Source organism: Pinus tabuliformis, chromosome 8, assembly GCF_031772625.1.
Source record: "Pinus tabuliformis cultivar Carrire ecotype Pingquan chromosome 8, CPIR1, whole genome shotgun sequence".
In the NCBI taxonomy this organism is placed as follows: domain Eukaryota; kingdom Viridiplantae; phylum Streptophyta; class Pinopsida; order Pinales; family Pinaceae; genus Pinus; species Pinus tabuliformis.
This window is the reverse complement of record NC_142294.1, coordinates 810054893-810199071: the sequence shown is the minus strand read 5'-3', so window position 1 is coordinate 810199071 and position 144179 is coordinate 810054893. Positions and strand designations below refer to the sequence as shown.

At 38.9% G+C, this 144179-nt stretch overlaps 1 pseudogene; it reads right to left on the bottom strand.

Annotated features, from left to right (window-relative positions):
- Positions 1–58648: 58648 nt before the first annotated feature.
- LOC149238047 (auxin response factor 19 pseudogene) lies at positions 58649–123977 on the bottom strand (annotated as a pseudogene).
- Positions 123978–144179: the final 20202 nt, after the last annotated feature.

Here is a 144179-nt window from a genome sequence, read left to right as displayed (position 1 = left end):
TTGCACACTTTTCTGGTATTTTCTTTTTGTTGGGGTTCATTTTCTTTCATTTTTTGACCTCTTTTTTATTCTTTTCACCCTCTTATTATTTTTCTAGGGTATACCCTCTTTACATATTTTAAATTTTTTATTTTTCACAAATATGGAAAACATATGGAACAAGTAAAGGTATGCACATATTTCAGAACTAGGCGAAGTCAATCATGATATATGACACCTATTGGTATAGGGGCATAATAGTTGCTCCACTTGGGGATGAATTTTCCTGGTGGAAAGTCAAGAATAGTAGATCAGTAGCCTCTGAATGACTTTGACTGTGCTCTACAATATTCCTTTTGCCTGGTGATTTATGTATATGTATGACAGTAATACTTTTGAAGCTTAGGGCCTTCTCTTCGGGCTTCAACTCAAAAATCTTACTGTCCAATCAACACTATGACATTACAAAAGATATAATATGTACTTTGAAGAATATGGCAACATTAGTAACTAGTATCAAAGTAATGCTTCAACATCCGACCATTGACTGGTCCTTCTTCTACTTCTGTACCATCTAACGCTTTAAGAAAATATGCATTGTTTCCTTTGAAAGCATAGATGATGTATGGTCCTTTCCACAGGAAGTCAAACTTCCCATGTTTCCCCTTATCCTCTCTTCTTGAATCCCATCTTAACACTTTATCTCCAAGGTAGAAATCTTTTGCCTTGGTTCTTCTGTCAAATATCTTCTTAAGTTTCTCCTGCAACACTTGGGATCTTTGATACACCTCCTCCCTGGTTTGCTGAAATTTGATAGTCTGGTTTATCCTTCTTTGTATATCGTTAGGTTCCATTTGAGATTCTTGGAGTATTTTCATGACAGGAACTCCTAATGATGAAAGAAAATCAACCTCCATGCCATATACTAACTCATAGGGACTGGTTCCAAGGGATTCTTTGGTTGTAAGCCTATCTGCCCACAAAGCATTGATCAATTTTTTGTTCCAAGTTTTTTTATTTTCTTCCAATAGTTTTTTGATGATATTAATTAGACTCTTGTTGGAAGATTCTGCCAGTCCATTCCCTTGAGGGTAGTAGGTTGTGGAATGGCCTAGTGTAATGTGATACTTGTTACAGAAATTAATCATTTTCTTTGACTTGAAGGCTGCAGCATTATCAGTAATGATTTTAGTGGGACAACCAAACTTGGAGAAAATATTGGTCTCTAGGAAACCTATGATCACAGTGTCATTTGCTTGTCTGGAGGGAATGGCCTCTATCCATTTAGTAAAATAGTCAGTGGCTATGAGTATCCATTTGTGTTGGCTAGAAGAGGGTGGATGAATTTCTCCAATGAAGTCAAGACCCCATTGTTGAAAAGGTTTCTTGGTGGGAATGGGTTTTAAGGGTAAAGGTAACAATTTTCTTTTTCCTTCAAAGATTTGACATTTATGGCAAGAAGTTACAAATCTCTTCACATCTGCAAACAAGGTTGGCCAATAGAATCCAACCCTTAGGATCTTGTCTGAAGTTGTCTTCCAATAGGAATGTCCACCACAGTATCCTGCATGAAATTCTTGGAGAGCCTTGTCAGCTTCATCTTTTAATAAACAATTTAACAAAATTCCTTCATGATTTTTCCAAAAAAAAGTATTATCTAAGATGCAAAACTTTGAAGATTTCATTTTCAAAAACCTATTCTTGGTTCTGGATAACCCTGGAGGAACCTGCAGGTTTTGTAAAACATAAATTACATCAGCATACCAAGGTGAGTCTGAAAAGGCTTGGCTGATTTGTGGAGTCACCATCTCATGCTCGTTATCCAGTTCATTTATGTATAGGCCTTGACAATTAGTTTCTACCATGAGTTTATCCAATCCCCGACCTTTTATTAGCTTTGTAGGTTTTATCTATATATCATACTCTAAGATGGTAGTTATCCATTTTCCTCTTTTACCATCAACTCCATCATGACTTAGGATGTATTTGACTACTGCATTAGGAACATAAGCTATTACATGAGAGTATAATATGTAGGCTCTAAAATCTTTTATAGCTTTTACCAGTGCAAAAGCTTGTTTCTCCATTATTTTGTATTTTAATGATGCATCTTTGAGTGATTTACTAAAAAATGCTATAGGTTTTTCACATCCCTGATCATCCTTTTGTAATTAAAACTGCAGCTATGGTGTGTTCTAGTGCAAAAGAAAAAATGTTGAAGTCTCTACCAAATTGTGGACTTGTGAGGACTGTTGTTCTGTTTAAGGCCATTTTTATTTCTTCAAGTGATTGCTTGGCCTCTACTGTCCATTTGAACTTGAATCCTTTTTTAGCATGTTATTTAGTAATCTAATGAGTTCAACTAAGTTAGAAATAAATCATCTTAAAAAATTTATCTTCCCTAAGAAAGCCTGAAGTTCTTTAATACTTCTTGGATGAGGTATATGTAGAATAGCTTCGATCCTGGAAGGGTCAATTCGAATGCCATCTTTGGAAATAATGTGACATAAAAGTTTACCCTCCTCCAGAACGAACAAGGACTTATTTGGATTCAAAGAAATGCCATATTTTTTGCATTTTAAAAAGACTTTCCTGAGATGGTCCAAGTGTTGTTGATCTGATTTAGAAAAAACAATTAGATCATCTAGATATATAACGAGACAATCATGAATTTATTTGGCAAAGGTAATTTCCATTGCCCTCTAGAAGGTTTCTCCTACTTTTTTTAATCCAAATGGCATTTTGATGTATACGAAAGCACCTCATAGTGTTGTAAAAGCAGTTTTCTCTTAGTCATAAAGATGAATTAAGATTTGGTTATATCTTGAAAACCCATCTAAAAGTGAAATTCTAGAAGATCCCACTACCCTTTGCAAAATATGATCCATTTTGGGTAAAGGATAGTTATCTTTAAGAGAGACCTTATTTACATTTCTCAAATCAAAACATAACCTTATTTCCCGAGTTTTCTTCCTAGTAGGTACCAAGTTAGACACCCACTCTGAAAATCTAATAGGGGCAATAATCCCTGCTTCATACATGCATTTGATTTCTTTTTCAATTGATGGTAATAACACAGGGTTAATTATTCTGAGTTTCTGTTTAAAGGGCTTTTGATTTTCTTTCAGAGGTATAGTGTGTTGAATGATAGAGGTGTCATAGGACTTCAAATATTCATAACTCCAAGCAAAGACATCTTGGAATTCCCTCATAAGTTCAACATATTTTAGCTTTTGATCAGGAGGTAAAGATTTTGACAATTTTATCATTTTTGGATTGTGTTGTGTTCCTAAGTTGTACTCTTCTATATCTACTTTAAATGGCTCCATTTTAGGCTTCTTGGGAATGTCATTGGAATCAAACAAATCTTCTAGAGGAGTCAATCGTTTGGGTAAATGATTGTCCTTTAGGTTGATAACCTCTGTTTCTTCTTCAATTATTTCATCTAGGTCCATTTGTTTCAGGTCTTGAATTTATTTTTGTGTGAATTTTGTGGGATGAAGCATATTTATTGAATTTTCTTCTAAAATGTTAATTTCTACCTCATTTATTTGATTAGAACTAATAAATGTATCAACATCTATGTTACTATTAGAAAACTCTTCATCTAAAGTTAAAAAATTATTGATCTGCTAATCACTATCAAAAACCTACCAATTCTTCAGATTATCAGGGATGGCTAGTTTGTGCCTAATCTTAGCAATATATTGATGATTAAGTTGAAAAGGTAAATTGTAGATGCTGGCAAACATGGCCAGGCTATGGGCTTGCATGTTGTGTTTTCTATGGATAGTTGCAAGCTGGGTTTCCAAATTTTTTTTGAGAATTTCTATGATTGTTCCTCTATAATATCCTAGTCTAGGATCTCTAGTTGAGTAAGTTCCTTTAATCTGTTTGATTATTAATTCGAAATCTCCAATGATAGACACCCTAATTGCTTCTAATCTTTTGACAAGTTTAAGACCTAACAAGAGAGCCTCATATTCTGCCATATTATTGGTGCATCTAAAATTTAATCTGTAAGAATGGCCTTTAGCATGATCATTTTCTAAATTGTACATCCAAACTCCCACTTCTGCCCCTAATTTATTGACCAAGCCATCAAATTCTAAATGCCAAATAATTTCATGCTCATAATTAGTGTCTGGGGTAGTAGGAATTTTTTTAACTGTGGGATCTGGGTTTTCATTTTCATCCGACTTTTCTTTGTTATCTGATATTTTCTGAATATGAACACTTGATTTTTCTTTTTCAATTTCTTTTGGTTCTGCTGCTAAAACCTCTAAAGTATTAAAAGGATTGGTTTTTGCATTGTAAAGAATGAATGAATCCATATCAGAGTGTACTGAGTAGATGGGGAAATTTTGTGTTCTTTCCTGACTACTTAATACGTATTTCATCAATGTTTCGCTGTATAGTTTCTTTGGTTGTCCAAAAACTTATATAGTGGCATATGACATATCCAATTGAAAATATCCCTGAAACTTAGCACCCCAGGATCTGGACAATAACATTCCATATTTGGGTGGTATATCTGCTACCACTATTTCCATTAAAATTGTTTTTTTGCAGGGTATTGAAACAATGAAACACACAAGTATTTTATCAGTCCTAAACTTCTCACCTGACTAGAATCAAAAGAAAAAAATCTTTGTATGGTCTAGTGATGTCTAGGTCCAGCTTTTCCATTACAGACTTGGGCATGATATTATGAGATTCCCTAGAGTCAAACATGGCATTGTGAAGAATCTTATCATGTATGTTAGCTCACATAGAAGGGAGGAATTCCTCCTTCCAATGGTTTTCCATTCACTTCTAGGCCAAAGATTAATTTGGGCTGGCCATCAAAAAGATTAACTGAGTTTTCAGTTCCAGTAATTTTCAGTGATCTATTGATTTGAGATCAATAGGCATCATGTTTAGCCAATTCAGATAATGGGACATAAATTTTCAGCTTACCTACTTCTGTTTCCATATTAAAGGGTTTTTCTATTTGGGCCTTTGAATTTCGAACAATACTTTTCTCTCTATTTTTTGTGTTTTCTATGTTTTTCTCCTTTTCATGAGTAGAATCATGATTTGCTAACTCTTCTAGATCAACCTCTGGAGGTTCTTCCACAGTTCCCTTGGAAGGAAGGGAAGTGGAGGGTTGTTTATTGTTTGGTTGATTATCAGAGACATCTTCAATTATGGGGTTAGAAGGATTAGTGTTTGATCTAGAAAGAATATGTATAGGTGTGATTACTGTCTTACCTCTTTTGGGCTGATTTGGAACCATTTGCTTGTTCATTTCAGGGACATCAATTCTCCTACTTCTTAGATTGTATTGCTTGTGCACCTCAAAGATGGTTGTGTCATATCCTTCTCTAAAGTCAAACGATTCCCCTGATTGGGTTTGGAACTGTTTAAGTATGTGGGCCTCTTGATCATCTTGGTTAAGAAAAATTCTCCTTCATTATGAAGCCCCATCAAATTAATTTGAGTATCTTCTTTTGGGCCTTTAGAGTGGGAAGCTTCTGCATAGCTCTCCTCGAAAGGAGGTCTAATGTTTTGGTCAAGGCAATTCTTTTCGGTGTTCGGGTTTTGATTTTTCCTAAAATTAGGATTTCTCCCTGTATTGGTTTGCTGGCTATCCCAAGGATATTTCCTTTCAATTGTCTCCACTCTATCTCTTAGTCTATCCATTCCTTTAATTATGGCATCTAGCTTTTGTTCAAAGGGTGAGATTTCTTCCTTTAATGGTATCCTCCTATCACTCCTAACCTTGGCTCTTTTAGATAACAGGTTGGCTTCAACACTAACTGTTATGCTTTGCATATCTTCCAAAGTAGGAGGGTTTCATTCTCTCAGCTGGAAATCCATATCAGAATCAAATCCATCTGGGAATTTGATTAAGGCTAAACCAGGTGGGGGTCTAAGATCTGGTGGGATGGCATTGTACACATTGTTGAATCTAGTGCAATAGTCTTGCACAGTTTCTTATGGTCCTCTTCTTAGGTTTTCATATTCAGACAGAATCTGAAGGGGGTCTTTCCTTTTCTCCCACTTGTTTAGGAATTGCTGATAGAGAGTTCTTAGGCTATCTATACTATTTGTTGTTAAGGCTCTGAACTAGGTTCTAACTTCCCCAGATAAACTTTGAACGAATATTCTCATTTGCACATCAACAGTGTTTATTTCATAAATTTCAAAATAATTAGTCATCTTCTTGGTGTGTTGATGGGCTGCATAGGTTCCAGTACCATCAAAAGTAGTGATCTTACTTTGGTAGCCCTGGGGCATGGCACCTAAATTTGCTGGTAGTACTAGGGGGCATATCTGTTGGCCATTGCTATTGGTAATGGTGAAACAAAAGCTGGGGTTGGAATAATAGGGGATGTTTGAGTTGGGGATGAAGAGCTGGAGGTGATGGTCAGATGTGTAGTGCTTTGAGGTTAAGAGATATGAGGGAATTATAATGAGCTTGCAACAACGGAAGTGATTATAGAGGAATTAGGGGTTCCTTCAGTGGTAAGATCAGAATGTGGTGAGTTCTGCAAATATCTATCAATTGACAAATTGGCTGCTTGGAGTTCTAATTCTCGGATGAACTCTGGGTCTTGGACTAGGTCTGCTAATTCAGAATTAGATGAAGTCCTAAAAAAAGAGTTTCCAAAGTATTCATCAAAGGGTAGGTCTTCGAGATAAATCCACCTAACTGGACAAGATGAGGATCTGAATGTGGGTCAAGGACTAACAGAACTTTCTTATCTTTTAAGAATTCTGGGGATTAGATTGGGGTTCTCAAACACTTGTGGTGGATTGGGATCAGGATTAGCTCTAGTGTAACGAGTCCTTTCTGAAGCCAGATTTTTGGGTTTTGTTCTTGGTTTTCTTAATGAATATCAAAACAACTTCTATGATTTCTTTAAGATGCTTTTAGATTTAAGGTTTAAATTTTCTTAAAGATTTCTTTTGATTGAGGAATTATCTTCACCAGTATGGTTTCCACTATGTTATCACTTAGATTTTCCTTGAAGTTGTTAGAAGAAGGAAAGAGGTCTGAGGTAACCACAAACCAATCTTTTAAGTACAAAATCTAGCAAATTTTACTTAGAGAGGGCTCTCTCTTTATGATTTAGCTTTATTATGGGATATTAAGCTAGTTATGAAATCTTGGGGGGCTTTGATTTTGTTTGGTGGTGGAATTCAGGAGCAGATGGATAGAACAAGGTATTTCAGGCCATTGGGCTATGGAGTCAACTGAAGATGGCTTAACTAGATCAGGTTGATTTCACAAAGGAGGGTTTCACAGGGCAATCTAGCTAAACAAAAGACAAATGATAGCTTAAAAATGGTGAAATGGTCTTGAAAGGGAGGAAGGGAAATTAAGAATCATTCAAAAAAGTTCAAGATGAGGAAAAGTGGGTGCTCATTAACAAAAAGCAATTAAGAATTCTTTGTTAAATGGTCACAATGGTAAACTATGAAAGCAGGGAGCAACTAAGAATTCCCTACCTATAATAGCTTGGAAGAAAACATTAAGAAAGTAAACGATTTTAAAGACATAATGTAGTAAAGCTCTTTCTGAAATATAATTTTTCGTTTATCATTAAGATATGAAACACATATAATATTTAAATAAGAAAACTGTAAAAGCATAAGATATAGAATACTTATTTGTTTCTCGTTTGACACAGGTATCCTGTAAAATTCATTTTGTTTATTACTTTGTCCAGCTAGCCATACAATAGTTGTTCAACAGCACTTCTATTCCAAAATAAAGTGTCTACAGAAATTTCTAAGAATCCACACCCAGTACTTCAAATATGGAAGTACTTATACAAAATTTACATCAAAATATCTCCTAACTAAAAGAGATACATTCTAGGAAAACTAAATATTTTTTATATGAATGTAGAGACAAATGGTCTCGAAAGTAGAAACTGTATGTGAACTGCTTGTTCGTTGTCCCTATTTTTGTTGAAGGAGCTGGAGGTAGGTCCTCTGAGTATGCATCTTGTTGTCTTGGTCGTAATTCTGTGCTGGATGATTGATTTTAGCTTTTCACTGATACTCTTTTACCTGTGACAGATACTCTTTACCTGTTTTACCATCATTCATCCTTTTTTACCAAAATTGACTATGGTAAATACTTCAATTTACTTCACTTTTCACCATGGTAAATCATAAGGTGTCTGTCATGCTGGGCCATCAATCATCTCTCGGTATTCTTGTTCTTGTCACTTTTGTATAGATTTCATCTGCTTCTATGTATTTTACAAAATTGTTTGTACTGGAAACAAGTGCCGCACTTCATGCTCAATGTAAAAAAGGTCCTCCAGACTATCATAAAGAACTCTCCCTATGAGCAATTCCTTAGGTGTAGATGAACTGGCAGATGAATTGGCTTGACTGTTAGCTTGCTGATATAATTTGTTGACATAATCATCTTGAATCATTAGCTTGTCATTGATGACTAAAGGACTTGGATGTCCTTTACTTTGTAAGATGCCAAATTTCCCCATAAATTCATCTATGTCTTCTTGCATATTTTGACATTTGCATTCCAAGTCTTGCATTAGACTCCTTTTGGTGAATACTTTCTTTATCTCAAGGATGGTACCGGTCCTATTCTCAATGTTCAACTATTCCAACTGATGTTGGTTTCTACTATTTAGAAATTTTATTAATCTAATAGCTTCTTCAGGCTTCCTTCCTAATTCTTCCTTGGTTTTTTCAATTTCTTGAAGAGAAACTTTCACTAAGTCAATTTGTTAAAAAATGATTTGAATTGATGACCAAATACCATTGATTGCATTAATGATATTGGTCCATAAGATCTTTTTTATATCAGTCAAATGTTTTTCAAATGTAATATCCTTTTCCAGTGTTTTAATCTGTTGAGTCAAGACTTTGTTCTTTCTCATTTCTTCACCAAAATTGAATTTTGACACATCATACTTTTGCTCTAAAGTGATGAATTTCTCTTTTACCTTTTGTAGTTCAGAGACTTGAAGCTTCATTTCCTCCATGGACTTGATCAACTCTTCTGTGCTCTGATTTGAGGTTCCTACCTATGATGTACCTATACTTGTTACTTCTATAGTTTCAGCTATTGCCAAAGGGATATTTGGTGTTAGAGCAGTTGCCAATGTAGAAGGGACTGCTGTAGAAACCACTGGCACTACATTTTGAGGCTGAGAGGTTGAATCACTCTGCCTACTTTGTAGTGTTTTCTCTAATTCTTGCTCTGTCTCTTTTAGTTTCTCATTTACCTTAAGGACCAGGTCCATAACCTCTTCTTCGTTCTTCTTCTCAATCACTTCAGTAGTCTGTGGCTGAATGAGTGGTGGTAATTTCAACTTCTTTCTTAGTGCAGCTATATCTTCATTCTTTTTCTTTATTAGGCTCTCTGCAGCCTTGATATCCTTTGGGTTATGGCCAAACTCAATAATCAAATCCTCTAATGATTTGATTCTGTTGTCCTTCACCTATGAGGAGGCATTTTCTAGTTGAAATTGGGCAGTAGTGTTGTCTAGTGAATTTTGCAGCCTATGTGCCATCACTGCCTTGCTTGTCAGTGTGGAATAAACCATCTCCCCTATTTGCTTATGCAGTTCTATTTGATCTATGGGGTGGATATCTTTAGCTAAGACCTCAAAATAAATCTTGAGGTAGTCTACAAATGACTTGGGATGTTGTATTGTGGGCTTTAGAAAGCTCATCTGCATTTTTCCTTCTTTGATGTCATAAGATGACATCAATTTGGTTTGATTTGTAGGGGCCATCTTCAAGTATTGAGTATAAGATTGGGCCTTCAGCTGCTCATTCTTGGCCTTTATTTCCTTGTATTTTCCTTTTATTTATATGATCTTCTTATATGAATATTTGAAAGATGAAACTTCAACACTCTGTTGTCTCTCAAGCTCTTGTCTTTGTGAAGTGGAAGGTGTCCCACCTGTTTGGAATGTTTGTAGACTTTCTCCACCTTCTTTCCTCAAACTCCCTGTTGTTTCTTCAAATAATTCTTCCTCTGAATATGGATTTAGCCTGTGCCTCTCAGCACCAGGTTGGTCTGAAGGACCACTGGCAGGGGTAGGTACTTCCCTGCCTCTTTTCAAGTTATTTTCCTCATTCAGAGGAGTCTGCACAACTAGGGGATTTCCCATATTAACCTGAGATGGATGAGGCTGTGGTGGAGCTTTCTCTTCAGAGATTTCAGGTTACTCTAACATCTTTGGTTGTTCTAATGTTGGAGTACTTGATCCCTGGTCTTTTTCCTGTGGTGGTTCTGCTAGGGGTGCACTAGTTTCCTGTGTGTGCCTTTGAGAAGTCTCTGTTGTAGAGGCACTAGGCCCTGGTGTGGGCCTTTGAGTAGATTCAACTGTACCTGTTCACAGGAGTCTATGTCAAGTCTCTTTTCTAAGTCTTTCATCACATTTTCTACCTCAACTTGATCACTATCCATTTCAACTAGAGTTCCTTCCCTCCATTCATGCATATTTGCATACTGCTCTATTTCCGGGATTCTATGATGGATATATGGTGACAACTTGTGTTTCATTCTCCTATCACAAATGAATCCTTGTGGATCATATTTCCAAGAAAAGATTTTCTTTAGTCTCATTTTTTCTAGGATTTCTTCTGCTCTTTTCCATGCTTCCCTATTGTTGCAGACAAAAGGGCCTAAGTGATCTTTAATTCTCAATTGTGCTTTCTTTTTTGCCTTGGTAAAGTGAATTTTATCAGAGTTTAACATTTTCCTATAATATTCCAGGGCAAACAATCTAACTGGAACATATTTAGGCAATTTGAATAGAGGGAGTTCACAACTATAAATTCGGATTTCTGTGTGATTTTGGTATAAGTACCAGTCACCTATCTTGTACTGCTTAGACAGTTGAAGGATTCTTTTTATTTCATCACTTATCCTAGGAGGAGGACTTCGTGTCAGCATGGTGGTCATAGGGTGGACAAATTGGTCAATGAATTCATTATATGAATAGGGACAAGTATGTGAATAGTGGAAGATGGAAGTCCAAAAAATGACTGATCTGGGATTACCCTTTGTATCAAGTTTATTTACAGAGAATAGAAACTTTTCAGACTAATAGTAAAGGAAAAGGTGATATATGACTATAGAATACTTGAATACCTTTTCATTTTCTAGCCTCATGAATTGGTCATGGATTTTCTCAGCAATGAAAGTAGCATAGTTATATTTGTAAAAATGGACATTAAAACTAGAGGCAATTCATCCACATACTCACTAGTGTTGAAACCCATGACTGCAGCTATCATATTGACTATATTTTTGCCTATCTCTGTGAAGAAAGATGCCAGATAGGGAGGAGGATCTTTGGGTTGATGTTTTTTATCCATAAAATTCTGGCAAAGGTAACTGAGTTCAGATTGGGACATTTTAGAAGATTTCTCTAGTAATTCCCCAAAGGAAATGGGGTTGAGGTCTTGATCGAGATGGAACTGTAGCATTTCATTGATTGAAACTGCAGTAATTATGAAGAGATCAATTTGATTGGGGGACATTATTGCTCTGAGGGTGGGATTATAATTGGTGTGACATTGATGGATAATGTCAGGGAAAATGCATACATAGGGGAGCATGTACCTTGGGAGATTTGATTTCCAAAGTCCTATGGTATCAGTGCCATTCATGTAATTGTCCCAACATTGGCAAAACACTTTCAAGGAGCATTCTTCAATTACAAGGTCCTTTATTTGAAAATATTTATCTGCTAAGGGAAGATAATCCAAATCTCAGTGAGGGGTAGTGATAATTGTTATACTGAGGGCCACGGGGGTTTCCATTTGTGGTTCTTGTGGATTCAGATAGGAAAATGGGGTTTCAAGTAGAATTCGTGAAAAAAGAAGGTCTTGGGATTCTTCAATTCTAAATTCCACAATAGAATTGTAATGAATTTTTGGTTTTCAAAGTAATCACAGAGGAAATCAAGTATTTGTAGGGTTTCTGGAAGGAAACTGGTAAATACATGTTTTTCAGTGACAGGCAATGGAGTGTAGGTTCACTAGGTGCGAATGGTGGACTGGAGTGGCATCGAACTGCAAGCTTCAAGGTGGGTGATGGTTGGTGTATGAGCTGGTCGACTTCAACGTTTAGGTTGCATGCATGCTTTTTTAGAATAAGGATGAAAACTATTTTAAATTTATTTTTATGCAAAGTCAAAGCTTTTGGTGGGTTCATGATATGGATAGGTGGTGTCAGCAGGGAGGCGACCTGATGTTTTTTCTTTACCATGAGGCGATAAGTGGGTTTCATCGCACCGCTAGTGGAGGGTAAGTGGTATTTGGGCGAGCCCACTCGATTCCATACGATGCTCGACACGTAGCATATCTACTATTCATGAAACTGCTCACCATCATGCGCTAAAAGTTGATCGCAGAGGTCCATGCGATATGCACGATGACTGTCAGATCTGCGGGATTTGATCAAACGATCATCGGGAAGTTGAGGTGACTAGAAGATACAGAGGGTGGGCCCGATATAAATTAAAGATATTAATCATATCGGGGGTGATTCAATTGGTTGTCAAGTTATTAATTAGTCCAGATGACATAATTAATCCTCATTAAATGGTGGCGAGGTTGGGTTCTTTTTTTTTTGACAGGTGAATCGGCAACTGGGGTAGCCTTGCAACTTACATAACACGGGGTTAATTATGGCCACTACAACTATAACCCGTGGGAGACTGCACTCGCCCCTCTCCACAGCTCTGGGTTAGTCCAGGGGATTTGAGCTCGTGACCTTCAGCAAGGAGCCCACCTTTCTAACAAACTTCATCGCAATGTGATTACCAACTCGCCTACCCCGTTGGGGCTAGCGGGGTTGGGTTCTTAATTAACTACGATTAGCTAATTAATCTCGTTTATTGTTTAATTTACAGTTATATTTAACCATCATAGTGGGATATTTAAAAATTTTGGGTTTTTATATAATATAATAATACGGGTGTGGGTAATGTTGTTTTATAGGGGAATTATATAATAAACATTAGTTGTTAATATGACTTTATGGAATATGAAATGCGAGCTAAGTTTAAAACATTTTCATTATACACATTTAAAACCTAGGCTAAGTGAATATGAAGGGTTTATATGGAGAGTGTTTTATTTTCCCCAAGTAAAATAGGATTTTACTTAGGAAAAGTTTTATTAGGGAAATGAATAACTTATGAAGCGGGGTGAATATTGATGAAGGGGCTTAAGTACCTAGGCATTATAAATTATTGGGCCAAGGGTCGGGTCCCTCCAAAAGTCAAAGAAATGCTCTGAGCCCCTCTAACTTTGGTAATTACCTTTAGTACTTAGGGAATTAGTGAATATTTTTAGGGGAATGAGTAGGGAAGTTAATTATTTTGACTTTGAATGTTGAAGTGCCTTTCCATGTGATACATGCCTTTGCTTAGTGATGAAAGTAAAATATTTAAGCATTTAAACTTATCATTCACCACACATTTATTTTGTAACCATCATCTACTTACCCTACCTACTTTACCCTAGAATTTTCACTTCTTTATTAGGGTGCACTTAGACTGGAAAACCCTTATCAAACTTTCTTTTCTTTTACATAGTGATACCTATCTAAATCTACACTTATTACATCCAAGGGCTCAGATTAAACTATTGAGCTCCTTTTATTCACTCTACATATCTACTTATCTACCAAGATTGAACTGTTTGGTCAGATCTTTATTCTCTATTTCTACAACATGAAACTGAAAATATGAACTAGTCAAGCTTAAACTATTTGACTATTCATGAATTGTGGCATAGATGACAAGCTGCACACAATTTTTATTATACAAAAGTAAAAAGGTAGTGGCATTTAGACTTACGTACTTTCTTGGTCTTTTCTTTTTGTTGGGGTTCATTTTCTTTCATTTTTTGACCTCTTTTTTATTTCTTTCACCCTCTTATTCTTTTTCTACGGTATACCCTCTTTACATTTTTTAAATTTTTTATTTTTCACAAATATGAAAAACATTTGCAACAAGTAAAGGTATGAACATATTTCAGAACTAGGCCAAGTCAATCATGATATATGACACCTATTGTTATAGGGGCATAACAGCGCCAATGTGCACGCAGGTGCCTTTATCTCATCATATTTATGTTGGGATTCTCTGATTTCTTTACTTTAACAATGCAAGTTTGGGTCCTCTTGCAAAGTACACCATAACTCCATGGCATTGTTAAAAAGGAAGTCGCAGCCTTTGACTGCATTCTCCAGAGTAGTCATGTGCTCCTTTATAGTTGCACCACACTCCTCCCTAACCTCTACCAAAGTAGTCGATTGTAGCTTCAATTGTAATTATGATATCTTCATCTGGAATTAAATGTGACTCTGCCTATCTCATCTTTTGATTCTTGGACCACAGTAGCCAATTTCCTAATCTTCACTGTAGCTGCAGCATCTTCTGGAATATGTAACTATGAGATGGAATAAGACGCCTATGTAATTGCTGCTTCCAAGCTCTGGCTCCGTGCTTCTAGCTCTTCCTTTTCCTTCAAGGCCTAAGCCATCTTAGCGAATATTTGCTCATTTTTTACCTTAACCTCGTTAATTAATGCAAGTGCACATTTTTCTCTGATTCAAAACTCGTCCGAGACCCCTTGATGAAGAACATGGAGGGTATAAAATGGCAGCGTGGCTATGTTTACCCTTATGTCTTTGATTGTACCCAGTAGAGCACGATATTTCTTTGTTTCCACGCAGTCTAATCCTTTTGTTAAAAGGATGACTCTGAGGTCCAGAGTCCTTTTCGTCTCCAATACAATATCGCTCCCTTATTCCAAGATCTCTTGCACCCCGCTCGCTTGAATCCTGCATGTTTGGATCTGCAGCTTGTGTTGATATGTCTGGATAGTCCCTAGCATCTACATATATTGTTGCTCAAACTTTTGCCATAGCTCTGTTGTGGTGTCTCTAACTTTATCCCCAATTTCATTGAGGTACCCTTTTGTGAGGGCTATTGGGTCAATGTGCACTTGCTTATCTAATTTGTGCTTCTTCCTTGGCCCGACACTTGTCTCCTTACTCCGCTTCTTCAATGTGAAGGGAGTACTCTGCTCCTCCCCTCCGTGTTCACCCTGCTCAGACAGTTCCTATTCCTCAATATGTTGGGAAGTCAATGCTTCAACTTTCACTTTTTCAGTATGCTCTGTATCAGCATGCTCTTTCTCAGTGCACTCTCTTTCACCAGATGCCCTAGAAACAACTTCTTTCATTATTTGTTCATCGAATGCCCGTGCTGCTTCTTGTGTTTCTTCTTTTTGTTTCTGCACAGCTGTCATCCGTGTAGAAGATATTTCTCCACCCTGACTTGTACTTGTTCCAATATCCATGGATTATCACCACTTTTCTAGCCAACTCCCCACAATTTCCTGCACGTCTGTCTACAAGACTAGGTATAACAACTTGTGCTAGATATGCTTAGGGTCTCACCTCACCCAGATCGTTACATAATGGAGATCGGCCTTAAAATCTAGAAAGGCCTGCAGTTTCTTAAACAAGGTTGGAGACAACCTTATTTGTTGACTTATCATTGTGCGTGGGTCCATCTCAACCAGTAGCCAAAAACCCTTTGACTCCATTATTCACTCTAGATCCTTCTTCAACCACAGTGAAGCAAACTTCACTGCCTCTGGTAATTCTTCTTCCTGCAGAGGAAACTAACTCTTCTCTGGTAGTCTCCATGCTACTAATATAATTATCAATAGGAGTTAGTCATAGTGAAATTCCTTTCTCTCCTCCTGTGCTTCGTAGCAAGTCGCTAGGAATTCTTTACACAAGTACTTTGGCCAATTGTACTGCACCCCCTTCGTGTATTGTACAACCAACGAAACGACTAGCGTCAGAACTTCTTCTGAGTGAAATTTCCTCATTATCTTTCTGGCTAGAATTTAGGTAGAAAACTCCACTACCTGGTCTTGAATTGAGTGGAGAGAATATCCGCGCGACTTTTTGATAGGCCAAAACTTCATCTTCATTTTATCCACCAGCTCCTTTTCTCTTCTTTTTCCTCCAAATTTCTTAGCAGGCTCCGCCCCTTTATAGGGTAGCTTCATAATTCTATGAATGATCATATCAGTTATAGGGATGGGTTCATCCAGCCATAAGCATCCATCATGCACCAGCGCAAGTATTTGGCACACAAAAACACTGTTTATGATCGACCAATGGAATTGTGGCATGCAAAGCATATGTATTAATCTGGCCTTCTCAATGCCTTTAACCCATTTCATGGGTCCCAACCTTGTTAGCCCAATTTCTTCATAATAAATTTTCATCATGTACTTATTGGTAGCTATGTGATGGAATTTCTTGTGGTCGGCAAGAACCCAATCCTCCATCTTCAATACCGGGATGCGTGCCTTCAAAAATGACCTCCTCTAGTCATAACGGGGTAGAGATCATGAATTTGTATGCATTTTGGTCCTTAGGTACCTTGGCCTTCCATTTCCATGGAGGTATATATGTCGGGACCTATGTGATAGGCTCTCCCTTCTTAGCATTTAACTCCTCAACTCCATCATGGATTTCCTCAACCTCCAAGTCCACTGGTTTCTCTAGCTGCTTTGCCTTGTCCTTGTTTTCTTTCTGTCGAATCTATGGGGTCTTCCTTAGTGAGTGCCTGACCTGTACAAGTTTCTTCTGCTTCTCCTTAGTATCTAATTACTTTGTCCCAAGCAACCTTAACACCATAGGTACTGAGGGCATAGCTTCCATGGACATGACTTAAGGGCCTTCCGCTTAAGAAACAACAACTTTAGAATTGACTGGCGCGAACATTTTTTCAAGGATGATCTTCTGGTTCCACTCAAGTAAGGTTACAAATATCAAACTTGAAGCTAAATCCTCCCAAAACTGTCGACTCATATAGCGAGAACAAGAAGGTTCATACACAATCATTAGAATGTAAAGTGTTCTTCGGCATACCAACATGCCCGATTTATAGGTGATTTTGAATTCAAATCCGACCATTCCCTCCATTTTCTGATCATAAATGCATCTTTGGTGGTAGATCTCCAAATATTTTCACCATAAATGTTGCCTACCCACTCCTCCTAATGGGATTTTTTCCATCCAATCATGAATAATGACTCCAACAACTATTTTTGGAACTGATTGTGTGGTACCTCCCCCTATGGTGCAACTCATCCATTGCATATTCACCTGTTACACCTCTTGCCTCCATCGTATATCCACCTTACTATATTTTTCTCCTTTCCGGGAAGCAAATTTTATAGTCTCGTGCTCTCTTGCAATTGCCTGGAGCACTAAGACTGTTCTGCAACCATATAGTCATTATGCAGGGCCAAGATCCCTTGTATACAACTTCAGCTTACTTTCATTCACTTTCGTGGGGAATGGATCCTCATCCAGCTTCGCGAGATAAATTGCACCACCATCTATGATAACCTTAACAACATATAGCCCTAACCAGTGCATTTGAAATTTCCTTGTAAACTTTGTGAACTTGTTGTCATATAGTAGCACTAAATCATGTATCTTGAAAGTGCATAGCTTGATATGCCTATCATGCCATGCTTTTTCTCGTTCCTTTTATAATTTCTGGTGAAAGCTGAAGAGAAAGTGGTCCTATTCCAACTCCATTAGCTATGTGAGCCATTCCTCCAAGGTCTAGTGATTTTCAATGTCTATCAAAGTTGCAATATGTAGACTTGGCACAATATATTCTATATCAATCATGCTTCAATCCCATAGACCAACCTAGATGGCGTTTGGCTTATCAACTTCTTGCAAGTCGTCCTATATGCCCATAGAGCTACGGGTACATGCACATCCCCGTCATTTCTCTATGTGCTACATACTTTTGTCAATGTGTTCTCCAAGATTTTATTAAATGCTTCCACTGTTCCATTCACTTGTAGGTGATAGGGTGTGCTCTTTTGGTGGTATACCTGGAATTCTTCAAGCATTGCACTAATCATTTCATTCAAGAAATGTCAATCCCTATCACTCATCAACACCTTAGGTCATCCAAACTGTGTTAAGACATATTCAAACAAAAACTTCATAGTGGTGGAAACTATACAATCCTTCACTGGCTATGCTTCTGCCCATATCGTTAAATACTTTGTTGCAGTAATAATATACCATGTGCCTGTCTTCTTCCATAGTGGTTGTATTGGGCCTATAAAATCAAGAGCCCACTTATCAAATACCTACAATGGAACTTGGGGATTTAAAGGTAATTCATCTCTTCGAAAAGGCTTTACCGTCCTTTGGAAAGAATCGTACGCCTTACAGTCTACCTTCGAATCCTTATGTAATGTCATACACCATAACCCGACTTGTAAAATATTCTGCACAGTCGCTTTTCCTGCGCAATGTCCTCCTGTTGCTCCTCCATGTGCTTCAGCAAGGATACTAGCGCATTCAAACTCTAGAACATACCTTCGCATCATTTCATATGTTCCCATCTTATACAAGTGACCTGAAATCACTGGAAAATCAGTAGAGTGGACTACTAATTCCTTCTTCTTCTGGGTAGAATATCCTTTTGGCACTATACCCATGGTTAAATATTGAATGATATCAACAAAATGGTCATTCGTGATGCACACTGCAAAGAGCTATGCATCTGGTAGTCCTTCCTCCAAACTATTTGGTTCTTCACCCATTTCAATCCTTAACAGGTGGTCTAGTCCTACATTAAGACTTCTAGGCTTCATAATCACTTCAAAGTCATATTCTTCAAACAAAAATAACCATCGGCAAATCCCCACCCCCAACATAGGGTTATTGACTAGGTACGTCAATGTGGTGTGATCTGTATACATTTTAAAATTTCCACCCAACATATAATTCTAAAACTTTTGCAGCGTGTAGACCATTTCCAGCTCTTTGTGCTCTATAGTGGAATAATTCTTTTCATCCTTTCATAACTTTCTACTCGTGAAGGCTATTAGATGATCAAATTCTCCTTCTCCTACCTGTGTCAATATTGCACCGAGAATAATACAAGAAGCATCTACATCCACATGGAATTATTTCTTCCAGTCTGGAAACACCAAAATGGGTGCAGTCACCATATTTTCCTTTAGCACATCCAGACTACACTGGCATTCTTCATCCCAAAAAAACATCGCATATTTCTTCAATAATTTTTCTATCGGTGTGGTTAACTAAGCATATGTCTTGATAAACTTTCTATAATACCGAGTGTGCCCCAAGGTTGCGTGTATCTGCTTTACATTCCTGGGAGCTTCCAAATACACAATCACAACAATCTTCACAAGGTCTACCATCAATCCTTGCTTACATACTACATGGCTGAGAAAAATTCCAAAGGGAACGTAGAATATGCACTGCTTCACACCCCCAAACATAGTCCAATCATCAAAATAAACCTCCAAAAATTTATGAATAAACTCCTTAAACACCGCGATTGCTACTCGGGAGAATATTGCAAGCACATTCTTTAATATTAATGGCATTATTGTATATTGAAACAAACCACACTCCCTCATGAAGGTTGTCTTGCTTCAATCTTTCGATGCCGTATTTATTTGATGGTATCCTAAGAACCCATCAGTAAATGAATAAGCCTCCTATCTACCAAAATTCTCTAATACTTCATCTATAAATGGTGTTGGAAACAGATCCTGCACACACGCATTATTCATATTTCTTAGATCTAGACGTATCTTGATTTCACCTTTATGTTTCTTCTCTTGGACAACCATTGGGCTTACCCAATCAGATTCTTCTATTGGTTCAATAATACAGGCCTCTAGCATCTTATCAAGCTCCTGGCGCACCTTTTCTTTATACTTTGGATTTAGCCAATAAGTTATATGCTTAACAGGCTTCACATCTAGTTTCAACGTAATCTTCATAACACCCAAATCTCCTACGATCCCCTTCAAATCCACAAACTTTTTTGGAAATAGGTCTTGGTATTCATGCATCGGTTCAGCCACCTTATTGGCTGTATCTTCGTCCCAATAGTCTCCTATCTTCGTGAACTTAGGCTCTACTTCAGATCCAATATTTACTTTTCTAGTTTTCAACAACGCCGATATATCTGGGTTTTCTGCTTTCGGTTCTTCCACTACACGTTGTCCTTTAGTCTCTGGATTGTTAATATTATGTAGGTCTTCTTCTTCCTCTTCAACAGTCAAATTATATCATTCCAACGCATGGCGCAACTGTGTACTACAATCCAGCTAAACCCATTTGACCAGTTCTTTATGCGTTCTAATATAGTTTCTTTTATCTCCTTGAGAGCCTCATCAATGCATTCAAACCCATCCTCAAAACTAAAATTCAATAAGAAACTCTCTCTTAAGATATCCCTTTCAGTTATTCCATGGTGAAGCTCCATTTCAAAATACTAGTTCATTGAGATTGTATCTAAGGTATGATAAAAATGTGCACCCATTATGGTTGTGGTTCCATTCCCCAAGCCTTAGTCCATCATGCCAAATGATTGCGTGGATCATCCTTCCTACTATACTTTTCTGTCATTTGGGTATTAGCATACCCAAACCTTAATTTTGTCATTTTTCTATAGCCCTTCCATCCAGCAAAGATCTCCTTGTGCGTACCCCACCAACAGGCAGGCATAATGCCCAGTGCCAACTCTAGGGCTTGGAAGTGATTTTCATCCAGTAATTCCTTTTCAAATTCTTCTAAAAGTAGATCCACATCAGTCAAACCATCATAATGTGGAAGCTTCCTGACCTCAGTTGAGACACACCGCAGTGATTTGGTCATCATATTGCAACCCAACATAGATACTTCATACAACTGATTCTGCCAGTGTTCAAGCTCTTCGTCTAAGTTTGAGGTGCAGGAACTATCCCTATCCCACAAAATTCATCCATCGACCGTAGGATTGATCCAATCTTCATTTCACATTGTGATATTGTATATCTAATCCAGATCATCGTCATCTTCCACAAAGTCATGAACAGGTTCAGTATAATACACTCCCTCAACAAGGTCTAGTGGCACTACAACCCTGAGCACCTTCCTTTTAAATGTAATTTTATGCTTCTTCAAGTTGATTACTACGTCCATATCAAAAGCCCAGTCAATCCCCGATAATGCAGGGTACGCGTTACTATCATCCACTATTTCAATGACCTCAAAGTCAACCAACACACTTGTACCCTCAATGTCTACCGTTACACCATATAAGTGTCCCATTGGAATAATCTTCTGTTGATTTTCCATGCACAATTGAATATGAGACCACTAGAGCGTAGGTCTCCCCATCCTTTCCCGCATCTGGTTGGGTAGTACATTCACATCAAAACCCAAATCCAGGATGACTTGGTCCATTTCATATTCACCTATCTATGCAGTCAACCTCATCGCACACCCCGTTCGCTTCTTATGCTTACCAATTTTTCTCACAGTGCACTGCTCAGTAGGGGTCTTTTCTTTATTTGCACACATGTCGATTAATTCTTACAACCCTTCTACTTCTTTCTTATCATGCACAACTTCATACAGTTCTCTAGAAAAGTATCTAATATCGAAGGATCTACTTCTTGTGCCGTAATAGTTTCCAGTGTTTTCTCCTACATTCCTGAGGTGGATGCCTCAGGGAAGTTCTTCTTTTCTTCCATGAAGTTCTCTTTAGATCGATTAAGATCAAAGTCTAGTTATTTATTAGCATCCTTGGACACCCACCCATCAGTCTCAAGCTGCTTGCCCTTATCTATACCAGTAGCAACCCCACTTCTTGTTACTATAATGATGCTATGATCTTCTTTGTGGGGCTCTGATCTCATCATTTGGATGCTTTTCATAGGTTGTTGGGGCTGCATATTTGTTTCTTGCATTTTTGATATAAGGATTAAGCATTCCTCTATCACATGGTTGAACTACTTGCAATACTAACATGACAGATGTGTGGGGTTTGGGAAATCTTGCCCGAAGTGTCTTGCTTCACTACTGTTATAGGAAATTATCTTCCCCCATCCTCTGCCAGTTCCACTGCCTCTTCCTCATCCTCGGCCTTCGAATGATTCTCGCACTGCTCCTGCACCCTGATCCTAAGGTCGGTTTTTTCTTGCATTTGGTAGGTATGGGTTCTATCCATCATTAGATCATAACTCCTACAATGGTGTTTTTCATGGCCTACAAATTTACAGAAATTGCAAAACAACAGTTGGGGGGTCTATACAAACTCTGTAGCAAATGGAAATTATCACTGACATGTTGTCCAATAACCTGACAGATAGCACACCATGGCACAACTTGCATGCTCGGCCCAATGATATTCTCTAGTTTTAGGGGAACTGGCCCTCCCCCAATAATATAGTTCTGATAAATTGGGAAATGGTCCTTATCGTGCACATGGCCCTTGCATTTCAAGCACCAGACTTCAGCGCACACCTCCAGCCGGGCTTTCTTTCCTTTCTTTAGGCTCTATAACTCCAAGTGTAGGCTTTCTAGCTATGATTGAATCTGTTGCACTCCAAGGTTTGTATCATGTATGGGTGAGGCTTCTAGCCTCATTGCGATTTCTAAGGCTTATGCTTGCATTGATATATTTTGTTGTGACAACTGTAATCTTAAGTGTGGTAAGAGTAACATGATATACTTGTCTCGATGCTGGGAATCTGTTATCACCATATTGGCCTCCTTGATCAGGCATTTCAAACTTTGATCAAAATCTGAGGGTGACTCAACTATATTTTGTCGAATTTCTTTAAACTCAGCCACCGAATATGCCTATGACTTAGGCTTCCTAAACTCCTTGTTCCAAGCTTTCTAGGTTTCTGCCAATGTCGCAGTGGGGTTGTCAATGCAGTACTTGGTGTACCATGTCAATGCTCGATCTTGTAAGGCTGTGACCAGCTATGCCTTATTGATGTTATCATCCATATTCTACTTTTCCATTCATACAGATCCTACAACAAACCATAATTGTTCAAGGTCTTTGCTCCCTATCCCTTTAAAAACTGACATCTTCATCGTGTTCGCCATGTTGAATGGTGGAAGTGGAGGTGGAGGTCGAGGTGAAGGTGTTGGCATATGAGGTGGAGGTGGAGGTGGAGGCAGAGTGGATGGATGAGGTATCCTTGGGATACCTTGCTTAATCAATTTTATTGTACATCATGGTGTATTCAGCATCGTCCCTTCATCTTCACTCGATGGGGATTCGATCATCAAACTATACTTAGAGTTCATTCCTTTGTTTATTGTGAAGAATTTACCACTTCACATAGTTCCAAACATCAAGGTAATTGCATAACCCTCTTTTCACATAACAAAATTTTAATCCACGTTTTCAATGATTTAAGATACTTACCTTAGGCTCCCTTGAAGAGCCTACATTCTTCCACGCTATAGACGATAGTTCGATCACTACGCACTCAATCGTAAAACTTCCAAGTGTGCGATCAATCCAATAATCCACAACCCACACAATGTTTCTTTTTGATGCTTTCAGATGTCACACTAGTACCAAAGTCCATACTATAGGGTTGTTAAGCCTCCACGTCCCTTGACTATTGACCAATCTAGACAACCACTCATGTAGTTTGTTAGGGAAGAAACAAAAGATTGCTTTGGTCTCGTCTATGTACAAATATCACTGCAACCACTTCTCCTTGGACAATTTAGGGCTTATGTTCTCTTGAGCCAAAAACACGTGCACTTTTCGGTCAATCCACTTCTCGGTCTCTTTCTTTGTAGGAAACCATTTATCACACATCTCTTAGATAAATCCTGGTCCTGGAAACAAAACCATTTGTTGGCTTAAGGGGGCTTGACCCAAGTTCAGAGTTATTCATGCCAACCAACAAAACCCTAATTGTTGGCCCTTTCAGAAACAAATTGCATAGTGTAGGCTACAGTCTTAATCGAAGCAGTATTGGGGGATGCTAGAACCAGGTTTCTGCATCCAAAGATCATGTGATGTGTATTCTGAAGCCCTTGTAGCTCAGATCTTCTGTCACACAGACCTATATCCTCCTAAGTTCTGCTACTAGAACTCTATTCAGCTAACCTCCAAGTCTTCACGAAGGGATGCGATCATGCTTATTAGACCCAAAAGAAGTGGACCCACAACTTCTACTTAGCCAATAACAACCCTAGATCTACCTTTGCCTAGATCTATCTGATTCGAATAGTTAGTAACAGATCTACTTCAATACCTTCATGAAAATATTTAATCATAATTTTCATGCATGAATACTAAAGATTTAATAGATTCGCGCGAGAATACACTTTATTTCGTAGAAAACATATCGTTAAGCGATGATGCATAAACTTAAATAGAAATAAGAGCAAGGCACAAATGCAATAGATTTGGTTCAGAACAGTATTTATTAGATTCAACATTCAATTTACAGACTCTTCCACCCTACACACCTAGCTGCAAGGGCCCCCGCACTCAACTGTAGACTTGCTAAGGTCTTTGTGCACTCAGCTGTAGGATCCTTCCCCTTTTTCCTAAGTACAAGAAACAAAGCTTTCCTACCTTAGCACTTTGCCCTTACACATTCTCTTCACAAAAATTTATTCTAATATACTCGCTATGACTCAAATATGTATAGCCCTTGTACTACAATACCATGGCCCATGGCCCATGGTTGAGTCTCAAAACCATCCTATCACTTACCCATACAAGGGGCTAAATCCCCTTTGACTCTTACTTAGCTGCATGCTCCACTTACACATTTCTCGGAGACTACATTCTTTACAAAATTCTATTTAAACATTGATTAAACTAACCCAAAACTGACCCTAGGGACTCTATCCCAACAATATTGAACCCAAAATTACATCCTTACCAGTTGGCGAGTGTGACACAGTCGAAACTAAAGCCCTTGAAACATTAGAACTTGAGGTTATTTATCTTGAATTTCTAGATTTAGATACTTTACAACCTATGGTTATACCACCTGAGGAACCATAGATAATTGAACCAGCTACCTCAAGGACTTCTTCTTATTTTCCTTTGCCTTTGTCTCAACCACAACCTATAAATTTTGGCCCTGATAAAGGACAACTTCCACTTGATCTTTTGAGTATTGAGGAAATTAATGAAGAGTATCAACCTTCACTTCTCCTATCCATTTATGAGGGAATTATCTTTATCATTCTTGTCATTTTCTTACCCCTCATACTCAAGTACAAGCTCCTTCACTTAGGACTACTCATTTCAATTAACCTTTGAACCCCCATTGGAAAACTCCTTTGAGAAGTTTAACCATGACTAAGTCAATGATAGTCTCTCAACACATGTTTTCTATCATGAGTGAGTCAACCAAAGTTGTAGAAACTTCTATGTTTGTAACTTCACTAGAAACCCATTTGTATGGTGGTCCATCAATACCACTTGGCTACTAGTCATTGTCTGGAATATTTTTTGTGTCGGCTAGTCCATGGACTTATAATTTATCAAATTCATCTGGAATAATATCTAGTACCTATTTAACAATAACGTCATAACTTATTCCACCTATTGCACCCCAACCTTCTTTGGAGAAGCAATATGGTCCATTTATTAGTGGAATGGGGCATCTACAATAGCCTACTTCATTCTATACTAGGTACCCTCCTCCTAGGGGGAAGTTTCCTCCATATAATCCTCAACCCCCAACAAGGGCATAACCTATTACTGGAATGTTCCAATCTGGCAATAAAATGTTACAAGTTGGTGCTCCATCCTATTCAATTCATCTTCCTACAATTCCTTCATTTCCAGGAATGAGTACTAATCCTTGGCATCTTGAGTTTCCCATTCAACCTGGTTTGGCTTTAAATAAAATATCGACTTCTCAATCTATCTCAGCTACACCCCAGGTTCCTAGTGTCCAACTTTTTCAATCCATACCTCAACCTAAACAAGTTCAATCCCAAGTAAGTCAACCTATCTAGGCTATATCTCAAATACAAACTACTCCAACAGTATCTGGGATTTCTCAAATCCCATCTACCCAACCTCTTCAGGTTGCATTACAAAATCCACCTCTTAGTTAGTCTGTACCTTAGATGCAAGTAAACCAACCTATGCATGGCATAAATTAGGTACCAACCAGTCAACCCAATACCAAAAATCCCTTTTCAACGAAAATAGATCCAAACTCAGTTATTCCAACCTCATCAAGGTATTAATGGAACTAGACAACATAGTTACACTTATCTTGGTTATTATAATCCTCCTTATCCTAGAATGAAAATATTAGTTGCTCAACCCATTCCATCATACCCAAGATATACTCCACCATAGGTTATCCTTTATCCACAAGTTCAACCTCCATATGTGAAATTTAATAGGCAGTTACCATTTGTTGAAACTCTTGAGTTACTAGATTTATCCAAGCTAATGAATGATCCCATTTTTTATTCTCCTTGGTGACTGGCCATTCCTACCAAACTATTGAGTGAGATTTTGAAATTTAACGGAAATCTTGGAGAAGAATGGTCCACTCACATTATGACCTATCATTTATTGTGTTCATCCAACTCCTTGAATGATGATTCCATTTTCTTACAACTTTTCTAGAGAAATCTTACTAGTATAGCAACTATGTGGTATGTTGAATTACCACGAGCTTAATTTAAAAACTTTAATTCCTTGGAAACTATGTTTCTGACCCATTACCAATTACCCATCCATTACGAAAATGGAAATGAATTTTTGACCTCTTGGAAACAATCTAACTCCACCCATATATCTCATCATATTCATGAGTGGAGGTGCCTATGTCCATTGGTCAAAACTTACATTCTCGATTAGTTATTGGCATAATAGTTTATCAAATCCTTGTTACCATCTAAAACTGAAGAAGTTGCCAAAGGTTGAGTTGTTACCGAGGAGTAAGTCGTTTCTCGTGGTCAATATCTAGATTTGATGTATACTCAATCTGGCATGCTCTATGACAAGATACCCAATGCTCTATGACCCTAGCAAACTATTCCACCTACTCTCCCCTCAAAGGAGTCACATGTTGATGATGGTGTGGTTGGTTCTATTGGCTAACAATTCATGAGAAAATATTCCAATTAGTCTAATTTGAAATCTACTTTTATTGTGACTAATCAAAACCATGTTAATCATTATCCTATGAGTAATTCCAAGATAAATGTTGTTCAATCCAATAAGGGAAAATCTTAGCAACCTGGAAGTAAGAAAAATGATAAAGGGAAGAATAAGCAAGATAACCCTCCATAGGAAAAGAAGAAGGATCTGTCTCCTAACAAGAAGCGAAAGCCTCGTTATGCATGTATTATCTGTAATGACAAACATTTCACTAAATAATTTCCACATCATTCAAAGATCAATATATTTTTGAAATTTGCACCCACTATTCTTATCATTTTGATAGACCCTTTCCCAAACTAGGAGACAAATACAATTGCTCAAAACCCATCCTCCTCTTCCCAGGTAATTGATCCAGGTGGATATTGGTGGCCACCTGCCAAGTCCAGTTGGACCCCCACCATTGTTTCTTTCAGCTTTTCAATTTCCTTAATTGTAGCCCAGTTTACTATTGATACAGATTTAAACAGGAACGTAAAAAATTACAAATATAACCATAGACACAGAGATGTAGCAGAAATAATACTTCATTTCATTAATGTAAAATACTGAAATATGCTTACAAATAGAATTGGAAATAAACTGCTAGGGAGATTGTAGCTTATCTCTGAGAAGAGATGTGGTGGCTACATGCCTTTGAACTATGTTACAATGAGGCTCGAAGGCCTATTTATTGTTGAGAAACAATGGAAAACCTTTAACACCCCAAAACCTAACCCTAGAAGATGAAACGCCAAACTGTGGGCCCCCTTTGGGTAAATTGGTACACCAACTTCTCGGGGTCATAACTTTGGCTTACGATCTTCATTTGACATGCACAGTATCTTGTTATAAAGATCTATTCGAAAGCTACAACTTTGGGAAGAGAAACAATGGTCCATGGACCCATGTTGCTCCTAGTTTCCCAAAAAACATTGTTTAGGGCCTCAAAATGACTACGGAAATTTAAGACCTGAAAAATTGCTAAAAATAGTAAACTGGGCTACAATTAAGGAAATTGAAAACCTGAAAGAAAAAATGGTGGGGATCAAAGTGGACTTTGCAGGTGGCCACCAATATCCACCTGGATCACTAAATATTCCAATAAGATCGACATGTGAGGTTGTTGAAATCATATGATGGAATTCATTGTCCCTGTATTTAGTTCTGCTGGTATATAAATTCTCCATGCTCTAAAGTATGTCAGATCCTTGACCTTCCTTCTCTAGGGATTAATGTAAGACCTTAAGAAAGTATATTCATAGCATGATGGCCACTCTCTATTCTAATGGATGGAAGATAAAGAAAAATCCATAAGGAAACTCATCAAGATCCATTCCTCCAGCTTCAGAATGACAAGCCAATTGATCTTACAAGAGGAGACTCAGTGCTTGGTATACATAGATATGTTAGAAATAGTAAAATTACAAAAAAATCAAACTGCTTAGCTACAAAAATATCTGCTATGATATTTCTATGAAAAAATATAGCGCCTTATTGCAAAGTGTTTCACAAGGGGCTAACAAAATGTAACATGGGAATACTACCACTATCACGTAAGTAATCACTTCCTCCTTTTAGTGAAATATAAATCCAACAAGGGAGGCTTCCCTAGGAGCCTCATGGAATCCTTAGACAAGACAAAATCAAGTCTAGGGCCTTCTATACTAAGAACTTATTACTGCCACTTAAACATAACATTCAAGGTAAGGAATCAAATGGTTTGTGAGGGGAATTTGCAAATTTTAGCATATGAACCTTCTAAGACAATTTTGGATGTTTATGAAATTAGCATAAGTCAAAAAGTAAACCACAAACACTACAAATGAATAAAAATCTATGGTTGTTGCAAAACTTGCAATTAAGATAGTATATTTCAAAACACAAGTTATTACAACAACAAATAAATCGACCCTTGAACTTGAATGCCAATGAAAACTAGGGCTCAAAAGAAAAATTAGAGTAGATTTTAATTAGCAAACAAATTTTGAAAGTAAAAGGGCATATAAAAGTGCCAAAATGCAAAATTTCCAACCCTACAAAGGTTGTAAAAGAAATCACCAATACAAGATATAATGAACGGGTACATTTTTAACCATACAAATGCTCATAAACCCTAGACATCTAGCTATTCATGAGTGAAAATAAAATTTTAGTTGTTATAAACCCTAATTTAATCCTAAAATGGAAAATAAAGAGTAAAACTTTAAATTTTATGAAAATTTTGGATTTTATGATTGAATATTTGGAGAAAGACTAGTAGCTACTTATTTTCAGGGCATATGGGGTTAACAAAAAGCTCCTTTGGGAGAGTAAGATGATCTAGAAAGATATCTACAGTTGTTCACCACTAACCCCAGAATATGTACCTAGTAACTTACAAAATCCGGGAAATTTAATGTAAAGTTTATCCACTAGAAAGCTTCCTAGGGTTTTAAAGAAGGGATTTGCTCAAAAGAAACCAAGTGAATGCACCCTTTGGACTAGAAAAATACAATTAATAAAGAGTAAAATTTTGAATTTTATGATTGACTAATAGGAGAAATATTCTTACATACTTGTTTACAGAGTATAAGGTTTACCGAAGGACTCCCATAGGATAGTAAGATGATCTACAAAGATATCTAGGGTTGTCCACTTTCGACATTCATCACATAGAGCCCATCCCACTTTTGGTTTTTCACATTGCCCCTCTATATTCTCATCACAATTACTAACTCCACTCATAATCATTTTTTCTCCTTCCTAATTGACACCACTTGAAAATGTCCTCTTGAAATACGTCATTGTTGCAACATACCACTCTTTGTCTCTCAAAAGTTTTTTTTTTCTAAAAAAATATTCTCTATGATGTCCTGACTAAAATTCAAAAGTTTATGTTTTAGCTCATAATTCATTTGCACACTTGAGGAGTTGTGCACCATCTACATAGGTGAGGCAACATCAATATAATAATTAGATTGACCTTTTATTCCATCCAAGTCCCCTATGTCTTGTTTTTGTTTTCCTGATGTGCTAAAAGAGTTAGTATCATTATTACTTTACCAACTACATAAACCTTCACCTAGTTTATTATTATTCTTTAAAGAATTCTCCAAACATTTTTGCACACACTCACTTTTAACATATGATAATTTTTTATCACCAATATTGTTATTTTCTCAAACAATTTTCCTCTTCCTCTCACATATACTGCTCAGTGCTCATCAATTTAGTTTATTGGTTTCCTCCACTAATATTTTTGACATTTTTCCTTGCTTGGTTTTTACCATATAGAAACATACTTTCCAATCCCTCTGTTTCAAATGATACATGTTGAATGATATTCTCTTCAACAAATATTGTGAAATATTCCAAACTGGAAAACTACTTGTTTGTCTCCAAATTTCAGAGTTTTCATTTGAGTATTTTAGTAATAAATTCCTTTAATCATTTGGTTTACACTTCACTGTAGGTTCCCTATATGGTTTTAGTCATATAAACAATGTTGAATACATTACATGTACCAACCAACTTCCAAGAAATAAAAAAATATGCATTCATTGTATGAAATCAGAAATTCATAAATATGTTGATATATGATAAAGCAACCCATAGAATATTTTTTCTCATTGAAATATGAGCATACAAGGAAGGAATAAGTAGCATGGAACTTAACATTATAAGCCAATCATTAAAAGAGGAACATTTAGTAGTTATAACTCATCTGAAATGATCACTCCAGGGATTGTTTTAGATGAATGCTACCCAAAAGTGGAATCCCAGGTCCACATGAGATGGAAACCTTGCTTGGCACTTATTTCTTCAAATATGGACCGAGAAAATAAGTAGGTCCTTAAAAGATCTATCCCAAGTAACCGAATGACCCATAATCACTTCAACTTGACTCTAAGAACTCATGGGAAAGATCATAAACTAAATACAAACCCCCCCCGAGAATAATATTCGACCTACAGTAGCTCATACACTTCAACCTCTGAGTGAGATGCAGCCCAGGTTGGACAGAGAACTGGACCCACAGTGAGACTAGCTTGGGACACTTGCTGGGTGATTGAACTATCTGTTGGATGAAGGGAATGGACTGCTGGTTCCTTTAGGAAGCCACCACGAAGGGAATAGCCCCTACAAATTCCATAGTCGACCTCCAATAACAATGCAACCTCTATTTTGTTCTTAGAACACAATTGTATCACTTCTTCCTTCAAGTTAGAATTTCCAGAACAATAAGGAATTCGATCTATGGTAAAGGAACTCATTCCTTTTTATATATTGCTAAGAAATTTCTGACCACTATCATCTTCATCTAAAAGCCTTCATTGGCTTTATAAAGTTGATTTCCTTCATTGCATATAGGTACTTTTCTCCATTTTCTTCCATTTATTTTTCTTCATTTTTTTCATAGCAATTTCATCTTGAAGAATATTTGTACCTCTTATGGTAACTTTTGCAACATCTAGGGCATCTGTAAACTCTAATTTCCCTTTTAATTTTCCTTTTCTCTTTGCTTTATTTTTCCCTAATTCTTTTTTTCCAAATATTCCTGTAGGATCGACATGTGATGTTGCTAAAATCATATCATGCAATTCATTGTCCCTACATTCAGTTATGCTGGTATCTAAAGTCTCCATGCTCATCCCATATTTTGAAAATTGATCCAAATGCATCTCGCATGTCCTTTTTTCTCAATGGATATCTCATTTTGGGTTTCTAGCAACCCCATTTCCAGATTAATGTCACACTTATCAATCTTTGGCACATCAATACACTTGTTCTTTCTTCTTTTTTAAGTCGCTTTGTCCTGTGTCAATTGAATTTCCATGCATGTCCTGCATGGTGATTTAAACCTAATATTTGTGACTGAAATCATTCTCATTTCATGAACCCTATAATAAAAAGTATTTTTATCATAAAATACATTAGGATATGCCTCTATTTTAATTTCTTTATTGATATGTCATTTACTTTCATCTAGGCACATTGTCGAAACACTTGAATGTCGATCAGCTACATTTTCCTCTCCTCACTTTCCAAGTGATTTTTGAACATCAAGGGACAAGTAACATGTTGATTGATCAACATGGGACTGATCTCTCTGGATTTCCAAACACTCATGCTCCTCTTCAATGTTCTTTTGATTTGTGGTTCCTCCTCCAGAACCAACATCTCTGTTGAGGAACTATTGCTCCCCTCCTTGAAAATTTAAACTATAATATTCAAATTCACTGGATGCTAAAATATACTCTAGTTCATGTGAAACATCTTTATTATGCTTGGTATTCATTTTTTTTGCAAAATTTCTATAGCTACTAGCCATAGGAAATTTTACCTGCTCTAGTTGCCCAGTGTCAGAAAGCTTCCCAGATTGCAGCCTTCTTAAACTAGTCTCTCTTTTTATCCCTCCCTGACTCTGGAGTACCTCAGTTTCAATGTTTGTTCAGTCTAATTCAATATGTAAAGAAGATGGCTAAGATTTCAGAGTCTTTCCTTTCTTCTCTGAGCCTTGAATTTTTCAAGATCACCTCATATGGTGGACCTCACAGTCTTACATATTGTACTGCACTTTCCAGTCATCTTATTTGCAAAAAATGAATTTCTCTTATTAAATAATAAATCTTGAACTATCGGTTTCTTATATATCTTTCCATGACCTGTTCTTCTAGTGCTTCAACCACTAATTTCCCCATAAATGTTTTTATTTGACAAAATGTGAATAAATGCACAATCTGTGTTAGTAGCTTCTGAAGATGATTGATATTTTAGACTACCCTCATTATTTCCAGTTGCTTGTAATTCTGTAGAAAGCACTAGCCCACTGGAATATGTTGGTTCTTCAATGACACTAGCTTCTAAACATTTTCGTGAAGCATGCCCTTCAGAGTTATTTGTATTCAGTGGATCAACTCCACCAACACTTGAAGGTACAAATTCTTCTAAATTCGGAGAACCACACATTTTTTTGAGCTATTGGGCATTTTCCGGATGAATGATTTACAAATAATTGGTTTAGCACATGTTTTTAATGGGGTTTGTGCCAAAATTTCATCCTCCTTATTCATCTATGTTTCCCCTTTTGTTTGAAAATAATAATATACTTTTCCAGATATATCAAAACAAAGTTGTCTCTGGTTTTTCAACCACCACTTGTAAATCCTTGCTAGTTCCTTTAAGAACAGGCAAGGTGCTTCCTGCATAGAATGCATCTCTTTTTCTAGCAATCTCATTTGAGAAGTCCTTTTTAATTTCAAAATATTCAACACTCCCCACATTACTTATTACTTTATTTGAGCTCATTTCCAAAGATATGTCATGGCAGAGTTCTTCTTTTGATTTTTCAACCAACTCTAAGTCCCTGTTAGTCTCTGAGAGAGCAAGCCAAACTTCATGTGCATTGCATAGTTAATTTTCTCTAACCATCACAACTTTACTCTGATTTTTAATTTCATACCTTTCTATAGATATTGCATCAAATCCCTTATCCTCTCTTGCATTCTTCTTGAACCTCATAATCCTCACCACATGTTGCATCGCATACCTGTTCCTCTCTAGCATTCCTATTCGAGTTTTCCTACGCAATTACATCCTCTCTTGCCTCAGATTACGGGAACAAAGAGACTGAGTTCTACTCAGACCCATCCATATTAGGCAAAAATTTGACAACCTGCCCAAGATCGACACCAATGCTAGGTCGGGCATCAAAATGGGAACTGATTCTAAAAGGATCTATGTAGCACTCGAACATGTCGGAAGCTTTCTTGGTGTATATTAATATTGAGTACTCATCATCTAAATAAAAATCATAAGGAATCACAGTCTTTGATTGCACCCTCAATTTTCTAGAATCAACTTCACGATCACATTCACCTCCATGGTTCACTTGTTGAATTCCTAAAACAACCTCCAATTGATGGCGATTAAAACTCCTTAACAACAAAATTTCAGAGTCTGAAAAAAGTGGTCTCAACCACTTCAGAAACCCTGGATTTCCAATTTCCTCCATCTTCCCCCTTTTGTCACCTCACAAAGCAAGTGCGCTTATGAGGTTGGTCTATACCCATACTTCACATCCAAATAATTCTCTACCATTTTTACTTTATAAAAGAAATGATGACAAAACCTAGAAATGGGTGCAACAACTTCAGTTACAGGGAAGATCATGACACTTGAGCTCCGACATAGAAACCCTTAACCATATCGTTCAATTTTAGTGGGAGAAAACAATTGACTGAGAAATGGTTTGATTTTTCACAGTACCTGAACAAGACCTACCTGTGAACAAAGTGTGTCCAAGCATTGATCCACCATTTCTCCACCTGCATCACCTCGCTCACATGGCCTGGGTTTAAATGGGATGCATTCCTCTTTAAAATTTTCAAATTAGACCTGAATTTCATCAATTATACTTCATCGTTTGCCTTACGAAAACCCACTTCTGCTTACTAACAATCTATCATATTTTTAGTAGAGTTAGCACACTTTTTTCATTGACTCAGTTTCACATTTTAACAACGTGGCTAGTAAATATGAAAATATTTTATCATTTAAAAATTATTTTAAAGTAATATTTTAAAATGTTAAATTAGTAGAATATATATATATATATATATATATATATATATATATATATATATATATATATATATATATATATATATATATATCTAGATATATGTATATGTACATTAAAAAGAATAAATTCATAAAGTTGAAGAGTTTGGATCTCAAACATGTTATAATAGTTAATATTGGGAATATTTTTTTCTATACTAGCCTAGATTTATTTTAATTCACTATCTATCAAGTACTAAGAAGGATCAAATTTCTTGAGGTACAAATTTCCTTTAGAGTGAAAAGAGATTTCATCCCTTTAGAAACTTGGTAAATCCAAATTTAATATGGATCTAGGCTATATATATATATATATATTTCAAAACGTGGAGCCCAATGATAAATTGACTATTTTACCTCATGTTTTTGTATGTTCGGAAACAATGGGGCTACATCGTGGTCATGGCCAAGAATAACACTTGAATAGGGAAGGAAATTGAAAAAGTGACGTGACTTCTAGGACTGCCTTAATAACAAACCCAATCATCGTCTATCCAACACCTGTGGACTATTTTACCTCAATATTTTTTTTTTTTTTTTATGTATTTTGACGAAGTTAAAATGTTTACATAAAAATAAAAATAACTTAACAGGACATTACAACATCTCTCCATATTGGGTTGGAGACTCCCTCTCGGGGCCACAATTAAAAATTATTTGGTAATGTATAAAGTTTCTAGTAACTTGTTAATAGAAACAAAATTTTCATTCAGACGCTAAATTAATTATTAAATTTTGTTGTTAATAAGTCTTTCTTATCCTCTCATCCTTTGTTCGCATGTTCAACTTTGGGAGCACAAGGGAACCTCCATGTGGCCAACCCACATTTCTCATAAAGGTTTGTTATGCTTTTGGGCAATGATAATATTCTACTTATTTAAGTAATCAAACATTTTTTTTTTGTTTTTTTTTGTAACTAGGTGGAGCCTAGGCCAAGGTCAACCTACTTATTGGTTGGAAGAAGGTTGATCCACCCATAATGGGATGCTTATCACTAGGATTGTGTGAGACTTTGGTCAAGCAAAGATGCCCCATGGGGAGTTTAATCCCCCCAAAGTGGCGTCTATTTCTAAGCCCCTCCCCATGAGGTTTGAACCTATGACCTAGCAGGGACTAAACCACACACAAACCAACTGGTCTACACCTCATATGTTGTACTTGTTAGTTGGTCATATTTTTATTCTTGGACTATAGTAGTCATTTGCGCTAATCATTTTTAATTTTTTCACTTATTATATAGTCATATATTTTAGTAATGGACTAAATTAGTCATTTAAGTTAGTTTCTTTTAGCTGGGTCAGTTATTTTCTAGTCGTACACTATATCCCTAGACTAAATTAGTCATTTAAGCTAGTCATTTTTAGCTAGGTCACTTAAAATTACTCAAATTTAGTCGTAATTCACTTGAAATAATTGTGGTGACTAACATTTTTAGTCACGTAGTCACTAATCTCTCATTTTGTACTAGTGGTATTTCACTTGGGATACCTAACCATAAGCGGAAAAATACTCTCTATAGAGAGGACATTGATAATTGAACTCAACAAGAGACTACAAACTTCAAAATATAATTGGAGTTTTCTCTTGAGATAAACTACCTAGAAATACTAGTAACATAAGATATACAAAACATAGACAAGAGATGGTTGCACCAAGGGTTCTGAATCCAGCACTGTTTCAAGATAAATTCTCTCCATGGGGGAATACCAAGGAAATGTTACATCCTATAGAATTTGCATTCAATGGCTCTCAGATAATAGTGAAGACACTCTAATGAGTGAAGGACATCCTTCCTATGATCATATTGGTCCACTAGCATGCGACCCAATAAGAATTTCATCTTCCAATCAAGTTTGATCATTTGTACGTTAAAACGAACCTTGGGGTGGCCTGTGTCAAGGATACAATCATCCCATTCTACTACTACCTTAGTGTATAAGAGGGGATATATGTGTGGATGCTTCTCCCTTCGCTCGAGTGATTTCTTCCAGAATAGTGCTTGGTTTAGTTCTTGGTATTGCCCAGTGAAGTTTTCCAAATGATGGTGCATGCGAGTATAACCTCTTTGGGCTTTCTCGAGTGATTTCTTCTAGAATAGTGCTTGGTTTAGTTCTTGGTATTTCCCAGTGAAGTTTTCCAAATGATGGTGCATGCGAGTATAACCGCTGTGGATTTGAGTTTGGGGATAGTTTTTTAACAATATGAAATCAATATTGAAGACAACAATTAAGATCTAATTAACAAGAAGTCTTCCACACCACATATACCTCAGATTGATGCCATGTCCTATACAAGGGAAGACTTAGTATAAATTCTAGCTAGGTTTGCACATTATAGGGTAGTTCAATGATCACATAAGGCCACTTCCTCTAGACTATAATATTCCACCATAAACTAATCTTACCATGAATTCCCCAAGAAAAAATAAATTTGCACTGCTAGACTAGTGGACCAAAAATGTAAACATCAAGGAGATAACAACGGATTGTAGATGCAATTGAAAAAACAAACTCTAGGAATTGTATTTCTGTGATCAAAACCATAATAGATTGTGAGAGTCCTAAATTTCCCCACGTCCCATGCCCATGTAATTCCCAGTACAACATCCCTTCCTCTACCACTAAAATTACATAGAAAATTGCTTCCTGTTATCGGGAAATCTAGTGTCCACTCGGAGCTGCTAGTCCCACTAAGACTGGTAGCTATCTTAGAAACAAACAAACAAAAACTACTTTCACTTTCCTTTATGAGAAATAGATAAGAGAGGAACAAAGGACACCAACCTCAGCCTTGCGCTTGATTCCTTGCTTGGTTCCTCTCCCTTCTGACAGATCCTTGCCACTTTTCCTTCGTCTACCTAGCTTCAAAGAGCACCTGTGGGATCAAAGAAGCACAATACTATCGAAGAATAGAGATCTACAATCATAAACAATATAGGACCAGATATATATTGACCACACAAATGCATATATCATCAAACATACAAGAATGTGGAGGAAAACTTGAATAGCTTTATTAATATCAAGAATAGCAAAGAGGATTACAACCAATTTTTCTGACCCAGCGTCATCCTCTCAGCATGAAAGCCCTTCTTCACCTCATGAAAAGCTTAGATCACCCAAAATTATGATATTCCACCAAGGAACCAACAACACTTCCTTACAAAATACAAGATTCCGGCCTCTAGATCTCTGCGATGAGGGATCCATATATAGATGATTGCAGGGGGGTGATTCAGCTCCTGGGATTTTGATTAGTGTCCTCTCTCTGATAGTTCTTGATTCCACTTGGAGATTTATGATCTCTTACTCATCCCTAGGCGAATTCAGAGAGGCAAGTGTCACAGGAGAAGTTTATGGAAGATTCCATGACGATCCACCTTGCAAACTGTCTCTGTTGTTTTTCTACTCTCGCCCATTGCACCCTACAGAAGGGCTTTTCAGTATGCATCGCATCCTTTACACTGGGCAGGTGAGATGCATCGCACCCTCTGCACTGGGCAGTCGGTATGGTCCAGCTTTGACCAGTTCTGAGCAGTTTTCTGTGGAGAACTTCTGGGAGATGATGTAATCAACTGACCTTGTTCCTTTAGGGTGTGAAGCAACACTTTTAGGGATGTAGGAGCCCTTGGTTTATGGACATGTATTATTGGGGTTGCAGTGCCCAAAAATGTCTATAACAGTTTCCCCCTAAAGCATGAGGTCGTTAATCTTTTGATGTCGGGTGAAATGCTTTATCATGAGGATCGAAAGTTTTTTCGAGCTGGAAGGTGACCTGTAATAAGATACAATACAATACATTATGTTCATAATGTTTTTCATGATCTAGCTGAGGTGGGAATTCCCATGCTCAGCGTTATAAATTCATTTTCTTGTACATAAGATAGATAACCGTCTATGTGGCAGACTGATGATTCTGATAGAGCCATCATCCTTTGATTCAGAAGATCATCTGTGCAGCAATGATGTACATTCGATGTCTTTATTTTCCTGAATATATCGCAGCCCGGATGGATGAAACTAGATCCGGAGTCTTCAAACTCCTCCAATCTTCTATCGGAGTACAAGTCGATCCATGTGAAAGATGTTTTGGAGTCAAACATGGAAAGACATCACCTGATTACCAGCCAATGATGTAAGATGTTAACAAGTGCGAGAGGAATCACCGATAATGATGATGACCCTCAAGGTACTACAGTACAATTCACGTGGTGTGAAAAGGGACTTGGCATCGAACACCACACAAAATCTTTCAGTCTGAGGCCATTGATGTAAACTTGTCGCCGGAAGTGAGAAACTTGCCATTGAGGTATGCAAGCTTCAAAGTACTGAAAGGGTTGTTCCAAAGTCGACTTCTTGGATAATGAGCTGATATCGACAAGAAGTGACCCATCATAGTAGGGCCTTAAGGAATCCCACATCTACAACACGGAACGAAGTAAATTATTTTGGAGGTGAAAACAATCTGATGATATAGGGTTCAGGGTGGCGGTCATGAAAGAATGGAGCGTGAATGTATTGCAGTGGATGAGACACAGGTGAATTCTCTGAGCGACTTCTCTTGAACATACCGGCGACACTGACATGGATTGGTAGCGTTAACCCCAAATATGGATGGTGCGATGGACCAATGGTGATATGACTAGTGAATGGAATAACCCAACCCGACTTGGACGTGGAGTGAAAGTGTCATGTTCAAGAGCGACTTGCTACCAATAATGTTTCTTCAAGTTTTCTTCCCAATTTTTCCCCAGTCATTGCTGACCAGTACCTCTTTATTTTTATCAAGCTTGAGGAGGATAACATATGCTTGTTCTATAATTTTCCCTTCGGGCAAACCCGTCGCTATGTTTTAATGAGCCTAGCAATAGTGAAACTCGTTCTTGTCTGTATGGACAAGTTTGTCGCTATTTGGTTTTAACGAGTTTAACGACAAAGATAACTCGGTCCTTTTCAATTTTAGAGAGCCTGAAACGGATGTAAAGGAAACTCCAATAATCCTTTTTCGTCATATAATCCCTTAAGTTTGAAAAAGTATAAAATAATACAAAAGGGATGAATTTTTGGTAATTTTAATGAGCCAAACAAAACAAGCGCTTGATCTTTTTGTGTAATAATCCCTCAGGTCCAAAAAGATTAAAATCTAGAGGAGGGATAGCACTTCCAGTAGCTTTAACGAGCTGGAGAGGCCAATTGCTCGGCAATATTTTCATATTTTACGAGTCAGATGAAAAGAGCTTAAAGGAGACTCATATTTTGAAGAACGAGTGATCATTTTAGGCAGCAGCTGATTCCAGGTAAGATTTGGAATTTTCTAATCACCACAGTGTCACAAGGATGGCTAACAGGATCACTCTTCGCAACTGTTCCTCAAAAGGGGTAAACAATCAGATGGAGGTGAATGATTAGCTAAAACAGAGTGGAGGTGATGATGAGAACACGACCAGGGCTCAAAGCTGATGATAATGCATTCACAATGGCTATTTACCAGAAATTGGTTCATTTTTTAATGAGCTTAAACTCTAGGGTAAACATTTACTCATTGCTTAGGTTTAATTTTTAACGAGCTTGAACTCCACATAAAATCTACTCGTGCCAGTCGTATAATAACGATGTATCATCGATAGGTTCAATTTTTAGGGAGCTTGAACCATTCGAAACTTTGCTTCGGATCCTTTCATTATTTAAGCTAGGAATGACCAATCCTACGAGTTTAAAGGGTTGAGAAACTACAAACTAAGAAAATAAATGGTCGCTCTGTACTTTCAGGTAAAAAGGTTTGCATGCCCCCAGGCATAGCAAAGTAGAGTTTCCAGGTTACCATATGAAAGCTCTCGCATATGCAAGATTGCTCCATCCACGTTGCAGACAAAACACTTCCTTGGCGATGTCTACCGAACTAGACAAAGGTGAGTGGCGCGGTCACCTCCACTCACATAACTTTGACGAGGGAATCTTATTCCAGTCTAATCCCATTTTCCTAAACAGACGAGTGTGTCAGACTAGTCATATATCCCCCGCGGAAGCCTACCCTATACCCAAGGTTTTCTTGCCGAAACAGACCAGGGTGCATGCCCCCTGGGTTTTAGTCATGTCCTCCCGAATCATTCGCGCTCTTCAGGTGGACGGACTGGAGATTGATGAGACATTCCTTGCGTGAAAAGACCATTTAGGTATGGAATTTGACTATTAGCTATGTGTGAGTCGGGGAACAAAAGCTGGTCTACGAGCTAGACCATTCAGCCTTCATGCAGAAAACACATTACTCTAAAGAGTGAGGAGATAATGGCTCCCATGCTAGAAATATAGTCGTGCCCAAGGAGTAGATTATAATCTAGAGGTCCTTGGACTACCATTACGTTCGTATAAATGGTTTTCCTTCTCAATTTTATGGGCACATTGGGAAGGATCCCTAACGGGCGACTGGTTCCTTTGTCGAAGCCTATCAGATTTATCATCTCAAGAAGAAGCGATGGCGAACCAAGCGCTTACCAAGCAGCTGAGGAAAGGATACTCACAGAAGCCCCTTCATCTATGATGGTACCTAACATGATCATTTTGTAAGCTTGTACACTGATTCAGAATGGTACGTTAGCCGGTAAACGGGGTCTGCCTAGTAGATTCCAATCGAAGGAAACCACTAGGTTGCTTAGAGGTGGGACCAAATAGACGGCCAGATATGACTCTGATGAACTTCCTTCCTACGGTAAAGGAATGGGTAGATTGCCCCCATGTTCATCGGAGTCTGTGTTTATGAAAATAATTTGGATGGTGTCGTTCTCATTCTCTTTGGTGATTGTATCATCTGAAGATGGACCTTCCGAAGACAAGACCGGATCGACTACTGCCTCAACCTTTTGACTTTCATCTAGTATGGATTCAGTGGGTTTATCTTCAATAACAAATGCTTCGACCGACCACAATGGCATGTTGGTCGGATTTTCAACAAGTGATGGACTCGGCAAGAGTTTCTTATATCCAAGAGGAAGCCATAGCGGTGAAGCAGGACGGTCATCCAAGACTCTTTTAGCTTCGTCTAGGAAGGGACAATGGTGGACAACGTGATCACCTTCACACAGTTTACAAGGAAATTTACATTTCCTTTTCTGTCCAAATGCTTCGCTTTCACTAGTTGATGGTGTAATTTCAACATGATCTTCAGAGGTTGATGACACCAGATTGTGCAAACGAGGAGACCAGTCCCTTAAGATCTGAGGGATGTAAGGACAATCTAGATGATAGTGGTCTCCTTTGCAAATGACACATGGAGATTTAGGCTTGGACGGTGCAGTGTGTGGATTTTCACTAGATGATGCCCGGTTACCCCCTTTCGCCTTTGGCTCCTTCTTCTTCTTCTCTTTCTTCTCCTTCCCCTTCTTCTCCTTCTTAGTTACTTGAATTTTGGTTTTACCAGCTTTATCAAGCGAAGAGGAAGGAGGAGAGGGAGAATTGGACGAAGTAGAAGGTTGGGAGGTAACTTTAGTATCATCCAGTTGCTGACTTGATTGTTCAGGAATCACAGTGTTCTGAATGACGGAGGTCGAGAAGAGCCATATTGGCAAACCAATCGTCAATCTTGGAAGTGACAATGTGGCCATATGAGGTGCACCAACATCTCCCCAAGAGGAGAAAGGACTAGGATTTCCTCCAAGGGGAAATCCTTGGTTGGTGGACTCCATTTTTCTCAACCTAAGACCAACGCGGGAATGGTGATATTATTCTGATTAAAATAAATTTTAGACGCTTTGACACAACTTGTTTTTTCAATTTTTAAGAGTCAAGAAAAAATAAAAGATGACTCTAGTCACCTTTGATTTTTAATGAGCCTGAAGTGACAAGTGCTCAGATGGACCTTTTCCTTTAAGGAGTCTGAAAAGGAACGAAAGAGACTACTCTGGAGATCTAGACAGAGGGATTACCAAACCAATCGCAAAACTACAAAATACTTTTTATCGTATGGCAGTCAATATTCCTGAATGCTGTGTTCAGTGCATTGCGATCGATAGGGCGGCAAACACGGCTTCCTATGGATAAAGGATATAGCCTATTGTGGTCTCCCAATATATAATCGACAGTACGTGGGAGCACAAGTCCGTACTGGCACTTGTCGTCTCAAAGAGGAGGAATCACCCAACCAACAATGAAAGCGACAATTACCAGGCTTTACGACGCCAGAATACGTCTCTAGCCTAGACTTCTAGATGTTGTGCGTTAGGTTCCAAAGTGTTTCTATGTTCATTGAATTTATTTTACAGTTGATCTTTTTTAAGAAATTTTCCTTTCAGGTTCACCGCGTGATGTAGATATACAATTCCTAAAATACAATCTAATACGATAAACAATCGTTTAATCTTCTTTTTGTAATGAAAATCCTAGCTACTAAAGAAAGAGAGATGATATTCTTTCAACATAGAGCAGAGAGCACACACTAGATGCACTGTCCTAAATCAAACCAACAAGCAGTCTAAATGAAAATGCACATGCATGTATTTGTTTTCAACTTTCTTAATGTGTGAATGACAAGAAGAATGCTAAGTACATATCTGAATTATCTTTTCAAAGTGACAATACTAACAAATTTATCTTCAAAAACCAAAGGAAGATAATGACGACACTTTACTATTTTGAATTGAAAACTGCTTTCTACACTTGAAAAACTACTACTTCAAATAAAATACAAGAGTAACTGTATAATCAACCATCAAGAACAATAGAATTATTTTCTTTGACTGAAAACGACACTTGCGACACTTCCAAATCAAAAGACGGCAGTTTGATTATGCTACTTTTTGTAAAATAGAACTATAAATGGCGCACAATACATAAAAATATTCACAATTATTCGTAATATGGAGGCGGAATCATGCAAAGGAAGGGAGTTTCTATAGTGGTATACTGATCACAGACACAAAACTCCTGAATAGCGCTGAAGAGAGTGAACACAGAAACCAAAATCTGAGAGCAGAAGAGGTCTTATCTGATCAGCGCACCTGCAACACAGGGAAAGTGCGATGCAGTGCTCCTACTGCACACGAGAGGTGCTATGCATCCAGATTCCCAAGAGGAGAAAGTACGATGGTCCAGGGATGAGACTTCAACTTGGTTCTTGGTCACAGTTTGCATCTTAGTTCAGGGATTTAGTCCGAGCTAATGATAGTCAGTAAATAGAAATCACAGGGGCTGATCTAATGAGGTTACTAGAGCCACCGCTAGGGCAATTATAATGTTTGCAAATTGATTGTTTAGTTTATAAACAAAACCCAGAGATAGACTGAAGCAGCATTGATCTACTTTGCACTTGCATAGAAAATGTAGTTCGAAGGCTAGCTGGCTTAACTTCAGGTTCCGTCTGTAATTTTATAAAACAAAAAAATATGGACAGGCAAACAATTTATTCGCTCCCAAGTGGAGTCGCCATTTTGTTATCGGGAAATCTAATGTCCACTTAGAGTTGCTAGTCCCAATAAGACTGGTAGCTATCTTAGAAACAAACTAACTAAAACTACTTTCACTTTCCTTTATGAGTAGATAAGAGAGGAACAAAGGACACCAACCTCAGTCTTGTGCTTGATTCCTTGCTTGGTTCATCTCCCTTCTGGTAGATCCTTGCCGCTTTTCCTTCGTCTACCTAGCTTCAAAGAGCACCTGTGGGATCAAAGCAGCACAATACTATCGAAGAACAGAGATCTACAATCATAAACAATATAGGACCAGATATATATTGACCACACAAATGCATATATCATAAAACATACAAGAATGTGGAGGAAAACTTGAATAGCTTTATTAATATCAAGAATAGCAAAGAGGATTACAACCAATTGTTCTGACCCAGCATCATCCTCTCATCATGAAATCCCTTCTTCACCTCATGAAAAGCTTAGATCACCCAACACTATGATATTCCACCAAGGAACCAACAACACTTCCTTACAAAATACAAAATTCCATCCTCTGGATCTCTGGGATGAGAGATCCATATATAGATGATTGCAGGGGGGTGAGTCAGCTCCTGGGATTTTGATTAGTGTCCTATCTCTAATAGTTCTTGATTCCACTTAGAGATTTATGATCTCTTACTCATCCCTGGGCAAATTTAGAGAGGCAAGTGTCACAGGAGAAGTTTCTGGAAGATACCATGACGATCCACCTTGCAAACTATCTCTGCCATTTGTCTAATCTTGCCCATCGCACCCTACAGAAGGGCTTTCTAGTATGCATCACACCCTTTACACTGGGTAGGTGAGATGCATCACACCCTCTGCACTGGGCAGTCGGTATGGTCCAGCTTTGACCAGTTCTGAGCAGTTTTCTATGGAGAACTTCTGGGAGATGATGTAATCAACTGACCTTGTTCCTTTAGGGTGTGAAGCAACACTTTTAGGGACTTAGGAGCCCCTGGTTTATGGACATGTATGATTGGGGTTGCAGTGCCCAAAAATGTCTATAACACTTCCAAGTAGGGGGTAATTCATATACGACTTCAAATAGGCCAACACAATAGAGAAAGGATCAGAAATATCCCACCACCATTCATTCCAAATATTAAAATGAAACCATAAATGGGGCTTACAATAAATCTTCATAGAATAAGACACATTCACTACCAATGAAAAGATTGATAAAACCAAATTTTGGCAGATAGAAAACAAATGAGATTTGTAGATGTATGATTACATTGACTATAGGGTGATGAGATTTCACTTGCAATACCAAAACAAGAGAATAAAAAATATAGATATTGAAACCTTGAAACAACAACAACACTACTTGATTTCCTTATGCAGTATAGGCATTGAGAGACCTACAAATAAAAAAACATGATAATCCAAAACTGAAGCTAATAAAGGAAAGGAAGTTTCCCCTAGTTCGATGCTTTTTCGAACAATGAAGGAAAATGGTGCCTTTCAAAATTGAAGAACTAGTTGGGGGAAGCCTTGATTTCGACCTCCTCCACAAAATTTATAGGCTTGAGAGTGATGCAAAACATCCACCACCTCCACTCTTCAGCATTAGGTTTAGACATTTTAAGTCTCATAAATCACATTCTCTTGCAAACCATTGGTGAGCATTATCCACCTTACAGATGAGATGCCACATACTCAGGTTCTTCAACCAAGTGGAAAGACAACGATCCCCCATCCCCCTCCCCTCCCCCATTTGTGTCGAGAGTCACCCCATTGAGGGAGGAGAATTCTAAATTGTTTTCTTTTTATCGTTTCTATGTGGTTCATGGTCCTTAGAGATTGATGACCACTATGTCCATGGAATATTTGTACCAAGTAGATCCACCATAAGGGATCACTTCCTGTTATAGGCCAATTTTTCACATCCGATCAGTGAGCCTCCTAATGGGATCAATCAACATCCTATTCCCCCTTGTCACTGTCTTTCACAAATACCTAAGCATGTTCCCTTCATCCCCTCAGAATTTCATCCCTAAACTACATCATCTAAGCCAGTTTGAGGGTCAATGTTCTTTGTAAACCTACTGGGGTACGTTCACCTACAAGTTTATCCATTGTGGACTGTTTTGGTCACCAGCATGTTTCTCCCCTTTACACATGCATTGGTTCTAGAAATCTGGGAGAATCATCAGGAGTTTCCAGAAGTTGTTTGAACTACTTACCTTGGATAAAATATTCTAATCCTATCCTTCCCAACTTTGGAGTTTTCACCACTTATCCTTTGATGATATCCCTCCATCAAAGGTGAATCTCTTACCCTATATTGTTAATTGGATAAGAAATCCCAACTTACCCTACTTCTCCATATATTACCATCCTTCTATGTGGTTGGGATTTGGCTTTTAGAGAGTGATTATGCCCTTATGCTTATGTAGTGAGTGGTTATAATCTCATGCATTTAGGGTGATTGTAGGTGCATATTGTGACAAGGAAAGGACAAGTCAACAACTGGAGGAGCTCTTATAGAAGAACAACAACTACTTATCGTTATAATGTCCTTCCATTTATATTAATGAAAATAATTCATTGTTTTCCTATATGTGATGTTGTTATTTCACTTATTTCAATACTATGTTTATCTATTGAATGAAGTATTTAGATGATATTGCATACATCTCATAGTTTCTTGGCTTATGTTATCTAACTGTGAAAGTTATAATTTTGGCATTTAGAGATGGAATTGGAGCACCCAAGATAAAGAAGGAGTGAAGTGTGCTAAGGATTCAAGGTAGGCCTCACTGTGTAATCTATTGAATTTAAGGAAAAGAATTGTGTTCCCTATCTCTTTGTTGTTCTAGGTTAGCCACTAACCTATGGGAGATACTTTTGTCTACAATTGTAAATATTGTATAACAAACTGGTGACCATACTAGGGAATGGAGTATTCCCTTTTTCGTATCCTTGTCCATTATGTTTTATTACCTCCTTGACATTCCTTTGTTATATCATCCAAACAAGAACAAACCTAGGAATTGATTTCAGGGAACCTTCTTTGCAATTTTTGTTCCATAATTCTCTTTCCTAGGGCCAACACACCCCGTGTGCCTTTGACAGAGCATTTCACCTCACCTTGGCCCACTCTGTATCACCATTGTAATGCACTGGCGCCTCTTCTACACCAAATTTGGCTTCTATTTTTGCATGAATTTTTCCTTAGTTCTTGGGCCTCTCTTTGATCAACCTACTTCCACCTAAACTTCCCTGAGCCTTCAGTGCCTTGTGGTCTCTCTAAATCCTCCATTTGGTATGAGGTTGTGTTGTTTACCTTAGGTAAGAATTGTTTTTTATTTTTCTTTGTTCTTATCACTTAGTCGCTTGCAAATTGATTTCGTTTGATTTGATCACTTGTATGAATTAGTGTATTATTCCTCATTCTTAAAAGTGTAATTGAATTAGTAATTGAACGTTTTCATCTTAGTTTTCCTCATTTCAAAAATTAAGTGTGGTGAACAGAAAAAATTTGCATCAACATTTAGGGTTTTGCATGTGCATTAGCATATGAATAGTGGCATCATAAAGGAAAATTCATCTCGCATTTTGTTTGTTGAGTCTTGATTGTTTCTTACCTTCCTTAGCTAAATTTTCATTGAAAGAGAAAGGATTTCTATTTTCTCATGCTATATTTTCATTTTAAGATATACAAGTGACATTTGTGGTGAGCCCTAAAACTAAAACATAATCAAATATAAATAGTAAAATTTATTGAATCAACCTAAGGAGTATTTGTAACATTAACGAAAACATTTAGAGATCTAGCCTAGAGACATGTTCTAGTGTCATTAAACATAAGAGTTGTTGTTATTTTCCAGCATTGCATCCCAGGCGTGAAATCCCATTCCACATATGTGAGTGTATAGGATCATATTCCATGTAACTTTGTATATATTGGTGGCGCTCCTCACACGTAAAGTATATGGGAATTCTCTCATCAAATAGTTACATGTTAGACAACACTACAACAGACTTCACTCCCACATATCGTTGTGCATATTTTGGGAGTCCCCAATAGGTTTCTATCCATCATAGGTAATTGAGTCTACCACCTTGTATATTGTGATACATCGAACACAACATTCAGGGAGATTAGTTATTGTATGTTAAGTCCTTGGTTTGCCAAGGTGTATATTGCAGCTCACGGTTGCTTGGTAATCCTTTATGACTACATTACCCTCTTTTTTATTTATTTCTTTTTGCGTTAATAAAATTTATTATCCAATGTGGAAGAAAAAAAACCCCCTCCCCATCGTTCATATAGAATGAAAAATAAACCTCATCTTCCTCTATAGGCTACTACTAATTGTCATCCAAAGCATAAGAAAATGCAAGCTATTGAATCAGGAACATCAAGAACTACTTCTGGCCATCCACCCGATATTTATCATTCATAATCATATATCCCTTTGAGTTTTAAACATGATATTACATCTATTCCTATTGGTGACACTGACATAATTAAAACAGAAGTCCCTGAAACTTTGTTACCTGAGGTCATTGAGTTTTATCTCTCTGAGTCAGAAACTTTGTTTCCTAAGGTTATCTAACCTAGGGATCTTCAACCATCTTCACCCAATTATTTGGCACCTTCCCCTTCTCTTCCTTTGTCTTAGATAGAACCAATATATCTTGGGCTTGACAGTGAACCTCTTTTATACATACTTCTGAGTATCGAAGAGATTCCTCAATAAGAGCCTCATCCTTCTACTCTCATTCATTGGGAAGGACATTATTTTTATTAGATTGATCCTCTTCCATCTCTTCAACCTCAGACACAATATCCTTTACTTGACTCTCTAGGACTACCTGAGGATTTCTTGCAGCAATATTCATTCAAATTGTTAACCATGTCTGGAACTGATTCAAACTCCCAGCCTATGTCCACCACTATGGTTAATACATCAAGTGTAACTTCCTCATCCATGTTTGCAACATCACCAAAAAGTCATTTATACGGTGGCTCTTCCATCCTTCCTGACTATCAATTGTTATCTGGTACCTTTTTTGGTGTGGCTTCCAATCCTTGGACCTCTCTCATCTTGTTCAATTCTCGAATAATGTTTGGTACTTATCTTATGAATGCCACATAGTATTATCCTCTTCCTAGATATACACCTATAATAGAGAAGCAGGATGGCCATTATATGAGTGGGAAAGCTACCCTCAACAACCCATCCTTCCTTATGTTGGGTACCCTCCATCTAGATCACAGTTGCCTCCATCATCACCTCCTCCCATGGTAGGGAGGCAACTTGTTGTTGGTATACCTCAATCTGGTTACCCACCTAGTAATAGTCCTCCTTATCATGGAATGGCTTTCGGTGTTTAGAAACATACCTTACCGTTTCAACGTGGTTCATTTTGGGATCCACTATTGAATCCTCAAACTATATCGTCTTCATAAGAAAATTATACCTATCTATCAGGACCTCAACAAGATCAAATACGAGTGAGCCAACCTTTAAAAATCATTCCAATGGTGTTTGGTTCTCCCTAGATCCCAATTTGTCAACTTGTACAAGGTCCCTCACCTTCTTAATCATTTGCGCAAGCTACTCCTCAAGTTTCGGTAGGTAAAATTATTAAAAATTTGGCACAACCTCAATAAAACACGTATCAGGGGTTAATTCAAACCCCTATTGGGAAAAATTATAGATCACCTCCGAACCCAACCATTCTAGAAGCTTTATCGCCATCGTGGGGCTGGGAAACAAACTCACTAGTATATTGGTTATCAAAATCCTCCATATTCTGGTAACCAATTTCTTTTATCAGAAGCCTCCTTATCCAGGAATTAAAGTACATATTTCCCAGTCTATCCCCTCGTATCCAAGTTATCCACCGTTGTACTTTAATTGATAGTTTCCTTTTGTGGCTACTCCTCAATTATCGAATTTAACTCGGCTTAATAATGACCCCATTTCTCATTCACCATGGTGGGCTATTTTACCCACTAAGTTTCTTTCTGATATCCCAAAATTCAATTGGAATCCTAGAGAAGACTCGTTGACACATGTTATGACATATCATTTGTGGTGTTCATCCAACTCCCTTAATGATGATTAGGTTGGACTTTGTCTTTTCCAATGAATAATTATAGGTACTGTAGCTCAATCGTATATTGAGTTACCTAGAGCATCGTTTCATGACTTCAACACTTTAGCCACTACTTTCCTCACACATTTCCAGTTACCCATCAGATATGAAACTAGAACAAAAATATTGACTTACTTTAAACAATCATACCCTACTCACATTTGGGATCACCTTCATGAGAGGAGATGCCATCATTAATTGGTCAAGACTTATGTTCACAATTATTTTTTAGCAGAATGGTTTGTCAAATCTCTATTAGCTCCCATAATAGAACACATTACCAAGGGTGGAGCCATGACTGAAGAGAAAGTTATTTCTAGTGCTCAATATTTAGATCTGGTCTATAGCCAATTAGGCACACTCTATGATAAGATGCCAAATGCTCCGAGACCCTTAAATATTTTTCCTCCTCCACTTGGTAAAGAATCTCATGTTGCTAATGGCATTATAGGTTCTTCTAGTTCGTAGTCGATGAGTAAACCATTTGGTATTTCTCTCACTGCTTCTGCACAAAACCATCCATCCCATCCTCCCACAGATTATGCTTGTGAGATAAATGTCATCTCATCTTATAAAGGCAAGTCTCAATAGCAACATGGAAGTAAGAAGAAAGATAAATCTAAGAAAAATAATGAATATTCACTGTAGGATAAACAAACAAATTCATCTTTCGATGATAAATGAAATCCTCGATACCCATGTTTGATTTGTAACAAGGATCACTTTACACGTGATTGTCCGCACTGTGCTGAAGTGAATCAATTTCTAAATGATCCAATTCTCATGCTGTGCTGACCAACCCATTTACTAATTAGGAGACTCATATGGTTTCCCAGGATGCTTCTTCCTCTAACTCAGTTTTGATTCTTTCTTCCTCAAAGCTAAAATTCGATGTCATGGTGGCCACTCGGAATAAGGACTATTTTTATGTGAATCCACTAAATGGTTAGGCTATCGATCAATCTGCCAAATTGGCACCATATTCATTTGATCATGTTCCACCTTCGGTTCCTATGAAATTGACTATCAAGCCTTTGAAGGGTGTTATCCATAAGTCTACATTCAACCCTCATTTGAGAGCCGCTCAAAATTACAACGTAGTTGAAGACTTGGCTCAATCTTCATCAACTATGTCAACTCTTGAGGTGTTGCAAAACTACCCCACCCAAAATAATCCCTTTTTGTCAGTTATCGTATGTGTGGATCCATCAAATTCCAACTTAGTGGTTTTCTCTCATGAAAAATACACCCCTTGACTTTTGCCTCAGTTAGATTTTATGATTTAGGTTGTTTTCCATGGTAAGAACACTCATAATTTTATTGTGGACGAGGGATCCTCAACCTACACCATGTCCTTGTCTTGTTGTAAGGTGATTTGTTCATCCCAATGGAGTCAATTGAGTACCACATTAAAATCCTTTGATGGAAGTACATACAAACCTTATGGGATTATGAATTCCCTCCAAGTGGAATTAGGCAGAAAAGTCATCTCTATTGAAGTATAAGTTATCGATAGACATCTGGATTATAATATTCTACTTGGACATACATGGGTTTATGCTATGGATTCCATCGCTTCAACTTACTTCTACATGATCACCTTTCCCCATAAAGGCAGGATCATCACCATAGATAACCTCACCTTTTTTGCCTCTGATTCCAATGTTACTAGAGGTGTCCCTCTTGTAGGGGAAGGTCTACATTCCTATCAGCATGCCAAAGTTGGTTTGCTGAAGGATTCATTGCTTGTGGAAAAAATTTCACTCCCTCCCCCTCTCCTTCCCAGCTCCTCCCCTTCAGTTTCTTATATCAACATGATATCATCCTCTACAATCTTGGCTGATCCATGGATTGCACCTAATGAAACTAACATAAAAGGGTTAATAAAGATTATGAATCCATCTACTTGGCTTGTGCGTCCCATACCTTTTCTTCAATTAATTGGGTAGATTGATCACTGGATTATGGTATTCCCTCTGATCCTTTCTTACATACATTCTCTACCGAAGAAAGCATCATGGAGATCATGATGTTAGATGATGCATCATGGGATTAACATCATCATCATTCCTCCTTCCCAGATACCATTAAAGAAAATATCACTTCAATGTACCTACCTAATTTTTTCAAACACTTTATAAATTATGTCTCCATTAATGAGATTGACTCTGAAAATAACCTTTCGAATATCAAAGAAACAATTCCTCTCGTTATTTTGATTAAATATTAATAGTCAAAAATGTATACATCGAAATGTCTCGTTCTTCATCTGAAATAGATATTTATCGAGTACTTTTTCATGAGTTCAGAGATGTCTTTTCCTGGACATATCAAAAATGTCAGGTATCAACCCAAACATAGTGATGCACGAAATCAAAATGCACCGTGATACCAAACCCATCTGGTAGTGCCTTTGTCTAGTCCATCCCAAGAAGGCTACTGGGATAAAAGTTGAAACAAAAAAGCCTCTTCAAGCTGGTGAGCATCAGTATTGCAACAATAATGCTGCAACTCCTGGGATTCCTACTTTACTTTTATCAACCCGGTAGTTCGTAACAAACTTGGAATCGATGGTGTTGTATGTACAAGTACTAGTTCTTACTGCAGGTTGTCACTTGGTTAGCTGGCGCAAGATCACTAGGAGCTCAAGCCAACCTCTATGGATTTCAAAAGAAGCTCTATATGTGATGAATTAAAGGAAATCTTACTCTACAGAGGCTACTCTACTTGTAGAATGGAGAAGAATACTGAAATGTAAAGTAAACCTAGCAAACCCTACTTAGCCAACTAATACTACTTTGCAGAAAGAGAGATGAAAAATAATGAAATGAATGCCATTACCTACTCAAGAAGTAAACAACATCTACTCAATCTATTTCTATAATTAAATGAGCAAAAACATCTTTTTGGATTTTTATGTATTTTTATGTGAAATTGTCATGCATGTAATTTATTTGATTGTGAATGTGGCAGTGATTAGGTGGCGATGGAGGGTGGTTTTGGGACTTGAGAAGATGTAGGATGGTGTAGATGGGTCCTAGAAGGTCTCAGGCGGCCCTTTGGAGGCTTTTCCCACAATCAGAATTCAAAAAGAAGCCTATAGGAAAATCTACAAGACGTTGCAGGGGATCTACAGGTCTACAGGAGGATGTTGAGAGAATTTTTGGAGGTTTTAAAGGTGTCAGAGTTGGTGAATGAGGCTCTGCGGCATTCTAATCCTCGGTGCGGTCTCGGAGGCTCTACAGCATTCTAATCCTCGGTGCGGTCTCGCATTCTAATTTGAATTGTCTCGCAATATTGAACTGTCTCGGTTATATATACGTTCGGAGGCTCTGCGGCATTCTAATCCTCGGTGCGGTCTCACATTCTAATTTGAACTGTCTCGATTATATATACGTTCGGATTTCTACGGCTTTGGTCTTTCGGATATACACAAATACCTCCATAGCTCGAGCTGTTTTGACATCCAATTTTTCTTCCGCATCTTCCTCGTTTTCTCTTTGATTTCCGTCAATTGCAGCCGTCAGAGGGCTTCCAACCGGTTCTCAGGCCGTAAAATCTATAAATACCTCGTCTTTCATAGGCGATCAGTGGCGGTTCCAGAGCTTGCTAGGGTTTCATCACTGGAACTTAAATCACGGGCTCAGAGCGCATGCGAGATCACTCCTCGATCTCAGTCAATTATGGCCCTCAGAGGGTTTCCAACTGGTTCTCAGGCCATAAAATCTTTAAATACCTCATCTTTCTCAGGCAATCAGTCGCGGTTCCGGAGCTTGCTAGGGTTTCATCACTGGAACTTACATCACAGGCTCAAAGTGAACGCGAGATCATCCGCTGCCGTTTTAAGCGCTGTCGAACGGAAAATGTCCGCCATGGATGCGTCTCTTTTATTTTGATATTTTTAAGTAAATATCGAGATCTAAACGCAGTAAAGTAAATATGGTCGCTCCATGAGGCACGTACTCCTCATTCATTAGCTTTCGGTTTCGATATAGATCTGCGGTATTGAATTGAATCTGTGGTATAGATCTGGTGCAGATCTGCGTAAAATATGGCTCTGAGCTTCGCAAAAATAACTGGTGGCTCATCCGCCTCTGGAGGGCAATCTCCTGCCCATATCGTGAGTGAAGCCCCAGCTCCCACTATCCAAGTGGTCCAGGACTCACTCGATGAAGCTTTGAAGTTCTCCGAAAGTGCCCTAATTTGCCAGTTCAATGGTTTTTGGCCGCGGCTGATAGCACTCCACAATTGGATCTCGGAGGTATGGAAGCCTATCATTTCTGATGAAATTAATATCTACCCATGTGCTAGAGGGTTTCTTTATAGTAGATTTTGAAAATCCTGAAAGCAGACAATGTATTCTAGATTCCGGCCCTTGGTTTTGGGAAAAATCAGGCCTATTCATGAAGCCATGGAACCCATCATTCGATCCCTCTACAACAGTGATAACCTCAGCACCAGTTTGGGTGAGATTGCCAAGCCTGCCCTTGCATCTCTGGAATCTCTCCTCGCTAAAAGCCATCAGAAATGCAATTGGGAAATTTTACTGCAGGTGCCCAGAAACAGAGGAATATGCCAGAACCACCTATGCACGCATCTGTGTGGAAATGGATTTCAGTGTCGGATTCCCAGCTGAAATAAACCTAACAAGTAAAGACTATGTGTGGAACCAGAAGCTTGATTATGAAAGTGTCCTCTTTAGATGTCGATCGTGCTTTGAGACGGGGCATCTAGCCAAAAATTGCCCAAAAGCCTCTGAGAAAAAATTTGATAGAAAAAACCACCACAGATCTACATGGTGGGAAGGAGCACAAAAAGAACATTACACTGTCATCAAAGAAGAATATTCTAGAGAAAACTCTGAGTCACAAGAAATCAAGGAAGAAGGAAACAACTCTCAAAGCAAGCAAGGAGAAAGCCCGCCCCAACAAATCAACAGTTATGAGGATTTGAATACCGCAGAAAATAAATATTCATTTAACAGCAAAGAAGATCTCCTAAACCAAACTTCTCCGACTATAGATCGCGAAGCTAAGACACCAATGTCCCAAGAACCAGAAGAGATGAAGGAGATGCAAGACAAAGGAAGTTGGAAGACCGTAGAGAAAAGAAAGAAAGCTACAACACCAGTCTCGCCAAGAAAGACGAGGAGCCAGACAAGTAAAAATTAAGAAAATTGTAGGTCCGATAGACCAATTTGGTCTCAGTGGACGTTAACCATCATCATCATCATCATCAGCTGAAGGCTGGGATGATGTGTTAAGGCTCCTAGGGATCACCAAGGATTGTTATGAGAGGAAAAGATGGTTGGGAGAGAGGAAGAAATCCTATGGAAAAACGCAAAAAACTAAGGCAGATTTGTGGTGAACTTTGGGCGAGCTGTAGGGCATAGATCAGGGAGAGAATGTGATGGATGGTAGGCTGACTTGCTGTGAGAAGATATTTGCTACAAAAGGACCTGAGAATCAAACAAGGAGATCAAGCAAGCAAGGAAACTAAGTACATCAAAAAAGAGAATTTTGCATCAAGCTAATATAAATCATGAGCTATGAAAAGAAATACTAAAAATGCTATAGTGAGAGAAATCATGGAAGGAAACTTATTACAAGATAGAAATGAGCATGGTGAAAGAGATCTAAAGCTAAGAATTAACCTTCTAACAAAATACAACACTAGAAATCCTATGGAGAAGGCAAATTTGTGTTTTCTGTGGCAACAAAAGGGTCTTGGCCTTAGTTCATGGTCTCAAAGGGAGAAAGGAGGCCGAGGCTCTGTTGATGGCCATTTTGCATCTTCTTTCTATCACTGTTAAACCTGCTATAGAAAACTCAAATTGAAACAACCTTCTAAATCACCAAAAGCAACCTATTCTTAACCAAGAAAGAAATTTATCTAACAACAACTAATCCATAAACTGAAACAGAGCTTATAGATACAAACAAGAGGAGATTGGCTAGTTGGATTGGGCCCTAACCCAAGAGCTTCAACCCTTTAAGGTAACTCAGTGCTAGCTCAAAAAGGATCTCATCTTTATTATCAAAGTAATAATTGGATTACATGAAACTGTCAACAAAAGTAAGCTCGAAGTTGAGTAGAGCAAAGTTGCAACAAAAATTCAAAAATTTGACTAACTTCCTAATGAGGCTTGGTGAGCTCCAGTATTGTAGCAATAATGCTACAACTCTTGGGGCTTCCTGTCTCTTAATTTTATCAACCCGGTAGTTCGCACAAACTTGGAAGCGACGGTGCTGTATGCACAAGTACTAGCTCTTGTCGCAGCTGTCACTTGGTCAGCTGGCACAAGTCCGCTAGGGCTCAAGCCAACTTCTATAGGCTCTCAGAAGAAGCTTGTTAAATGATGGATGATAGCTAGCTCAAAGAAGACTAATCTACTTGGAAAAAATGAACTGAAAGCAAATCAAAACATGGAAACCCTAGGAAACCCTAATCTGACTAGTTTAACCTCTATGATGCAATGGTGAGAGTGCAGATGTCTAAGAATGATGCCATTACCTCTAGTTATGTGAAATGCATGAACTCAAACTACTTTCATGAAAAAGGACATTGTTTTTATGTTTTTGCTTGAATGGTTGGAGTGATTTTGATTTTGTTCTTATTAGGGTTTGGTTGTGCAGAGGTGGTGTAGAAGGAAGGAAAGCTTGGGAAAGGTTGGGGAGGCTAGGAGAGGTCCCCAGAGATCCTTAGCATCAGTCCACAGAGGTTCCTCACGTTCAGAGGCTCAACAACCGAGTGAGTGGCCTCCTACAGGATGTCTGCATGGGATTCTACAGGAAACGCAGGGATTTCTACAGGAAGGTCTGCAATTCTTCTACAGGATGTTCTGAAATGGGATGTTTGAGGATGGATGGTTCATGGAAGATGCATGGCTGGTTATGGAGGTAGGATGGGGGTCTGAAGTGACCCAGGAACTGATGGATGGAGTGGTGAGGTGATGTGGAAAGCTGACTTGGCTTGAAGGTGGTTGAGACAACAATGGGGAAGAAGGTAAGGTTACTTGGCAAAAGAGAAGATGGGAGATGAGGGAACAGACTTGGTGATGGAGGAGCTGATCTGAACGAGGCTGAAATGAACGAGGAGGTGATGAAGATGATAGAGATGCCCTGCACAATGCTTATTCAAACAAATCAATGAATTCTTGCAAACATACCAAGTCCTAGCTAACTCAATCCAACTGTTAATGAATGAGTAAACAATAGCCTTGTTTGAAAAGAGAACCATATACATCACATGAGAAAGAACATGCCAAAAGATCTAAATGCATACAAACTCCTACCAATCTATTATAAACATGAGAAGCTACTTGAACCATCAAAAGAAACCTAAGTAACAAAGCATGAATTAAATCTAAAGAGCAGATTTTATTTCAAGAACGCAGCAAACACATAAAGATAAACAAGGGAGGTATTGGGCGCTTGAGATGGGCCCAACCCCAAGAACTACAGCCTCCCAAGAGGGATTTAGAGCTGGTGCAAAGCTGGATCCATCTTTATTAATCAAGAAATGAAAAGTACATCGAAACTATCCACAAGGAGAACTTGAACATGAGCTGAAAGCAAAGCTAATCTATTGCATAAAAATCGAACTACCAACTAGCTAACTAATGGCTAAAACAAAATGACTAACTAGCTACAAAATGACTAACCACTAGCTAACCAAAATGAGGCCCCAAGCCTTCTTATTTATACAATTTGAGGACCCAACAGTCCTCCTAAAAGTTAGGGACTTGGCTGCCCAAGACTTGTAGTTAACAACAGTCCAACTTGACTTGCTTGGCTGCCCTTGTGCTCATTGATTTGGTGGCCTTTGAACTCCGAGCTGATGGTGGAGAATTCGAGGTAAGGGCCCATAAATGAGGGGGACACCTTCCTACAAATCCTCTAGCTTGTTCTCCCACGAATTTGGCTGCCAAGTGCTCATTAAGACCTTCAATTTTGTCTCCAAGTTGACCACAAAGGCTACACAAAGCACCCATTAGACTTGTTGGCATAATGACTAACCAAATTCACTCTATTAACATAAAAATAATCAAAAACATGCAATAAACAAATGAGAATGGTGGACTAAGCCAAATTAGGAGGTTGAATCAGCCCAAATAATTGTACATTTTTGGGGCTCATCATCACCCCCCTACTGAAAGTGTTGCTCATCCTCTGAGCAACCAAATCTCTCCCCTTGTCTTTGATGGCCTTGGTGACTTCCTTGGCTAGCATCTCGGCCGATTTCTCCTTTTGCCGCCCTTTTTCCAAACTTCCTGTAGAAACAGTCTCTGTCTTCCTGTAGAAACAGTCTGATAACTTTTCTCTGTCTTCCTGTAGAAACAGTCCTCTGTCTTCCTGTAGAAACAGTCTGCTAACTTCCTGTAGAACTGCCTTCACTGTTTTGGTCTGCGCGGCTGAGGGTGCCTTCTTCTCGAACTGTGCTGCTGCTCCACTTGTTGGGAAGGATTTTGCTATTGCATATGAAGATGGTGTTGATCCAGCTGTTGTGACCACATAATTTGAGGTTGATACAGTTCTGACTGTTGGGACTGTGGAATACTGAATTGTAATTGATGTGACTGCAATGCCTGTTGGGCTGAATTCAAAGGCTTGGTTATGTCACTGCTCCCCAGTTTTTGTAAGGTAGCAGCAGCCATAGGACGATAGTAATCTGACTGGATGGCTGAGTTTATTATATCAGGTCTCTGATGCATGTTCATCCATTGGAGTAAACCAACACCAGGCATTGTAGGATTTTGAGAATTAACAATACCAGTCTCCTCCCCAAACCACAGTGAAGATCTCTTGATGGCACTCTCTATTTCTGATTCTTCACCCAACATTCCTGGCTGTCGTGGGCGCTTGGGCCTGAAGAAAGGCGGAGGACAAAAAAAAAATGGGGTGGCACCGGGCTCAATCTCCCAGATAGAAACTCGATTCTGCCTTTCACCAGCAGTTGATTCATCCCACCCAACCTGGATATTATGCCACTGTGAGTTTGGCCATTTCATAGAATCAAGATCACTAATCCCTGTAATGGTACCCATATATCTGCGCATGCCTGATTCCTCAGTTTCAAACATCATCCTGAACCGCATGCCAAGTGAAACCTGGGTGCCATAGATTGCTTCGTTGTACTTAGATAGAGGAATGACAAACTCTGAAGGGCTTGCCCTTGGATTGTAGAAAACGGTAAATGGGCTATGGTTTGAAGCAGCATGCGCTGCTACAGCAAGAACACCAATATTCATGCTGTCACTAGACAGGACAGATGACGACATAGTTGCTTGTTTCCGATTTGCACGCCTTATACCCAGAAGTAGTTGTGATTTTTCATCCCTTATAAAAAGGACAGAGTCACCAGCAAAAAGTCTCTTCGCACTCACAAATACACCCCATCATGTTGTTAGAAGATGCCTCTTTGGCTTACCACGATAGATATGTCTGAATGTCCATGCATGGTTATGCAAATCTCTGGCCACAAGTTCTTGAGCTGGTGGTTGCATCGTATAATCTAGTGGTGGAAATGAAACAAGAGGTCCCGCGCAGGCATGCCAAAGTTCAGAATTAATGCTCCTCCTTTCCCCTCGTTTTGAGCTTGAACTTTTCTAAAAATCCCGTGGTTTCTTTCTGCAGGGTTGTTTTCTGCCTTTCCTGTAGACGACATCCTGTAGAAAACGCCTGTAGGATGTCTCTGCGCCTTTGAATGATCTTTGCATGCGGGAGAATTGTTAACAAGCCCAAAACTTGATGAAGGACGTGAGTTTAACATTTGCAAGTGTAAATGAACAACAGTTAGCAAGTGTACCTGAACAACAATTACGTGAGCCTTCAGTCGAGTGTTCCTTTATTCACTGCGTGATTTGTGGTGAGGTGGCAAAAAACATGCGTGCTGGCTTGTTCAAACTGAAGTAATGTCATGAACTGCTGTTGTTATCTATTTGTTCTCTGCTTGTATTCAATTCCATTAGTTACACTAGAGTTTAGTTAATCCCCAACTGACTGTGTTTTGTTTTGAACTTCACGTGAATGGCTGATCCATGCATGCGTGATTTTTGCCTTGCTGATTGCAATTGAACGTGGCTCCCTTCTTGGCTGAATCCACTCATCTCATTCATTCATGCAATTCTCGAATTACATTCATGAAACAAAGGAATTAAGTTAGTCACGTACCTGCAAGTTAAACGGCTGATTGTGAAGCGTGTTGCTGCATGCATGTGTTGATCTTCATTCGCTGCATGTATGGTGGCTTGACTGATGATTTATGGCTGTTTTTTTCTTGTGCAGGTGCCCTCTGGATGGATCTAAGCTGCACGCGTTCATTTCCACGTTCAACTCTGCCTGTTCAAGCTGCTGCTGCTGCATGGTCACAACCAGAACTTCTTTTTGCCATTTCTACCAAACGGTAGATCGGTTTGATCTGAAACTCGGTGAGCATGTTCACACCATCATTATGCATCTCCCATAGCAAATTCGTGATCAATGGATGCACGGATTTCGAGAAAAATGGAAAATGGATGAAGATTTCAGAGGTCGATTTCTCGGAAACCGTGCATCGGAATCGGCTGAAACTGCTTGGGTAGGCTACTATCACCCACGTGCATCTCCCCATGAAACAAGTTTTGAAACAGATGCACGGTTATGGAGAAAATGCAAAAATGGTTGATGGTGATGGAGGCGGATTTCTTGGAAACCGTGCATCGGAATTGCATGAAACTGCTCAGGCATGTTTTCATCAACCTTGTACAATTCCCCATAAAGCAGTTTGTCAAATGGATGCATGGTTTTTAGGTTATGGCAAAAACAAATTCTGCTCTATGGATTTTTGCCTCAAAGCTTTTTGCATGTGCTTGCATGGGATGACAAAATGAATTTTGGCTGTGATGCAGGTATGGAGCTGATGGAGGAGGAGTTGGAAGATTGCATGAGGGCTTCTGGACCCTTGAGGAAGCTACCATGCTTGCCAAACCACTTTGTGAAATGCATGCCTAGTTTCCCACAATTTCTACAGGAAGTTCCTGTAGAAGCACAATGAGAAGCACAAGGAGGTGGAAAAAATGATGGATGAAGGCAAGGGATGGACACACAAGTGCTTGCAGGCCTAATCAACAGATTCCCACCATTAGATTCACTTTTTAAATTGTATTTGGCTTGTCCAAAGGTTCTACAGGATGTTTCCTGTAGAAATACAGAGCTTCCTGTAGAAGACACAGTTTTGAGTAAAGAAGCATAATGACATGATAAAATGATGGAAAAGGGGTGAGGAATGGAAACATGGATGTGGGTAGGCCTCATGAACATATTCCAAGCCTTCAGGTCCTCCTCGGAGATCAATTTGGCTTTTTTTGTAAGCTTCCTGTAGAAGATACGAAACTTCCTGTAGAAGGCACAAAAACTCCTTTCTCTTTGTTTTGAGTGATCCACCTGACCTACAATGTCCTTCTTGCAACCTGCAATGTCACTGCTGCAACATGAAATTATTCAATGGAGATTAGCTTTTTATTTTTTATTTTTTCTCTTTTTTTTTTTTTGAAAAAAAACAACTAGGGCGCCTCATGGAGGTTTTCACCCTAATTGCCTGCCCTGGGCGCCTCCAAGGGAGGTTTTCACCCAGAGATCTTATTCTCTTTTCTCTATTTTTTCCAACCCATTGACCGCCTCATGGAGGTTTTCAATCAATGAGCCAATCTAAGGTGCCTCCGAGGAGGTTTTCACCTTAGATTTTTGTTTTTTCTCTTATTTTCATTTTTTTCTTTTTCTTTTTTCCTTTTTTTTTTTTTTTACCCTACCCTACTTGAAAAACAAAATCATTTTCAAGTATAAGAATACTTCCAATGGAGCCATGTGCACATCGAGATTAGAGACAAGATGATGTAAAGGCTCGGAATGCATGCTTTAACAACTATCCAACTTTCAGAGACAACATGATCTGACTTTGAAAGTACAAAACATAGCTGAGGAGGAGAGTACTGCTGCAACTTAGTGACCTTCTGAAACCATGTCTCAATATAGCTCTGATATCCTTGGTTCTTTTGCTGATCTGGATCATGTTTCATGTCACCCTCTATCATGACTTTCTCATCTTCCTCCTTTTGCTGATCTTTCTCTTGAGTACATGGAAGATTTGATGGTAACCATGAGGAAGCTTTCTTGATCTCTGATTCTGATCTCTTCCCTTCATCAAGTGCAGCCCATGGTTCTTTGATCTCCTCTTCTGAATCTTATTTTGGTGGAGGTGATCCTTCAATGCTGTCAAGATGATCTCTCTTTTTCAATGCTTTTCCTGAGCTATGGTGAACATCATTGAGCTCACGAGGCATCATTTGCACATGTTGTGCCTCAGATTTGCAATGGGGCTGAGCTGCTCCATTGCATGGTTTTGGAAATGGAGGTATGGGTAGCTGAGTGGAGGTGTGAAATTGAGATGGAGATGGATGGCATTGTGGTTGGGTAGGCATTTGGGGTTGCCTTGGTGGAGGAGGAGGCGATGGTTGTGGATGAGCAGGTGGTGGAGGAAAATGAGTGGGATGAGAGTTGTACTGGGGCCTCCACTCCTGATAAGGTGCATTCCACTGAGGCTGTGGCTGAGCATAAGAGTGAAATGAATGAGCAACTGGTTGGGCATAATATGGATCTGTGAAGGAACAAGGAGGATATGACCAAGGAGGAGGTGTAGACCAGGAAGGATGAGCAGGGGGATCCCAAGAAGGCATGAAAGTGTCTTGATAAGGGTCATAATAGGTTTCGGGTATCCCTTGCAGTTCCTGCTGGTAAGGTCTAGGTCCATGTGGCCTCCTTTGGTTCATATAATAGAGTGATTCTGTGGCTCCCTTGGCTCTTTGATATGCAGCTTTGATTCTGGGCAAGGAAGGGCACTGATCTGTAGGATGGTATTCTTCACATACAAAACACACTTCTAGGGAGTGCATTGGACATTCGTTCCTAGGATGCTTTTTAAGGCACCTAGGACAAAAAATGACCAAAGCCCTCTTGGCTTCTTCTTGCTTCTTTTGGATCCGCAAGGTATCCAGTTGCATGGCAAGAAACTGCCTCATATCACTCTTGAAATCTTCGATCTGATTTTCAAATTCATCTTTGGACAAGGGACTGCTCCCAACATTTCTGCTTGTAGCCATTTGCTTCAGAGGAATGTTTCTTCTTCTCCTCCCCTAGAGGTTCTTCAGATATGTCTTGATGTCCACCCAGGGGTTCTTTCATCATAGCCATCGAAGAAGAACGTTGGCTGTGTGAAGCAGTGGGGAGGTTGTGCAATCATTTTTCTAACTTATCTCTACTCCTACAAGACATGAAATGAAATCTTTTTGGTTGATTTTTTTCTTTTTCTACTTCTACATGCAAAACTAAAATAGATTGAACTGCAACTAACTATCTTGCTAAAATGAACATGCGGAATTGAAATGAAAGCAGGAAAGAACTAATCTACTTACTCAAATGAAATTGCAGGAATGGAAATGCTAGTCTACGCTTGCAGAATTGAAATGCGGAATTGAAAGGCTATTCTAGGAAAGCAGGAAATGCTAATCTATGAAAGCAGGAAATGCTAATCTACTTTTGCATAAATGAAATTGCATAATGGAAATGAAATAAACTACTTAGCAGAAGGTTGTAGTAGAAGATAGAAGAATAGCAACAATCACCAATACTCTGCCGCTTCCCCGGCAACGGCGCCAAAAAGATGGTGAGCTCCAGTATTGTAGCAATAATGCTACAACTCCTGGGGCTTCCTGTCTCTTAATTTTATCAACCCGGTAGTTCGTACAAACTTGGAAGCGACGGTGCTGTATGCACAAGTACTAGCTCTTGTCGCAGCTATCACTTGGTCAGTTGGCACAAGTCCGCTAGGGCTCAAGCCAACTTCTATAGGCTCTCAGAAGAAGATTGTTAAATGATGGACGAAAGCTAGCTCAAGGAAGACTAATCTACTTAGCAAAAATGAACTGAAAGCAAATCAAAACATGGAAACCCTAGGAAACCCTAATCTGACTAGTTTAACCTCTATGATGCAATGGTGAGAGTGCAGATGTCTAAGAATGATGCCATTACCTCTAGTTATGTGAAATGCATGAACTCAAACTACTTTCATGAAAAAAGACATTGTTTTTATGTTTTTGCTTGAATGGTTGGAGTGATTGTGATTTTGTTCTTATTAGGGTTTGGTTGTGCAGAGGTGGTGCAGAAGGAAGGAAAGCTTGGGAAAGGTTGGGGAGGCTAGGAGAGGTCCCCAGAGATCCTTAGCATCAGTCCACAGAGGTTCCTCACGTTCAGAGGCTCAGCATCCGAGTGAGTGGCCTCCTACAGGATGTCTGCAGGGGATTCTATAGGAAACGCAGGGATTTCTACAGGAAGGTCTGCAATTCTTCTACAGGATGTTCTGAAATGGGATGTTTGAGGATGGATGGTTCATGGAATATGCATGGCTGGTTATGAAGGTAGGATGGGGGTCTGAAGTGACCCAGGAACTGATGGATGGAGTGGTGAGGTGATGTGGAAAGCTGACTTGGCTTGAAGGTGGTTGAGACAACAATGGGGAAGAAGGTAAGGTTACTTGGCAAAAGAGAAGATGGGAGATGAGGGAACAGACTTGGTGATGGATGAGCTGATCTGAACGAGGAGGTGATGAAGATGATAGAGATGCCCTGCACAATGCTTATTCAAACAAATCAATGAATTCTTTCAAACAAACCAAGTCCTAGCTAACTCAATCCAACTGTTAATGAATGAGTAAACAATAGCCTTGTTTGGAAAGAGAACCATATACATCACATGAGAAAGAACATGCCAAAATATCTAAATGCATACAAACTCCTACCAATCTATTATAAACATGAGAAGCTACTTGAACCATCAAAAGAAACCTAAGTAACAAAGCACGAATTAAATCTAAAGAGCCGATTTTATTTCAAGAACGCAGCAAACACATAAAGATAAACAAGGGAGGTACTGGGCGCTTGAGATGGGCCCAACCGTAAGAACTACAGCCTCCCAAGAGCGATTTAGAGCTGGTGCAAAGCTGGATCCATCTTTATTAATGAAGAAATGAAAAGTACATCAAAACTGTCCACAAGGAGAACTTGAACATGAGCTGAAAGCAAAGCTAATCTATTGCATAAAAATCGAACTACCAACTAGCTAACTAATGGCTAAAACAAAATGACTAACTAGCTACAAAATGACTAACCACTAGCTAACCAAAATGAGGCCCCAAGCCTTCTTATTTATACAATTTGAGGACCCAACAGTCCTCCTAAAAGTTAGGGACTTGGCTGCCCAAGACTTGTAGTTAACAGCAGTCCAACTTGACTTGCTTGGCTGCCCTTGTGCTCATTGATTTGGTGGCCTTTGAACTCCGAGCTGATGGTGGAGAATTCGACGTAAGGGCCCATAAATGAGGGGGACACCTTCCTACAAATCCTCTAGCTTGTTCTCCCACGAATTTGGCTGCCAAGTGCTCATTAAGACCTTCAATTTTGTCTCCAAGTTGACCACAAAGGCTACACAAAGCACCCATTAGACTTGTTGGCATAATGACTAACCAAATTCACTCTATTAACATAAAAATAATCAAAAACATGCAATAAACAAATGAGAATGGTGGACTAAGCCAAATTAGGAGGTTGAATCAGCCCAAATAATTGTACATTTTTGGGGCTCATCAAGGCCCTAGGCCTTTCTACTTATACAACTGAAGCCCCCAATAGCTTCCTTAAAATCATGGAGGCTTGGCTCCCAAAACTTGAGATAAACATAAGTTATCCTCCACTTGCTCGGCTGCCTCCTAGTACATTGATTTGGTTGTTTTTGCTCCGAGTTGCATGAAGGAGAAGTCGAAGTGGGGAGTCATAAATGAGGGGGATACCCTCCTATAGATCGTCTCCTTTGTCCACTTCAAATAATTGCTTCCAATTGTCCATTAAATCTTTGACTTTGTCTTCAAAATTCAACAAAAATCTACATTAAACACATATTAGACTCCATGGCAACATAACCAACCCAACTCACTCCATAAGCATAAATATAATCAAAAAACATGCAATAAGCTAAGAGAATGGTTGATTAAATTATGTTAGGAGGAAAAATGAGCCCATATAATTACCCATTTATGGGGCTCATCATCACCCCCCTATTAAAGGTGTTGCTCATCCTCTGAGCAACTTATTCTATCTCCTCATCTTTGATGGCCCTGATGGCCTCCCTAACATCCCATGCTTTTGAAGTGATATCCTCTTCTCTGTCATGGAATCATGCCTTTTTGTCCACCTCTTCCCACTGTTGTTGCTCTTCTACCTCTTTTTTGCCTTATAGTATTCCTAGCAGTCGTGGTGGACTCAATTTGAGGCCAATCCAGTTGACCTTCAAATTCTGCATAGAGTGCTTGTACAATGGCACTCTCCTTAATGCTTCTTTCATCTTTGTTGGGGAGTGATACTCCCTGATCTGCAAACTGTGTGGTAGGGTGTTCCACCTCCTCATACAAGCATGAATACAATCATCCCCAAGTAACCTTTCCATGTCCTCAAAATGTGCAATGGCCTAAGCTTGCTCATTGATATACTTAGGGGTACTTTGGGGATTATTTGCAAGTAGATGGTGTGTCCTGATGAGAGCCATGGGATTTGATGGCTCCGCTATGATCATTAGGGGCTCATTCTGCTCCTTTATCATCAACTTCCTTATCTCTGCTGCCCTTAATTCCTCATGATTCATCCATGATGCCATGGCCATTAGTTGCAGGTCCCCTAGCCTAGCATTGGGGTCCCACACATTCATGTCGATGAGGGCCATGTTATACAAATAGAACTCTGCTATTTTTGCCTTGTATTCTAATGAACTTTGGTCACATAGGTCCATAAACTATCTATAATCTTGGAAAGGCATTGTGTCTCTCTATGAAAAAGTCTTTATCTAAAACTACAACCATTGGTCCTTGAGGTATAATCCATATGATTTTGTTGGTGTTCTGCATTGCAGTGCCTCCATGGACCAGCTGGCCATGCATGCCAATTGTGTCTCTTTTTCTTGCAGCTATCTTTTTAGAAATTCATTTTCTGTTTGAAGGTGAGTTCTTGTGATTGCTTCTCTATGTTTGACAACACTTAGTTCTCTACCCATTTCTCTGAGTTGATTCCCCATATGGCCAATATCCTCAACTCCCTTGTATTTGGTGACCTGCATCCACCTATGGTTTCTTATTCTTTCTTTCTCCAACTCAAAGAAAAGTGGGATTGCAAATTTCCGTGGAATGATTCTTCCCCCCTCAAGAATATTATAGTAAGAGCCCAAACTAGGCTGGGGGTTAGGTTCTTGAGCCTCTCTTGCTTCCTCCTTCCCCTATGACTATCCTTCTAGTCTTTTTTCAAGTTTTTTGATCTCCTGTAGTCTTGACAGGGTCTCCTGTAGAATAGTCTGTGCCTCCTGTAGGACTATTTTTGAGTCCTGTAGTTCTACTTTTTCCTTCCATGTGGGAGATCTATGAGTCCCCCTTTCATAAGTCATAGGTGCCTTGGAAGGGGATTCCTTCTCTTGGGTAGAGGGTGAATCTTCAATAAAAATGGGCACATTAGAAGAAGGTTGGGGTTTCCCTTGTTTGATCCTTGTGCTCTTCCTAGCCCAGAAATACATTGAGGTCTACCTCTTCCTCTTTTCTTTTGGTTTAATTAGGGTGCTAAGGCTAGTGAGAGCAGCTGCTACCTCTCTTTCTAGGGTCTTAGGAGAAACCTCTGTCTTTTCTGCCCCTTTTTCTCCTCCTTTTGTCTTTTTCTCTGTCTCTATTGGTTTTGTTTCCTCCTGTTCTGTTTGGGTTTCTTCCTTCTCCCCTTCTTGTTCCTAAGTTTCTTCCCCTTCTCCCCCTTGCTACTCCTCCTTCCCACTATCAGAACGACTGATATCATATGTGAGGGCCTTTATGTCATATTCTACTGTCATGTTTCAGAAAACCTCCCATGCTATGGGGATTGTGAAGGTATGGAGGGATTCTTCCACTAACATTTTAATTAACCGATGGTGAGCCAGCTGATCTGGACCTCCTGCCTTCAACTTAATGCTGGAGTCTATGATTGTCTGTAGGAGAAAATATGGGACGTTAAGTTTCTAAGGGATTGGAGTGTCCATGCCATATCTTAGCTCATGGAGAAGTCTAAAATGGTAGCCATAGACTACACTATACCTCCCTTCATAGGAAATATATTTGATGATTTGGTAACTGACATCATCCCAAGGGTAGTGTATGCTTGTCCTTCTAATGCCATTTTGTCCTCTACAGGATGTTCATTGTTTTGGAAAACGTTTTTCTTGGCAGACTGTCCAATTGGTTTTTCATCTTCACTCCAAGGTAATCTAAGAGGAAGGGTGGTAACCTCCATGGAGAGACCTCTAAAAGTAATAGTGGCATGGGTCCTTGAGTGAGGGACTAAAGAAAGGGAAAATTCCTGAGAAACTTCTTCATCAAACCCTCAAAATTTCTCAAAAAATGGCATCCAATCCCCCTGTCATTTTTCTTATACCCCTTTTGAAAACCAAATGATCGAGACAAGAATTTTGTAGAAAACAGGAAAACAGAGAAAAATTGTGTTTTTTTCTTTTTAAGAAAATAGGCAAAAGTTTTTTATGTAATTCTTCTTCTTCTATGGACTCAATTCCTCAAAGTTATATCATTCCTTGCACATATTGATAATCAAGGTGGGTATGAACAGAACGTACCTACTCAAGCCAGAAATCGAGCAAAAACCTTGTGTTTTCTCCTTAAAAACAACTTACTGCCCCTCCTGTAGAACTTCCTGTAGGTGCTCCTGTAGAACCTATAAGTTCTCCTGTAAAATGCCGATAGCATGAGGATGGATGAAAGCGATGGAGAACGATGGTTTCGATGCTATGGGGGTGACAAAGAGCTTGTTTCAGCTAAGTGGATGAGGATGAAATGAAAGAAAAGGTGGTGAAGGAGTTTTGAGGAGGAGTACTTATTTCTTCTTTTAGATATTTCCGGTGAGGGGGTGAGCTAGCAAAAAATGTACGTTGCCATATTTGGACCATTGGTCCCCATTCACCTTGTCATTATGCTTTCTTCCTGCAATCACCTCCCTTCATTGCATCGGAGTTTTCAAATCCCCCACTACCTGTCCTTGGGATTTCTCTCTGAGTTTGACTATATGCATGTGTGGTGGCATCTTCGGATGAGCGCGGTCAATTGGATGATGGTGGCCAGTTAACTGGCCACCTTTTCTTGTTCAACCCTAACCATCTCATTTTATTATGCATATTTTTCAATTACACCAGTGTAATAGAGGAGTGGGTTAGTCACTTACTTGTGAGTCAAATGTATATGTTGTGAGGCATTTTGGCTCCTTTTGCTGCTGCATGCTTTCTGATGTGTGGCTAGTTGTTTTATGTAAGTATCCTCTCGCTATATCTAGCTTTAGATGTATCCTTCAATCCCATGGTTGTACTTCTTTTGCTGTTGTGGCTTGATTTTAATGGGATCAACTGCTACAATAATTCATAGAGGAGCTCCTGTGGCTGCTTCTCGCTTCAAACTTTTAGCTGATTTTTTGTGCTGGGAGTTGTGAGGATGATTCCAGAGATGTTGATGGAGATGGAGAGGTACTTGGTAAGCTGCAGGTGACATTTGAGGTGTTGCTCCCTTTATTTTTTTATTTTTATTTTCTAAAAGATGGATTCTGTGTTTTTTTCAACGAGAAGGAAAAAATGATGATGATGAGGTCGTGCAGGTGTGGCATGGATGGAAAGGAGGGTGGATAGCTGTAGGAGGGTCTACATGCTCTTCATGAAACTTCCCAGCCCCTCAAACTACTTACTGGAACCATTTCTAGCTCTCTGTGATTTCTACAGGAGCCTCCTGTAGAAAACATAGGGCCTCCTATACAACACACAGTTTCCGAAAAAAGGACACAGTGGGGTGGAAGAAAGGTCAGAAATGATGGAGAAGAGTGTGGAGGAGATGAAACAGGATTTGTGGCATCTTCTCTTGCTCTCTATGGTCCTCCTGCAACCTGAAATGCACATTAAAATTCAATTTTCTTTTTCTTCTTTTCTCTGTTTTGTTTTTGGGAAAGACAACTAGGGCACCTTAAGAAGGTTTCCACCCTGATTGCTTACCCTGGGTGCCTCCAAGGGAGGTTTTCACCTAGGGATCTTATTCTCTTTTCTTTTCTCTTTTTTTTTTTGCATCACTAGGCCACCTTAGAAGAGGTTTTAAACCCAATGATGGGACTCAAGCGCCTCATGGAGGTTTTCACTTGACTCCTTATTATTTTTTCCTTTTTTCTCTATTTCTTCAGTGTGTGGAGGCTGAGACATGCCCTACTACCATAACTGTTTTATTCAAATCTTCAATGAACTCTTTCTTGGAGAGGGGCTTCTTGTAAATTTTCAACCTATGTCCATTGACAAGCATGGGGATGGCTTCCTTATCAATGGTTCTAATCATAATTGAACCATTGTCATTGCATTTTTCCACAGTGTAGGGTCCCAGCCATCTTGTCCTCAACTTTCCCTTGAAGTCTTTATACCTTGAATCATAGAGCAATGCCAAATCTCCCTCTTGGAATTACTTCTCCTTGATATTTTTATCATGCCATATCTTCCTCTGAAGCTGAACTACCTTCGTGTGGAGGGCCTGCAATCTTTGTTCATCCAATCTGTTGAGCTGGAGTAGTCTTTCCTTCTATGCATGGCTGAGGTCTAGGTCCAGCTGAGCTGCCATCCTTAATGTATTGTATTCAAATTATATTGAGAGAAAAGCCTTCTTCCCATAGACCAGTTCATAGGGTTTGAACCCTGTGGTGGTCTTCCATGTTGTGTTGTAGGCCTAGGTGGCCTCAACTAATCAGTCTACCCAATCTTTTCTACTGTTGCTCACTACCTTGGTCAGAATTCCTTCCAAAGCTCTATTAGTGACTTCTACCTGCCCTTTGGCTTGTGGATGGTAAGGGGTGGAAGTCCTGTGCTTGATTTTATGATTTGTGAGTAGGTCTCCAATCAAATTGGAAGTGAACTGACTGCCCTAATCTGGGAGTATTTCTATTGGATACTTGAACTTATAAAATATGTTTTCTCTCAAAATCTCAACTATTTTTTCCTCTGTTGCTACTTTGATTGCTTTTGTTTCTTCCCACTTTGTAAGATAATCAGTGCACACAATGATGTATTGCTTCTGTTTTGAAGAAGGGTTGATAGGACCCACAAAGTCCATGCCCCACTTCTCAGATGGCTCAAAGGTCACTTGAGGTTGCATGGGCATCTCATCCTTTGGAGTAGGTTTCCCCATCCTTTGACACCAATCACATTAGCTGGTGTATCTCCTCACATCTTGATGAAGAGTGGGCCAATAGTAGCCTACTTGCAATATTTTGAAGGCAGTCCTCTTTGCTGCAAAATGGCCTCCACAAGGCCCGTCATGACAGGTCAGGAGAATGTCAAAGACTTCCTCCTCCTTGACACATCTTCTCAAGATTTGATCTAGGCCAAGTTTGAAAAGATTGCCCCCAATCCAGGTGAAAGGGGCGCTTTTCCTCACGATCTTTCTTTTCTCCTTTGAGGACAGGTGTGGTGGAAACTGTGTTGAAACCAAGTAATTTGCTATATCAGCAAACCATGGAGAGAGTACTGAGATAGAAAATAGGTGTTCATCTAGCATTTGATCATCCACCATTCCTTCTTCATCTGCAGGCAAATTTACTCTAGAGAAAAAGTCAGCAACAACATTTTTTTTACCAAGCTTATTATCAATGGTCAAATCAAACTGTTGGAGTAAAAGCAACCATCTAATAATGCAAGCATTTACATCCAGTTTGTTCATTAAATATCTAATTACGGCATGATTAGTGTGCAAAAAGGTTTGATAGCCTATGATATAATTTCTGAATTTGTTTAAGGAATGCACCACAGCTAGGAGTTCCTTCTCGATTACCGTGTAGTTTAACTCTGCCTTCGACAAATTTTAGCTTATAAAGTATATGGAATAAGGTAACTTTTCATGAATTTTTCCTAAGGCTGCTCCTATTGCTTTGTTCAAGGCATCCATGTGAATGTGGAAAGGTAGGGCCCAATTTGGGCCTCTCAAAATTGGGGTAGTCACAAGTTTGCTTTTCAAGGTATCTAGGGCTTCTTGATAGTTTTAAGACCATATGAACTCGACATCTTTTCCTAAAAGACCAAACAATGGAGAGGCTAACTTACTAAAACCTTTAATGAATCTTCTGTAATATCTAGTTAAGCCTGGGAAACTTCTGACATCTCTCACCTTTTGAGGAGGTGCGACCCTTTGGATGATGGCAACTTTGTTGGGGTCCACATGCAGTCCTTGTTGAGATATTGCATGACCTAGAACAATCCCTTCAGTCATCATAAATTCACATTTTTCTGGACTGAGGGATAGGTTCATTTCAATACACTTGTCCAAGACTTTTCCTAGGTTAGATAAAGCTTCATGAAAGTTAGAACCATAAGGATTGAAATCATCCATATATATTTCCACTGCATCATGAACCAGTTCAGAAAATATACTCAATACTGCTCTCTGGAAAGTGGCTAGAGCATTGCACAAACCAAAGGGAAGGACCCGATATGAAAAGGTACTCCAAGGACAAGTGAGAGTGGTCTTATATTGGTCTTCCGAGCTGATTTGTATCTGATTGTATCCACTAAACTCATCTAGGAAGGAGAAAAAAATTTTCCTCGACAGACCATCTAACACTTGATCTATGAAAGGAAAAAGAAAATGGTCCTTTTTAGTGGCTTTGTTCAATTCCCGATAATCGACAAAGATTCTCCACTTACCATTTTTTTTTTGGCACTAGCACCAAAGGAGAGACCCGATTAGAGATGGGGTAGATGAATCCTGCATCAAGTAATTTTTGCAATTATTCCTTAACAATGTCTTTAAGGGCTAGATTCATCCTCCTTTGAGGCTGCCTGACTGGTTTGCAATCTTCCTTAATGTATATATGATGAGTACATACCGAAGGGTGCACTCCCTTCATCTCCTTCTAACTCCAGGCGAAGGCATCTAAATGCTTTCTCAATAAGCTGCACAGTTCCTTCTCCTAGGAAGTGGATCTAAGGGATGAATTGATTTTCAAGGTTTTTTCTGGGCCGAACTCTATATTCTTAACATGGAGAGAGGTGGGGTTGGCCACACGGAGATCAGTGAAGGGATTTTCTTGGGTTTCTTTCACTATATCTTCTAATGGAAAGGTACTGGGGGGTGGATTCTGAATTAAATTTTCAATGATATCATCCTCATCTTGTGGTTCCCCCCATGGTGGTTTCTAATCCACAAAGTGGTGCAGAATAGACTTCATCCTCATCCTCCTCCTCCAACCAGAGAGGTAGATCATGTTCTAGCAAGGGTTGGGCCAAAGGGTAGGACTAATTGTTTAGGCATATGCCCATTCTTGATGGTCATGTTCCTAGCCCGATGGCTGATATAGGCATCGATAGTAGCCAACTAGGGTCTTCCCAAGATGACAGGATACCCAGTGAGCTTTTCCTTCGGCTGGAGAACTAAGAAATCAGCAGGGTACTCCCAAGAATCAATGGAGACCATCACATCTTCCACAATCCCTTTAGGGGTCACAGTGGAGCGGTCTGCTAACTGTATTACTATCATGATCTTCCTTAGGGAGCCCTGGAGATTAAGTTTGAGCATGGTGTCCTTTGTCATCACATTAATGGCAGCTTCCAGATCAATCAAGGTATGTGGGATCATGGTGCCATTAATGTGGACATCAACTACTGGGCTTCCAAGGTCCAGTATATTTCAGACACATTACCTACCCCAACATTAGGTCGGACAATTGTCCTATGACATTGATGGTTGGGGCATCTCTCTTGTGCCTACCTAGATGCCTAAAGCACTTCTCTTTGATCATCCTATTGTATATAGGCACATCTTTTATGGCTTGGAGAAGTGGTATCTTCACACATAACTATTTCAACTCTGCCAAAAGTTCAGTCTCTTTTGGGGTGGGCTGTGTTGTCCCAGATAGTCTCTCAAGAAAGGGTGGAATTGCTTTAGGTTCACTTTCCTCTTTATCTTCCTCAACCTCCCTAGGTGGAGGTTGGCTATTTGGGAGAACCTTCCCAGATCGTAGGTTTATCTCCTGAATCTTCACAGCATATGTTTGGCATGATGATTCCCCAATATATACTTGCTGAGCCTGTCTGTAATTCAGGTTCGGGTTTGGTTGGGTAGGCATTTGGGGTTGCCTTGGCGGAGTAGGAGGTAATGGTTGTGTTTGAGTAGGTGGTGGAGGAAAAAGAGCAGGAGGAGAGTTGTACTAGGGCCTCCACCCCTAATGAGATGCATTCCATTGAGGTTGTGGCTAAGCATAGGATTGGAATGAATGAGCAGCTGGTTGGGCATGGTATTGAGATGGAAAGGACCAAGGAGGCAGCGTGGACTAGGAAGGATGAGTAGGAGGGCCCCATGAAGATATGGAAGTGACTTGGTTGGGGTTGTAGTATTCCTGAGATGTCCCTTGCATCCCCTGTTGGTATGGTCTAGGTCCATGCGTTCTCCTTTGGTTCATGAAATAGAGTGGTTCAGTGGCTACTTCAGCCCCTTGGTATACAGCTTTAAGTCTGGGCAAGGAAGGGCACTTGTTTGTAGAATGATCTTCTTCAAAAACTGAACAAACCTCTATAGAGTTCAATGGGAATTCATTCCTAGGATGCCTCCTGGTGCACCTAGGACAAAAAATGGCCAAAGCCCTCCATGCTTCCTCTTGTTTCCTTTTGATATGCAAGGTATCCATTTGCATGGAAAGAGTCTGCAATATCTCACTCTTGAAGTCTTCCAGCATGTTTACAAGTTCACCTTTGATGGATGAATTGGATGAGGAGGTACTGGCTGTGGGTTGACTCCTCCTACCTCTCTTTCTGGCTTCTCTAGAATGGTTTCTAAAGACAATCTTTATGTCCTCATAAGGTAGTTAGTAGATGTATCCCCCGGCCAGTAAATGGAGGGTGTCTAGACAGTCTTCTGGAATTCTCTTGAGAAGGACCAACTTCAAAGATTCAAGGTCAAGTGTGCTCCTGTCCCTTTTGTAACTGAGCTGGAACCTCTCATCATAATCTTCCAAGGATTCATCACTACCCATGGTCATTCAGAAGAATTATCCCTTGGTATCTTTTGACCTACAGTAGTCTTGGTATTTGTTGTTAAAGGCCTACTACATCTGAGCCCAAGTTGTGATGCTATTACCAGGTAACCCCATGAACCAGTGCAATGCTGCATCCTTGAGAGTAGAAGGAAATAGATTCAACTCTTTCTCATCTTCTGCATAGTCATGTCACACGGAATCTGTCAAGGGTGCGGACACGACTGACCTTCCTAGAAGTCTAAGACGTTCTAATGACAAACAAGACAAAATGGAGTGATCTTTCTCTAAATACACCTTTTACAACATGAAAACTACAAGTGTTTAGGCTTACCTTATTCCAAAACGCTGTTGTTGAAGTCCGTTCTTGACAATCCGGATGAGCTCCTCCTTCAAGTCAATTCCTGCAACCACAAACAATCAAACAATTACCAAGCACTTGCATTTCATATAATAAAACATATATCCAACATGCAGACCAAGGAACACATGAAATAACTCATTAACACAAGCTATTGAGAAAAATAAACCAGTTTGTATTAATAACGAAACAAAGAAACTCTTACAACCTGGCCTTGGTGTTGTGCAAGTTCCTCCCAGGGTCCATCAAGGGTTTTCCTCTACTTTGACAAAGCTCACCCTCTCCCAAATAGAATCAAGTGAAGACAATCTCTCCTCACAAAGGCTCTAATGGAAGACCTAAATCCTGCAGCATTTACCCAAAGAAAATGTATAGCTTCAACCTCCTCTCCTTCTGGCTCAATGCCTTTATTTATAGTGCTGTAAAGAGGTTATTCAGGTCCACTATCAATGGGATCATCCCCCTCTTTGGGTGGGATAGCTCCCTTATTGATGGGATAAGTTCCCCCTTAATAGAGATACATGAACCAACTGGAGGCGCATCCATTTCATCAAACCGACCTCTAGAATGTTCTAGAAGTAACCACAAGTAACTTTTTCAAGATAAAACTCGCGCATTTTGCCTTTTACAGAGGGACGCACCTGTCCCTTAACATACAGAGCGTCCATGGACGCATATTTTGTGAACAAGGTCAGCGTCCCCGCATGTAAGGCTAGAGAGAACCTGCGACCCCAGAGATAAACATAGTTTTTACAAGACTTTCTCTCTTCTTTGAGTTTGAGATGGATAACAGAGGCATGAGACTTGCCTAAGAGGGTAGCATGACTGTTGATTTGAGCCATACTAACTGTAAGTAGTCAAGGTGACATTTTTTAGTGTAACAAGTCATAGGTTCGATAGATGAAAACGAACTCAAACAAGAAGGTGTCAGGATCTTTTGTGGTCAAACCATGGAAGTGAGGTAGGGCTGAGGGACTTATATTCTTCATTTTAGTGTCCCGATTGGTCTCTTGGATGGGAAAGGTACCCTCTATTCTTTCCCCATTCCCCCTAGCATTTCTATTTTCAGCCATTATCTCAGGAGGGATGTTTTCTTCATCTTCTTCCCCTATAGGTTCTTCAAATATCTCTGGTTGTTCTCCTAAAGGTTCTTCTTGATCACTGCCACCGAAGAAGAGAGAAGGTTGGCTATGTGATGTAGTGGGGGTGTTGGGCAAGAATTTTCCTAAATTATCTCTGTTCCTATGAGGCATGAAAGGAAATATTTTTGGTTGGTTTTTTTTTCATTGCTTGTACCTACAAAACTGAAATTGATTGAACAAACAAATTGCAACTAACTGAAATGAACTTTCTGAAATGAAATTGCAGAACTATAAAGGAAAGAAAATGAAATGCAGAACTGAAAGCAAGGAAATGACTAATATACTTTTGTTGAAATGAAGTTGCTAAGATGAAATTTATAGAATTGAAAATGAAAGCAAATGAAATGCAGAACTGAAAGCAAGGAAATGACTAATCTACTTTTGCTGAAATGGAAATTGCAGAATTGAAAGTGAAAGCAGAGAAATGTGGAAACTGAAAGAAACAACTACTATACTTTTGTTGAAATAAACTACTTAGCATAAGAAAGCAGTGATCACAAAATACTTTGATTCTTCCTTGGCAATGGCATCAAAAAGTGGTGAGCACCAGTATTGCAACAATAATGCTACAACTCTTGGGCTTCCTACTTTACTTTTATCAACCCGGTAGTTCGTAAGGAAGCGATGGTGTTGTATGCACAAGTACTAGTTCTTACTGCAGACTGTCACTTGGTTAGCTAGAAAAAGATCACTAGGATCTCAAACCAACTTTTATGGATTCCAGAAGAAGCTCTGTATGTGATGAAAGAAAGGAAATCTTACTCTACAGAGGCTATTGTACTTGCAAAAAGGAGAAGAAGACTGAGATGTAAAGTAAACCTAGCAAACCATACTTAACTAACTAATCATACTTTTGCAGAAAGAGATATGAAAAATCATGAAATGAATGCCATTACCTACTCAAGAAGTAAACACCATTTACTCAAGCTATTTCTAGAAGTAAATGAGCAAAAAACATCTTTTTGGATTTTTACGTATTTTTATGTGAAATTGTCATACATGTAATTTATTTGATTTTGAATGTGGCAGCGATTAGGTGGCGATGGAGGGCAGTTTTGGGACTTGAGAAGATGTAGGATGGTGTGGATGGGTCCTGGAAGTTCTCAGGTGTCCCTCTGGAGGCTTTTCCCATAATCAGACTTAAAAAAGAAGCCTATAGGAAAATCTACAGGAGGCTGCAGGGGATCTACAGGAGGTCTACAGGAGGATGCCGAGAGCAGTTTTGGAGGCTTTGAAGGTGTGAGAGTGGGTGGAAAGGGTAGCTGAAGGCTTGGATAATGTGTTAAGGTGCCTAGGGGTAACCAAGGATTGCTAGGAGAGGAAAATATGGTCAGGAGAGAGGAAGAAATCCTATGGAAAAATGTAGAAAACTAAGGTAGACTTGAGGTGAACTTTGAGCGAACTGGAGGGCATAGATCAGGGAGAGAATGTGATGGCTGGTAGGCTGACCTGCTGTGAGAAGAGATTTGCTACAAAAGGACCTGAAAATCAAACAAGGAGATCAAGCAAGCAAGGAAACTAAGTACATCAAAAAACATAATTTTGCATCAAGCTAATCTAAATTATGAGCTATGAAAAGAAATGCTAAAAAATGTTATAATGAGAGAAAGCATGGAAAGAAAATTATTGCAAGATAGAAATGAGCATGGTGAAAGAGATCTAAAGCTAAGCATTAACCTTCTAACAAATTGCAACACTAGAAATCCTATGGAGAAGGAAAATCTGTGTTTTTTGTGGCAGCAAGAGGGTCTTGGCCTCAGTTCATGGTCCCAATGGGAGGAAAGGATGCCAAGGCTCTGTTGATGGCCTTTTTATATCTTCTTTCTATCACTTTTCAACCTTCTATAGAAAAATCAAATGGAAACAACCTTATAAATCAATAAAAGCAACCTATTATTATCCAAGAAAGAAATTTATCTAACAGCAACTAATCCATAAACTGAAACAAAGCATGTAGATAAAAACAAGAGGAGCTTGGATGGTTGGATTGGGCCTTAATCCAAGAGCTTCAGCCCTCTGAGGTAACTCAATGCTAGCTCAAAAAGGATCTCATCTTTATTATCAAAATAATAATGGGATTACATGAAAATTTCAACAAAAGTAAGCTCAAAGGTGAGCAGAGCAAAGCTGCAACAAAAATTCGAAAATTTGACTAACTTCCTAATGAGGCCCTAGGCCTTTCTACTTATACAACTAAAGCTCCCAACAGCTTCCTTAAAATCAGGAAGGCTTGGCTCCCAAAACTTGAGATAAACATAAGTTATCCTCCACTTGCTTGGCTGCATCCTAGTGCATTGATTTCGTTGTTTGTGCTCCGAGCTGCATGAAGGAGAATTCGAAGTGGGGAGTCATAAATGAGGGGGATACCCTCTTATAAATCCTCTCCTTTTTCCACTTCGAATTATTGCTGCCAATTTTCCATTAAATCTTTGACTTTGTCTTCAAAATTCAACAAAAATCTGCATTAAACACATATTAGACTCCATGGCAACATAACCAACCCAACTCACTCCATAAGCATACGTATAATAAAAAAAAATGCAATAAGCTAAGAGAATGGTTGATTAAACTATGTTAGGAGGCAAAATGAGCCCATATAATTACCCATTTATGGGGCTCATCATGGGCTAGTTTCATGTACCTTGTTCCTTTAACTGATTAGGTATCGAACATTGTCCCTATCATGAATAAACATGGCACAATCAGAGTATGTGTCAATTATTAGGGTGTAAATCGAGATTTTCTGAAAGACAACTACCTGACCCTATTTATTAACCAAATTGTTGATGACTACATTGGATTTGAGATTTATTTCTTATAGAAATATCCCTTTCAGTTTAAAGAATGCAAGGGTCACGTTTCAACATGCGATGGATTACGCTTTCAATGACATGAAGCATATCGTGCAACCCTATCTCGATGACCTCCAAACTCACTCCAAGCATCGGTTTGATCACCCTATGCATTTAAGGGCCATTTTACTTCATTGTAGACATTATAATATTCAACTTAACTCACACAAATTTCTAATCTATGTTGGTTCTAGTTGACTCCTTCGTTTTGTCATTTTGAAAAAGGGAACTTGTCTTAATCATTTAAAAGTCCAGGAAATCATTAACTTGCATGGGCCTTCCTCCCTTGTTCAGTTACAAAGACTCCAAGGGAAAGTTATCTTTTTGAGGAGGTTCATCCCTAACTATGCTGAACTAACCAAAGGATTTACTCACTTACTGAAAAAATGGATTCCCTTCCATTGGGATGACGCTGCATAGAAAGCATTTGATGCCTTAAAGTATGTACTAGTTCAAGCATCTCTCTTATATCCCACTGACTATCAACACGACTATTTCTTATACGTGGTTGCCACCATCTCTATTATAGCTATGGTATTGGTCCAAGAAGATGATATGGGGACTAAACATCCCATTTATTATCTGATTCAGAACCTCAATGATACCAAGATCCACTATACTCATGTAGAAAAGGTGGGTTTGGCAGCCGCTCAACTCATCTATAGATTTCGCCATTACATCTTGCTTCACAAAAATACAGTAATTTCAAATTACAACCCTATGACATACATATTTTCATGTCAATTGTTTGGGGGGAAATAATCTAAGTGCAAAATTATTCTCCAAGAGTTTGACCTGGAATTCATCAAATCCAAGTCGAAGAAATCCTTAGTTTTTGTTGAGCTAATGTGCAATCTCCCTTCCCTTGATGCTAAATCTACATCTGAAGATTGCATCACAGATGATTCATTATTTATGATCTCATAATCTAAAACCTAGTATGCATATTCTCTTATTTATCTCCAGACCTAGACGTTCTGACCTAATATCTCTCACTCAAAGTAGCAATGTATCTAGTACCAAGCCTGAAATTATGTGATTATCAACGACACTCTTTACCATCATGGTATCAATATGATTTTATAGAGGTGGCTCAATCTTGAGGATGCCGAGAATGTCCTCAATGAATGCCACTTGAGGGTATGCTACATACAATTATCTGGCTATTATACCACACAAAAGATCTTACATGCTAGTTAATTTTGTCCCACCAATATTCGCGACTGTGTCCTCGCAGTCCAGAAGTGTCATGTGTGCAAGATCTATGATAATAAAATCCATTCTCCACCTACTCTGTTGCATCCTACTGTCGTTGTTGTTCCCTTTGCAAAATGGGGTATCTAATTTTTGGTATGTAACCCTCAATAGTCTGGGGGGAATGTCTATATTATTGTCACTATTGACTACTTTACTAAGTGGGTTGAAGCGATGCCTACATTCAATAACACTGGTGAAACGGATGGATACTTTTTCTTTAGCCACATGATTTCTAGATTTGATGTTCCATAAGCAATAATAGTGGATAATAAGAAGGACTTTCAAAATCATATGGTGATTGAATTAGCTACCAAATTGGGACATTCACATGAAAATTCCACTCCCTATTATCTTCAGGCTAATGGAAAAGTTGAGGAAATTAATAAAGTTCTTAAGACTATTCTTCAATGCAATATAGGGGTCCATAAATCGGACTAGCACCTACTTCTCTATGCTTCCTTGTGGGCATACCAAACCTTAGTTAGGAATGTTATCAGACTCACACCCTTCCAGTTGGTGTATGGTCTAGAAGCGATCCTCCCCATCGAATGCGAAACTCCATCACTCAAAATAGCTATTGAACTTCTTCCTGCTACTTCTGTGGAGGAGGAGCGTCTTTTGCATCTAACTCATTTGGATGAAACCAAACGTGATGTCACATTAGCCAATGAAGCTCATAAAAGACACATCAAAGTGCAATATGACAAAAGTGTCAATCCTAGAGTCTTCTCGGAAGGAGATCTAGTTCTTTTATATGATGAGGGGGTCAAGGAGTTAGGTCTATGAAATTTTTAGCCTATGTGACTAGGCCCATGCATTGTCAAGGAAGTCCTCAGAAAAGGGGCTTATGAGTTAGTAGACCTCGATGGAGTTCCACTGGCGCAACTTAGCATTGGGTTGTACCTCAAAAAATGCTATGCTTGATCACATGTATAGTACACTGTGTAGATATTGTCTATAGGTGTGTTGAGTGCATTTATAGTGTGTTTTTCATAGTTTCCAATGGTTTATGTTGATTATTTTAACTTTTGGATTGCAGATGCCAGCCTCTCTTGAATAATATATTAATTATGCCGATGGTGCTAGCCATAGTACTTGAAACCTATCCTCCACATCCTAGGCTATCTTTGTTCCAAATGGAAAGCTACTAAGCATGCAAAAGATTTTCATTGGTCGTTATACTAAAAACCTCGTTGAGTATAGAACAATGTTTGAGCTATTATCCAATGCTATTTCACATGGTATATTCCATATAATCATCAGGCTTTACTCACCGCTTATAGTACTACAACTCACTAATATCTATTCACTGAGAAATCTCGCCATCCTTCGCATGGTTTTGAGAGTGCATCTTCTTGAAAGACATTTCGACTTCATATGATATGCAAATATTTCTAGAAATCTTAACACATTAGTAGATTCCCTAGCTAATTTTGTTTTATATCGACATTTGCATCGAATGTAAAAAACTACTAGTTCACATCACATCATATTGAAAGTAGAATAGGAACTAGGAAACACTGAATATATCGATATATATATATATATATATATATATATATATATAGATAGATAGATAGATAAAGATAAAGTTTGGTTTTACAAAATGTGTGTTGCGAGACACATATGGCTACATCGCCCATATAAAACTACATGCAAAACATATAACTACAAATTAGTGGTGCTCATGATAAAATGACATTGCATGAGCTATCTTCCATAGTAATCAACCAATATGACTAGGCATTCCAATTGTGTGTCATTGAATTCACAATGGAAGCTTATTGACCATAGTCTCATCAATCTTATGTGTCAGTCCCTCCATGTGGTGCTCCACCTCTGATAGGATCTCAACTACCTCAAGATTCTGTGATCCGGATTTAAACAGGAACGCAACAAATTACAGAGATAACCATATACACAAAGATGCAGCGGAAATAATACTTCATTTCATTAATGGAAAATATTGAAATATGCTTACAACCAGAAATGGAAATAAACCAGCTAGGGCGATGGTAGCTTATCTCTGTGAAGAGATGTGATGGCTACATGCCTCTGAACTGTGTTACAATGAGGCTCGAAGGCCTATTTATTGTTGAGAAACAATGGAAAACCCTTAACATTCCAAAACCTAACCCTAGGAGATGAAACGCCAAACTGTGGGCCCCGTTTGGGGTAAATTGGTACATCAACTTCCCGGGGTCGTAACTTTGGCATATGATCTCCGTTTGACGCGTACAATAGCTCATTAGAAAGATCTATCCGAGCACTATCATTGTTGGAATGGGCAACATCGGTCCATTCAATGGACCGATGTTTCCCCCGGATTCCCCAAAAAACGTCCTTTAGGGCCTCAAAACGGCTCCGGAAGTTCAGGACCCGAAAAACTGCTAAAAATAGTAAGTTGTGCTACAATTAAGGAAACTGAAAATGCTGAGAAAGACGATGGTGGGGGTCTAGGTGGACTTGGCAGGTGGCCACCAATATCCACCTGGATCATTCCTCCCCCCTTAGGAAGCAATGGTCCCCATTGCGTTGAGCTCCTCCATGAGATGAGGAAACTTCTGCTGAACTTATTCCCTGGTGAGCCACTTGCCCTGCTGAAGGAGTTGGCCTGCTTTGACAACTCGATACAGTTGGATATTCTGTTGGCGAGTGTTCTTGATCTGTGTGTCCATGATCCGATCAGTTGCAGCTTGTTCCATGCAATCTGGATTTAATTCTGTGGGTTTGAGCTGTTCTGCAATGTCAGATGTGTCTAGCAATGGTGGAAAGTATGGCCGAAGGCGGTCCACATTGAACACTGGGTGCAGGCCAAGGAATGGGGGAATGCTGAGCTCAAATGCATTGTCTCCCATAGCCTTAGTAATGGTGTAAGGACCATATCGAAGTGGTCTCAATTTCCGATAGGCTCCAGTAAGGCGTTCCTTTTGCAAATGCAACCAGACTTTGTCGCCCACATGAAACTTGTGTGGCACCCAATGTTGATCATGTCGCTGCTTGTACTTGGCATTTGATTTCTCAAGAATGTCATGGACCTGTTGGCGAATATGTTGGATGCGCTCAATGAAGCTGGTGGCCTTATCTGTTTCGGACTGGACATGAGCTGAATTCATGTGAGTAGCTGCAAGTGGCATGGCCACATCAATGGGGCATAGTGGCTAGAATCCCAACCCCACCTGAAAAGGGCTATGGCCAGTGGAGCTATGAAGAGCTCGGTTGTAGCTGTGTTGAACATAGGGGAGGCTCTCGTCCCATGTGCGTGGATTCTTTGAGTTATACATGCGCAGAATGTGCACAATCATCCAATTGATAACCTATGTCTGGCCATCAGTTTGAGGATGGAAGGCTGTGGACTTCGTGAGTTTGGTGTCCAACATTGACCAGAGACTGGACCAAAATGTGCTGAGAAATCGACTGTCCCGATCTGAGATGATAGACTGTGGGATCCCAAAGTGCACCCACACTCGTTCAAAGAAGAGTTTAGCAGTGGCTTCTACTGTGATATTCTTCTTACAGGCCATCATAATGGCCATCTTCGAGAACCTGTCGACGACCACAAAAACACAGTCATTTCGATGCTTAGTGGAAGGAAGGCCTGACATGTAATCCATGGAGATGGATTCCCAAGGTCGACTAGGGGTAGGCAACGGGGTATAGAGGCCGTGCTTCTTAATGGTCGGTTTGGCAATGGCACAGGCAGTACATGATCGGATGTACTTCCCAACATCCTGTCAAAGATTCGGCCAATAGAAATAATTTTGCAGTACTGCCACTGTTTTCTCGACCCCGAAATGCCCAGCAGCCTGACTGTAGTGTGCTTCCCAAATCATCTTGGCATGCTCGCTTGAAGGAACACAAAGGTGACCGAGGTGGCATAATAGGGCATCCTGGAGGTGAAAATCTGCAACATGCCGACCCTCCAAGAGTGTCTGGTATGTGTGGCCGAATTCTGGGTCGCTTTTGTAGAGAAGTGGCCAATCAGAAGTCTCGTGCCCACAAGAGTTGAGCACGGTGGTTAGCGCCATGATCGGTGGTCGACTGAGGCAATCTGCAACATTATTGGTGCTGCCCTTTTTATACTTGATATTCAAGTGAAACTGTTGCAGGTATGTAGACCACTTCTGATGGCGATCATTCTGCAATTTCCCTTGGGTTTGTATGAACTGTAGGGGTCGGTGGTCTGTGTGGATGACCGTTTCCTTCCCCAAAATGTAATGCTTCCATTGTCGGCAGGCCTGTACAATGGAATACATCTCTTTATCATAAGTGGGGTACTTCCGGACTCTGTCTGAAAGTGTTTCACTGTGATATGCCACTGGATGTCCATGTTGAGTAAGGACTGCCCCAATAGCATAGTCAGAGGCATCTGTCTCGACCTCAAATGGTTGTTGTAAATCTGGTAACGCGAGCACTAGTGTCGTGTAGAGGCGATCCTTCAACTCCCTGAATGCCTTCTGTTGAGATTCAGACCAAAAGAATTTTGCTTTCGCCCCTCCCTTCGTGACTTGACTCAAGGGCCAAGAAATATGAGAAAACCCCAACACAAACCTGCGGTAGAAGTTGGCAAGACCTAGAAAGCTGCGGAGCTCTGTTAGAGTGGTTGGAGAGGGCCAATCCCGAATGACTTGGATCTTGGCTGGATCGACATGCACCCCCTGTTCATCAATGATGTATCCCAGATACTGAACCTGGGTCATGCCAAAAGTGCATTTCTCCAAATTGGCACATAGCTTGTGTTGCCGCAGTGTTTGGAGAACCTGTCGGATGTGGTGGAGGTGCTCTTCCCAACTATGGCTGAAGATCAGAATGTCATCCAAGTATACTACTACAAAGGAGTTGGTGAATGGCCGCAAGATGTCATCCATTAGCCTCATAAAGGTTGCAGGAGCATTCATCAATCCGAAAGGCATGACCAACCATTCGAAGAGGCCCTCCTTGGATTTGAAGGCAGTCTTCCACACATCGGAGGGTTCGATTGGTACCTGGTGATATCCTGACTTCAGATCGATCTTGCTGAAATATTTCGCCCCCTTTAGTTGGTCTAGGAGGTCGTCAATCCGCGGGATCGGGTACCTATTACAGACAGTGATCTTATTTAGCGCCCGATAGTCAATACAGAGTCTCCACGTCCCATCCCTCTTCTGTACCAACACGATCGGGCTCCCACAGGGCGATGAACTCGGACGGATGTGACCTTTCTGCAGGAGCTCCTGAATCTGCCTCTTGATTTCATTGTTCTCCAGAACGGAGCGCCGATAAATTGGTCCATTGGGTAGCGGCACACCTGGGGTCAGATCGATGGAGTGCTTGACTTGACAGTGCAGAGGAACCCCTACCGGGGAGGTGAAGATGTCCTCGTACTCCTCCACAATCTTGTCCATCTGTAGTTGTCGTGCAGAGGGACCCTGTTTGGAGGCCGCGGCCACTGTCTTCTTCTTTCCTTGAGGGCGTATCATCAGGAAAAAAAATTTCCTGGTTTTGGAAATGATCTTACTACATTGTTTTGCAGTAATCAAAGAGATGGCGGCAGGTGGTGCTACCTCTGGTATCCTGAACAACTTATTTCCCAATGTGATAATAACAGCACGGGGCCTTGATTCATACACAGCATGTCGCTTCCACAAGTATGGTTGTCCTAGTAATACATCACAAACTTCAAGGGGAGCAATGTCACACAATACCTCATCCGTGAAGGGCTTGATGTTGTATGGAAGGCGACACTACTGGCTCACGCGAAGATCTCGTCCTTGGTGAAGCCACCCAATGGTGTATGGTTGTGGATGTGCTGTGGTCGGTAAGCCCAACCGCTTCACGACCTCTGCCGAAATGAGGTTCTTTTGACTCCCGCTATCAACAATGAACTGTATCGGGGAGCCCTTTACCCACATCTGGGAGTGGAAGAGACGCTCCTCCTCCTCTGGATCTTCGGGTTCATTTTTCTGGATCTTTGCGGTAGCAACAGTGGCGCTGGGATCCGCATCAATGATCTGCTTCCCTTTTTCATACCCCTTATCGGGTTTTGACTCAGAGTCGGAACATGCATCTGAATCTGAAACCTTTAGCTCAGCCACCAGTGACTACTTGGCCCGACACTCACTTGTGTTGTGAGTGGAGCTCTTATGGAACTCGCACCATTTTCCAGTGTCCTTTCTCGGCTTCGCGGTGCTATTCTTTGCTTGCAGCTTCGGCTGGTTGTCTTGGGCTGTCCCGCCTTGGCTTTGTCCTTTGTTCTGTGGTTTAGGGGCACCTTTCCCCTGCTTTGGATTCGTAGATCCAAAGTCTCGCTTCTTTTGTTTAAATTTCTGCTCGACCTTGATGGCATATCGGTATGCTGCGCCGAGCGAGGGGATGTTTAGGAATTGTATTTCTTCCTGGATGTACTTGTGCAGGAAGCCATGGTATTTGAGTATCAAATCTTGCTCCGAATCCTTGATACCCAACTTTCTGCGAAGGGTATGGAAAAGATTGGTGAACTCCGGCACGTCTTGGTCCCTTCCCTGCCGCAGCGTGGTCCACTTTATGTATTCGTCTTCATAGCTTCCGACAGGGTAGTACTGCTCCTTGATGGCATCCCGGAACGAATCCCAGGTGGGTGCGGCTGAAAATAGTGAGCCAGTACTTTCATCCTTCTGCTCGCAGTAGGTTTCCCACCAGTCCTTGACGTGGGGGGCTGCTTTGAGAAGAGCAAAAACAATCTTTTCCCGACTCGAAAATTCATGAACAGAAAAATAACCCTCTAGCATATTTAACCATTTATCTATGGCATCTGCGTCTATCTGACCCTCGAATATGGAGATTTCAAAATTAACTTGTACCTTAAAGGGTGTGGCGTTTCCAGAGTAGCTGCTGGAAGCCGATGCGTCGCTTCTGGGTAGCCGCTGAAGGATCTGGGCAAAGCTGTCCATCATCGCGTTCCGTTGTCGCTCGAGGGCTTCTTCGAGCAAGATTTTGATGGGATCTCCTGCCCCCTCGTCTTTCTTCTCGTCCGCCATGGGAGGCCGTCGGGATTTGCGAGGCTGGTTTTGCAAAGGTTCAACCAGTTCAAGCCCTAACTACTTATATCCCGACCTTGTTGGGGACATGCAAAGAAAAACAGAGAAAAAGCAGACCGCTCTGATACCACTGATCCGGATTTAAACAGGAACGCAACAAATTACAGAGATAACCATATACACAAAGATGCAGCGGAAATAATACTTCATTTCATTAATGGAAAATACTGAAATATGCTTACAACCAGAAATGGAAATAAACCAGCTAGGGCGATGGTAGCTTATCTCTGTGAAGAGATGTGATGGCTACATGCCTCTGAACTGTGTTACAATGAGGCTCGAAGGCCTATTTATTGTTGAGAAACAATGGAAAACCCTTAACATTCCAAAACTTAACCCTAGGAGATGAAACGCCAAACTGTGGGCCCCGTTTGGGGTAAATTGGTACATCAACTTCCCGGGGTCGTAACTTTGGCATATGATCTCCGTTTGACGCGTACAATAGCTCATTAGAAAGATCTATCCGAGCACTATCATTGTTGGAACGGGAAACATCTTTCCATTCCGTGGACCCATGTTGCCCCCGGATTCCCCAAAAAACGTAGTTTAGGGCCTCAAAACGGCTCCGGAAGTTCAGGACCTGAAAAACTGCTAAAAATAGTAAGTTGTGCTACAATTAAGGAAACTGAAAATGCTGAGAAAGACGATGGTGGGGGTCCAGGTGGACTTGGCAGGTGGCCACCAATATCCATCTGGATCATCCTGTAGCGCATCCTGTCCTACAACAATGACCTATATTGGTACCACTACCAACTCTTGTGGTTTTCTCTTTATAAAATGGATATACGTAGCACCTACTAGTTGAACAGTCCAATATGTGCATGAAAACATCAAATAGTTTAGTCTTGGGAGCATCTAAAAACGCAAAAAAAATTGTAAAACTTTCAAAAACTTGATGGTCAAAATATCTTAGCTGAAGCATCCCATTGCTCATCCTTGGGAAACTTGAGCTTAAGATCATTGCAAAAATCCATCCCCGCATAAGGATAATCATCAATAATGATGAACTGTCTACTCAACCACCCAAAAAAGGCCGGTGAAAACTTGATCACTAATGGGCCTGCATGTTGGCTCATGTGGTCTATCCACCTCCCCATCTGTGGGTTCCTTAGATCGATGGGCTTGAGTACAATCTGTTGAGGCTACAATAATGGTACCCCCTCTAGAGAAAAAGAGTCTAAGATTGCCCCATATTGGAAGTTCTTCAACTTCCCCTCCTTTTCTTTAGTAAGTTGTTCCTTAAAATTAACCAAGACACCCTCACTCTAGTCAAATATTTTCGGCTCTAGACACTTTATCCTATACTGCATGTATGACCTGCTAGCTACCTGTAGTGTTGAGTTACCTGCCAATCTTACAATAATAAACAAGATCATTCTCAAAGGTAATTGGGTTACATCCTTTATGTTGATCTTTCCATCCCTAGTAAGAAGGGTTCGAGTTCTGCAATAGGTAGTGATATAGCCTTTCACCGTCTCACCACCACTTCATCCACCTAGAAGAGAGATGGGGGCACCTCGCTTTGACCATCATGTTAGAAAGTAAATGTCCACTACCTATATCTTGTGTATATTCTCCCCAAACCTAAATGTTTGTGCTTGAATATCCCATGAATGGACAAGGTATTTCAACAGCTCTATCAATTTCCTCATACCAGGAAGCCAAAAGAACTTCAATAACCCACAATTTTTTAGCATCTGGATGGTGGAAGGGTCATTTTCTGCATTCAAATATCATTCCTCGTGTTCTCTTTCTCTCCAAATTAATGCCATTTTTTGCTAATGGGTATCTGAAACATCAACAAGGAATCCATTAGGCTCTTTCCCATGTAGAAAACTTGAAACAAATTGAGGCAAAATTGAAAGAAAACTTGGAGAAATGCACCCAATGCACCACGATAGTGTTTACAGGAGTTTTACACCTCTGCCTAGGTGCAACATAGTTTTTGACATGGGGGGGTGAATTGGTCATATGGATTTTTTTATAAACCCTAGGGGCCTCAAAACCTTAAAAGTTTTGCATGAGAACACAAAAAATTAACTTTCGAAAGAGAGAGAACATTTTCAGTTCCTACCTAGAAGTGACGACAATCATAATGGTTCCTTGGATTGGCCACAATTAGCTGTAGAAGATCGAGGGAAAAAGGGATCCAAAATACTCACTATTGAAGGTAAAATGTGAAATGGTAAAAATGAGAAGTCATTTTGAATTTTTATGGTCATATTCTCATTATTTTATTCATTTTTAGTATTCTGACCTAGATATGCTTCATTTTTACTATGAAATAGGTATGTTTAATCCTTCTTGTGGTGTTTTGAGAAGGTTGACAATTGTTAGCGGGTTTTCATTATGTTTCGAATAGGTTACTTTGACCATAGAGCATATTGTTATCTCTTTCTCGGGATCTATAAACATACACAAAAGGAACCCCCTTGGATTCCTCTTTCATCTCTTTTCAAACTCCCAAAATATGAAAGGATTTTTGAGCACTTATCTTTTTGAACTTGTAAAAGTAAATGAAAGGACATCTACTCAGTGTAAGTTTATCCCTTTTCTGAACTGAGATATACTAGCTATGAAAAAGGAATACCTTAGTCAAACATGGCTAAGAGGTTCTCTTGGGTATTGTTTTCTACCTTTTCGGGCCTAAGGGACTACCTACAGAAAGGGACATTTTGATTGTTTTTTTTTGCCTTTTTTTCAAACTTTCTAAGCGTGAAAAAGATGTTGAGTTTTTCCTTCGTTGGATTCCTTAAAACATCAAATAGTGATGGACTCATCAATTATGATGGGGCCGAACCACTCCATCCCAGGGTTCGTTAAATATACTCATAGGGATTCATTTAAAGGATGAGCTTACAGATCAAGCATATGTTATCCTCCTCAAGCTTGTTAAAATATAAAGAGGTACTGACCAGTATGGTTTGGGAAATAGGAAAAACAAGGGATTCCATTTTTCTAATGGCAACAAGTCACTCTTGAACACAACACTCTTCCACTTCATCGCCATGGTTGTTGGGTTGGGTAATGTGCTTGTCTTTTGTTTATCATACTATTTTTAGAGCCTCTGTTTTGGTTTTGGGTCAATGCTGGAAACTCCATTCAATTTCGTTAGTGCATTCAAGAGAATTCATTCATTTGATATCTGCTACGATACTCCTAATCCTTCATTTCATGTCTGCCTTTCCTGATCTAGTTCCATATTAGCATCATTCTGATCATTTCGTCTCAATCAAGATACCTGTTTTGTGCCATTGATGGGGGATACATCAAGGCCCTCCTACGATGGGTCACTTCCTGTCGACATCAGCACATCATCCAGGAAGTTGACTTAGAAACACACCTTTGGTTCCTTGGTGCTTGCATACATGAATGAAAATTTTCCTCACTCTCAGCGATATGTTTACATCAATGGCCTTCGATCGAAATATTGTGTGTAGTGTTTGACATCAACTCATTTATTCACACCATATGAATTCTACCATAGTACCTTGAGAACCATTAACATCATCATTGGTTTCTCTCTCATCTATTAATGACTTACATTATTGGTTGATAATCAGATGGCATCTACCATGTTTGATTCCATCTCATTAATTCACATCGTTAGACTCATACATTGGTTGGTCATGTGAATGAGATAAAAGAACTCGGATCTAGTTTCATCCATCCAAGTTGCGATTTCAAGAGTTATATAAAGATCACAATGTATGATTTTCGTGATCATATAGATTATCAGGCAGTCATGGGTCCATCAGTTGCATCTGTGGACACATATTTTGATCATTGTAGATGTTATGTTAACTTATGAGCTAAGGATGGGTATGCCTCCCTCAGCAAACAAAGATGGCATGTCATAAATTTATTGTAATAGATGAAGCTCACCAGTTGTCTTTGATCCCGACTTGTCACAAGGTAAAGCACTTCAGTCATCATTCATTACCTCTAACTTTGCGCTTTATGGGGCATTCTATTATAGGCCATTTTTCCACATCTGTTTAGTGAGCCTCCTAATGGAATCAATCAACATACTATATCCCCTTGTCACCGTCTTGCACAAATCCCTAAGCATGTTCCCTTCATCCCTTACAATTTCAACCCTAAACTGCATCATCGAAGCCAATTTGAGGACCAATGATCCCTATAAGCCTACTAGGGTGTGTTCACCTACATGTTGCTCCAATATGGCATGTGTTGGTCACCAGTAGGCTTCTTCAGTTTACACTTGTGTTGGTTCTAGAAATCTAGGAGAATGATCGAGATTCTAGAAGTTTCTCCTTCTAGGAGTTTCCAAATTTTTTTTAACTACTTACCTTGGATAAACCATTCAAATCATATCCTTCCCTACTTTGGAGTTTTCACCACTTATCCTTTTATCCTATCCCTCCATCAAAGCTGGATCTCTTACCCTAGATTGGTAATTGGATAAGAACTCACAGCTTACCCTACTTCTCTATATATTCCTAGCCTTCTATGTGGTTGGGGGTTGGATTTTGGAGAGTGATTATGCCCTTATGCTATTGTAGTGAGTGGTTATCATCTCATGCATTTAGGGTGATTTGAGGTGCATATTGTGACAAGGAAAGGAAAAGTCGACAACTTGGAGGAGCTCTTCTACAAGATCAACTGCTACTTATGGTTGTAATTTCCTTGCTATGCAATCTCTAATTTTGGCATTTAGATCTGGAATTGGAGATTCCAAGCTAAAAGAGAGAAGTATGTGAAGGATTCTAGGTAGGCCTCACTCTATCATCTATTTAATTTAAGTAAAAGCATTGTGTTCCTTGTCTCTCTATTATTCTTGGTTAGCCACTGACCTAGGGGAGATACTTTATTTCGCAATCATAAATCCTATATAACACTTATTATTGACTTAACCATGCAGCCTTATGTTATATGGAAAGTTATCTCTTACAGAAAGAAGTGAATCCTCTAGATCTAGTGGTTTGATCTAGAAACAATAAGAACAAAATGATTCTGTTTTCCTTAAATAAATTAGAAAATAGAGGAGAAATACTACCTAGAATCCAATGCAAGTCCTCCTCTTCTCTTGGCTTGTAAACTTTAGCTCTAGCTCTAATTACTATAAATGGGGACTATGCAAAAGTTACAAAAAGAAATTGAACTACAAGGCATATATATCATAGACAAATATCTTGAATCAATGAGTCAAAAGGGCATTGAAATACAGAAGAATCAAATAGACACAAGTATTGGAAAACAAATCTTTTTGTATTAATGAAATGTAGGAGAAGATTAAAATCCTTTTGAAGTTCTTGACAATGTAGATGTCTCCCACCAAAACTTGTCCTTCCTTAGCCACAAAACAATATTTCAATCTCAAGTCAACGATGGCAATGGATCCATAGCTAAAAATTAGTAGCATCACGACATAGCCAAGAGTATCTAAAATCCAACCCAAACTTTATGGGAGGCAGTGAATTTATAGGGTAAATAGGGTAGTTTGGGTTTTACCAATCTAGGACTTAGATTCACATATGAGGGAGGATATGCTATAGGAATAAAATATAATACCTATATGATAATATTTCTAGGTCCCAATCATAAATGGTTAGAACCACCATAGAAGCTTATGGAAAGAGAAAATTCATAATTGCTTTTTATTTTTCCGGAAATTCTAGAACAATCACACCTACAACAAAGGTAACCACTGTTGATCAGTGCATGTGACCTATTATGCAACATGCAACCATTACAGGTGGCATAGAAGGTAGGTTGTGATGGGCTTCAATATTTTCAAAAGGATAATGACAAGGTGTCAAGGATGTTGATTGATCTAGTTTCCAGACCATTTAACTGAATGCGATAAAATGACCTGTAAGAGATTCCCCCCCTAAAGTAAAAATTCATAAGCAAAGGTTGAGGACTGAAGTGCTTTACTTTCTGAGAAGTCCAGATCAAGAAAATATTGAGATGATCATCTTTTATAATACATAATCATCATGATATCATTGTTGAGGTAGGCATACCCATACTCAGCGTATAAGTCAATATTACATGTACAATGATCAAACATCTCGTCCACTAATGAAAAATGGTGGACCCATGCTTCACTGACTTTCTAAACAATCATAGCCATCATACACTGTGATCTAGTATGAATCCCAAAATTGTAGCCTGGATGGATGAAATTAGATCCATGGTCTTCTACCTTGTCACTGGATAGTACAAGTCTAACCATGTGAATAAATGAGCTAGATTCGAACATGGTAGACACCATCTAGTTACTGCCCAATGATGTAAGTCATTAACATATGTGAGAGGAACCACTAATAATGATAATGGCTCTTAGGATACTAGAGTATAATCTATGTAGTGTGAATAAATGAGTTGAAGTCGAGCGCAACATAGAATCTTTTAGTCGAAGGCCAATGATGAGAACTTGTCACTGAAAGAGAGGAAGCTTGCCATTGAGGTATGCAAGTTTCAAGGCATTTAAGGGAGTTTCTAAGTCAACTTCTTGGATAATTAGCTGATGTCGATAGGAAGTGACCCATTGTAGGAGAGCCTTGATGTATCCGCCATCAAAGACATAAAATGGCTATCAATATTTGAGATAGAATGTAGTGATGTCGAGTTGGTTAACGAGCGATAGCCATGAAGTAAGGCTTAAGGGTATTGTAGAAGATGTTAACTGAGGGTGGAAATTCTCTTGAACATATTAGAGACACTTAATGGAGTTCAAAGAATTGACTTAGAAATCCATGATGAAGGTGTCATCAATAGTTAGGAAAGTAGATTACACAACTCAAAGTAGTCACAAAAATGAAGTGAAAGAGTGTCATGTTCAAGAGAGACTTGTTGCTATTAATAGGTAAAATGTCCCATTTTTCCAATTTCCCAACCATTTATGGCTAGTACCTCTTTATTTTTGACAAGTTCAATGAGGATAACATATTCTTGATCTATAAGTTCATCCTTTGTACAATCCTTCTGACTATTTTTAAAGAACCTTGAGAAGGAGTGGTTCGGTATCGTCATGCTTAATGAGTCCATTGTTGTGTAATAGTTTTATCAGTTCGGCGAAGGTGTAACTTGAATCCTTTTTCATGTTTAGAGATTTTGAAAAACAGGCTAAAAAGAAAACTCGAAAGGTTGCTTTTCATAAATTTAGTCTCTTGAGTCCGAAAAGCCTTAAAACGGTACTCAATAGAACCTTGTAGTCATGTTCAACTAAGGTATTCCTTTTTGTAAATAGTTTATCCAAATCTAGAAAATAGTTAAACTTATACCTGGTATACATCTTTACATTTACTTTAACGAGTTCAAAAAGACAAGTGCTTGACAATATTTTCATGGTTTGGGAGTCTGAAAAGAGTTGAAAGAGGACTCCAATCAGTTCCTTTTTCATAGGTTTAATGAGCCTAAAAAAAGTTATAAAAGTGTACTCATTCATTGAAATGACTTGTATTTGGCTCATAATCTACATTACATTTTTCAATTAATATTTAACATGCTCAAAACATCACAACAAGATTAAAAATATATGATATATGGTAAAAATTAGGTCAAAATATTAAAAGACATTAAAATAATGATTTATTTGACCATAAATAGTGAAAATGAATTAATTTTTTACCATTTGCACTTTTACCAAGTTGGCGGAGCTCTAAGTGGGTTTTTACCTTCAATCCTCAATAGTTGATTTCATCCAATCCAGTGGAAAATTTTGAGTACCATAAGTTTTGGTAAGAGATCTATCTTTGCTTTTCATTTTTATTGTTTCTATTTATCATTTCATGAATCTTTTAGGACATTTTTTTTTAGTTTGTATGTATAAAAATTTTCCCTCGACCCATCGCACCCTCCCTATATCATGAGGTGCAATGGGAAACCAAATATAACACCAGGAAAGGCGAACCAATGCACTTAGCAATCCGAGTGAGTGCAATGGGTCTCTTTCTCCAAGAAAGAGATAGTGTGATGTGTGCAGAGTGTTTTGAAGAAAAAAAATTGAGTGATTTTTCTACCAAAGGTTTTTTAAATTATATAACTTATATGTGCTTTTGTGTCATTTTGTAGACACTCACTAGAGAGAAATCAATTTGACCTAGATAGAAATAATTCATGAGGCTTAAGACATGATTGTTGCCAATGACCCAACAATAGTTCAGGCTTTGAGAAGCTTTGGGCTTCTCAAGTTTTTCATGATTCTAGGCATGAGGGCCTGGGTAGAGTTACTATAGTATTTGGTCAAATGCTTGGATGTACAGGGACACTACTTTAGGTTTGGGTTATATATTATCATAATAGATGTTGAGGACATCTACTTCCTGATAGGTCTATCATAGAGATGAGTCCCCATTTATTTATCTGGTTTCAGGAGAGGTGGGGAGACAATGAAGGATTACATTACTATTCATTGTCAACCTTGTGTTGAAAAAAACTAAGGATGGGAGGCATGAGATAAAGGATGTGGTACAACTTCCTATAAAGATGATCCTTGTCACTATTACTCAACTAGTTGGTAGTTATGATTTGCATTTAGCCACCAAGACTCAAATGTAGTATGCTTTGGAGTTCTTGGAGTCAATATTGTTTAACTGGTGTGAAGGGGTTCTAGAAAAACAAAAGGAATAGTTGAATCGGGAAAAGACAAAATGAATAAACAAATTTTGATATGATTCTATCATTGTGTCCTTTGCCTTGGAGAGGATATGATTACATCATCCTTGATAGATATCGTGTAAGTTTCTAGGACCTAGAGTACCTTGCATGAGGCAATGGTTAGATTTGATGTCTCATGATGGGGGCACACCTACGATGAGTTTTACCCCTACCTTATTCATATGGATGCTAAAGTAGCTAATCATGATTGAGAAATACCCATATGTTGGAGTTTATTTATATGGAGACTCATAGCTTGTCTTAACCTGAAGGAGAGAAATGGGGTGATGCAGGTAAACAAAGTCATCTTGAATATGTTTAGTGTTTTGGATTATATAATTTTTTTTATGTATCATAGACTGACTATTGGGTTTTTACTATGTGATCGACAGGCATGTAACCTATTCATCACTGAGCACAACCACATCTTCTTAAGGCTAATACTACAGCGATAAAGTAGGAGATGGGTGAACCTAACAATGTGGAGATACTCACCAAGTTTGAGCATCATCTTGAGGGTTTGATCCACAATGTACTGGACAAGGGGATTAACGAGGTCCTTATCTGTATGTAGCAATACACTTTAGGAGTGCCAGAGTGTATAAGTCATCTTCTATGCAAGGTTTCTTGGGCAATTGTATACTATTAGGAGCATCATAGGGATTAGTCACCTAAAAGGATTTTGAGTCATATTTTATCTTCATGTATTTTGATATTATAGCCCATGTGGCCATATGTGTCTCAATTATTTTCTCTTGTAAAACCAAACTTTATATACAGTTTTCTATCTATGGATGTTTTCTTCATTTATTCCACTCTCTTGAACAAAATATGATAATGATTTGTGTATTTACATATGTTGTAAATGTATGTTCAATACAAAATTTTCATGCATCTATTGATGTATTAACACTCCTAGGAACATGTTGATATTGGATGTAATCAAAGTGTCATTCTAAGAGACGAACCCTTAAAAACATGCATAATAAAGTTAGACTTTTGACTGAATAAATTTTATTTAAATGTCATACCACAATATGTGAATGCCACATTAAATAACATCATATAATAATTCGGTCACTGCACTATATTCAACAATCTTATTAGTCTATAAACCGATACAAATCGCTTGTAGACTCACTAACTCATCATTGGGAGCATATATTTCCCACGTTGTAGAAGAAATATTCTTAGTACTACGACTAGCGCCATCAGCATAACCAATATATATCTAAGGGAACATTGACATCTATAAATCAAATGAAATTCAAGATGAGCAGAGATGGTATATAACTATAGGAAACCACACTATAAACTCATTGGAAAACTTGTACAGTATGTACACAATGAATATGTAAAAGATATCTTAAGCATAGTATTTTATCAAGTACAACCCATTTCAGGGTTTGTTGGCTTAGCGGACCGTAACCCAAGTTCAGCACCAGTCAGCCAAACAAATCCCTACACTACTGGCCCTTTCGACATCAACCCATGGAGTGGGGACCGAAGTCTCACCTGAAGCAGTATGGGGGAATCTTGAAACCAAATTTCCACACCCTGAGATGGTCGTAATGTCATTTTATACCCCCTGCTCCTACCTTTGTGTAGGTCGTTAAATCTTAGGTCTTATCGATCTACCCTCTATTAATCCCTTTAGTACCTGTGTGAAGGTGTATGATTGACCTTCACACAACCCTAACCAGTGGTTCAGGTACTTTCGCACTGCTATGATGATGTATTATATAGGTTCCCAAGTTATCTCAAGTGCCTTACTTATTTTACCAATCAATTACAGTTAGCGTCGCGTAAACTAATATTCTTACTTGCGTTCAATTAATAGATATAATCACATACATTTGCACATCAAATAAACATTGTAAAATAAGCACGGATCGTAATATAATCAGATGCATTAATAGAGACTAAATACACAGTAATTGCAGAATAATTCTCTTTATTAATATCTTCCAGTTTAATACAAACTCTATCCACCTTGCGCACACAGCTACAAGGGTCCGCGCACTCAGCTGGGAAATTCTAGCCTAGGCCTCTGCGCACTCAGCTATAGAGGCTCTACCTACGCTAATACCCGAAAACACTTAGACTTCAACTCTACTTCACTACTTACTCTTTGCTCTTAATTTTTCTAACTACTTAGAGCTTACTTACTTAGCTCCTTTTTATACAATCCCATGGTTCGTAGACCATGGGTAGGTTCTTATAGTTGGCTTAAGATCTTACAAAATAATGGTGGACAACCCTTTATAACTCTTGACACCTTCATGCTCCATGACCACAAAATGCGGAGACTTTACAACTTTATTACAAAATTGTCCCAAAACATGGGCTTTTAGCCCCAAAACTGTGCTTGGTGGAACCCGTTCCCAACAGGCCCCCAACACAAACATGGTGACTCACCCTCAAGTCACTCTATGGGCATGGAGATCTTAGCACGAAGACCTCCCAGCTCAACCTGTATGACGGAAACCTCGACGGTCCACTGCACGACCACCTACTTCACTTCTTCAACCAACTGCTCTATCCCTCATCCTGAATTGTTAGCCTAAAGCTTCTACTAAGTTGCCTGCAGACTAGCAAGCTTGCCTTCAATGAAGGTCGTGACCGAATAGGCCTCATCCAACCAACGCTTCAAGCGTGCCTTCAACACTACCCTTTTGTGCTGAGATGCATCTACCTGTTCTATCATTGTTTTGGCCTGCTGCAGATTCGCAAGTCTCTGTGTGAGGGCGACAATGCGTGTTGTTCCTTTCACCTTGTCATAGCGCTACTGTAGTTCTTGCATCTCTGTCTCTAGCCTATGTACATTAGGATCTTCTTGCAGACTAATCAGGACCTCGAACAACTGTTCAAACAACCATGTGCAGTCTACTACTGCACTGTCTATTGCCGCTATCACCTTTGTGACAACGGTTGCGCGCTTCTCCTTTACGTCTAGTGGAGTTGAAGGATGGGCCTTCAACTACAATTCTGTAATCTAGAGGTTCAGCTCCAGCTAAGCCTTGGCCAACTCTGTGTGAGCGTCGCACACCCCCATAGCATGTTTGTAGACCTATTCATCTGCCTCCACAACCTTAGGAATGGCCAATTCGAGTACCATTAAGTAGGCTTCCTTCATGGCCTTAATCATGCACCAATTTGTTTTAGTAAGTTCCAAAATGGAAGTGAGGGCAGTTTCTTGTTGTAGGGACATATGCACATTATTGATCTTCAGCTCACTCATCACCTGCAATGCTCGAAGTTCGCGGGCCCTTAGCTCTACGATCATTGCATCCTGCAAAAGGTGGAGTGCCTCACCAAGAAGTGCTACCAAGCTCAACCCCACTCCCTTGAAGGTGCTGACAGAGGGCTTGTCAGCTTCGATCACTGTGGTCATTGCTCCCTCTAGCAACACTATCGCTCGGGAGTCCTTTGCATGTAGCATCTCGACGGCTTCTGAAGTACCGATGGTGAGGCTGGTGGACACCACGCGAGCTTGTGATGCACGGATCTGCAGCTCATGCAAACCTATCTAGATGGCCCCCAATACTTGCTACTATTGGTACTCGAACTACTATAGTACCTCCGTGGTGACATCCCACACCGTATCTCCAATGTCATTTAAATCACCCTCTGTTAGGGTGATTGGGTCTAGCGACATCTCACTTGCCTTGGATTTCTTTCATGGCCCAACTTTTTCCTGTCCTCTAGCATGCTTGAGATGGTATGACATTGTCTGCAGGTCCGCTCTGTGTTGCTATGTTTTCTCATCCATTTCTTCCTCTGTTTCGGGTGAGGGTGACCTTGCACCTTTGTTAGAGCCACACTCTACTCCACCTGTTGTGAAGTAATTGACGTGGTAGAATGTACATCATCAAGTTGCAATAAAAAACTATAGTAGTCTTCTGAAGCAGGATATAGTGGTGAAACATACCAGACACTCTTGGAGGGTCAGCATGTTCCAGATTTTCACCTCCAGGATGCCCTATTATTCCACCTAGGTCACCTTTATGTTCCTTCAAGTGAGCGTGCCAAGATGATTCGAGAAGCACACTACAGTCGGGCTTCTGGACATTTCAGGGTCGAGAAAATGGTGGCAGTACTGCAAAAGTATTTCTATTGGCCGAATCTTTGACAAGATGTCTGGAAGTACACCAGATCATGCACTTCCTACACCATTGCCAAACCAACCATCAAGAAGCAAGGCCTCTATACCCCACTGCCTATCCCTAGTCAACCTTGGGAATCCATCTCCATGGATTACACGTCAAGCCTTCCATCCACTAAGCATGGAAACAACTGTGTTTTTATGGTCATCGACAGGTTCTCAAAGATGGCCATTCTGGCTGCCTGTAAAAAGAATATCACAGCAGAAGCCATTGCTAAAATCTTCTTTGAACAAGTGTGGGTACACTTTTGGATCCCATAATCTATCATCTCAAATCGGGATAGTAGGTTCCTCAGTACATTTTCGTCTAGTCTCTCGTCGATGCTTGACACCAAACTTACTATGTCCACAACCTTTCGTCCTCAAACTAAAGGCTAGATAGAGGTTGTCAACATTATGATCGTACATATTCTGTGCATGTACAACTCAAATCATTCACGCATATCGGACTAGAGCCTCCTTATGTTTAGCACAGCTACAACCGAGCTCTCCACAGCTCGACTAGCCACAACCCTTTTCAGGTGGGCTTGGGATTCTAGCCACTATGTCCCATTGATGTGTGTTGAGCATTAGAAAAGGTATGTGATTGCCACTTATTTCATTATCTTTTTCCTTTAATTCATAACTTCTTTACATTATGAAATGGGTATATGGTGAAAGATTATGATAAAGTTTAGAAGATTTGTGAGCAACGTAAAATGACTAATTATTACCTTTTCCTATGCAAACAAGGAAGAAATTGGAAGATCACCATTCCAAAGGAAAAGACAAGACGAAATCAACTGTTGTCCCTTTGATAGGGAACCACATCCAAATGAGGCAATCTAAATCAGAGCACATAGTCCGAGAAAGGGAAGAGGAGATACCAAAGTGGCGCAAGAGAATGAAGAGATAACTGAGAAATAACGATATGGTGAATCCCTTAGGATCCTTTGATCCTGAGGGATCGCTACCTTAAAGAATATTTGTATCTTTGGTATTTCTGCCTGGCTGCTATAAAAAGGGACAATGTTGCTAGCCCAAGGGGCAGATTATTGTTGTTGTTTTGTGAAATTCACTGTTGTAACTTAAACGTTGATCATCGACTCTCTTTAAAGAGCGATTACTATAACTCTATTTTGATGATTAATATATAAACTTCGTTGTTGTTCCATCCTTGATTCTGGAATAACCACATTAGTGCATCCCTAGAGGCTAAGGGCTCGGCCCTGGTGGATCACTTGCTTCCTGTACCATTATTTTCCAATTCCGAGTCATGTGTGGTTTGATTTCTTTTACTTGCTTCATTCAGTAATCGGTTGTTTCTTATTATTTCATGCATTGGCTCTATTATATTTCATTCATATTTGAATAGTAAGGTTATCCTCTGCAACTGGAATGTTATGTTGTTCATTCTGAATTTATATCACATTATTGTTCCTTCACAGATTGATATTATTGTATAACATTGCTGTTCGTTATAGATTACCATTACTGTTTATTTACCGAGTAATAGTGCTGTGTATTTATAGATCAGTACTATTGTCTATTTATCTACGGTTTACCTCTAAGAGTGATTGTTGTTCATCGGGATTACTGTTCCATGGTAACCTCAATTGTTGTTTCTTCATAACAGTAATCAATAATTGTTATGCCGAAACTTAGTTTACTGCTTCCCTCAGTATAGATGTGATGTGTGTAATGTTCGATTTAGTTTGTTGTGCATTTACATTTGATTCGGGTTGCTGTTCAATATTTCATAACTCACTTTAGTTTGTTGTTCCATTTTTGGTTTTCTGTTCAAATCATTTCTGAGGTAAATATTCTTTCTTAATTCCTGTAGATTACAACTATTGCTTCATTCATTCCTATAGGTTAAAGCTTTGTTGTTCAATCTTTTTAAATAGATTAGTTGTTGTTCCCTTTCCTGTCATTTGAATTATCATTTCAAGTAATTGTTTTCGTGTGAATAGAACGATCTAAAACTGTAGTGAACATTGACTATTGTTGTCTGATTCCCAGATTGATGATCTTTTACTTGATTGCTTTTCAATTACATCAGTTTACGAAGGGAAGAGTTATCATTACTGCACCCTTGCCTGATGAAGTGTTGTAGTTTCTTAAATGAATGATTTAATTACAAGCATTTCAAGTTCTTGCCATTACATTTAGAGTTTGTTTCTAGCATTTATTTACTTTTGTAAAAGCACTATACTACTAGCATTACTCTTAACAAGTGACTGCCTCAAACTGAGTACACTCTTTGAGATAACAAATCATACCTAGATTGATAATTAATGTAGGGTAAATAGAGGTGAAAATGACCCTGTTTACTGCTCGACATTTTGGCGCCATTGCCGGGGAAGAGTGTATCCATTTGTTTCTTTTGAGAGTAGTGTAATTACCTACTAGGAGAGAATTGGGTTTTAAAAATAGAAGGTAAGAACCTGTGTATAGAGCATGTAACAACCCTGCTCCCCTGCCCGCTTTCTTGCAGATTTGCTATTGTTTTGGGTAGAAATTAGCATTTGATTTGTGTGCACGACTAAGCAGAAAAAGCTTGAAAAAAATCCTAAACCACTACCCAGGCCCAATAAAGCTAAGGGGCCAGTGACCCTTCGCTGATCGACCTTCATAGACGAAATCCTTAAAAAAGCAGAATCTCAACCTTCAGTAGGACCTAGAAAAGTTGCTTCTAGACAACCTACTAGTTCCCTTCAGGCCATAGGATCACCATCTATAGCCTTTGCTGAGGTGCACAACCAAACTGAGCAGCAAGATTTTCAAGAAATTGAGAATTCTAGTCCAAAATCATTGCAAGAAGGGAACCTTAGTAATCTCTGTGAGGGAAGAGGAGAAACAGGGGAAACTGAAGAGCCAAAATCTCCTCTTGGAATAGTACAACCATTAAGTAGCCTAGATAAGGGAAGTACTGTAAAGATAATCCAGAACGAAGAGCAAGAATCCCCCCAAACATTAATTCAACAAGGAACTCTCATCATCCTAGATCAAGGAAGCGTTGTTAAGGCCATTCCTGCTCCTTCTAGCCAGCCTAGGAATACCCTCCTAGACATCTCGGAAGGTTATTGGCACATATTTGACCAAATGGCCTAGAACCAACAAACCCCCCAAACCTCTACACTACAATATCCCATTAGGGATACTGCAGTCAATGCACCTATTAAGGCCATTCTGCTCCAACATATCCCTACATTCCATGGCCTAACATCGGAAGATCTAGATGCATTTTTATTTGAATTTGATGTGCTGTGTAGAGGATATGACTATACCACCGATCCCAAAAAGCTGAAATTATTTCCCTCTACATTGAAAGGGGCTACTTTACGATGGATTATGGGGTTGGATTTAGGTGTTATAAATGACTGGGATCAGATGAAAGGTGCTTTCCTGAAGAAATATCAGGATTTTATTGTAGATCCAGAGAGTTAAAAGATGAAATATTTCAGATGGTAGCTAGACCTAATGAGACATTAGAAGAATATGTTGAATGTTTTCAGTATAATCTTCAAAGATCTCCTTATGCATCATTACCCTTACCTAATAATGTATTAAAAACAACACTAATTAAAGGCATGAAGGAACAATGGGTTGAAACACTAAATATTATGGGAAAAGGAGATATTTATCGAGAAAAATTTGCTGACAATATTAATTTATGTATCAGGAGCTTGTGAGGCAGCACAAGGCTAAAACTAGTAGAACATGACATGTTTACAAAGGACAACAAGATCTCTAGAGAAGGAGTAACTTGCGTAGAAATTGGAAATTTATTGGAGAATTTCAAAACTAATATATTGGGGACTCTGACAACGCAGCTCGATATTATGTAAGTGAAATGGAAACAAGCAGAGGTAAAGCAAAATATAGCAATATTCTATCCCAGATGCAGAAAGAAACATAGCCACAAAGAGTGCCCATTAGATGTGGTTCAAGTTTGCACCATTTGTACAAAAGACCACTCAACAGAAAGTTGTCCCTCACTTCCTGGTTTGAAAGCAGTATACAAAGAAGTGGAAGAAGAACCAGAACTGGTGTACCTACTTAATCAGTGCCATCAATGGCAACCGTGACAATCAGGTATGTTCTCTGACCCAGCTTCTTCTTTCCAGCCTCCACAATATCATGCTCAACAATATAATACAATGTGGCGAAATCAACCTCCCTTCTAGAATTAGTCACAACAACCATTTCCTTCATCATCTCCATGGCCAAACTAAACAAGTCAATCTAATTGGCCTAATTTTCCCTACTCTCCACCAATTGGCAAAACAATGCATATCCAACACAATGGTCCCCTCCCACTTCACAGAGTCAAGTCTGACAAAAAAACTAGCAAAGACCGATGAATTAGCCAGTAGGAACCATTCCACTCCCTCAACCTACACTGCCAACACTACAAAAAGACCCCCAGTCCAATCTAAGACCACAACTCCCAGCCCAACCCAACCCGAACCCAAATAACAGAACGATCCAATCTGTTCAAATAACTGAAACTCTAGATCTAGAAATTGATCTAAGGGAGTGAAACGACCTTCAATTAAGATCTGGGCATATTGTAGAAACCGAGGGAGATAAACAGGCCCAAGTTGAAAATCAGTTACCTGTAGAACAACCATTACAAGAAGAAGATGCGATCAGACAACAGACTCATAATCAAACAACCACATCTTCTCCCCCATTCCCAAAACGATTAATTATACTGCGCCCTATAGAACATCTTAACTTTGATATTTTGGGAGAACTAAAAAATTTGTACATAAAAATCCCACTCCTCCAAGCTATCCAAGATATCCTAATATATGCAAAAACCATTAAAGAACTCTGTATAAAAAAACCAAGGAGGAGAATAACAAATAACCCAACAGTCCAAGTAGTTGGCACCCTATCTGATCTATTATCAGGGAGAGAAGCACCTGTCAAATATGAAGACCCAGGAAATCCAATAGTGACAGTGCAAATCAATGGACAAAACTTTTCAAATGCCTTATTTGATTTAGGGGCTGCAATTAATATTTTAACAACCATCACTTGTCAAAAATTGGGCATTTCATCAGTAGAACCAGCTTCTACCTTATTAGAATTGGCTGACCGATCAGTGGTTAGGCCAGAATGTACACTACATGATGTCATGGTATCTGTTGATTCCTAGGAATATCCTACCGACTTTTTGATAATAAACCCCCAAAACTAACTTGATGGACACCCGTTGATCCTAGGTAGACCTTGGCTTGTGACCATGGATGCTTATATTGGCTACCGACAAGGCAGTATGACCATAACTAGAAGAAGTAACATCAAGAACCTAGCCTTATACCCTCCAGCCCAGCCCAGCCAAGTGTCACAATAATAAAAATTAACAAATATCATGTATCATACCTCACTGAAAACATTAGATTCCCATTAACTATAGAAGATGCCCTCGATTTTGAATATCAAACAGAGGATGATGTTATTAACAACTTTATTAACCAACCTGAATCCAAATCCCATGTACAATGTCACATGATAGAGGCGGCATTTCACAATGAACTAGAAGAAGATCCTTTCAAAGACAACCATGATCAAACAATACCCACTACCTTTGTTTCAAACAACAAAACTATAGAGATTAAGCTAGGAAAAACCTTAAACATCAATAATAACCTGACTCCTAAACAAGAAGAAAAGTTGATCTAACTACTGAGAAAATACAAGGAAGAATTTGCATGGGATTATCCGGACATGAAGGGAATCAATCCTCAGCTTTCTACACACCACATTTATACAGAAAAAGATGTGAGACCTGTTCGCCAACCCCAAAGAAGACTTAACCATCTTCTAAAAGACATTGTGAAAGCTGAATTACAGAAACTCTTGGATGTAAACTTTATTTATCCTATCTCCGATAGCAAATGGGTCTCTCCACTTGTAGTGGTGCCAAAGAAGAATGGAAAGTGGAGGATTTGTGTAGATTATAGAGAATTAAACAAACCCACCCAGAAAGACCACTTCCCCCTTCCATTCATTGATCAGGTATTAGACACATTAGTAGGAAAGAAATTATTTTCTTTCTTGGATGGCTTCAGTGGATACAATCAAATTTAGATTGCCCCTGAAGACCAGGACAAAACCACTTTTACTTGTCCTTGGGGAACGTTTGCCTACAGAGTCCTACCCTTTGGCCTATGCAATGCCCCTGCCACATTTCAAAGGGCCATTCTCAACATCTTTTCAGATTTAATAAATGAAGGGCTCGAAGTATACATGGATGATTTCACACCATACGAAGATGATTTCCACCCAGCACTAGACACATTGGAAAAGGTGTTGCAACGATGTATTGCCACCAGGCTCTGCTTGAGTCATGAAAAGTGCTATATGATGATGACCAAAGGGCACATCCTAGGTCATTATATCTCAGCAGCTGGAATATAGGTAGATCCGACCAAAATTTAGATAATTTTGTTAATACCTACTCCTACCACATAGATAGAGGGACACAGTTTTCTTGGATTTTCTGGTTATTATAGGAGATTTATAGAACATTTTTCTCAAATAGCTACAACGCACTAACAGGGAATGTTGATTTTGTCTGGACAAATAAATGTGATCATGCTTTTGAGGATCTGAAAAAGCTTGTGTCAATAACCCCAGTGCTCAGAGGTCCAAATTGGGACCTGCCATTTCAAATCTCATCAGATGCTTCAGACACAACTATTGGAGCAGTCCTTGGGCAGGAAGAAGACAAAAAACCATATGCAATCTATTACATTAGCAAGAATTTGTCTCCTACTGAGTTAAAATATACTGTCACTGGAAAAGAGTTTTTAGCTGTAATACATCCTGTAAATAAATTTAGGCATTACATCATTGGATATCCTGTTGTCTTATATACAGATCACTCTGCCATAAAATATTTAGAAAATAAACCTATTAGAAATGGTAGAGTAACAAGATGGTTTATTTTGTTGTAGGAATTCGACATCACAATAAAAGATCGACCTGGAAAGGAAAATCATGTAGCTGACTTTCTCTCGTGAATGCCGAAGCTAGTGGACACAACAACAGTTGAAGATCAATTTCGAGATGAACATTTATTTGTTGTTACTGTCAAAACACCCTGGTATGCTGATGTTGCGAATTATTCAGCAGTAGGAAAATTACCAAAACATCTTACCCCCAATGAATGAAAATAGATTATGCAGCGTAGTACCTGATTTTCTTGGATTGGGGGCTACCTATTCCATACAGGCGTAGATATGCACATCAAAATATGCGTCCATGAAGATGAAATATTTGACATCCTGAAAGCCTGTCACAATGGACCATGTGGCAGACATTTTGCAGATCAAAGAACTGGTCATAAAGTTCTGCAAACAGGGTATTACTAGCCCACAATTTTCAAAGACGCAAAGAAATTTTTCAATCTTGTGACAGTTGCCAAAGAGCAGGACGCCCTAGACAATCTGACGAAATGCCTTTAAACCCACAGCTAGTTATTGAACCATTTGAGTGTTGAGCGCTCAATTTTGTTGGTCCGATCAACCCATCATCAAACCAGAAAACATATATTTTGGTAGCAACAGAATATGTAACTAAATGGGTTGAGGCAGAGGCGCTTCCAAGAGCTACAGAGGTTTCCGTCATTCATTTCTTGTTCCAGATATTTGTGCGATATGGCCTCCCAAGAGACATAATCACGGATGGGGGACCACAATTTGCTGGTAATAAAATTGTTGCAACATTAAAAGCCTATCATATTCAGCATAAAATTACCACTCCATATCACCCACAGGCAAATGGCCAAGTAGAGAGTACGAATAAAGTATTAGAAGCAATATTAACAAAAACCATTGCGTCACATAGACGCGATTGGGCTACAAGATTGCCAGAAGCCTTGTGGGCATACCGAACAACATGGAGAAACACCACCAGTTATTCACCATATCAGCTAGTATTTGGAAAGGAACCCATCTTTCCAATAGAATTTGAAATACAAACGTTGAGAACAGCACAAGAATTCAGTCTAGATTTAAACGAGGCCTAGATTAATAGAGTACAGCAAATCAGCAAGCTGGATGAAATTAGGCTCTCCACTCTTCAACATACTGCATTAATCCAACAACAAAGAGCAAAATGGCATGATGCCCTCATCAAAAGGAAAGTCTTCCGCAAAGGAGATAGGGCACTCCTATACGATTTGAGGTTTCAGGATTTTCCGGGGAAACTTCAAACTCGCTGGTAGGGACCATATGAAATCCAGAAGGTGCATGATAATGACACCATTACTTTAACCACCATTGGCGGATCTGGACACAACTTCAAAGCAAATGGCCACCGAGTTCGATTGTATCGCAAACCACTTACTCGAGAATCCTTCTACTAGCAGCTCTGGGAGGACTTCGACATGCAGATTCTGGCTGAGGAAGAGAACTCTTCCTCACATTTGGTTCACTAAGAAATTTGATTGCTTTTAAATTTTGTAAATAACTTTTTCTGTTCTGTTTGTGTAAATTTCTTTTTGTATAGATTTCTTCATCTCTGCAATTTTTGCATTCTGCTGTTCATTTTTGAAGGAACGACATTTTCACCACTTTGTTGTTCCTTTTCGAAGGAACAACACAGTTGCATTTTGTTGTTCCTTTCGGAAGGAACAACATTCTCACCGTTTTGTTGTTCCTTTTTGAAGGAACAACGCTTTTGCATTCTGCTGTTCCTTTCCGAAGGAACAACATTTCCACCGTTTTGCTGTTCCTTTTCGAAGGAACAACACTTTTTCATTTTGTTGTTCCTTTCCGAAGGAATAGCATTTTCGCTTTTTGTTGTTCCTTTCTGAAGGAACAACACTTTTGCATTTTCTTGTTCCTTTATGAAGGAACAACATTTCTGCCTTTTTGTTGTTCCTTTCTGAAGGAACAACACATCCACATTTTTGTTGTACCTTTTCGGAGGAACAACACTTTCATTTTTTGTTGTTCCTTTTCGAAGGAATAGCACTTGCATTTTCTATTGTTCCTTTCCGAAGGAACAACACTTTCGTTTTCTGTTGTTCCTTTCCGAAGGAACAAAATTTTTACATTTTTTGTTTGCGCTTGCTTTATTTGCTATTCCAATTAAGGAACAACTGTTGTTCCTCTCAAGGAACAACAACTTCGAACATTTTTTTTTTCTTTTTCTTGCAATTTTGTGTGCACATATTCTTTTGCCGTCCCTCTAAAGAGACAACAGTTGTTCCATATTAAGAACAACATTTTTGGAGTGCATTTTTCTTCTTTTTTGTGTATATGTGTTTTACCATTTAGAGGATTCTTTTGTGAGTGATGGTCATTTAAGGCACAACTATACATTTATGCAAGAATAAAAAAATAGAGGATACTGAAATCAAAAAATCATAAAAGTCGTCATCTTTAGAAGAAATTGCTTTGAATTGATAAGAGAAAAGAGGGAAGGACACAACTATTTATCACCTTGCTATTATTGTTTTACTAATACCAATATGATTGATTATTTTTATCATGATGGTTCTTTCTAAATCCCCATAATTCTCTTTGATCATTATTATTGAATAAGAATAAGGGCATATTTTCTCTATTGAGATGTTAAGACTTCTTCCACCATCCCTACTCTTAAGGAGTGTTGAACCACCCTCTGTATATAAATAAGAAAATTTCTATATAAAAGAGAATAAGAAAATGAAAAATGTTTATCTATATGATTACTAACATGATTTGTCAGATGAAGGATAAGGGGTCTCATCAAGAGCTAGCCTACCATGATCATAAGGAAGAAAGTGAAGTGGCATTGCCACTATGGCCACCACACCAGGGATATGATCCAAGAGGCACATCAGAAAAATAAAGATTCCTTGGAACAGGACGTCTCATCATGAGCTGGCCTGCCCACCTTTCACTCCTTCCTGATGAATGGCATTGTAATTCATCTGATTACCAAGCCAACACAATGGCCTCCATTTTGACATTGCACAACAGTTTCCTAGGCATATACAAATGATTATGGTTCCAAGGGTGAAATAAACAACTCTATCAAGATTATGGACACCTGTGGGCAACAAAGCTCTGTTGATGGTATTGAAGTCATATTTCTTATACACCAATAGTCATCATAAAACCCTTCTTCTTATATCTTTATAAATGCTTTCAAATGAGATTATGTATATAACCCTTCCGAACCTTTGATACATGAAAATCAATTACAAATCAATTATGACGGTAAAAGTCGATAATGACCGCATAAGAACTTTTATTCACGTCAGTTATCCTATCCTCCATTTCTTGCATCATATCACGGCATTTCCATGTTTATTAGCGATTCTATCATACGCCTCGATTTCGATAATCCTCTCATTTTTGTAAAAATGGCATATCTCTATACGTTGTTCCTTTATTATTTTGTACTATGAAAGTTCAACATGCTGCTCCATTATTTGACGGCCGAGGATGGCCTATCACATTGCAGGGGGGCGCGGATGATCTCATAATTCATTGGCATATGTGTCATCTCATCATTCAGAAGAATTATGACTTGGGAATAGAAAGAATAACAGTATTTTGTTTCCCAATATGAATGGCTTGCTCTTCCGAAGCCATTTCCATGTTTTGCACTGCAAAAATTAGCAGTAAGTTAGAAATTTGAACAACTCGTTGTTCCATCACCTTCGCTGTGCTTTCCTAACAGTGAGCTAAAAATTTGAACAACCTGTTTTTGTATTTTTTACAGTGTGCTAAGCGTGAATAATATGGGAGGAAGATCAATTCACAATGAGCCACAGGTGTTGATGGTCTCCAATGCTGCATGAGAAATCCTAGCAAGGGTAGGATGGATAGCTTATCTTAACCGTCCACAACAATCCAATGAGACGGTGGCAATTGAGTTTCTAAAGAATTTGCAAGAAAATTACTCCATGGTGAGAGGGAGATAGATAGCAGTCACTGATGACATAATTGCAGAAGTTTCGGGACTACCAGCCACTAGACCTGTGTGGACTCTAAAAAAGGTGAGATTGTGAGACGCCATGACCATCTTCTAGGATGAAGGGAAAAACCTTACTATAAAATGGAAAGGAGTTCTGCCGGCAACCCTGGGAGAGCCGTGGGCAGAATTGGTGAGAATTATCTAGAGCTACATCACTTGCATGGCAGGAAAGATATGGTAAGACCACGCCATCTCAAACTTTTAGCTGTGTTAAAGAAAAAATATACTGTGAATTTGCCTGCATTCTTAAATTGTTTATTACATGATGTTGCCCGAAGCATGAAGAAATCTCGCCATGTAGAGTCAGTAGTAAGCCGCCATGGGTTAATAAGACTGATAGTCAATTACAGTCTTACCCAACAGCAAAGTAGTTGGGAAGAATTGATTTTCTCCATAGACAGGGGACTAGCTTTGCTAGCCCCGAAACAAAAACACAGTGCCAGTACATCGAGCAAACCAGTGAAACAAAGAAAATGTATTAGATTGGCAAGGATCAGAGGAATGTTGGGAAATTCCGAGGGAAATATTAGTCAACTAGTGGAAATATAGGATTTAGGAGATGAGCAAACCCCACAATTGGAAGGTGAGGAGAATGAAGAAGATTTGGAAGAAAAGTATGAAGGAGAATCGGAGGAGGAGACTGAGCAATCCGGTCAGGAAGAAGGAGAGGAAATAGAGCAACGCAGTGAAAGTCCACTGCCAAACCCTCTGCAAGAAGATGAATTGGCCCAAATTCTAGCCAATATGGGTGAATATGTCCAACCTCACAGCCCACTCAACCCCCATACCAAAGAAGAATTGCAGGAGCACTCTGCTCATGATAAAAGTGCATTTGAGGAACTGTGTGATGAGTAGGAAGAAGAAGAGGATCACTCTGCTCATGATGAGAGTGTATATGGGGAGAAGAGTGACGAGGATAAGGAAGAGGAACAATCTATTCCTAGTTAGAATACACCCGAAGAATTCCATGATGAAGAAGAGGTAGAAGAAGAAGCTACCCAGGAAACAACAAAACAAGCTAAGGTTTCTACCCCTGAAAAACCTGATCAACAAAACAGTGAAGAAGTACCCCAAGAAGAAAATAAAGAAATTGGCCAAGACGAAGGTACAATACCTAAGGTACAAAGCCCAGGCCTGAGTAAACGAATGACTGTTCCTTCCAAGAAAACAAAGTAAATTAAAAGATTGTGAAAGGAACAATAGAGATTGTTGAATGTAATTAAGCAACTTCAACAATGGATAAGAGTCTTGAAAATGGGGAAGAAATCAACAAAAATGTCTGTGGCAAAGCATGCAACCACCCAGGAAAAACCCCTTAAGAAAAATACCAAGAGGACTCAAGTCCAACCTGTCATTCAGAATCGAAAGGAATAGCATCTGGCTATTGCAAATGTAGAAGTAAAAACAAACGACGCACCGGCCCATGACAAGGAAATCCAGACAGAGGCATTGTCCTCTAGCGAGAAGGAAACTCAGACCATAAAGATGAGATGTCGTAATAAGGAGATCCAAGTAGATCTCCAGCCAAAAATTATCATGTTGGATAATGACCCAAGGATAGTAACTCTGTGAAAGGATGTGGCACAAGCCCAACAAACAATAGAGAAACTCACAGAGCAGGCTGTTCCTTAATAAAAATACAAGAAATTACAATAGTAGCTGAAAAAAATTAATGCATCAGAAAGGCAGGGCTTTTAAGGATGGCAAAAGGTAGAAGAAAGAGTCAAAAATTTAACCCATAGACTAGACATAATCATAAAACAAATGGATACCTTATGTTCTCTGTATACTGACGTTCTAGCGTGTAGGGCACCTGCCAGAAACTTTGCTTTGCTTTTAATGGAAAGGTATTTACAATTGAAAATTAAAGCTGTCAAGGCAGGAGTGCCAATAGAGATAAAAACCATTGATGACTTCATAAATTGTTGTAAGCATTACAGGGTGAAAGTTCAGCGATTGTTATGTGAATTTTATTTGCACAATCTTGTATTAGATGGAGAAATAGAGCAGAACCCTATCCCTTTCGTTGGTGATTCCCAACTGCATGGATTTATTTCTTTTGGTGTTAATCAAATAAAATGGCTTAAAGCCTACAATGTCTTTCAAAGATAGGAGAATGGATTAGATCTATGGGTGGGGGGTGAACCTAGAGACCCATTGCAATTATGGAATAAACATAGGAGCCTAATGAGAACTTAGGGTGTGATCGAGGAATTCGGACCTATTCACACAGTAGTCATTTGGCAAGGGGTAGAATACTTCTTTACCATCAAAGACCTTGCCATAGCAGCAGCCAAATTCCAATACCAGAATTCTAATCAGAATATTCAAAACAGAGAACCATTCAATTATGAGAATTTTAAGCTAGCTGCTGACCACTTGGGTATCTATGGTGACCTTATTATGAGAAAAGGACCGTCTTGGTTAGGCTGTAGGTTCCGAAGTCTAGTCATTTGGTATCCCGCACTAGGATATAGAGCCCTATATGAATTGCTTGAACGTTAGACAGGGCATATTTTTTAATTCTTAGCTAGGAATCATGGGTGTAGACCACCTACTAAGAATTCTCCAACCTATTCCCTAACTGCCTTGCATGTCAATTACAATGTTTTCATGAGGGCATGAAAAAGGGTAAGCAGGGGGGTGTGTTGAGCATTATAAAAGGTATGTAATTGCCACTTATTTCGTTATCCTTTTCCTTTAATTCATAACTTCTTTATATTATGAAACGGGCATATGGTGAAAGATTATGATAAAGTTTAGAATATTTGTGAGTAACATAAAATGACTAATTATTCCCTTTTCCTATGCAGAAAAGGAAGAAATTGGAAGATCACCATTCCAAAGGAAAAGACAAGACAAAATCAACTGTTGTTCCTTTGACAGGGAACCACATCGAAATGAGGCAATCCAGATCAGAGCACAGAGACCAGGAAAAGGAAGAGGAGATACCAAATCAGCGCAAGAGAACGAAGAGATAACTGAGAAATAATGATATGGTGAATCCCTCACTATCCTTTGATCCTGAGAGATCACTACCTTAAAGAATATCTGTATCTTTGGTATTTCCGCTTGGCTGCTATAAAAAGGGACAGCATTGCTAGCCTAAGGGGTGGATTATTATTGTTGTTTTATGAAATTTGCTGTTGTAACTTAAAATTTAATCATCGACTCTCTTTAAAGAGAAATTACTGTAACTCTATTTTGATGATTAATATATAAAATTAGTTGCTATTCCGTACTTGATTCTGGAATAACCGCAACAGTGCGTCCCTGGAGGCTAAGGGCCCGACCCTAGTGAATCGCTTCCTTCCTGTACCATTATTTTCCAATTCTGAATCATGTGTGGTTTGATTTCTTTTACTTGTTTCATTCAGTAATCTGTTGTTCCTTATTATTTCATGCATTGGCTCTATTATATTTAATTCATATTTGAATAGTAAGGTTATCCTCAGCAACTGGAATGTTATGTTGTTCATTCTAAATTTATATCGCATTACCGTTCCTTCACAGATTGATATTATTTTATAACATTGTTGTTCCTTACAGATTACCATTACTGTTCGTTTACAGAGTAACAATGCTGTGTATTTATAGATCGGTACTATTGCTTATTTATCTATGGTTTACCTATAAGAGTGATTGTTGTTCATTGGGATTGCTGTTCCATGGTAACCTCAATTGTTGTTTCTTCATAACCGTAATCAATAATTGTTATGCCGAAACTTAGATTACTACTTCCCTCAGAATAGATGTGCTATGTGTAACATTATATTCAGTTTGTTGTGCGTTTACATTTGATTCAGGTTGCTGTTCAATATTTCATAACTCACTTTAGTTTGTTGTTCCATTTTCAGTTTTTTGTTCAAATCATTTCTGAGGTAAAGATTGTTGCTTAATTCCTAAAGATTATGACTACTGCTTCGTTCATTCCTATAGGTTAAAGCTTTGTTGTTCAATCTTTTAAAATAGATTAGTTGTTGTTCCCTTTCCTGTCATTTGAATTATCATTTCAAGTAATTGTTTTGGTGTGAACAGAACGATCTGAATTGTAGTGAACATTGACTATTGTTGTCCGGTTCCCAAATTGATGATCTTTTACTTGATTGCTTTTCAATTACATCAGTTTACAAAGGGAAGAGTTATCATTACTTCACCCTTGACTGATGAAGTGTTGTAGTTTCTTAAATGAATGATTTAGTTACAAGCATTTCAAGCTCTTGCCATTACATTTAGAGTTTGTTTCCATCATTTATTTACTTTTGCAAAAGCACAATACTACTAGAATTACTCTTGACAAGTGACTGCCACAAACCGAGTACACTCTTTGAGATAACAAATCGTGCCTGGATTGATAATTAATGTAGGGTAAATAGAGGTGAAAAAGACCCTATTTACTAGTCAACAATGTGGCCATGCCATTTGCAGCTACTCATAGATTTGGCTCATGTCCAGTCCGAAACAGATAAGGCAAATAGCTTCATTGAGCACATCCAACATATTCGCCAGCAGGTCCATGACATTCTGGAGAAATCAAATGCCAAGTAAAAGTAGCGAGATGATCAACATTAGGTGCCACAAAAGTTTTAGGTGGGTGAAACATTTTGGTTGCATTTGCAAAAGGAATGCCTTACTAGAGCCTATAGGAAACTCAGACCACTCTGACATTACTAGACACATCCAACATTGCAGAACAGCTCACACCCACAGAGTTAAATCTAGATTGCATGGAACAAGATGCAACTGATCGGATCATGGACACATAGATCAAGCACACTCACCAGCAGAATATCCAATTGTATCAAGTTTTCAAAGCAGGCCAACTCCTTCACCAGGGCAAGTGGCTCACTAGGGACGAAGTTCAATAGAAGTTTCCTCATCTCATGGAGGAACTCAATGCAATGGGGACCATTGCTTCCTATGGGGGGAGGAATGATCTTGGTGTATATTGGTGGCCACCTTCCAAGTCCAATTGGACCCCCACCATTGCTTCTTTTAGCTTTTTAGTTTCCTTAATTGTAGCCCAGTTTACTATTTTTAGCAGTTTTTCGGGTCCTGAACTTCCGGAGCCGTTTTGAGGCCCTAAAAAATGTTTTTTGGGAAAACTAGGAGCAACATGGGTCCATGGATAGATGTTTCTCTTCCCAGAGTTGTAGTTCTTGGATAGATCTTTATAAAGAGATATTTTTCATGTCAAACGAAGATCGTATGCCAAAGTTATGACCCCGGGAAGTTGATGTACCAATTTACCCAAACAGGGCCCACAATTTGGTGTTTCATCTTCTAGGGTTAGGTTTTGGGATGTTAAGGGTTTTCAATTGTTTCTCAACAATAAATAGGCCTTCGAGCCTCATTGTAATACAGTTCAGAGGCATGTAGCCACCACATCTCTTCTCAGAGATAAACTACCATTGCCCTAGCTAGTTTATTTCCAATTCTGTTTGTAAGCATATTTCAGTATTTTACATTAATGGAATGAAGCATTATTTCCACTGCATCTCTGTGTTTATGGTTATCTCTGTAATTTCTTGCGTTCCTGTTTAAATCAGGATCATTTGGACAACAAGAGTTAGGGAAAGGAAAGAAAAGAGAAATCCGAAATTCATGCAAGTATGTCAAAATTCATCCACACTGCTACACTTTGAACACAAGGGGTGTTGATTTCTCTGCAAAGAAAGTGTACATGAACGACGAATACCTGAAAATTATGTGGAGGGGGCTTGGATTCTTGGGAGACATTTTGAAATACGGTTACAATTTTTTTCTCGGTACGTCCGTTTTGTTTTTATTCATTTATAAAATATACTAGGAAAGTTGTGAAAACTTCAAGTAAGATAGTAATCAAACTGAGGTTTGCATGTTGGATGGTGTGCTATACTACTTAGCTACATTCCATTTTCATACTGGTTTCCTATTCCAAATAATGGATTACTACTAGAACAGTCCCTTCAAGCCACATTAACACATGGTTTGGAATTTCTAGCCATATTAAAGGAATAGAATACCATGTTAAAACTTGGACAACGTAGGAATCAAACCCAAGACTAGTCAACACATGATACCAGTTAGTTACATGCCCTTTCATGACAACATTTCTATTCCCAAACTGAGGATTTCTATACTAACGGAAGCCCTTCTTTTCCTGCATCATTTAATCATTTGCACAGGATAACAGATATCATACTTTTCAATTTTGTTCACACTTTATTGACTCCTTTAGGGAAAATGGAAAAAAAATAGAGGCATTTAGTAGAATCAAGGTCAATTCAGGCATGTATGAAATTGGCATGAATAGAATAATGGGTATATGTTGCTTTTCATCGAAATCGGTTTAGATCCTCATTAATAATTTTGTAAAACTACACATAATTCTTCCTCAACATCGCTTAAAGTACCTCTAGTGGTTTGTTATGTAAGCTCAACCATAGATATCATACATCAATACATAGAGAGAGATGATTATTAATAGTAACCCTCTATGAGGTAACCATATTTTAATTATATTAAAAAGAAAATGGCTTACTAAAATACATTGCATAGTAGGACAAAGTCATTAGTGATGTTATCTTTTTATTTGCCTTTTCAAAGTGACCATTGAAAGGAAACAATAGAACAAAGAGTCTGATGAGAGTACAAAGACTTTTAGTGGCCAGGATAATACTCACAAATATTCCAATGTCCCTGCATATATTTCATTGTGGACATCTGCCATGCCATTTCTTGGCAGTTATTCGTACTGTTTACACAAAGATTAAGTGCCCATTATAAGAAATCTTTCCTCTATAGTTTCTAAGTCTACTATTGAGCTTATAAGCGAGGAAAAAACACTGACCAGAAGCCACATTCTTTTAGTGTGAATATAGATACGAAAATTGGTAGTATGTTCTACGCCCTTTCCCTTGTAAAAATCTGGGGTTCCAAACCATTGTTGCTTTTCAAGATCTTGAATTAGAAGTTTTTTTCATTTTAATGGAGTGATCATAATGGATGCCTTTTGTAGGTTACTTTGCACACAAAAACTGAATGTTCTCCAAGACATTGACATTTTGTTTATTACCAATACTTGTGGTATATGTTGAATTTTGCAAAATATTTGTTGTCACTTAAAGTGTTTAAGAACCTGGTCTGTCCAACTTTATTGATTATTGGTGATTTCCCTTGCCATATTCTTTGTAAATTGACATTGTGTATTCTTCCTTGTGCTACTAATCTAGACTCTGAAATAGTGCAATGACATATTTTTATAGATTTGGGTAAGTATCCCATCATGTGATGCCTGAAAATGTTTGGCAAGCCTATGTAACATTCTCTATGCCATGCTTCTGAAGAACTCCTCACATCAAGGTAGGGATCTATTATCCAATCCACATTCGCCTCAATTATCTAAAGCATTAACCAAGGATATATTGTCACATAAAATACAACATAATTTTCTGTCACTTGGCATCTTGTTTTCCCTTCAAACTTTATTTGAAGAAATGCCTACAGAATTCTGACTCATCAAGCTTCTGTTATTGTGGATGTGCAAGTTCTTTGATTTCACATCATCTGTGCTTCTATCCAAATGTTATTCCTGTATGTGTCTATTATTTATGTCATGAAAATCTCAACTAGTTTTTCAATTTGTTTTGAATTGACAAAGAACAAAAACCTTAAGGCCTATGGAGTTCAGAAACAGCTTTACCATTAATTCTTATGTGCAAACAAAATACGTGATAGTTCAGTGCCCACCAATACCACTAGTGGGAGATTGTATTTTCAAATAAACTAAAAAATACTTAGGAAAGATTATATTGACCAAAAACACTCAAGTCCTGGCTGGGTCTGGGGTGATCCATTTCATGTGTGCACCTGTGTTTGTGTTTTGGTACACTCATTGAAATTATGGTCTTGATATGCACCTCTAGGTTGTAAATATAAAACATTGTAACTCAAGATATACAACCTTGTGCTTTGTGACTTTGAGGTGCATATCAAACTTGGGTTTAGATAGGTTTGTGATAATGTAATAACAAGAAATTCCTTAAAGGGTCATTTTGAACAGGAGTGTTAATTAATATAGGCTTTTATTACAACCAGTCCATTTAACATAGCATTGTCTTACTATTGTTTACTAGGATTTACTCTTAAGGGTGTAATACAGAGTGTAAATATGCAGATTTTTGTTGTGAATAAAAGTATTTCCCAAGGTTCTTTAGGAACTTATTTGCACTTTAACATTAATTTAATTTATGCAGATATTTTACTCTAATTATCAAGTCCCTACAAAATGGGCACATATCAGATTATATCTACTATGCCATTCTAAGATGGGAAGACTCAACCTAGGAAGATGCCTTGCTCGACTCTAGACTTTAAGGATCTTTAAATGCGATGCTATAGTTAGCACCCAAATACAATATTTTTGCACATGGGGAAATAGTCTTTAATGTTTGTGGGCGTACCAAAAACATTGAGGTTGGCCCTTCGAATTTTCTTTATCTCTCTGTTTATAGTAGTATTAAATATTGATTATTCTAGGTTAAGATGGATCTATCTATGTATATAAATAACAACAGTCTAATCATAGAAATAATAATTTCTCCTAATCGTAGTAAGATATGTGTATGTGTAGGATGTTGATATAATGTGGTTATGGAACCCCTTCACAAGGTTCTCCCCAGATGCATATATTTAGATTGCTTCCGACCAATATAATGGCAGGCCATTTGATGTCCATAATATGCCCAATGGAGGCTACAAGTATGTTCATTCCAATGCGTGTACCATCATATTTTATAGATATTGGTATTTATCGAGAAGACATTTCCTAGGCAAAACGAGCAGGAAGTTTTAAACATTGTCAAGTTTACAAGAGGGTTTGGTCAGAGAGGGATGAAGTTCATGTTCCTTAGCACTCAGTACTTTGGTGGCTTCTACCAAAGAAGACAATACTTAGACGATGTTTGCACAATGCATTCCAACTGTTGCAAAGGACTGAAAGCTAAGCTTATTGATTTGAGATAGACACTGGATGACTAGTCAGAGTATAGAAACCCTCCTCCCAATTCTACTCGTAACATGAGAAAGTGGAGACCTCCCAATGCATGCCTACAATCTCACATGCTTTCTTAAAGTCTGACACCAATCCCTAGAGAAGGAAGGTCAAGGATATGACACACTTTAGAGCATGGAGACTTTAGATACAAGGAGAACTAAATACATGGACAATGAATTGCATCATATGATATCATCAACCTTGCATGTCAATCCTACTTGAATATTTGGACAACAAGAATGATGGAAAAGGAAAGAAAAGAGAAAAGGGAAATTCAAAGAGAAATCAAAATTTCCAGATGCTCTACATGTTGAAAAAGTTAGAGTAGGAAGTGCAAATATGCTTCGGGATCAAATTGTTGTGAGAAAAATGAAGAAAAGTAAATGGAAGAAAACATAAAAGAGTATATATATGCAATGAAGGAAATCAAATTTACAAATATAATGAAGGCTTTTAGAAGCATATGACAATGTTTAGTTATTTGTTAGCAACATCTCAAAAGGAATGTTTTCCTTTACCACAAATTGAATTCCTTACTATTTTGGAAGTTTAAACTTTAAGGAAGCAATGATATATTTGTGTTTTGAGCATGAAACATAGGTTCCACTGTTATTGGAGGTTGACTATTTCATTTTTAGGGGCAATTCCCTTCATGGTGGCTTCCTAAAGGAACCAACAATCCATTCCCTTCATCCAACAAACAATTCAATCACCCAGGAAGTGTCCCAAGCTAGTCCCACTGTAGGTTTAGTTCTTTGTCTAACTTGGGCTGAATATCACTTAGAGGCTAAACTGTATGAGCTACTGTAGGTTGAATATTATTCTTAGGGGGTCATATTTAATTTATAATCTTTCCCACAACTTCCTAAAGCCAATTTGAGGTCACTGTGGGTCATTTGGTTACTTGGGATAGTTGTTACAAGGACCTTCTTATTATCTCAGTCCAGATTTGAAGAAATAAGTGCCAAGCAAGGTTTCGATATCATGTGGACATGTGCTTCTATTTTTGGGTAGTTTTTGTCTCAAAAAAATCCTAGAGTAGTCATTTCATATGAGTTATAAATTTTGTATGTTTCTATTTTAATGGATGGCTTCTAATGTTAAGTTCCATGGTACTTATTCCTTCCTTATATGCCTTGATTTCAATGAGAAAAAATATTCTATGGGTTTCCTTAACATATATCAGCGTATTAATGAATTTCTAAGTGCATACAATGAATGCATATTTTGTTATTTCTTGGAAGTTGGTTGGTGTATGTAATGTTGAGGGAATTGTTTATATGATAGAAACCATATAGGGAACCTATAGTGTAGTGTAAACCAAATGATTAAAGGAATCCATTACTAAAATAGTCAAATGAAAACTCTAAAATTTGGAGACAAACCAGTAGTTTTCCAGTTTGGAATATTTCACAATATTTGTTGAAAAGAAGATTGTTCAACATATATCATCTGAAATAGAGGGCTTGGAAAGTATGTTGTTGTTGGATTTGGGGGTCCTAACCCAGGTTCAGAGTTAGTTACGCTAACCAAATAGACCATACACTACCGGCCCTTTCAGCAGCAACCTACATAGCGCAGGTTGTAGTCTCACCTAAAGAAATATTGGGGGATGCAAGAACCAAGTTTCTGCATCCAGAGACTAGTTTGATGTCTTTCAGTGCCTTAGATTTGCTTCCATGTAGATCTAACCTTCTGATAGTGTTAATACTACTAATTCAGCCCTAACTAACTTCAATTCTTCACGAGACCAACCAATTGCATTAATCAGGCCCTGACAAGATAGGTCTACTACTTTCACGCAACTGGATAGGTCTTCTAGGGCTTCTAAGATCTAGATATACTGTCATGCAAACCTATCTTCCTTATTCGAAACTAACCCAAAAATATATTTAGATCTTTTCGGATATCATTCAATCATTTTGTTAAGCATAAAAATGTTCAATTAACCCCATTTGTGCAGAGAAAACACATTGAATTACAAAAAAAACAATGAAAGTGACATAACCATTAAACAAATAGATTCAAGTATTTCCAACACAAAATCAATCTTTATTAATCAGAAACTTTCTAGAACAAACTTCAACTACCTTGTGCACTCATCTGCACAGGTCCATGCGCTTAGTTATGGACTCATCCAAGCCTCTGCACACTCAACTAAAGAGCCTTCCCTTCGCTACTTACAAGAACAGGCCTTCCTATCTATCAAACCTTTACAAAGTCATTCATTCATTCATCTCTCTATTCATATCTCTCAAAATTTATCTCTAAGACTCACTATGAATCAACTATTTATAGCTTTCCTAAAACAATACCATGGCCCCCGGCTCATGGGTGAGTTTTCAAAACCACCTACCACTTACCTAAACAAGGGGCTAAGGCCCCTGTGACTCTTGACTAGCTATGCACTTCAAATCCATATTTTTTGGAGACTTTACATTCTTTACAAAATTATTTACAAAAAATGACTAAATTAATTCAATTCTACCCCTCGAGACCCCATCCCAATAGGCCTCCAACACAAAGATCATGACTTGCCCTCGAGTCACTCAACTGGTTGTTCCACTTTCTCAAGAAGTTCACTTAATGCCTTGGTCAATGTTTGAAGCTCTGTGGTACTCTATTCAGCTACTTGTTTTACCTCTTGGACCAATTTCTTTGTGGTTGGCCTCTCCATTGCAAGTTGTGTAGTTTGTTGGGTCTGATGCATGGCCTTCAACTTTTCAAGAATATTTTGTGAAAGATTTTTGGCTTCCTCTGTCCAAGGCTAAATCTGGTCTCTTATTAGGGGCTTCTTTTTCTGTAACTCTTGGATCTGCGTCTAAATATCCTTGCCTTCCTACAGGGGCATGAAGCATTGGACTGGTGCCAACATCCACATAGGTGTATTGATTTCATCATATTGTTGTTGCACTTCCTTGATCTCCTTGTTTAACTATTGCATCTTAGGGTCCTCCTGCAATGTATGCCATAGGCCCATTACCTGATTGAATAGTTGGTCGCAAGTGTGAACTACGACATCTAGTTGACCCATTGATTCTTTTATAGCTACACCTCTTTTTTCTTGAACTTCTGGTGGTGTGGTTGGTTGAAGCTTGAGATGGAGTTTGGATATCTTCATCTGGAACTCCAAAGTGACTCGCCCGACCTCATCCTTATTGCTACACACCGTAACAGCTAATTTCATAACTTTCATCTTGGCCTATGCATCATCTAGGATATGCAATTCTAGAACTCTTTGACAACCCTATTCAATTATTGACTCTAGGTTTGTGCTTTGCACTTGCATTTCCTCTTTCTCCTTTAGAACATGTGTCTTCTCCTCATACATCTATGCATTGTTGAATTTACATACACTTAGGACTGCAAGGGTGCATTGTTTCCTTATCTAAAATTCATCTAAGACCCCCTGATGTAATGCGTGGAGGGCCTAGAGCAGCAGCATGACCACATTGATCCCAATATCCTTGAGCTTTTCTAGCGTTTCGTTTTCTTCCTAGTTATTTTCTCGCAAGGATCCTTCTGGTAAAAGAATGATCCTTAGGTCCATTTTCCATTCCACTTCTGTAACACTCATGCTCGCTTTAGGCAGGCTCACTTTCCCAATGCTTGCCTGGATCCTACTGGCCTACATTTGCAGATCACGCAAGTCCTTCTGGACACTCCCTAGTGCCTGCATATACTATTACTAAAAGTGCGACCATACATCTGATGTGGTATCTCTAACCTTGTCATCGAACTCATCTAAATTGCCCTCTATTAGCACAAGAGGGCCCACTTGCAATTGCTTATCTGATTTCTACTTCTTTCACGGACCTGTTGCTATCTCTTTGGTGCACTTATAGAATTTAAAGGTGGTGGACACCTCCTCACCCCCATCGCCACCCTGTGCAGATATCTCCTGCTCTATGATATGTGGGGAAGCTGATGCTGCATCATTTTCTATACATCCCTTGTCAACATGCTTCGTTTCAGCACGCGTTGTCTCCATAACGATATTTTCAACAAATTCTTTATTTCGCTGGGCAACCTTCTCCCGCGTGACTTCCTGCTCTTTTTCTTTCCTCTTTTTTGCCTTATTCCACTTCGCCAGGTGATCATGTGGATCATCCCTACCATTATACTTCTCAGTCATCCTGGTACTATCATGTCCAAATCATAACTTCATTATTCGCATGTAATCCCTCCATCTAGCAAAACTCTCCTTATGCGTACCCCACCATCGTGCAGGTGTAGAATGCAACGCTAACTCCAATGCTTGAAAACAATGGTCTTCAGGGACTTCACATTCAAATTCATCTAAAAACATATATATCTCAGTCAAACCATGATAATAAGGTAGCTTCCTTACCTCCAACGAAACACAACACAGTGACTTCATCATCATATTGCATCGCAATGTAGCTACTTCATGTAAGCAGTTGTGCCAATGCTCTAATTCCTCATCAGAGATAGAAGTGCATGAAATCTCCAGGTCCCATGTGATCGATCCATCTGCTGTTGGATTGATCCAATCCTGATCTCATGCTATTATCTTGTATATTTAATCCAGCTCGTCATCACTTTCTACATAATCGAGGATGAGTTCGATATATCACGCTACTTCCGTAGAATCCAATGGAACTATGACCCTAACTGACTTCTTTTCAAAGGTCATTTTCCTCTTATTCAAATTAATGACCCATTCATATCAATAGCCTAGTCGATTCTCAAGAGCATGGGGTAGGGATTACTATCATCGACAAGTTCTATAACTTCGAAGTCTGCTAATTCACTCACACCTTCAATATCGACCGTCACTCCATACAATCATCCCATGGGGATTATTTTATGCTGATTCACCATTCAGAGCCAAATCGGAGACAACTACAGTGCAACTCTCCCCATCCTTTCCCATGTCTATTTCGACAGAACATTCGCATCAGACCCCAGTTCCAAAATTACCAGGTCCATTTCATAATCACCTATTTGCATTGTTAGCCACATCTCACATGCTATTTGTGCCTTATGCTTACCAATATTTCTTACCACCAATTATTCATCAGGGATATTTTCTTTAATGGCGTATTTATTTACTAATTCTTGCAGTCCTTCCACAGCATTCTTGTCGTGTAGTAGCTTCATGCAGGTCTCCAAAACAGTAGTGAGTACGGAAGGATCAACCTCTTGTGTTGAACTTGTCTCTAGTGTCTTTTCCTAGCTTATTGAGGTGGAGGCCTCAATGAGGCTCTTCTTTGCTTCCATGAAATTTTCCTTAGTGCGGCTCAGATCAAAATCGACTTCTTTCTCAACAACCTTCCCATCCCTCTTCCTCAGGCTGCTTGTCTTTATTTGCGCCAGTCGTTATACCACTTATTAGTACAATATTAATGCTCTGATCTTCCTTGTGGGGTTCATCCCTCATCATTTGTAAATTCTGCATAGGCTACTAAGGCTACATTTTCTTCTTTTGCATTTTATCTATTAGCACTGGACAACTTTTTATGGCATGGTCGAATTTTCTATAGTATTGACATGAAGGGCATGTAGGATTCGGGTAGTCTCACGCGAAGTTCCCCGCTTCACCACAGTTATAGAAAATTATTTTCCCACGTCCTCGCCCTAGTCTAGTGCCTCTTCCTTGTCCTCAGCCTTGGAATCCTTCACGTGTTACTCCTATGCCTTGATCCTGAGGCTAAATTTCTGCTTGCATATGGTAAGTAGGGGTTCTTTCATCATTAGCTCATAACTTTGACAATAGTGCTCATCGTGGCCCACATATTTACAGAAATTGCAGAACATTTGTTGGGGCATCTGAATGAACTTCTGAAGGAAATTATAGTTATCTATCACATGTTTCCCAGTGACTTGACAAATGGTGCATCATAGCGTAGCTCCTGTGCTCAGCCCGGCTGGGGCTTCTCGCTTCAAGGGGGCTGACCCCCCCTATAACATAGTTCACGTATACTGGACAATGATCTTTATTGTGCCCATGGCCCTTGAACTTCAAGCACCAAACCTCTATGTGCACTTCTGACTTAGTCTCCTCTTTCTTTAGACTCTGTAATTCTAGGTGTAGGCTCTCTAACTTCAAGTCGATCTGTTGTACCCCTAGGTTTGTATCCTGAATAGGTCATGCATGCAGCCTCATCACGATCTCCAAGGCTTCTTCTTGCATTGCTATTTCTCCTATGACATAGGTATTCTTAAGTGAGGGAAATGTGATGCTATAAACTAGTCGCATTCCTGAGTATCTGAGATTTGCATGCTAGTCTACCTAATCTGGCACTTCAACCTATGATCAACACCCCAAGGTGTCTCATCGACTCTCATTCGGATCTCCTTAAATTCAATTACTGACTGCGTCTGAGATTTAGGATTATTAATTCTTCGTTCAAAGTTGTCTGAGTCTCTGCTAACAATGCTTGAGGATTATTAGAGCAATACTTAATGTACCAGGTTAGTGTGCAATCTTGCAAGATTGTAACCAACTATGCCTTATTTATATTATCATCAGTGATTTGTTGCATTTTCCATACAATGTTCACAACAAACCAAAATTTCTCCAGATCTTCACTTCCTATTCCTTCGAAGATCGAAATCTTCATTGCGTTTTCCATGATGAATGGTGGATAGGTGAAGGTGTATAAGGTGGAGGTGGAGGTGGAGGTGGAGTGGATGGATGAGATATCCTCTGAATACTCTGAGTCATTAACTGAACAACGCTTTGCAGTGTAGTCAGCACCACCCCTTCGTCGTCACTTGAAGGAGGTTCAATTAATGGACTATACTCTGGACCTAATCCATTACATCCTCTAAAAAATCTTCCACTTTGCGTAGCTCTGAACATTAAGGTAATGGCATTACCCTCTTTTCACATAATAATAATTTAATCCAAGTATTCAATGACCTTAAGTACTTGCCTTGCGGTCCTTTTAAGAATCTTCTCTCCGCTTCGCTATAGCTAATTGAGGTGTCAACTTCAAATTCAGTAACAAAAGCTCCCATAATTTGATCAAGCTAATGATCGACAACTTGTGTGATCTTGTTTTCAGATGACTTTATTCGTTGCACCAATTTTAGAGTCCACAGTATAAGACTATCGAGCTTCCCCCTACGTTGACCATCTGCCAATTTTTCTAACCACTCATATAATTCGCATGGGAAAGTGCACAAGAAAATTTTGTGTATCTCTGTATACAAATATCTATTCAACCAATCCTCTTTTGACAAGTGTGGGTTCCTATTTTCTTGAGCTGCAAGCTCATGAATATTTCGATCTAACCACTTTTCAATCTCTTTATTAGTTGGATTCCAATGATGTGACATCACACATCTCTTAAGCAAATCTTGGTCCCCGAAACAAAACCATTTGTTGGCTTAGGGGGTCTTGACCTAGGTTTGGAGTTAGTTGTGCTAACCAACAAAACCCTACACTACTAGCCCTTTCGGCAGCAACCTGCATAGCCTAGGTCGTAGTCACCCTCGAAGCAGTATGGGTGGATGTAAGAACCAAGCTTCTGCATCCAGAGAGTAGTGTAATCTCTTTTAGTGCCTTAGGTATGCTTCCACGCCGATCTGACCTTCTGATAGGGTTAACACTGCGAATTCTACCCTAACTGACTTCAATTCTTCATGGGGCCAGCCAATTGCGTTAATGAGGCCCTAACAGGATACGTCTACTACTTTCGCACAACTGAACAACTCTTCTAGGGCTTCTAAGATCTAGATTTTCCATCACGTGGACCTATCTTCCTTATTCAAAACTAACATAAAAATAGATTTAGATCTTTGTGAATATCATTCAATCATTTTTTTAAGCATAAACATGTTCAATTCACCCGATTTCCACAGAGAAAATACATTGAATTACAAAAACAACAATGAACATGACATAACCATTAAACAGATAGATGCAAGTATTTCAAACCCAAAATCAATCTTTATTAATCAAAATATTTCCATAACAAACTTCAACTACCTTTTGCACTCATCTGCAGGGTTCCACGCACTCAGTTGTGGACTCTTCCTAGCCTCCATGCACTTAGTGGTGGAGCCTTCCCTTCGATACTGAAAGGAAAAGACCTTCCTGTCTATCAAACCTTTACAACATCATTCATTCATTCATATGTCTATTCTTATCTCTCAAAAATTTATCTCTAGGACTCACTATGACTGAATTATTTATAGATTTCCTAATACAATACCATGGCCCCCAGCTCATGGGTGAGTCTTCAAAACCACCTATCACTTACCCAAACAAGGGGCTAAGGCCACTGTGACTCTTGACTAGTTATGTGCTCCACATCCATATTTCAAGGAGACTTTACATTCTTTACAAAATGATTTACAGAAAATGACTAAATTAATTCAATTATACCCCTAGGGACCCAATCCCAACAATTCCTATATGGTAAAAACCAAGAAATTAAAAATGAAAAAAATATCAGTGGAGGAAACCAATGAACTCAATTGATGAGCACTAAGAAATATACATGAGAGGAAGAGGAAAATTGTTTGACAAAGAAAAATATTGGTGATAAAAAATTATGATATGCTAAAAGTGTGTACAATAATGTTTAGAGAATTCTTCAAAGAAAAATAATAAACCAAGTGAAGGTCTATGTAGTTTGTCAAGTAACAATGATACTAACTCTTTTAGAACAACCAAACAATAGAAATGAGACATAGGGGACTTGGATGGAATAAAAGGTCAATATAATTCTTCTATTGATGTTGCCTCACCTATGTAGTTGGTGAAAAGCTCCTCAATTGTGCAATGAATTGTGATCCAAAAAATAAACTTTCAAATTGTAGTCAGGACATCACATAAAATATTTTGTTAGAAAACAAATATTTAGAGAGACAAAGAGTGGTAGGTTGCAACAATGATGTAATTGGAGAGGACATTTTCAACTGCTATAAATAAGGAAGGAGAAAACATGATTATGAGTGCAATTAGGAATTGTGATGAGAACATAGAGGGGCAGTGTGAACAACCAAAAGTGGGATGGGCATTGTGTGATGAATGTCAAAAGTGGACAACCATATATATCTTTCTAGATCATCTTACTCTCCCATGGGAGTCCTTCATTAACCCTTATGCTCCAAAAACAAGTAGGTACTAATCTTTCTCCTATTAGTCAATCATAAAATTCAAAATTTTACTCTTTATAAATTGTATTTGTCTAGTGCAAAAGGTGAATTCACTTGGTTTCTTTTGAGAAAATCCTTTCTTTAAAACCCTGGGAATCTTTCTAGTGGAGAAACTTTCCATTAAATTTCTTAGATTTTGTAAGTTACTAGGTAGATATTCTAGGGTTAGTAGTGAACAACCCTAGATATCTTTCTAGATTATCTTACTCCCCCAAAGGAGCCCTTCGTTAACCCCATTGCCATGAAAATACATAGGAACTATTCTTTCTCCCAATATTCAATCATAAAATCCAAAATTTTAATAAAATTTAAAATTTTACTCTTTATTTTCTATTTTAGGATTAAATTAGGGTTTATAATAACTAAAATTTTGTTTTTAGTCATAGAATAGCTAGATGTCTAGGGTTTATGAGCATTTGTATGGTTAAAAATGGACTCGTTCATTATATCTTGTATTGTTGATTTCTTTTACAGCCTTTGTAGGGCTGGACATTTTTCATTTTAGGGATTTTATATGCCCTTTTACTTTCAGAATTTGTGTGTTAATTAAAATCTAGTCTAATTTTTCTTTTGAGCCCTAGTTTTAATTGGCATTCAAGTTCAAGGGCCGATTTATTTGTTGTTGTAATAACTTCTATTCTGAAATATACTATCTTAATTGCAAGTTTTGCAATAGCCATAGATTTTTCTTCATTTGTAGTCTTTTTGGTTTACTCTTTGACTTATGCTAATTTCATAAACATCCCAAAATTGTCTTAGAAGGTTCATATGCTAAAATATGCTAAATTCCCTCACAAACCATTTGATTCCTTACCTTGAATGTTATAGTTTAGTGGAAATAATAATTTTTTAGTATAGAAGGCCCTAGAATTTATTTTTCCTTGCGTAATGATTCCTTGAGGCTCTTAGGGAAGCCTCCCTTGTTGGATTTATATTTCACTAAAAGGAGTAAGTGATTACTTACGTGATAGTGGAAGTAGTCCCATGTTACGTTTTGTTAGCTCCTTGTGAAACACTTTTCCATAAGGCACAATATTTTGTCATAACAACCCCATAGCAGATATTTATGTAGCTAAGCAGTTCGGATTTTTTCAATTTTATTTTTTCTAGCATCTCTATGTGTACCAAGCACTGAGCCTTCTCTTGTAAGATCAATTGTATTGTAATTCTGAAGCTCAAGGAATGGATATTGATGAGTTTCCTTATGTTTTATGCTTTATCTTCCACCCATTAAAATAGAAAGTGGCCATTGCCCTATGAATATACTTGCTTGAGGTTTGACACCAATCCCTAGAGAAGGAAGGTCAAGGATCTGACATACTTCCTACCATATATTTCCCAATAGGAAGAGTTGCAGAATCTTTAGAAATGATAATGCAAAAACCCATTCAATAGGTCAATTCCATCTACATTTTCCATTATGGAGCTAACTAGAATGTTAACATCAATCTTCTCTAGTATTTGATGTTTACACCCTTTTGTATGCAAGAATATTGATGCTCATCCTTGCCACAAGATTTCATGCCTCTTCTTGTCTTGACATATGAACTGTGATCTTGGTTTTATGTATTGCACATTAAACTTTGAATAAATCATATTTAAGAGATCATGGGATAGGGACAGTGAGGAGTGATGTTCCTTCCATTTGTAACTAGTTTTCTATCTTCCATGCAAGATGTTGCATTTGTTGAGTGATCTACCTTCTGGTTTAGTCCTCTTAGCACATGGTAGAAATCAATGAAATCAAACCTTTTTTCCGTCATTTGATATTTGAGATTATTCTTGCAAGATTAAGAACCACTAGATGGGATAAATTTTGCATGTATCTCATAATAAGAGAAGAATCTTTTTGATGCCTCGCTAGACTCCACCTATAACTATTTCTATTTTCCCTGTAGGATCAAGCTCATTCCCCCCCCGCACACACACTGGCCAGTTCTTGATTGCCCTTTGAGGAATTGTTGACAAAGAGTATTTTTTCTGAGATCTATCATCTTTGGGATTCCATTCAAATTTTTCGCATCTCCACTAATTTGAGTTTCTTGAGGATACATTTTGGATGTGTCATCTCTCTTGGCAATAGATCTTTGATGCAGCTCTTTTCCTTCCGCTCTAGAATCTAGATATTCTTGTTCTTCATTCCATTATCTTGTATTGTTCCCATCAACATCCCTAAAATTTCGCTGCTACTGTGTTGACATATTATTTTCTTGATGGATGAGAAATTTGTTTATAGCCAGCGACATTTTCATACATATGATTTTAGGTATGTCTTGCGAGGCATGTTTTAGAATTGTCTTTGCTAGAAAAATTTTGTTTGCATTTTTTATGCCATGAAGTGAGCATCTCTGCTCACGTTGAAGGAATTTCCTTTTGATATCAATCTCTTCAAAATCATAACACCAAATTTGAATGGTGAAGTCACAATCAAAGAGGCATCTTTGATTCTCTTCTAGATTTTTATGCAAGAGATATCTGGAGGGGTATTGGATATCATATTTCTATAAATTCTCTATTGTTAATAGTCGGTTATGAACTATGGTCGAGTTAAAAATATTCAACTTTGGAAAACCATCGTGTTTATATATGTAATTATGTATCTTGGTACAGGCAGGTGACAACATCTCTAGAATTAGAGAAATGTAACCCAGTTTTACTGTGTAGTTAGTACAATTTATCTCATCCATGGCTATCAAGAGTGAGTTTGTCTACATGAGCTATACCATTCAATTACATTTGGAAAGCAACCAGTTTAGGGAGAAGTCTATCTAGAGGAGACATAGTTCTCCATCCCAACCATATGGCTTCATCTTCCTCATCCCATGTTGAGATATCAAAAATAGTTTTGATTCCCTGAGTCATCATTGGATTTCTTAATTCCATTAACTCATGTTTGTTATTAACAAATGGTTCTCCCCATTACCCCATACTCCCATATATTTATCAATTTTCTATTACCCATAATCCATTTCAAACCGGATTGTAACAGGGAGGATGCTTCTTTATAGTCACCAGATTGGAGACCTTTTCTCCTCTAGGAGATGCTTATCAGGACCTTCTTCTACTAGGGAAAAAATATTTTTGTGACTATTATTTATTTCTGCTATTTGTGGGTCCCAAAGATAAGCCACCAGAGGATGTTTGCACCAAGAGAAATATTCAGGAGAGAAGGGTCCTTGATTTCTAGACTTCCATTATCTTTCAGATCTTGGATCGAGTTCCATGTTTGATGATGAAATGTTTCAGAGTTATATTTTTTGCTTTGAGATGTAAACTTTCTAATCTCTTTGTAAAAGAATTGAGCATTGATATAGAGGAAGAGAGGATAGGAGATATTTTATGAGAACTACTCTGCTAGTTAGGTTTAACCATTGAGAACTGCAGGCAATCATTTTATTTTTAACCTTGCTTAGTAAAGTTATAAACAATGAATGATAGGTGGCCTAATGTTATCATTTTTTCCAGATACTTGAAGGAGCTCCAATTTGAAAAGCCTAGAAATCGCAAAATTCTAGAAATGCATTGTATTTTCTAAGCATTGATGTTCCATCTATATTTGAATTTTCCTTTTGTTTACTTTGCCACCCAATGTGTTTAAAATTTGTTGTAGTGTTTTCTTCTCAAATATGTACGAAAAGAACCCACTTAAGATTGTGGATGACAAACAATATCAACAATATAGATGGTTGTTGAACATTTTAGATCTGCAACAATTGATAGAAACAAAACCTGCCAAAGTCTTGATCTATGCTACAATCATAGTTAAACAACAAAAAGAAATCATAATAACTCCAATCATCCAATGGAAACTAGATATACAAAGAATAGTTTTATTATAACACCTATGAAGCGAACAAATACATGTTACGAGTCCCCCTCTATGGGATGGGTTCTTGGATATCCTGAAAAATCTTTAGTTTGTGTAGAGTCTCTCTCCTCTATAATGTGTAAACCCAACAAATATATGGTGTGCAACAATGAAAATAATTATAGTTACAACAATGAGTGCAATAATGAAAATAATCAAAACTGAATAATGAATGGAAAATCCTTTATAACAAAATATTGAGTTATCCTTGAATAATGAGAAATAATAAAGTATTATTGATCCCATTCTTGGAATAACCACCTGGAATATTTTATTATATTTGTTTAGGAGGGAAAAAGTATTTAAACTTTTATTTAGAAATAATAAATAAATAAATGATTTATTTATCATATCAAGGAATTAGTTAAGGAATAATAAACAAATGAGGATTTATTTAATTATTCCTAAGGGATTTAGTCAAATTTGACAAAGAATAATAATTAATTAGTTATTAATTAATTATTCTTAGAGAAAAAGATAATTAATGATTTATCTATTTATTTTTCATGATTGGGTCAAATATGACAAGGAATAATAATTGAACAATGGTTTAATTCATTATTCCTAGAAGAAAATCAAATAAATATCGATTTATTTAATTATTCTTCATGGGTTTAACTATAAATTACTTAACAAAGGTGGTTTATTAAGTAATTTCTCACAGTGAAAGCAATTTTACTATGGTAATATTAGCTTTACATGGTGTACTTGGATCCATCTAGTAAATTAGGCTAGATGATCATTTTTTTGGCAATAACAGATTTCCCCCCAACGTACGAGTGTTAGGAGTAAAACATATGACCAAAGTACGTTGTAAAGACACAGTCACTAGACAAGATAGGGGAGTCACAAAGAGAGAGAGAGAGACTGATCAAGCTGAATTGAAAGAGGATAGGGACATAGGGGGTGAGACTAATGCAAGTCTCCTTTTATGTTGTGGTACTAGACCTCAATGACGTGAGGGAGGAATACGCATACCCACTAAGATAACTTAGTACAAAAATAATGGTTCACCCACAAATATAAAACTGTGCAATGAAGTACATGCTGGCATAACAGAGACAAAAAATAATAAGATGTGTCCCATATACATAATGCACCTAGAAAAACATGAGCCGGAACTAAATACAATAATATCTGAGTACATGAGATACAAAGTCCCTTCCCTCAAGAAATGGGTGAGAGGGAGGGTAGAACAACTGGAGAAGCCCAGCTGAACAAGGAATGGATCTGCAAAACTAAATGGATCTTCTCGAGGAGACATGCATGTTATGAGCACTGCAATCCATAGGAACCAAACCCATTAACTTTATGGAACTGCATCTGAGGTTGTATCATAGTAGGTATGCATCCAAGCATGTGGGGGCTACATGAAGGGCCACCACCTCATGAGGTCTAAAACATCTCACACACACCCGGAAATCACTGGTACAACATGTTGCATCAATGGACCATCAAGTGTATGATTCATGAACATGAAACAACCAAGTCAAAGGGTAATGATGAGTCCCTCTGCTCGATCCAAGGTGCTGAACAAAAATGGAAGCTGGAACTAAGATACACCGCCTCCTAGGCCATTCTTCTGGAATAAATGAGTTGATGTCGACAGAATAGGGCCCACGATAGATGAGGCAATGAGGATCCTCAACTAAATAATGAGGGAAAATATTAATGTGATTGATGGAATGACGCCAGGGATAATGGGGAAAAGTTGGATTGAGGAACAAACAAACAAATAACCTTGTGAGAGCATAAAGTACATGGTTGACCTATGTTAAAATTGGACAACTAGGTCCAAACTCCATGTTCTGATGCTCAGATTAAGAGGCTAATATTTTTGTTGGATTCCTCTTTCTGAGAGGTGTAAAATCCATATAAAAATAGTCTTAATCCGATGAGCAGAACTTATATTTTGAATTTATTATTCTTAATAAATTATATGTGCAAGGTCAGCCAGTTTTGTAATGTAGGCTCACATGCCCAACAGATGTGTCACACACCCTCATTGATGGATATATATACAGGAAAAGTTGGAGAGAATTGGAATACAACACAACTCATATCTTCCTCTCTCATCCTAAAAGTACGAGCTACCTGGAGGGTTGTTGTGACACATGCTGGGCTGGCTGACCAAAGGAGACTTTGCTGGTTGAAGCATCCTGTTGACCGCCGAAACGAACACATACATTTTTCTTGTTTCTGATTTGTCTTCTGTAAGATCTGCTTATATGTTCTATCTGCATTTTGCTTATCTACTTGTATGATTGCTGTGAGAAAAGTGAAATTGCTCTTAGCATAGAACATCTACAAAACTTTACATGGTATCGGAGCTGAGGTGAAGACAAACTCATATGTGTGCGGCTTCTTCATGTGATCTCCTCCTCACCACGTTTTGGGTTTTTGGTGAAGGAGAAACACACAAGAAGATGATGCCCTAGCTTATATGCTATTCAAGGAGCCCTAACATCTGAACATAGTCCTGTAATGAAGTCACTTCACTTAGAGTAAGGGAAGACATTCTTATACTGAAGATTATTCACAGTTCACACGCTGTCCATGATTGATTACACGTTGTACATGATCAGGAATGCAGACATGGAGACATTGATGCGATGTAATGAGATATGTTGTAACACATACGCATAGCACCTCTCTCGCTGACATTAAGACACTAAGTAACGTAGCATAATACCGTTATGCATACGCTGATATGTATACGCAGACGCTAAAATCTAACGCAGTTATGGCATAGAGTGTCATGTATATGCAGAGACTGATATCTAACGCAGTCATGGCATACACTGTTATGTATACACTGAAATCTAACGCAGTTATGGCATACACTATTCTTGAAAGACCTAGCCGTAGTTCATGAAGAGATACATGGAGACATATACGCTGTCCACAGTTCATGAAGAGATACATGGAGACATGTACTCTGTCCGGAAGACATACATCCACGCAGTCTATGCTATCATGAAGTCAATATACGCTCAGGTATGGAAATCCTATACGCTGCGCAGGAAATGAAGAAATCCACGATGGATCCATTGTCACATCACGTTGATCATCCAATGTGATCCCTGAAACATCAGCAGCCCTAAATTGGATCCGTTGGAATCATTACACGCAGCCAATGTGATCCCTGAAACATCAGCAGCCCTAAATTGGATCCGTTGGAATCATTACACACAGCCAATGTGATGGCTGGAACAATTGCTATCATAAATTCATAACACACAGTTAATAAAGGGTCCATACGCAGTCATGAAGATACCCTTACACACAGTTCATATATATGGTGTTCAACGTTGCTCATGTTATTACACGATGTTCATATGTATATACGTTGTTCATGTTATGCACAGAGATATCCATATGCAGTCAAGGTATGGGGCTGTAATAAATCCCTATAGCCGCAGTCATGCATACATATATACGCTGGGGTGATACAAGTTATACGATGTATGCTCATATATTCTAAACTATGCTCATGACAAGGTATACGCTGGTTATGGCAATAATTCTATGTAGGACAAGAAGACATCTATTCGCTGGCAAATGATGAATTTCTATATGCTGTTCATCTCTATATGCTGTTCAGGAAATTTGATGCAAGGTGAAACCCTATACGCTAACACATGGGAAACCATATAAACTGTACGCTGGTCATGTATATATATATATATATATACATATACGCTGGTAATGAGCCGAATCGATGAAGTGAACGTAGTAATGATACGCTGCTCCTGGAGGCTTATACTCACATCAACAGAGTCATATATGCTGATATATATATACGCTGTCATGAAAACATTTCTCACGCTGTTTATGAAAACATACAGTGATGCCCTAGCAGCAGTGGTCACAGTAAGGAAGATAGCTGCCGTAGCCGCAGTGAGGAAGACATAGCCGCAGTATTTGATTTCATACGCAATTATGGTGACAGTTAATATGTTACGCAGCAATGTGATACACTTTTCATATATATGCTGATACATTGGTTAATCTCTGGAAAATCCATGTACAGCGCAATTATATATGGAATGTTGTTAGTCGCAGAAGCCCGCAATTGGATTATATATGGAACGCTGACAGCATATACATAGCAACTATCCTCTATAAGCTGTTATCTATACGCACAGAAATTGAATACTACTTACGCGCAGTTCTTGAAGACTCACAATCTGTCCCTGAATCTTCGGGTGATGAAGGAGCAGAAGTTACGCATTACAATGGGGTAGGGTTTCCGCAGAACAGAAGATACGCATTACTGTGGGCTAGGGTATCCGCAAACAACGACTCAATTCTTTCGTGTGATCCACACTATAGGAAGGAGGGTACAAACCTCTGATAGCTGTAGGATCTAGATGCTAGCGTAGTGTTTGGATACAGGCAGACCAGATCACGTATGACATGATAATGCCTTCTCACCTCAGGAACTAGGCATAGTTGAAGAGGCATGAAACAGAAAGACAGACTTGGCATAATGGCGAGACACAGTATAGTATGATATTGAGAACTGTGACCCCTTACTATTCTCCCTGTCTTGGATTAATGGAGATCACAATGATACTTAAGAAGCAACCTTAGTCTCTGCATATTAGCACAATGAGAATTAGTGATAAAGGTTTCAAGCAATGTCAAGTGCTACTGTAGTGATGACAGTGATAATTACATTCTCAGCATAGTGGAAGAAGTTGTGACAAAGTTATGATCTAGTTCTTGTAAAGATCTTGATCTCGTTGAAGATTCAGAGATCACCTTTGTGGTAACTTCTAAGGGACAAGCATGGGCAACACAATGTTGAATGAGAGCATGGGCAGCATGATCATGGACAGCTTGATGTTGAGAACAACTCAGTGATACTTGGATGCAGCATTACATAATGAATTGGAAGCATCAAGACATATGGGCAGCATAATGTATGAGGTCATGGACAACATGATGTGTGGGCTGCACAATGATCATGAGCAACATGATGATCATGGGCAGCATGATGGTGCTACACAGTAAGGTGCAGCAAATGGACGAGATGCAGCACGATGATAGGTGTAGATGCCAAGGGTATCTAGCTGCCATGAGTACTATTATACAATCTGAACCTGGATCTTTTGAGGAAGCCATCAAGCATCAAGTCTGGAAGGATGCTATGCATGAAGAATATGAGGCTATTATGAAGAATGATGTCTGGGATGTGGTCCCGAGACCGAAGGACAAATCTGTTGTCACCGCTAAATGGCTCTACAAGATTAAACATGGATCTGATGAGAGTGCTGAAAAGTTTAAGGCAAGATTTGTTGCCCGTGGCTTCTCTCAAAAGGAAGGAATTGACTATGACGATATATTTGCACCTGTGGCTCGATATACCACCATCCGATCCATCATAGCCCTTGCTGCTACGCAAGGATGGAGTCTTCATTAGATGGATGCCAAGACCGCTTTTCTGCATGGTGCAATAAAGGAAGAGGTGTATGTAGAACAACCTCTGGGATTTGAAGTTCAAGATCGAGACACTTATGTCTGCAGGTTGAAGAAAGCCCTCTATGGGTTAAAGCAAGCACCCAGAGCTTGGTATGAGAGGATGGATAGTTACTTGATGAAGCTGGGCTTCACTCGAAGCAATGCTGATCCAAACCTTTACTTTAAGGTTGAGGAAGAAAAGCCTCTCATTCTAGTGCTGTATGTGGACGACCTCTTCCTGACAGGTGATGACCCTCTCATTCATCAATGTAAGAGGGAGCTTGCTGCTGAGTTCGAGATGAAAGACCTAGGACTGATGCACTATTTCCTAGGCCTGGAGGTCTGGCAGAGACCTGGAGAGATTTTCCTTTCTCAAGGAAAGTATATTGTGAAGCGTCTGGAAAGATTTGGGATGGTGGACTGTAAGTCTGTGTCGACACCAATGGAACTCAACTTCAAGAAGTTGAGTGGCAGCGCTGCAGGGCCTATCTTGGCCAATCCTACTGAGTATCGTCAACTCATAGGAGCTCTGATGTTCTTAGTGAACACCCGTCCGGACATATGTTTTGCAGTGAATACTTTGAGTCAACAGATGGTTGAGCCTCATCATTTTTCACTGGGTTGGTGCCAAGAATCTTTTGAGATATCTTCAGGGCACGATAAACCATGGGTTGAGATACACTTCCGGGAGTGTGATACTCCGGGGATATACTGATGCCGATTGGGCTGGCAGTGTGGTGGATCGTAAGAGCACATCTGGATGCTGTTTCAATCTTGGTTCTGCTTCGATCTCATGGATGAGCAGGAAGCAGAAGTCGGTGGCTTTGAGCACCGCGGAGGCCGAATACATTGCTGCTAGTATGGCCTGTTGTGAAGCAGTTTGGTTGAGGAAGCTCTTTAGTGAGTTGTTCCAACATGTGCTAGATACCACGGTAATACTCTGTGATAATCAGAGTGGGATTCGTATGACTGAGAATCCTGTGTTCCACGACCGATCCAAGCATATTGATATTAGGTACCACTTTATCCGGGATATGGTACAACAAGGCGCCGTAAGGCTCGATCATATAGGAATTGATGAGCAGGTCGCGGATATTCTCACTAAGCCCCTGGGGAAGGTCAAGTTCCTAACCTTCCGTGAGAGTCTTGGTGTCGTGGAAAGACCCTATGATGTGGGTCCTGTTGGACGATGAGCTCTGGGAGCTCTGGGGGGCTTTGGGGATAGCTTCTCGGAGCTATAAGCACTCATAATGCTTCTGCCCCACCCTTGTGATTATTGAGCTGGTTCGCCACTCATTTAATCTGTGCCCCGTATGCATCCTACCCATTGAGTTCAGGGCTCATGGGAAGTACCTCTCATTTGGCCAATGAGGTGTGGAAAAGCTAGAGACTATTAGCAAAGACTGATGGACGCATCAGAGATTGCCGTACTCTCTATCTAGGATGGCATGGTCCAACCACTTGATCTGGGATCAAGATTTGTGAGGTCTGGGACCTTTGGACTAATTATGTCAGTCGGGGAATGATGTCTTTGTGACTGACCCACTTCTGTTCTGAAATAAAGAAGCCAGCAAAGCAAGTTTCGGCGGGATGACTCACGATGTTAATTGCACTAATAGATGGAGTTCTCCCTAGTTGAGAGGGAGTGTTAAAATTGGACAACTAGGTCCAAACTCCATGTTCTGATGCTCAGATTAAGAGGCTAATATTTTTGTTGGATTCCTCTTTCTGAGAGGTGTAAAATCCATATAAAAATAGTCTTAATCCGTTGAGCAGAACTTATATTTTGAATTTATTATTCTTAATAAATTATATGTGCAAGGTCAGCCAGTTTTGTAATGTAGGCTCACATGCCCAACAGATGTGTCACACACCCTCATTGATGGATATATATACAGGAAAAGTTGGAGAGAATTGGAATACAACACAACTCATATCTTCCTCTCTCATCCTAAAAGTACGAGCTACCTGGAGGGTTGTTGTGACACATGCTGGGCTGGCTGACCAAAGGAGACTTTGCTGGTTGAAGCATCCTATTGACCGCCGAAACGAACACATACATTTTTCTTGTTTCTGATTTGTCTTCTGTAAGATCTGCTTATATGTTCTATCTGCATTTTGCTTATCTACATGTATGATTGCTGTGAGAAAAGTGAAATTGCTCTTAGCATAGAACATCTACAAAACTTTACAACCTGGGAGCAACTAACTCAACTCCGGAGGGGATGGGGACAGTATGACTGGACGCAAAAATGGGCAATACAGGATGAATGGTATGCAAATATCGATGCAATATTGTGACATGAGATAATGGGACATGAAATAGAATCCAAGAGTGCAAGGGTGAGTCATCATTGATGCTCTGATAAAGGGTGACTTGATGACACTACAACATAGACTAAGCCCGGTGGGGACCATCAAAACATGAGTAAATGATGGTTACTCGTGATGAGAGTCAACATATGGTACGACAAGTATTAAGAGGAAGTGGACCTCAAAGTACAAGAGTTTCTTTATGATGAAATTTGATTTTGAGAGGCGAGGAAGTGAACTTTCTTGGAAAAAAATCTTCTTAGTGAAGTGTCAAATCATCAAAAACTAAGGAATACACATTATAGAGCTCGGTGAGAGATTTCCAATGGTGATGATGGTTTTTCAAACTAAGCTATGGTCTAGTCGCAAAGGGTGATAGAAAATTAGGGATTTTTCTATGAAAGAATGTTTTCCCTCCAATTTGTATTCATTTGCTAAGTGAGTTGTGGTGAATTGGAAGAGGAGGAAAAGGCCCTAAATCTTGTGGAGATCATAGTGGACAAAAAAACCATTGTAATCAGGATCTGTGACTTTTAGGTAGGTGGCCTTACTCATATCTTCAATTTTAGTGGTTTATTTCCTGATTTTTGGCACTCGACATCTCCCTGAGAGACCTCTTCTCTTGATCGCGATCGTATCACACTTTCTAGGCCCAGAAGTGTGATTTGGCTCATAGGAAATAGCTAGAAACCTATAAGCTCACACTTTCTAGGCTGAAAAATACAATTTGGGGCTGGAGAGAGGGTTGGTCTACTGGCCTGGTGGGGGTTGTAGGTTGATTAGTGTAGACCATTGTTTTCTTCTCTGAATGAACAAGACATGTGGTGTTTTGCAAGCATGGGAGAGATGAAAATCAACTGGCATGAATGAGACTTGGATACTCTTCGACTTGAGATCCAGGGGGATCAGGTGGTTTGAGGGGCATTGGCTCATTATGGGGTTCTTAAGTTGGTAGAGAACCCACTTATGAGGGCAGGGGAGACCTTTCTATTGTGAATTGTGAGTTATTGGGATCCAGACCAAGAGGTCTTTATCATGCAGGGGCACAAAATTGATCTCACATTACGGGATATTTATTTCTTGACCAGACTACCTCCCCTCAAAGTGGTGGGGGATATTCATCTGGTGTTACCTCATGGGAGGAACATTACTAAGTTTGTGGAGTGCCATTGTCGATGGGGTGTTCATGTCAAGGGCACGACTATCCCACTTGTTTATCTAGAGAGGCTAGAGACACAGGTTGTTGCTGCAACTATGCTACGAGTCCTAGGTAGCCAAGCATTCCACCACATCACTAGTGGGTAGATGGTGTTGGTTGAGCGTGTTTTGGTTGAGGTTTACTATGGATAGACTTAGGTGATGCTGTCGTTGGTGAAATGACAGTTGAGTCTTTACAGGAGGCAGGTGAATTGTGATTGTGCTTTTGGTACAATATTGTGTGCATTCTTCTTTGAGAAGATACCCTCTTTCTATCCTCATGTACAAATCTAAGATGGGGGCCCATGAAAGCCTAGGATGCACTATTGGGGGTAGCTACTGTGGAGAGGAGGAGGAGGGGGAGTTGGAGAGGTCTTCCGACCTGATTTTTTTGCACATTGGGATCAGATGCCCATTTACATTGATGATTACCCTTATAGATGGATGAAATATCAGGGAGATACTAACTTGCCACCTCCACCAGGGCAAGCATGGGGACCAGACAGTAAGTGTTAAGTTGCTAGCTTTCATGGCACATTTCATATTTTGATCACATGTATATGTACTAAGTGTAAAATATGTTGTATGTAGACATAACATCGGTAAAGACAGCAGGATATGATGGCCGAGCCGCACTGCCTAGGGCTGCAGATCGAGGGACATCATCGTCACATGAGGGTCCAAAGGATACTACGCTGCTCATTGATCTTCATCGTAGGTTTGATGTGCTCTTGACCAAAGTCTTAGAGCATGAATGACATGACTTAGAGGATTGGTACACAGATGAGTGCACCAATCTTCCCTCAGAGTGGTGATGTATTGTGCAATGTGTGGCGATGGCTGGTCAGGAAGTACATGATCTATGTGTAGGTGGAGCAAAGCCTTTGCAATGAGACTCGCCAGACAGTGACTAGATGTAGGGACATAGGGGTACCTTTTATTTAGATTTTTGTAACATGCTATGGGCATGTCAGATGTATTTAAGGCTTGTTGTAGCATTTTTTGGTTTTGAGAAGATAGAATATTTGAAAAAATGTTAAGTTAGGATATGGACATAGAAATAGTGACTAAAATGTTTTTAAATAAAATATCTTGATGATGATGTCCATATCAAAGAAAATGTTAGGTTATATGTCTTAAAAAAATCAAGACAAAAGAAAATGTTAGGTTAGAAAAAAATAAAACAAACAAACTCTAAAAGTGAGCAAGTCTAAATGCCACTACTCTTTTTCTACAAAATAATGGTTGTGTGTAGCTTGTCTTAAAATGCCACAACCCATGATAGTCAAAAAGTTTAATATTCACTGCTTCATGCTTTAAATTTGATTTTATAGTTAGAGAATAAAGATCTGGCCAAACTGTTTAATCTTGGCAGATCAGTAGTTAGGTAGAGAATAATAAGGTGCTCATCAGTTTAAT